This window comes from Varroa destructor, unplaced genomic scaffold, assembly GCF_002443255.2.
Source record: "Varroa destructor unplaced genomic scaffold, Vdes_3.0 BEIS01000001.1, whole genome shotgun sequence".
Lineage (NCBI taxonomy): Eukaryota > Metazoa > Arthropoda > Arachnida > Mesostigmata > Varroidae > Varroa > Varroa destructor.
Window position 1 is genome coordinate 7893750 of NW_019211454.1, and position 142408 is coordinate 8036157.

Consider the following 142408-nt stretch of genomic DNA (forward strand, 5'->3'; position numbering starts at 1 on the left):
TGAGTATATTTTTTACATGCATATGTATAAGCATATGTAGCAAAAGTTTCTGAATCCAAGATAAACATTTTCAGTTGCAGGTAGAGCAAAAGAAGGGCTTTTGTATAATGCTGGTAGGCGTAGACAAGTCGTTTCAATCTCTTGGCATAGGCACGCGATTAGTAAAATTGGTAATTGATCCAGAGAGCTCTCCAACGGTTTGTATAATTCATGTCACACGTACGAGGGCAAGAGTAGGCTTATACTAGGAAAAATATTAAGTGATGAGAGCCAATTTGCCGTCAAAATAGTATTCCTGCTAACTCAAAACCGATCCTTTTCCTATACGAGAATCCCTCTTCCCGATTTCAAAACTCATGTCGTTTTCCACCGTAAGTCTACTCTTTCGCCCTTGCTTTTGTTTCTGTATATGCATATATCTACCTTATAAAAGATTCCTCGGAAACGCTTTGTCGTTGCTCAATATATGACGAAAGGTGGTAACCTATAGCACATCCCGAAATGTTTACTTTGATGCAATGGCGACAAATTGCTGGGATACAAAGAGTGTTACGGTAATAGCAACAAGTGGTAGCTTTATCCAATAGCCTCGCGACATTGAATGAGGTACAGAAAGCTCAGCTGGACTCCGTCATAGTGAAGAGGTAACGTGTTCGCCTACTAGCAGAAGTAACATGGAGGTGTTCTAGGATCAAACCCGGATGCGGACACGGTTCGTTTCGAGCTGGAGGGGGCCAGCCTTTCATGGAAATATATATTAGTAGTATCGAACGTGAAATTCGTAAACACTTAGTCAGTCACTTTAATCAGGTGAGGGAAACATGATCGCAGGGTTGAGAAAAGGATCTGATTTTGACACGTTTACTTGGTGTAACTTTAGACAGAACCTTTTTTTAGATATTCAAAACAAGGTCGCGTCGTCTAGTCATAGGTGTATGAGCTTATCTAAAAGATCTAGATATCTAAATCTTCTAACACAGCAGGATGGTAGACTATTAGCGTTGAAAAACTTCTAGGTAATTTGACAGGCAAATTTTTCGACCTGCCCTCTTTCAATACGAGTTTTGGGATGACTATTGCGCCTATTATGTATCGCATAAAGTACCAAACGAAATATCGGTTAATCAACCATGATGTGGTCGAAGTATATACAGATAAAAACCACAATTAATAACCAAGTATACATATGGCGTACAAAGTCAGAGCACAAAGTACCATGCGTAATCTGTCGCCCTTGCTAACTTGTGTTTATACAATCAACTAACACTACGCCCGAGAAAGGAACTGCCCAAAGGAAGGCCGTGCAAGATGGTAGCTATAATCAGTGGTTTGTCGATTAAATGCCCTATTTTTGCCCTGTCAACACAGCAAAAACAGCATTCGTGATAATCAACAAAATCTTATTGTTAGATAGCAAATGCGGATTTCGTGTATCTACACGTCATGACGGAACACCTTCGAGCGATTCGAGTTTATGAAAGTGTCGGATTTAAGCGAATGGTTGTTTGGCCGAAGTACTACGCCCTTAATCCTGCAAGAGACGCCTTCGTCATGTTCAAGCTCGTTTCACCGAAATTCAAGGGACAATTTCTCTAAATCATTCTTAATAAAACCGCAAATTTGCATGACGTAAAGCGTAAATATATATGAGATTGTTCTTCGAATTAATTACCTTCGGACGTTCGCTCCGTTCCGTTGGTTTTTGCTTGCATGTATTGTGTAATACGCATGGTCAATATGGAGCACTTTTTAAATGATTGTAGAAATGCTGAAATTACAGAAAACGGTCTTCTTGCTTGCTTCTTAACCTGGGTCAATTCTATTCAGCGAAAGTTTCTCTTTTGTTCGTATTTGTTATTTGGGTCATTATTTTCAGCTCAGTCACATAGAGGAAAATCGTAAAAAAGTGTATAGCATATTTAATATTTTGTTAAATTGAAGTTAGAGATATTTTTTACAAGTAAGACTTTTTTATGTTAAAAAAAGTATGTATCGTAGTAAAAAAAAATCTATACTCCTTGTTCAAGTTAATCGAGCATGAGTATAGCTGTTAAATACCGTAATTCGGAAAAATTAGTGACAAACGCTAAAAATGATTGATATCTTCCGCAAGTTAAATTCGAAGTTTAACTTATCAAAAACGTTTAACTTACATTGAGTTCGTATTTTCATCAAAAAGCGATATGTGCACCGCATTTGTTCCTAGGATATTGCGTCAGCGCACTTTAGGCATCATAGACAGGTTAGGCGGTATTAGCTTAATCAAGCATGTCGGTAAAATCGCTTTGACGTTCTTACTTCCGTTGAGTTACCTAGTACAGTACCATAAAATAAAAATACGCGACACCTTTAACGTCTAGAAAAGTATCACCACCGGATGGACGGTACCAGCACGTGGCCTCATTCGCGGCCGGCGCCTCTGATAAACTCCAATGCTTTTGCAAACACGTCACGTCTCGAAACAACCTTACCCGACTGCTACAATTCGATGTTGATTTTCTAATACGTTCATTGCTATCTTTGGTCAAAAGACTTCAAAATACATCCACTGTTAAATATTCCGCCTTGTTTAAACCAATACTCAGTGCCAGCTGATGTATGCCTTTCGAATAACATTCACTTTTTTCATATATTCTTAAGGGGAGTTGAAAATAGAGGCACGGAAAAGAAACGCAGGGGGTAACGGAGCAAACTTCGTACGAACTGAGAGCCTGCGCCTGCGCCTGCGGTTGTGTGAACAGTAGTTCGTTTTATTATCAAGTAATGTTATGCTGGTAGACAAAGAGATCTGCTATCTTAAAAATGAGTTTGCTTGGTCACATTCTTCAATCACAGATATAACGAGGCACTGTGATAATAATCAATCACATTGTGCCTATAGTCATTTTTGGGTGACGTTGAACTGTGTCTTTTTGGTTTGCTTATCTAGCTGGATCGACTAGAAATGGAAACGTTAAAAGCTCAAAGCATAGAAGCTACTTAGCTTAACTTAGCGCTATAACCGTATGATACATGCTTTAATCGGTAACTCGACGACTAAAAATTAAAAAAAAAAAAAAAGAAAACACTTCTATCAAAACAGCCCCAGGTAGTAAATCCAACAAGACCCACCCCAATTAGACCTTCTAGTAGGGGCAATTTTTTTGATGCTAAACCGAAGAGATGATTCCGATGGTCTGCTCACATAGTTGGAAAAGCCGAAAGCGTTAAAACCATTAGGAGCTACTATCTATTGAGCCGCCATCACACCACCCTTTCGACCCCGTATAATATGTATATAATGCGTTTCTCAAACAGAGTATTTGAATGTTCCCGCGGGCCGATTTTTAGCGTCGCTTTGTACCTGCCTATATGTGGCATCAATCGAAACAAGCTAAACTACGTGTCTTCCCACATGGCCAGATGATAACTCCTTTTATGAATTTCACTTAGTGCTACCGATTTCCGTGTTTTTCTCGAAAAGAAACGATGTCTTCGTATCCGACACAAAATTATTATAGACGGGGTAACTATCCCGTGTTATCGGGCTGCAGGCAAAATAATGAGATATTGATTCGTCCTCTTTTTCGAAAACATGTAGACGAGATGACGGCTGTGGCAAATGCCAACTTGCCCCTTTCTTACCACCGGGCTTTTCTGGAGGTGAGTCACTTCTGTAGGAATGTAAATTCTTGAAGTTCGTTAAACATAATTAATTTTAATGTTAGTAGGTCGAACTAATACCGCCATTGTAACTTGGTCGATTGAGTATTGGTAAGAGCTAAAAGGATTTCTACTAGTCTGCGATCTAACAGGAAAGGGCTTATCTGACTGACATGATTTTTTATGCTTTATAACTCTGTCAAGTGCTTTGATTGCTCGACCGTTGTCTGAACAAGTGTTGATTCCGTATGTAAAAATCAGAACCGTATTTTTATCTTGCCGAAAACAACAGTGACAGAAAATCATTATTTTTCTACACTTGGAGAACTTAGCTTGTACCTATCGACAACCTATGGGCTAAATTCAGTGCCTTCGTATAACAGAAATATATAAAATGAATGCAAACATACACACAATATATTTTTTGGCCTAGATAGGAATCCTAATAACTGGCTTATTCAAATATCAATACGTTAAGTCGTCTAGCAAGAATGGATTTCAAATTTCTCAAAAAGCATACGATGATTAAAAAAAAAAAAACAGACGAACTACAATCCTGCAGTTACCGTCGTTTGCCAAGAAGTAGTACGATGGGGATGTGTCGACGCTTATATATATATATATATATATATAACTAGCGACCTCCTTAGAATCTAAAATTCTCGAAAGGTGCCACGAGCTTGACTTATCTGGCCACAATTGCGAGGCGTTACATATTTTTCTGAATTAAACGACGTTTCTTTCACGGAATGGTCCATGAGTAACATAACAATGTGACGTAATCTAATTTCAGTTGAAAAAACTATTGTATATCTAAATGACACATTTAATGAGGAAACGTACAATGTCTTCTTTACCCGAAAGCAGTGGGTTTTTTACCTATGAAGTTGCGATCTTAGCGGTAGCACAATCCAACCGATACCACCCTGCGGACACCCTCGAAACCTGAATAGGTAGAGCAAGTATGGATTGCCCTAGCCATCGTGAACGGCGAATGGGGTAGTGAACGCGTGTCGTTTGCGTGGGCGTATTCAACGGCAAATGTCCTCTATTATTAATATATTGATATAGGCTCTCTGTTGAACTGTTGCTTTTTGTTGTTGTACTTAAAACGCCTTCGCAAATCCTATCGTATATTGGCAATTATACTGTACAATATCGACACGTCTCAATGTCCCCCTTGCCAACAAATCTGTTCGATATTCGAGCAGCGAGACTTCCTGAACTCTTCGTGTCGTGCTTATGGCGCTTTCACGGCGCATGGGAGATTAATTGGGCTCGTCTTTGGATCACTAGAAGAACCTCGTCCCCCTATACCTGTCCTGCAAAGGGTAGGTCCGTTTATGCATTCTACGTATAGTTCCATTTTTTTTTTTTACTGATATTTACACTGAATACTTTTACTAACTGATTAACATTTACGTCACGGCAGTTTTAGTCCTATGCGAATAATCCAGGTACACTTTTATATACCTCGACTTCTGCTAGGGCCGCACGATGTCTTTTGCATAGGACGAAGGCCTTTCTGATCAAATTACTTTGCACTTGTTCAATTTATGCGGCTCCTAAGGGAACGTAATAAACTTCAACTGATTTAACTTCAGTTCGGATTGTGTCCAAGCAAGATGTTCCTGGTAAAGATTCTTGCTGTCGATAAGCCGTTCCGAAGACAACAAATTGGAAGAAGACTCATGAATACAATCTTAGAACAACTTGAAAGTTGTCCAAACTTAGTAAGTGTCATGTTTTTTGTTCATGCTTCTATATTTTCCATGAACCTTATCTCAGAACTAGTAGATATGATTTGGTGTTCTATCGATTAGAATGGACGTTTATTACATCGCTAGATTTGTCTTCCTCCAAGTTATGCGGTCTGTATAACAGTATGCATTACGACGAGCAGATAATGGGTTTGAGTCGGTACGATTTTATAAATCCTTATTACGAGCATATAGATTGGGCCTTACTGAAGTATGTACAGGCCGATTTACCTATATTTCAATGTAGTTTACACATCATTCCCACCTTCGACCGATTTGTTCAACCCTTGACAAGAATTTGTAATACACAAAGTGATAAGGCCTCAAGTCATTAATTAAGAGATCACTAGTGACATTAGCAGATCTGAAAGAAGCCATTTTTACTTCTCACTATTTTTGAATTGTTGTATTTTCGGTAGCGTTTTGGAACACAGGCCATATACCTGCAGGTTATGAGCGAAAACCTCGGGGCTATTGCGCTCTATGAGAGTCTTGGATTCGTAATTGTCACATTGATTCCGCAGTATTATTCAACGCATCCAAGAAGGGATGCGTATGTCATGGTTCGGGTACTTGGCAACGATAGTGTCCACAACAAATGCCAAAGAGCTAACGTCCAGCTGGGGCCAATCACCTACGAATATCTTTGCAACTACTAAGATAAAAGTGAATGGTTTTAGCGATACTGATATATATCCGACATTATCGGACATCACTTTCGTATCCAATAAATTTTTTGCCAAATTTTAAACGACCGTTCGTGTATTCCTGTTCTATAGCTTCGTGTTGGCGCATTGATATTGCAATGCACGCCTAGCTCAGCAGCTACATCACGCGTATCAACTTCGATGGTAGCAACGTTGTGCTCGATGGGTGAGGTAGTTTTCTAGGGAAAAATTTTTTGAAACACGATGTATTTAGATGGTAATGTTGCTTTGTGGTAGATTAAAACGTTGCATCGAAGGTCGCTTAAACACAGCTTGTTCAACGTATATCCCTGTTATTTCCTTAAGAATGTGTAATCCAGTTATTTTCTCTAAGGGAATTTGTGTAAGGTTATACAATACCTACTCTCACAGAGAGGTTCCTAATGGCCATATAAATTATAGATTCGCTTATAATGTAGCAGGGTGGAGATTATGAATATATACGAAAATTAGCACAGATAATAATAATAAATCTATAGCTAAGATCGATTCAGATTAATAAATTATCTTATTTAAATCGCTATGTAAGAAACACCATATAATCACTAAAATAACACACTGTGTTATTTTATGCACTATATATATATTTATACTCAAAGTATAAATATATTGATTTAATTAAAAAAATTATATATATTTTTAAATTTATATAGTTAGCAGTATCGCTTTCTAGGCGATGTACGCAAAACCGTACAAGATTTGATCAAACGTTAAAAAAACATTAAAAGCGTTTAAAGTTTACTTACATTACCTCATGCCGTACACCTCACCGTTCTCTAGATAATTGAAGATGAACACTCAATAGACACTCCAACAATAGATCAGGTACAAATCAAATTGAACTTATTTTTTACGTCACTATTATAGTTTAATTTTTGACCGACTAATTGAGAGAGGCAATTTTAAAATAAGTTTAAAACAGATAAAAACGAAAACGTGTCCACATATACGTTTGCGCATTCAAGATTCTAGTTAAACGAAATATTGGTAAGATCGACTGCAGTAATTTTTTTTATCAATAGTTCATATTCGGTTTCCGTGTCACATACATCTGGCCCTATCTATTAATTGGTGATATGAATTTTTCCCTTAACTTTGGCCACCGTACGTATATACGTGTATACCTTGCTTCTACATATTCCCATAAGAAGCGGAGCTATATCACATGATTTCCGGTGCCATATCGGTTGAGGATTGGCCGCTGCTTGACGTAATCGTTCAACACTACGACTACGTTACTAGTTGGAACACCTTACTAACGCTGCGGGCCTTACGCACCTTGTTCAACGATCTGAGGTACAAGACAACCTGAAATTATCTCTTTGAAATTAAATCTTGTCAAAAAACTGCGTACGATGCCCCTGGCCTACATACCGTGACAGCGTTTTCTTTGAGGTACACATACGCCTAGCGTGGATAGCCCGAGAATTGTCGGTTTCTTTAACACACATTCCCTCTTTCTCTCATTGCTAAAATGTGCCTCATCGCTACACGGGTTCTTCCTATGAAACTTCCAGTTTTGATTCTAAGCATGACACTAAGCAGGCTCTGTTCGATTAATACTAGTTTGAGTTTTAGACCATACTACAGATCTAGGTAAAATCTTGGAGTGTTGGTAAAAAAAAACAAAGATTAGGTACGTGCATTTAGTCGTTTAATATTGGCGTCAGTTTGAAACTGCTCCCAACTAGATGACTGTCCCGTTAGTAATAGACTGGGGGTCTCGGCATTATTACAGCGTTCTGCAAACCCATCACACATTTTCCAGCACAGTGTTTCCCGTAGATTGGAAAATACAATCGTGAATTAAATAATCCGCACCGTAATATCCACAAACGTACGTAGTACCTTCACATATGTGTTTACATATGTGTGCTCGAATCCTAAAATATCCCCAAAATGAATCATCGACAAAGCGTACAGATTATAAAGCTCTATTGTACGAGGGCCTGTTAGAGCTCTCACCCCAGCGAAGTTGTTTTTGAAGGGGCAATAAAAAAACAGGAAAGAGACCAATTGGATCGGCCAGGAAAACTCCAACAGTTAGTCGCGTTTAATTTTTTTGCGCATTTTGAAATTTTAGCTCTTTCAAGCTCCTGCATGTTCGCAAATTTTGGTTTGCTATTAGGACAGATTATAATTCCTCTATGTTTTCTGTGTAGCATGTTTAAGCGGCTCTTCAACGAATCGGCACCTACAAATATCGCTTGCCGTACGGTTACTATTAAAAAGTTGTCTGTGGACTAAAAAAGGAATAGTAGTTATTATATATTAAAAAAAAAATTAAGTTCCGAATCAAAGCTGTAATCGCGATGGAAAATCTACTTTTATTGAGATAACAATTTCAGAACAATACTCTGTATCTAGGTGTTCACGTCTGTTGTTGGGTAAATATATATATATATGTCTGATGTTGACGAAAAGATTCTGGCTGGCTGCAATATTTTCTATTATCGCAAAAAGTAGGTTTAGCCGATAGTTTTAATTGGGGTTAGTTAATCGAAATGACTATTAATTATCGCAAAAAAATGTCTACTAGTTAAAATTATTGTATAATATCAATCAATGTAATAGGCGAAATAAGTTACTCGTCAAGGCGGAGTGATAGTATTGAACTGTGCTTCTCACTTCGGTGGGTACCTCCAGCGTTTTTATATCGAACTCAATAGTCCATTCACTTGAAGATATCCTTAGGCTGTAGTGCTTAGTTTGGGTTTTCCTTGCATTTTCTTTTAGTCGGTCTGCTATATCACTTAAGGTTTCAACTCTAGATTATCCTTTATTACCTATCCGTAATATCACACTATTGCAAGGATGCCAACAGATTAAAAAATGGCGCTTTCAGGCAACGACCTTTGCGATACAGAATTATCTGTATACCTAGTAAAGTTTTGTTAAATTTTCTCTAATTTATTGGGATCAGGCTGAGTATTTTGATCCCCTATGTCCTTACGTGAACTTACAATGCTTACCAGTTCGCGTTTGTATGCAGACCCATATTGGCAGAACTAACTGACCCGTCCAGGTTTCAAACGCAGAACTTTTTCTTCTGTCACCTAGAAGTAAGTCGGCACAATCCGCTTCTTCAGAGACACATTTTGTTTTCGTCCTGAAAGCTAGCCATCTAAAGTAATGCCTAAGTACCGAACGTAAAACGCCACCACACTCTAACAGTAATAAAGTTCTATACTTTTATCGGAGTTGCTTTAATTTTCGGTGATTCATATATTGTGACACTGAATGAAAGTTGCGAGCAGCGTCGGTTTACTCGATCGTTCTTTATGATTTAAAATCCTGCTGATAATAGTATTTACCATAAATTAAAAAGTGGCGGATATCTTTGTGGTCAGGCATAGCGCAAAGGCTGTTGTTATGCGAATCAGCTAAAAAATAAAGGAAGATTTACCGTTTTCTATCCTTAACTCCAGTTGGAGCGCTTAAAAAAATCGTCTCCTGTTAAAATTATTGTTGATTTTCTTTAATCAACATGAAGCAACATCCTACCTGCTGTGACCCTCGGCAACACTGAACGCTGTCCCGGTGTAGTACAAATTAAATAATAAAAAGGTTTTGCTATCCATCTTCACAGCAATTATTTTCTGCTAGTCCTAGCTGATAATCCCACCGCTCAATCAGTACATCCCAGTCGCACGTCCTGAACGTTGAAGTAGAAAAATCGGCTGTTCAATAGACCAAAAGGTCATCCCGTCAAATTCGGACGTCGCCGTAACTTCGTCAGGCGAATACCTTTTAGCTGGTTAATAAAATACTGTATTTCAAAAACGTTTTTCCGTTTTCTTTTTAAAACAGCCCCGCCCGTCCGCACCTTTACTAAAAATCCCTTGAGTGTTCTTTGTCTAGCCATGTTTTAAAGCGCATGTCAATAGCACAACCTGCGATCATCGACGCTGACCATTTCGACCACAGGTTTAGCCGTCTAAGGCATAACTGTTATGTGCTGTAACCTCTCTAAAATCTCTAGAGACATTTCATAGATGTTTCCACGATGATAAACGTATAATTAAAGTTACAATACGATATATGGTGCCTCCGTTCACAAGAAGACCTTGTTAACCCAAACAATCTGACTGGGTTGATTATTCTGTCTGGAGACATCTAACATGGCGTGATTACGTAAAGGTGAAGTTATTAAAATTTTTCCAACTTTGGTTTGCATTAGTGTTTTTTTTTTGTAAACTATGAGCTTAAGGACGCACCCTGAAAGCTGTGTATGTTTGGAAGACGACTAACTCTTGTTGGTCAAATCTCAATTTAGAGAAATAAACAATAGTATCGTCGATCGGGGCTTATCATAGAAAAATTCCATACGATTAATCTAATCGTCAGTAATTTGGCCCTTTTCTTATGTTTCTTGCTTTTTCATAGCTTTACACGTAGCATCCTAAACGGTATATCGTTATTCAAAAGCAGTATTCCCCTTCGATAGACGTCCTAATCATCTGTTTGCAGTACAGCCACTAGTTAGAGGAGTTTTTGGCAAGGATACAGTTCTATTTATGAAATCATGCCTAATTGTTGCACTAACGGATCGTCTTCAAAAGACGGCCATTTTTAAAACTAAATATAAATAACAAGAAAACTTCACTTGCGTAAAAATGTGCTCGCCTTCGATAATAACTTTAGTATATCACTGGAATAACACCTGGCAACTCTTTTTTTTTTTTTTTTTTAATCTCATTAGCTCTGCTTGAGTTAATCATAATTTTTCAACGTCTGCTATTCAAGGACAGCGTCCATGTGCTAGATTTCAACCACAATCGTTATGTGTGTTTGTCTAATTATAAAACCTGCTGGATTTCCTTCAATTTATGGCCTCACATATTGACCACAAAATAACTAGACACTTTCATTACTTATCCAAGATAAAGGATAATTAACGTACGAAACAAAGTAACAGTGACGATCTAATTATATTTTCAAATGTCAATGGGATTATCGTGTATAGCCCATACAAATGTCCATACGAAATTTGATTTTTTGGCTCTGTTTCGCATAATAGAGAAACGATACGAACAAATAAAACCAACTTTATAAAAATCACTAAACTCATCGTTATTACACCTACAATTTTCATAAATATAAACTTACTCACATCTAATCACCGGCGAAATTGTGAGTTTATTCTTATCTAAAGTTTCCACGCAAACGTACGTTGATTTCCCTGCTACTTCCCCCTTGACCTATCCGATAATTTTAAATCTATTGGCGATAAGGTCGATGATAATATTTTGTGACTCATAGAGTCGCGCACCAGTCCGTACGAATGGCTTGGTCGCCAATCTCTGAAAAATCAACGCAAAAACATCTGATAATAATGATAATTAACATAGTCCAATTCTTAAGTATACCTATTGTTCTTGCGACACGACTTTTCAATGCTCAACGAACACTAGCTACCTAAACAACTGGCGAAACTGGAATCGATGATGTATCATGTCATTCTCCGTCGTTGCAAAAAAAACCTGTGAGGCGATGTTCTTTTTGCTTTGCAGGATTCCAGCTCATTTTCTTTGGCCAACTTGCAAATAACCCTAATAGCTTTTGGCTCTGGGGTTCCTTTGGGTTTCGCTGCTACGAAAGCCATGGCAAGTACATACACGCTCTCGAATTACGTTATCGATAGTTAGATGAGTAACAATTTCTCATGATAATATGTACTTATATAAGGCCATGATGTAAATTCACGGCGGACTCTTTTGCAGATCTTTAGGTTTAAAAATTAAAGTTGCCCTGTGGATCTGGAAAGCCCCTGGAATGGAAGGCTACTTGTTCAACATAAAGTGAAACGAAGCGTCCGGAAACTTCGGACGAAGATCGGCGATCGTATAATCTGTTTCGTGAAAAGTGCGGCCCGTTCGACGAAATAAAGAAGTACGAGCTTTTCAATGGGTTGCTTTTTAGTAGCTGGGATCAATTCACATAATTGTTGTTGCTACTATTACTGTAGTCCATTGATGCTGTCGTCGGCGATTTTATTGACTGCTTCGTGTTCTGATATGATCCGTCTGGGTCCGGTATGATCGCCAGTGACCAGGCAGCGGAGTACAAATATTTGGGTGTGACGTCGCACCAAAACAACACGTTGCATTAACTGTTAAACAGCCATAAATCGGTAGAAGGCGCGACGGAGTCAACAAAATACATCACATAGTGATGCAGCTGGTACTAACGTGGCGGCACCGAGACGAGCTTTCTAAAATACACGCGCGGCGTGTGTGTATGAGGACAAGGAGAAATATACAAATACAGAAACGTATTATACGTTGATCGTACCGAATGATTTATTCGTACTGTTGTGCTTGTCAAGATCAGTCGTATGGCAACGCGCACACGTAGACAGAAACCGGAAGGACAGATTGTGCTAGCGCCGAAATCTTGGTAGCCCTGCGAGAGGCAACAAGATCTGACAAGAGTGGGTGTAGTGACTGCCCAGCACAGTCCACAAGTAGGGCACCGTAAGCGTTTTGATGCAGAATATTAGAAGAACGTAGCTGGTCCTATTAATGCGGATCGCACCACCAAGATGGCCTTGCTTTTTGATTGGCCCGAAAGCGATACTAAGCCATCGATACTGACCTATGTCTAATAAACAGTTACTCCTTCTAAGCAATGTACAAGGGTCGACGCATCGAAGTGTCCGATATAAGTACATACTAAGCGTGGGCCCTTACCCTCCTGGTACTGTGCTGACTTATACAGGGAACCACACAAATTGACAAATGAAAGGTCGAAAAATTGCTGATCATTCTGATGGTAATGTCGATGGATGAGGGAAGAAGAGCAGCGAGTGGTAATGAAGAGAAAAGGCTCTAAGCAGGCCGCTGAAAACAGAAAAACCAGTGACAGTAGATGGAAAATGGAAGATCGGGGTTCATAGTCAAACCTATTTTTCTCATGATAAGTACTGAATAGATAACAATAATGATGGTTATTAAAACTTCCGTTAGTGTTTTTTAGAAGCGGTATCAGACAACTTCGGCCCTTGTATTTGGCAACTCGTAGCCGAATATTAAATATATGCAGATGCACCCCGGCTGTTTCAGCGCATATGGATGTAGGCGTGCCAGCATTCTGAACGAAGTATTTGAAAATTATGTCTAAAACGGCCAGTAAACTGAATAGTAAACTTATTCTCACAAGAGATTAAGGTTCCACCATTTTTATCGTTCCGTTATTGGTGGTATACATCATCGTTTGATGGGCATAGAATCAAGGTAATTACTTAACAAAAAAAAATTATTACTGTGAAGTATCTACTTTATTTATGGTTATATGGATTGCTTTCATGCAGCTCGTTGCGGAGAAGGGCAGAAATTATACCACTTTTGACTCGAACTATCTTTCAGATCTACTCGTGCTGTGTATGAATGAAGATTTTAAACAAGGTAAAAGCTAATTAAAAATTCTGAGAACCAGGTTAGCTGCTTAATACTGATTTTAGAAGTACTGTACGTGGTAACAACTAATTTGTTGGTTGACCAAGACCAGGGTTGCTGCCCGGGGGCGGTGCAGGTTCGAATCCAAAAATAGACGCGCACCTTTTCATGCTGGGAACCAACCAAGGAGTGACACTTAGTGGTCGTTCAGGATGCAAAGGCTCGAGACACGTTTACGGATCCCAGCTACTTCACAAGCACATTATTAGATATAAACCTTTCGCAAAAAACGTGTAGTTACAAGTTTACTGGGTAATAAGATAGCCCAACGTTTTGAGCGTTAAACTCAGGAGAGAAAGCCTATAATCGGGTGCTGATACAGGCTGCCTCTTTTGATGGTACGTAAAAGCGTCCTTTCTGCAACGTTTGGGGACAGAGAAAGTCGAAAAGAGTGATCGCTGTTGGGCTTCAACAGAATTACCCTATAAAATATGCATCCATTTGCAAACCATTGTTTCTACTATACCCCAGTGACCATTTCGAGTGCATCGCTCTATTCGGTAAGCTTCAGTTGCTCGTATTCTATATAACAAAGGTAGATCATTCATCAAATCGACAAGAAGCCAAGTCGCATTCGATAACCTACTTGAGTTATCTATTCGCATAGACAGCTTATCCGAAAGCCAATGCGGACACTAAATAACAAAGCTGAGTTTTACATTCATGTAAGTAAATAGTATATACACTAATTAGGACATCACTAATTACGACATTTTATGTTAGTATTTTGAATTTTCGCGCGTAGTAGTACTGCTTTACTTAACCATCGCTTCAATTTATCTACGCGTGGTTTTGAAACATGGACCAGAGGCGTTCTTCTGTTTAGTTGATAAACTCATTACCGCTATAGCAGCACGAGAACGTGTCTGACATTTTACGAATGATTCAATGGCAGTGTGAAAAAAGTCTATTGACAGTTACGGAGTTATAGAGCATCAAATATATCGGTTTATTAGCTATCCCTGCTACCCTAACAGATCCTACGTAAGGATTCTCCAACTGTTAACGGACTTCTGCCCCATTTCGTACATTACGTGAAACGTCCTTGTTGTAGTATTAGGTTTGGGCACGGTTTTGCGGAACGGACGCGGCGATCGTTCGGTGGCCAACCACAAAATTAGTTCGAGTCTTTTTAGCATTCTTCCTCAGCGAAGCCACATGGTCTCTTTATATGTTAAAGAAATAACGCCGTTTAAACTTCGGATATAGCCACTCTTGGCACTGCTTTTCCTGTTTAAAAACCTTGAGTTTCTGTAAACGTACTTTAAACGCATCCGCCTCGTTGACAATCGTACAACACGCGCATTGTAAACCGTCAAGAGATACTGCAAATGCGAAGCGACAAAGGCTGCAATCTAGCGAAAGCTAAACAATATTAGTTACTAAGAGTACTTTGCGAATTTTGTGCTTATAGCCAATGAACAGTCCAAGGGTCTATTCTTCGCTGATAACTGCACGTAGTAATGAAATTCAGGGATGCTTTAATATAATAAAAATTAATTCTATATCTACTCAGAACAACTCGACGGCTAGATGGCGAGAAGAGGTAGATCCCGTTTTAGACAAATTGTGAATGGTGGGCCGCAGGACTAAGCTTGTGTTTCGAAAGGCCATAACGTGTTTCACCATTCTGCAGGATGTTACAAATGGAATGTGTTTTACACCTTGCAATAATAAAGACAAACTGGAAAAAAGCTCAGAGGTATAATAATGATAACAATAATATACACCGAGTTCCCAACACTAACAATGCGGTACGCTGATCTTGGACGGCAACAACTAGATTACTTTAAAATATTATTATACTATGAAATGATAATCTACGACCCTATGGTATTGTTCAATATATATATAAACTATATATAACTCATTGAAAAATATCTAATACTAGTGTTGCAGTAATAATCACTAGGTTTATTTTAAATTTAATCCGCTCTTTATTTGAGCCTCGCAAAAGAGTTGTGTAGATAAAAACGCAATGTATGTGTTTTTACACACCACCATCTAGATTACCTGAGGAACAGGGGGGGTTAAATACTTCCCCTGAAGGTTCCTCGATAAAGTATGAGAGCACGATCGCCATGGCAACTCGTCCTATCGGTAACGTAGCGACATTCATGACCGCTAATACCTAATCAGACAGCTTGCCAACTGCAGAAATTCGACATAAAACAAGCCTCGATATAACCATCGCTAACGGTCCGTTTAGGTAATGGAACGTACGGACCATATACAATAGATTAAATAGACCTCACTGGTTTTCATTACTACGGGTCGTTTGGATACCAATTAAATCAGCAATTATAATTGATAATAACGCTATAAGCACATTGTCACCAGACTTATTTTCCCTGTTGACATTTGAAATCTCCAATTTTTCGGTTTATGTTACATCAGATTGACAATCCGTAATAATTACTACCGGTACTTCTTATATCGCATATACTATCGTCGTAAACGATACAATATCAATGATATAAACACAATTCAGCAGCACTGTACTGCTCCGCTGTGCCAAAATGTCCGCCCATTATTTATAGTCCACCTTTCCTTTCTGAAAGCTGTTGGCTAGGCGCACTCTGCTACCTCTCTCCCAAGTATACATTGTATATAAGAGAGCCATAGTAAAGCGTTTAGACATCGCAACGGCAAGCGGCATCCAACCATCGACGTACCACCAACACTAACGACCCAACACACCCCACATCAACCATGCTTGCTGTCAAGATCGTCGCTGTTGTAGCTCTAGCCTACATTGCCCAGGCTGGAAGACTTACCCCTGCTTTGGCTGCTCCTGCTCTTTCGTACACTGGCCCTGCTTTGGCCGCCCCGACGCTTTCGTACGCCGTTCCGGCCCTGGCTACCCCTGCTTTTTCATACGCTGCTCCTGTTGTGGCTGCCCCCGCCGTGTCATACGCTGCTCCCATCACTAAGCCTGCGATCGCCGCTCCTGCCCTAGCTGCTCCTGCTCTAGCTGTTCCTGCTCTAGCTGCCCCTGCTCTAGCTGCCCCTGCACTAGCTGCCCCTGCTCTAGCTGCCCCTGCACTAGTTGCCCCTGCACTAGCTGCCCCTGCACTAGCTGCCCCTGCCCTGGCTGCCCCTCTGGCCAAAGCTTGGTAAATTTTAAACAAGACAGGATGAACGATGCGATAAATTGGATGTCGATGTGATGAGGATGACAGTGATGCTGAAGAAGCGAATAAAATGAAGTTGACACGTGGAATAGAAATTCACGGAAAAAATTGTCGGCTTTTTGTTATCGATGAAGGATTGATGGTTACGATCGCTAGCAATGGATTGATTGCCAATGAATCAGCTTATCCAACAGCTTTTTTTTTGCTATGCGTAGTTCATATCTCAGAAATTCCGTATAGCAAAAAAAAGCGTTTTTTTGGTTTAAGAAAATGTGATACCGCTATGTTTTAGTAATAAATCGTGCATTGTTGAAATGGCTAACGAATAGCTAGATCTATGGATACTTTATATATATAAAACAAACATTTAAAATGTTCTGTTCGGTCAAGTATAACTATGAGCAATTCTTGTGTAATACATATTGATTCACTGGATCAAATCGTTTTTGATCAGTTTTTTTTTGCAATGCGGATTTATGAAGACGAAGCTGAGTCTCCACAGAGATCAAGGGAATTATTTTTGCTAACTGCTAGGTTGAAACAGGCCTTCAGGCCACTCTATACGGTATCATATCAACACATCAAATAACATATTTTATTGGTGGTTAAAATTAATGTAAATGGTGCAAAAAATTGTTTTTGAGGATCTTGGATTTTTTAGCCAGAAACTAGGGGCTTTCTCTCGAAAGGAAGGTGTTTTACATCGCCCTAGATTATCCAAATGGACTCTAACTGTTGATCCTTTTAAATCTTTTTGCCCCTTTTGTATTTTTTTGGGCTTATTAAATCCCAGCACTTTTGGGTCTTTTGACCTGCTGTCAACTCAAAATCCAACTCTGCCGGATTTTTTTTTGAATGGCGCATATTTACACCACATTCTATCGAGTCTACGCTGGCCAACATCGTTTGGCGCACAACCATATGTAAAAAGATCTTTGCGGATTAGAGAAGGAATACTTAAAAATGATTAGTAAGTGGATTATGCCTTAAATTGAAGCTATCGATGTGAACGAAGGTTACATCAAATAAACTTGATCATCAGGGTAGACATTTTAAAATTCATACAACAAAAAAAGGTAAAATATCTGTGTTTGCTTAAATACAGTCTTAAAAATAAATCATAAGGAAAATCTCAAATTTATGCGTACCATTTTGTATATATATATATCTTTTTATTCTAATATATTGTGAATCACACTTTAGAGGAAAATAGCACTCAAAAACATTTTCGACCACATCAAGACAATAGGCGGTTTTCAAACGCTGTTTTTGCCACTTACATTATTATCGAACCTTAACTGAGTTCAGGCGTCTTCCACGAGGTGTGGATGTTGTCATGACACAACTAAAATTTGAGGCCTCGGACGTTACCGGTATACGGTTATATGGTACACAAAGTTGGAATAGTTAACAAGAAAAGAAATTTCGTAATATTAAAATAAGAATTTATTTGCCAGCTATTAAAAAACGTATGTATTATTGCTTATTACTCCCAGTCAAATATACACAATACAAACTCTTACCAAAGTTTTTGGACCACGCTTTATAACACGTAGTATACTATCATCTTCACAACATTTAGTTTGTGGTAGTGAGACAAACATGGAAATGATCTAAACCATTTTCATTTCCAGCACGCAGACCCAATAGAAGGGCATCACGACGCCATTTTCATATCTTCTTTACAAAAACGTCTGAGAAAGCATTTTTTTTGTACTAAACATTGTAACGCATCGCTGACCTGGTTAAATTGCCTGATCTTCGTGATCTTAAGGGATTAGCCTTCCTAGGTTACCAGTACAAAACTCGGAACTTCGGTGTAAAAGCTAAAGGTTACTTTGGCCAATTTAGTGGACGTATTCAGATATCGGGCTATGCGGAATAAATTGGAACCAACTCTTGGCCGGCTGTTTACTGTAGAAGGCTTGAGTTAATTTGCCATTCTCAGCGAAGACAGGAGGTTTGTTTTAGGAATATAGGCAAGGAACAACTACTATCCAGTGCCTTCGCACAGGATGATTTTCCGCAGCGATTATCAGTTTTCCTGGTTATCGGAGATCGAAAGCATACTCTTCGGATCAAGATTAGTCTCAGGAAAGACTGCTGTCTACTATATATAGCATACGTATGTAGATCTCTACTAAGTTAAACTAGGTTTCTAATCTGATGCCAAGATTATACAGGATGTCCAAGGTGCCAGTCTACGACTATGCGTCCAGCCATACCTTATAAATGCGCCATGTTACAGCTTTTATATATATGTATATATTACATAGAATGACCGTGCTAAATTTGCTTCTATCACAAATCAGTATCCACTCATAAGGCGGTCGATAAGATATTTTCATAATCTTTCAGTCAGGTCAGTTTCGCTTTCATTGTTTGCTGGACGTCATTGGCCGTCCCAAAACTTTTGTTTTCCAACGTTCATAAAGCTTTTCCAAAAGACAAATGGATGGTGAGGTTTGGCAAATATGGCGGTTGAGGTAAGATGGACATCCATTTTTTCTGCGAAGAACGCGATACAACTAACTAATGATATTGGTCTTCACCTCCGTGCCGTGTTTTTTGTTGCGCTAGCTTAGCTGCTCTTTGGTTCCACCTTTCACTAGTTTAACTGTTCTTAAGAAGCAGACTTACTTAGTAAAAACCTTGGGGACAAGAAGCACCTTTGTCTCTTAGTGACTAGCCCCTGTAGCTCGTTAGCAATGGATAGCAATTGCTACTGAAGAGCGAGTCTCCTAGCCCAGCAACGAATGGTTATAGACGACAACACTCATAACAGAGCTGCATTCATCCGATGCAATCCAAATACTCACGCTTTCAAACCGTTGCAGACAAATGGTGTTTTCCCCTGTATTGAAGCAGGTTATGGGTGTGAAACGTAGATTTTAAGGCGTTTTGTCGATAATTACAAATGAACCCACTCGATTCACGATGCGAGGGTAAGGATGCTTTTTAGACATTTTTATTCTGAATATGTTTATTTTCTCTGCTTTATGAAATTATACATATTTTGTAATACGACGTAGACGACTTCTTCATAAGAGAGTCAAGGTCGCACAAGTTTGTTTCTTCCATTGCTCCTAAGCGCTCTGGGTCTGATTTGAAGTCTAACAAACAATTTTTATGCTTGAAACTGTAAAAATCGGCTAAAACAAAAAGAAAGCCTCTTCTTGGAGCTTTCCTTTTTGAGCGATCTTTTTCTAAGTAATATTCACTTAATATTGAAGTCCTCAGTTCATTGTGTATTTTGTTAGGTATAAAGTTCCTTCGTGTGTTTTTTGGCCATCTTTTCTGAGGCGCCTTTAATTTAAATTATCTTCAATAATCGATTTTTGGTGAGCTACGTATGTATATAGAACAACTGCTAGTCAGATGATAAAAGTTTAAGTTTATTCTTAATGATTTCGATTCCTGCAATACTCTGCGCAAAATTCAGCTTAACTCGTTATTTATCTAGATGGTAGGTGCAAGCACCGAATTTCCGCGTACGTGAGAAAACGCCGCACGAACAGTGCGTGCATAAACTGACGTTTTGCACTGTCGTAAAACGACCAGACACACTCAGATGGATGTTGGATTCATAATGTATACTAAGTCTTTTGAGTTTTTCGTGCGGTACTACTGTTAAGTGTTACTTCAAATGGTCAGTTCTTTTCCGCATGAAATGAAGAGTGCTGACGTCAAAAAAAATACAGGTTTCTCACTTGACCGGATAGCCGACCGCTCGAGCCTCGCATTTAGGTTTCGAGAACTTGTATCAAGAAGTATAAAAAGAACACTCAGGCCGAAATGCATAATTTTCTCAAATAAATCAACAGTAAAACGCAATATGGTAATAGGTAATCATGAATGCTATACAAACGGTCTTACATATGTTTAGCGTATTCCGTACGCTGCAGGCCTTTAGGTAACCGGAAACGTGGTTCATACGAGTTCCTGATTAAAATGCCCAGGCAGAGCTTTCGGATGTAATAGGGATTAGGGATCTTTTATACACTCTAACCAAGGGGCCCCCACTCACAGTCTTTATGTCTAGCTTTACATCAAACTTTCACCTAAATGTCGTTTAATAGCTTAAAGTTTAATGGACGGATTTCCGAATGGCAGTTCTATGCTTTGGTATTTGTTAATTTCTATTGACTAGAAACGATAGTGTCAGTTAAGCTTCGTGGAATTGTCTGCTTAATCCGGTTGATAAGATAATCTGGAAGATAAGGTTATTAGATATATGCCACCGGTATATGGAGACATACTCTAGATGCGCTTCCGAGTTTCCGAAATAGAGCTACTACACTCATTTACTGGACGGCATATATAACTAGCCTTATCTTTAACATTTTTTTAAAACTGTATATCATAATCAATACATTATACGCGTCCGAGTTTGAAACGATAGAAAACTTTCTACCTAGTACATATGTCACTATAGAAAAAATACCAAGAAAAATTATGCTAACCCGTTTGATTTTTTGATATGGCATACATAGTGGCTTCAAGTTGGATGCTTTTTCTACAGCTGGCAATAGAGCAATTTCACACTTTTTAGCAGCATGTTCTGCCTTAGCGAATAGCAACTATCTGTATAATATTACTCGTGCATAAATTTAAATTGACATATTGGCGTACTGAGGTTTTTTTCATTTTGGCATGTTTGATCTAATTTAAATTGCGCTTGAAACAGGGCGAAAAATAATACCAGCTGCCTATTGTTTTTAAAGACTAAATACCGCGATGAAGTACGCTGTATAGAGAAGATACGAGGTTTTTTCGATAGTCTCTATTAAAAGTACACATTTGAGAGTGATAATGTAATTTTTTTAAACATAAAAACGGTTATTACTACTGACTGCCATGTGTGAACATGGTACACCATTGCGTACCAAATCTTTAATCTCCTATCTTCTACCCAAGTAACATAGGTCTTGGCAAATTTAGACGTTGTGACTCACGGAAAGTGACAATGTTACTCCGTAACTCTTGATTCTATCACACTTATGCAAAACCCTGGACAACTTTCGGCCTAGTCAAAGTTTGGTGTAGTAGATCACTCGGAATGGTTTTTGCATGCGAGGGTAGAACAGACCCTCGCATGCAAAAACCATTCTTAATCACGGCTCAGTGCTACCATTTTGCGTACGACAGGGAAATAGTTTTGTCAGCCAGCCATTAAAACGGATGATCAGCTTCGTCGGAACCTTTATTCACATGGAACAACAACGGGAACTCTAGTCAGCAACGTTGGCCTGAACTGCCCCGCGCTCTTTCCGCCTCAAGTGTAGATACTCCTATGGACTAGCTTCGTCTGATCTCTTAGCGAGGCACAGACAACCCCACACAACTCGTTGCCTGACTAGCGGCGTTAATGGGACAGAGATAGGCCTCGAGAAGGAACAGCAACAGCTCGAAAAATACAGGGCAGTTTATTTGTTTCGTATATAAATACCGCATTGAGAACTACGAAATACAAAGCTCAGTCAACTGCACGCTCTTGCAGCGGTTTCAAGCGTCTTCTTATCTACTCGTTAGGCTAACGAGCTAAGAAGCTAGAAATGATGTCTCTCTGCACTGCTATCTTATTACCGGCCGTCGCTCTGGTGGTGCCTCCTTCGACTGTAGCCCCGACCTTGAAGAAGGCCATAGCTACAATAATGGCTTTGCCAGAGGCTACCTTCCTCGGCGTGTCGACCTCTGCAGATCAGATAATTGGATAGAAAACCATCAAGTGGGGGGTTCTCTCGCGCCAATTGTGGGCGCTACTAGTGCGCTGATGTCGAAAACGACTGCCGGGTTAACTACGTATACAATCCAACTAGATTATCCGACAATCAGAACGTAGTTACCCATTATTCATTTTTCTGCCCAGCTGAATCCTTTTCTGACCAACAGTCTGTGACCTATGCTTCCAGCCTGGCATCCCCACCTTGCCATCTTACCGCAAAATACCACCACCTGAACGAAGTTGCTTTCAGCATTGCCCTACAGGTTTCGGGTGAACAGACGCCGACATCATGAAAGACGTACTTCTGACTGGGGAGAAGCTAAAAGTTTGTAAGGTATCAGCGATGGCGGCTCAGCAGTTCGTCAAGGCAGGATGCCAACGCACTCGTTATCCATAAGCAAAAGACATTCCCCCAACTGGGTAAGTAAGACACGTATTAAACATTCCTAAACTTGTTACTGGCTAGGAACAACGGGCATTTTTTTCTTCAGTGTTCCGATACCGTAGGCGAAATCACGAGTTCAGCTAAAGGAGATAACTAATGCTATTTAGGGAGAAAATGCTTGAATGACTGCAGGATTGTACTATACGTCCGTGTTAGTGGCCGAGTTGTCTGATTCTGTTTAGTTAATATCGCCCACAAATGTTGACAAATAAAAGATTACACTTACGCACTATTACAGACATTTCAGTAGACATCGTTGAAGCATGATAAGTGACATCGTTGGTATCCTACAGGCGCCCTATTAATGAGGAAATTGAGTTCAAAAAAGACATCACTTAAATATATGATAATGAAAAAAAAACTATCAATCAATTTTTTCTGTTATTAGAGAGGCAAGCAGAAAAAGATGGCATGGTGCAGCCATGTTCGACAGGTTAATCTAGCCAATAAGAAGCGTAATAGAATAAACCTGACGTCAATCGATGTACGAGATTAAAGAGAGTTATTAGAGCTACCTAATAATTACCGAATATAATGACTATATTTGATAGATCAGTTTATGTTTAAAACAGAATATGCTCTTATATCTATTTCTCTAAAAAAGGTTTCTTTAGATCAAGTATTTACTTCATTTTCTTCAAACGTATAGTTCTCTCATCCAAGGCTTGATCAAAGCGACCTCAGAATATACTTACCTTGAAACTTCTATCTTGGTTTCATTCGATAGTTTCTCCCATACCGACTCAAAACATTATCATTGAATCTCGCAATGTTTATTGACTTTTTCTATTTCCTTTACTTGACAAACATCGTTTGCTTGCCGTAATTCCCTTATCGGCCTTCGTTGACGTATCTACCAACTCAATTAATATAAGTTCTGCTAAATTTGCGGCACATTCTCCACAAATCCAGAAAGATAAACAATTCTAGTGCAAAAAAACCTCAAACTTTCCGTTTGCTATTTCTGGGATTTTAAAAGATTTTATGAAAGTTATTAGAGTTAAAAAGACATTTTCCCACCCAAGGAGGTGACCTGAAGCAGGCGAGCATTTTAAGATGACTTATTTTTTTGTTCTTGGCTAGTAGCCTGTAGAACGATCGAGTGCAGCTATAATAAGGCTGAATAGAGTTGAAAATAATTGTGGTCAAATATTTGGCCAAAATTAAAAAATAATTTCAATATATCGAATCTCAGTAACATTCTGAACAGAAAAAAGGGTGGCAGTCCCTGTTACATAGTATTTCCTTTGAAGGATCTTGATTTCGGGCAACATTGTTTCAAATAACACAGGATTTAGTATCGATATAGGATATCGCATTAGCAAGTTGCCGACGAATTGTATCGTCATATTTCCTTCTGAGAATTCTAGCATTTTCTTAATAAATACGAAACCCGATTCGGTAAATTGGTGTTCGCATCAATTCATGTAAAAAGGTGCAAAAACATAAGAACATGTTGGCATAACTACATCCCTTGTTTATTGTTGGTATACGTTCCGCCGGCTATTGTTCTATAAATATTTTCTTTTCTATCCTAACCTAAAACACTTAATTGCATCCTGTGAATACCCTGCTATATTTAAAGTGGATCTTCTAATACTATTTCGAAATTTTCGAAGAACCGTATTAGCCATCAACTTCCATGATGGCTGCACATGATACGCTTATGAACTATATCGAAACATGTTACATATGGAAATGTTAATTTTTTATTTACTTCAAATTTAATTAATTCGTTTACTTCAAACTACACCTTAGAAGATAGTATGTTTTAAGTTACTCTTCACAATTTGAATAGTTATGTTTCTGTTAAGCTTTTCTTAACTTCAACACAACGTTGGAGATCCTAGAAATTATCTCAGACTTTCAAGGTTTTTTATATTTGGAAATATTTGACATATAATTAGTAGACACAGAGTGTGCTATTATTCCCGCCAAAGACCTAACCAAAAGTAAGTTGCTAAAAAAATTTGATCAATATCAGCTGTTACTTGTTATGAATAAAATGCTACCTTATAATCATGATTAAACGTTAGACAATGGAAGTAAAAACCCTGCTCTTTGTAATCTTCTCACCTGCATGAAACCCAACCAAGTTGTGGATATTTATAACTATTCCTCCCTGTATATTAGGTAATTTTTTTCTACAATTGGGATCAATATAACTATTTTCCCTTGTATATTAGATTGTCATGGAAACATGTGTATAGCTTGCCAGATTTATTTCAGTTAAGTTTATTTTAAAAGATAAATTTAAAAATAGTTATGGTAATTGTAACAATATTTAAAAGCATTATAATTAGCTAAACAAAAAATTAAAAGATTAATATTTGTCGTAAAAAATGACAATATTTAGTTAGAAATACCCTAGATTTGTGACAGCAACTGCAATTAAACAGCTAAGATGGAAATAAACATTATATAAAAATATTCATTAAAAAATTTAAATACTTAAGAGAATAGAAAAAAAAAACAACTATTCACATTTGAATAAAAGATTGGCGGTAAAAGCAGGCGGTAGCGCCGGGAACAGAAAGTCAGGAAATTTTCGGTTTTAATCTAGTTCAACACACACAAATTAAAGCGGTTTTGTACTTACACATTTTGCACGTTATTCGGGGACGTCAAAAATGATAGTTTTTAGCTGCAGCCTAAAATAGTGGACAGTTTTTTGCGTCACTCTTATTCTACATTATATTACTTACCTTAAATATTATATACCCTTAAAATGTGGATTTCCTTCTTTGTCGAAAGGACTAGCAATTCAGCGTTGGCTACTATGCCATCCTTCTAAGCTTTTTCTGAACTTTACTCAAATTACCAATATTTTATTAAATTTTATTACATTTATCATCATATTTGCATGTTTACGTATACGTAGACGCGATGTCATTGTCACCCACAAGCAGAAATTAATTTTCCACCGTGTGTTTATACGCTGAGATTACTGCTACAAAAAGGGATTTTATGGCATAATGAACACGATTTGATAATTAACCGTTTTTTTTTTTATTAGAAATTTTAAATAAATAAAGATAGGTATGAGTGATCCAAAAGAGCAGAGCTGCCTTCTGCAACGCTGAACGTTGATAGACATATTATTGATATCTGCGCTATCATCTACTTGATTGTAGGCGAATAAAGGCTTAGAATATACGTAGCAAGTCTCTGAACAGTGAAAACACTTGATACATGGGGCGACATTTCAGGTTAAGTGAGGTGATTTTTTAACGAAGTTGTGAAGTGCGGAGAGGTTAAAATCGTCCGCTGAAGTCTATTTATTACTATTATATATTTGTAATATGTGTACGGCATAGCGCATTTCGACACCGAATCAATGAGGATCATTGACTGTGAAAACCAGTTCTAAATGCTTTACGTTAAAGGAGGTCGTCTGTACTTGCCGTTCAAACGTAGACACACAGTAAATTAACATCCAAGACTCTGATTAAGTTTAAAACATTAGTGATTCAGATGATCGAACCTAAAAGCTCGAATCGGCGCCCTAATAATCTACGTTTCTTTGTTAATACTATCCACTACAGCCACTACAAATGTCAAACCGATCTAAATTTTTTTTACAAAGTCTGTACAACTTCAGTCAAATTTGTCTGCGTTCGGCACGATTTTGTAAAATCTGTTTATTTCTGTCACCGATTCTACAAATAATGTTACACATGAACGGGTATACACATGCTGTTATTTCGCTGACATCAAAATTAATCATTACAATGACGCTATAGGCAATGGTAACAGTATGAATTCAACGGGATAGGGACCCGTTAGAGTTTTTGCAATTATTCAATTACTAACAAATTCGCCAATAGCCACGACCCACACAACAGTTTTTTCAGTACTACGATGAGTCGAATCACCGACCTGTCTTAATCGACTCTTTTCAAGGGCATACGTCGATTCGAAAGATACCTTAAGACCGATCGAGCAAGAAATCTTGCGATTCAACCGAGATCGAGAGAGTTACTTTCGGCCACCAGCTCGCTATTTGAGAGAAGGCTGTGAAAAGGGGAGGATACATGCGCCCGGCTCTATATAAGGATCCACACATCTCGCGTCGGTACGTGTAACCAGCGTCGTGCTCTCAAGGCCGTCGCTATTCTCTAGTTCCATTCCTCTAAGTTGTAACTTGTAAGATAGTGTCAATATGTTTCTATTCGTTGTTACTTTTCTTCCAGTGCTGATCTCGGCCGCTCATACGGGCCAGTCTCTAGGAACAACTACAACTCCGTCGGCCGAATCAGTTCTCCTCAATCTAGCTGCTTCCGCTGACGAAACCATAGGACAACCAAAGATCGACACTAAATTCTCTTGCGCGAATCGTCAATTCGGCTACTATGCTGATATAGGAAATGACTGCAAAATCTACCACATCTGCAACCCATCAATCGTTAACGAGACCGAGCATGTCGTCATCCAATACTCATTTTTCTGCCCGGTTAACCAGGTTTTCGATCAGCAGGCTCATGCCTGCGCCCTTACCTCTACCACGCCGTGTCACCTATCCGAGCAGTACTACAACATAAGAATTTTCACTGGCAGCGCCCACATCCCTGTAAACACTAAACCCGTTGCGACCACTCATGTGCCCGTTGAAACCACCGTCGCTCGCGAAACGATACCTCCAGTCGTTGGCGAGACGGTTGCCCCAGTCACTAGCGAGACGATCGCTCCAGCCGTTCACAAAACGACTGATCCTGTCGTTCACGAAACAAGTGCGAAAAAATCTGCGCCTGTTTACAAGGTCACAGTACCCATCGCTAATACAGGGGTTGAACCTGAGGCAACTCTGACCTACCGGACGTCACAACCTACTCAAACTTCTCAACCCGTTCAGATGATTCAGTATGTGCAACAGCCTACTCTGAAAATTCACCGTTCCCAGCAGCCACAGCCGCAGGAACAGGCCAGTCAACAGCTTTACTACACTACCGACCCGGGCAGTCAGCAAGCGCTGTACATCAAGCACTTCCCCGAGCCGAACTACCATATGCTTCCTGACGCCACTTTTCATAAGGTTCTCCGATTTGGTTAAAAATCATCGTAGTTGTAGAAATATCTAAATATCTAAAAGAGTCTCATGTGGCGGAGGAGTTGGATCGACGTAACTTAGCATAAATCCTTATTGATACAAGTCGCTTCAGCGTTCAGAAGCATATTACTGTCGCCGGAAAATATCTTTCGTAGCTGCTTTTCTGGTAGTCACTTCGCGAACTCCGTGTTGATGTTCATTTTGATTACATGACATAAAAAAACCTGTTGAAAATTGTTGTGAAATTTAAATAGAAATTCAGTTTTGCAAACGCGCATAGGAAGATAGCTGAATGAACATTAGTATTTAAAAAAACTAAATAAAAAATCTAATTAACAAGCTTATGAGAATTTTCTTTTTCTGATAGATAATATACGTCAGTACTCGGCGAAAGTGAGCAATAGCAGAAGTGGGCAAAACGAATAATACGTTCAAATTTGCGCTACGACTGATAAAGTATGCTTCTCTCTGTAACAACTAAGCAAAAACGACAAAGAAATAGAAAATGAACGACGTAGTAATCGAATTCATTTTCGATTTAAGCTTTTTCTATTGAGTTTAGATCCGATATTTCCGCTCAGCATTGCCTCTTAAAAGTGGCTTTAGTTACAAAACGAGGTGTGCCTATGTCCGGCTTTGAACATTGACCATTTTGCAGGTCTCAATATCGTGAACAGACACGTTGCCACATTATCATCATAATGGAGCTACTTAGTTGCCCGTGGTTGTATTGTGAGTAGATTATGGTTTTAATCTTACCATATCACACGTTCTTTGTGCGGTTCACCATCATATATGGAACGTTCGAGCTGTCTACTTAGCGGTACTTTGAGCGGAAACTCAAACACCCTTTAAATTTACCCATATTCTTCCTATTAATTTATGAACTCTATATAAGCAATCCGATAAGGACCACTTTGACATCGGCTAGCACGCGGGTCCGTAGCGGTTTGAAAAAGGACGAATGTGTTAAGCATTCTTTGCAGAGATATTACCCTGACAGTTTAACAACTGATTTATCTTAATATAATTTTTTTTTTTTTTTTTCACAAAATCTACCGTTTTCAGTTTGGCAGGGAAAAAAATTACAAGATACGTCCATATATTTAGTGCTAACACGCTAATAGATCATATGCATACTTTGAATGCAGAAGTGTTAATGGGTGAAGTCAGCCGCCTCTGCTTTTACGTGATCCGTTGTTTCTACCTTTTAGGCTCTAAGTGTCACCGCCATGACCGTATTCTGGTTCGAGAAATAGATGGAACTTTTATATATTATACATGTAAAGCTTCGGCGTTTCTAACACGAAACACAATGAAACTGCGTTATTTGGTTGATGTATTGATCTAAAATCCAACCGCAGTGTGGCCATACTTCTTTCTGTAGATGAGTTAACAATTGGAGTAGACTTGTTATTGTTATTGCTGTTATTATTGGTACACGCATGAGGTTTTTTTTACACACTCGCATTCCGCTTCGTATTAAAAACGAGTCACAAAGATGTTTTTAGTTTCATTTTTACCATTTGAGAAATCTCGTCTGACACCCGTCAGGTGATGCAGTCATCACTAGCGTTGATTCTCATCACAGAACTATTATGTTACTCATTTTGGTGATTATTATTGTTATTATTATTGAGTGTCCATCAAACTGTCTTTCAAGTAATAACTGGCCGAACTCTGACGGACGTTTGCAACGCCAGCATGATTGTTTGTTCTATATTATATACTATACCATCTGCTAATTGTAATAAACACTTCAATTCTAATAGTCCTTAAAAAAGTGTAGCTTAATATAACTAATGTCAGCCTTCTACTTCCCGAATTTTACGTCCGGTATTGTCTTTGGCCATTCCATCAGACAGAACGAACTCTGTCTGTTTATGCCTAGGTTCGAACCTCGATCGCAACGTGTCTTTAAGCTTAGCACGCAAATACGCAAATTGTTGTTATTATTATTATTGCTTCTTATACATGATAGCTGGCATTCGATTTCGCGATTGGTCCAGAGGATATGGATACCGGATTTTCGGTTTGTGTAGCTTCGCCGTAGACAAATCACAAAAAAAAATAGTATGCATGACTACTTAACCCTAAAGCCTAAAGAAACTTGACCTACTACTAGGTTTTGTAAAGAAAGAAGCTCCATATAAGTAGAATGTGTCTCGCGAATAAATAGTTATGAAAGCAGGGGCACCTCGTAAAAATCATGCTTTAGGTAGAATCATACAGTTTTGGTTTAAAGAGAATTCGAAATCAGCCGAAGTCTATCCTAAGCCAGTATCCCGCCGTCTTCGACGGGGTACTGACAGATGTTGAAGCAGTGCGTTTCGAGGAGCGTATCTGACATGCTCAAGAAGCGCAGGTTTTCACGGCGACAAGCATCCTACATTGTGAACTTAAATTGCTAAAACGAATAATAATAATAATAATAAATCGCTGACTTATAATGCTTGCAATTTAGGCAATACTATTTAAAAACTGAAACATATATAGCAAACAGATGCACTCGTACGCAATGAGAAATACACTTTTTCAACTATTCAAGTATTCAACTAGGCAGACATATACAGTGCTTTGCAGTGAGAGAAGAACCATTCCTTATCCCCCCTTCTCAAGGAACTGTTTGTCAAAACTTTCAGTCGTTCCTCTTTATTACACCCCATCTGTGCGTATGTTTATCCGACGGATACTATTTTTTTCTAGAATCATGCGTCCCAGTGACGGCCCATCGGCCAGTTCACTGCTTCATGGTTATGATGAAGGAATCTTGAGACCAACCGGATATTTTCAGGAACACCATATTGGAACGTTGAATTTTCAATTATTTTCACCGGGTGCAGCTACAGCAACAATACGAGTAAACGTCTTAAAGTTATCTGCTGTAAAAACTCTGTATGATACGTAACAATCCTATTATGAAATGTACAATACCTGTGCCCCAAGTGTGTGGGTCAAGCTAAATTTTAATGATGAGGCATGGGGGAATAGCATTTATTTATATATATATATATATGTATATTATAGTGTAGTGTCGGTCGCTTCAAACGATTCGTTTTGCAGGATTCGAGTCCCAGCGCATTGCTGGGGGGTGATCAGGAAATAGCTATAAGATTAGGGAACCCCCCTGTTGACATACATTACATGGCAGGTGGGGTGAAAGCGAATAACATATTATGTTTTGTACTGCCAATTTACACATTCAGTTTTCCAATTGTACCGATATCCGTCGCGTTACGATTTTCTGATTAGCTATAGGTACAAATTTTAGCGGTAAAAAATAAAAAGATACGCAACAGCGTTCTGGTCTATTTGTATATAGTACTGTAAACGTGTTGTAGCAGCAGCGTCTATAGAAGCAAAGACATCAAAATGTCTTTCTTTCTAGCTGCTAAACTATTTTCTAACCAAAGATACTTTTTCTTCTCTATCTTCTATCATTTTCAGCAATGATAATCTGAGAAAACACATGAGTGGCATCGTAATATTGCCTTGTATAAGGGCATGTATCTTATTTTATTATGCACGAATAATTCATTTGGATTTATAAAGACTGACTTGACGGTTTGCTCCTGCTAAAACTATATATATATATATATATATATATATATATATATATATATATAGGAGGTTAATCAGCAGCTGATCAAAGAATATGCGCACTAGCTATAGCTTTGTGAAGTTATACAGGAGTGATTAGACGCTTTACAACAAATAGATAAACTTGCGCCAAAAGTTTGCTGGTGGTGGTATGTATAAATATCGTAACGTGCATTAGCATCGCTGCATAGCAATACGTTATACTTGCTCTCGACGATTTTTTCAGATTTTTGGCTCCGAAAAGTCGGTCAATACTGATATCCCAATGATGACTTCATTTTAAGAATCGCGTAAAGTCGACTTTAGGTGTAGGATAAAGACTTGCGCTCTGTATGATGAAGCTACCAAGTCTCAGGTCAACACATTCGTTTCAGCGCACAAAAGCTCGTAGAGAATTCAAGAAAACTTATGGCATCGAAACGCGTGTAGTTATTTCGCTAGGCAGCTATTTGCTGCATACACTACCTATGCTCGAATCTCTCAGCTATTGTCGGCACTTTCAGAACCCCACCACGCTTAATTCAGCCTGTACATTGCATCCGCACGGCTACATGGAGCAACCCAACAGTCTTTCGGCGGCTTCTATATGTCGACAGTATCCATCAGTATGTTCTATTCCAAAACCACACCACCACTGCTTCTCAGCTCTCTGTGTTCTATGTTTAATTAGCAAATGCTCTAAGAATTGCATTCTGATGAACGACCTAAACGAATCATCAGATATTGCACGTGCTTCCCATCCCAACACCCCCGCTGGTTTTCCCCCAGGGCGCCGTTGTGAGTACAACACCAAACGAAACCTATGGTACGCGAACTTCTGTCATCCATAGATATTAGATACGATACGGTTTCGATCGCCAGGGTATCAACGACAAGTTCGGAGCGAACGGCGACCAAAACTTAGGGATTTGCCACGAGGGAAGATTAAAATAAAGCAGTGATACCTGGCGCATTGAAAAAAAGGAGCATTAGTATCGGTCTTGAACACCAAATTTGCTTTGAACGTATTGTTTTAGGTCATCGTCCCACCGCTAATAGAAGTACATCCCATTTTCTTTCTTTCTTTCTCATCGTGCAGCCGAGCTCTTTTGAGGGTGAAGAGCCGCAGGCTATCATTGTAGAGCTCCTGTGAGCAAAGCCGAACCCCGCTGTATAAAAGCGGTGTTTGCACGTTGAAACTTTACAGTTCACCAGTCACTCGAGTAGTCTTCGGGGTAGCCTTCCTTCCTCATCTTCTTGAACAGGCGTGAAACTCAACAAGATGGCTTTCATCTTCGTCGGACTGGCGATACTTGCCGCTGCGCAGGCTCGCCCTCATGAATCGGGCGGAAGCTCGACAACTCAATCGCCGGAGGCGTCGTTCCTCGGCTTGCCCGCTTCAGCCGATGCCGCTATTGAGAAAACCATTGACGTCAAGTTCACTTGTGCTCACCGTCGTCTCGGCTATTACGCCGACATCAGTAACGATTGCAAGGTCTTCCATATCTGCAACCCGATGGAGCTCCCCGATGGCCAGAAAGCTGTGATGCAGTACTCATTTTTCTGTCCGGTTAACACGACGTTCGATCAGCAGTCACTTACCTGTGCTCCACACCCGAGCCCCATACCGTGCCACCTTGCCGAGAAGTACTACTACGTCAACGACCAGATTGGCGTTGTCGGTGATCTGGTCAATGTCGATAATGAACAAACTCAGATTCAGCACGACGCTCACACTGCTCCGGTGACCCAGACCGTTGCTTCTGTACCTCCTGCAATTCCAACATTCCACGCTGTTCAGACCCGCCCTGCTTCAACAATTCAGCACCGTGGTCCTATTCATGCTGTTCAGCATCATGTACCTGCTCAAACTGTCCAGATTGTCCAACAGCGGGCCCCGGTTCAGGCCGTTCAACACAACGGCCCTGTGCAAACGGTTCAGACCCATATTCCAGCTCAAGTCCAGCAGACAATTTTCCGTCAGCCACAGCAGACTAGCGCCCATTTCCAAGCTCAACCTCTCGTGGAACATCACCTTCAGCTCGTACCTACCACTGATAAAGTTCTCCGTCTTGGTTAAACGTTGTTTCTTTAGAAAAGTAGAAGACGATACATTGATATGCGCTTGGCTAAAAAATACGAATATGACTACTATATAATAATAATAAGTAAGTATTGTTATTGTTCTACATTGTTTTCTGGCTCGAATGATAGTTTATTACGATTTATCGGTAAGCGCAGGCAATCGAATCTCTGTCTTCAACGTAGCTTTTTGTATTATCGCCTGTATAGAATAATGAGAGACATAACTGGTGCCGACGAAGTAGTACCTGAGATGAACTGAATTCTATTACGTAGTAAGTAAAAAAGTGAAACGTGTCCGTTCAGTAATAGCAAATAAATGCTTCTTTTTTAAAGTGTTGTTTGTTAATTGGTAAAAATATTATTGGTAGTAGCGAAAATGTTTGCGAGTGGCAGATAGAGCTGTATGTTAAAGTGTAACCCCCTTAAAATAGACGATGGAACGAATAAGGGTCACTAGAAATTCTAATACATTCTAGCTTATCTTGCAAAAATTATTTCTCGAGGTAGCTAAGTCGAGGCTGAATTATAAAGATGACATTCTAAAGAAAACATTTGTTGCGAATGCCGCGGCGGCCATGCGGGTAAGACTGTGCGTTCAGTTTACGAGATATTTGGCTAAATCCTCAAAAGAAGTTCGTTGATTTTGTCAAGATATTTAACTTACCAGTATTAACTAGTCACACACTTATAGTAAATTAGAGTACATGTACAAGGTTGTTTTCGATAGGTAATATATGTGCAAAAGGTCTAAGGCAAATTGGGGGGCGCAGGCCCTCACGGCTATTTTCATTTTTTTTTTCGATATTTTTCAACTACTAGGGCAGTGTTACAATAATGGAAAAAGACAAAAAAGTTTATTTGTCACTACAGGTATTGTAACTTTTGTTTTGTCTGAATCCGCTATATTAAACATAAACAATTAGGATCGCGCATTGCTCGAACCAAAAAGAACATAGAGTTAAAAGTTTAATTAAATTTGTGAGAATGATTTTTACTAATGCGTCTAAAACGTTGTTCGTATAAAAATTTACTTATGATTTTATTTTACCATAATAATACTTTTAATATAAATTACGCTCAAATAACGCCTCAGCCATCAGCGTAATTGTATGTCAGTACCATTTTCATACCTTTGACGCATATTTAATATGTCCAGTCAACCTGTGTAATTTTTAATTCGTTTATGTCAATCAAAGGTGATTTATTGTCGACATATTGGTATTTTCATGAAAATAAAAATGTCGCTATAAAAATCACACCCACAAATCGCAGACCTCCAATACATTGCATTCCATTCTAGAAATCCGCCTGTTCCAAAACGGCCAACGGAAATTTGGCAGAAGCTATGAACCTCTGCCGATACTCACACTTCTATCAAAGCTTCTCTTGTTTGCGTGTGCCCCGCCTATACGGTGGTGCACTGGTGCCTATCCATGTAGTTATATAAAGCGGCGGAAAGAAAATAAATTCGTCTATTCTGTATCGTTGTGATTTGTGTGCCTTTCTGTAGGCGACTCTGGCAGGGTACACCGGTGGCGCTGCTGCTCCAGAAAAACACGACATGGGAAAGGGCTACGAGCTCCTCTGATGTTTGGAATGTTGTCGTGCGTTCTGCGGCGCGACCGAGTATTCGTCGGCCTAGAGGTGATGTTCAAGATGGCTGCGCGTATCATACGCCAGTGAGAGGGAGACTGAAGGATTTTAAATGTATCGAAAACACAAAACGGTACGGAGAATTCGGAATTTTCTAACCAGCGAATGCATGAAGTGGTATGGATGGAAAGTGGAACAGAAGCGGATTAATGCCGGGGGTTGGCTTGTCGTGGTTTTCCGGTGAAACTTGATTTCTTAAATAGACATAATTTAAAAGAAATCAGGACGAGTGGTCCTAGACGGCACTTAGCCTAAGCTTTTCTGAGAAAAGGAACACAAACTGGAATAGAGTTATGGATACAGAAGTGTGTTAGCTTTATAGGGCTCTTATGCTGCTAGGAAAACAGTCAGCTCAGTTCTGGCTTTCTTTTTTGTGATTTTGTGAACGTACGGAATGATTGGATATTTGAAAAAGATCACAGAGAAGAATAAGCGATAGTATCGATGGAGTAAATGCGAATGTGACTATGATAAAGGGAAATGGATTACGTTGCGTTGCGATGGATGGCCTATACTGGGTAGCCTATACATGACACAGTGGATATGGGGATGTACCTCCAGTCATTTATTTCGAAGGATGATATATGACTGGTAGGACAGCTTTTTTGCAGTAAAAGGTTACTATCAGTAGAAGCTACATAAGCCGCCGATGAAGCGGTGCACTAACAGAATTGTCTCATAAATAATCGGTATCGTATTCCGCAATGTGTATCATATACACAATATTAAATTTTCTAAGAGAACTCTGAAGTGCATGATAGCCTCTGCTTGTAGAGAGGAAATAAGCTGGCTTACCGAGTACCTTTGTACCAGCCACATAAACCCAGCTTGTGCACAGCATTAGATCGGTTGGAATTGAATTTGCAACTGCATTTCATGCACGTATTTTTGTTTAAAAGTAGCTTAGGAGAATTAAAAATCAGGCGCCGTTTATCGCTTGTGGAAAGATTCGATCGGCAGAGTTTGTGAGTCGTATCACATCATACATGATGTGTACGAACAAGCTTGTGATTGACCTAGTTAATCAGAATAGTTAAAATTGGCGCTGGCTGGAAAGAGGACAATGCACTCGACGTTAGGGCTTCGAATTATCAATCATCTTTAAAGGCAATGTGTGTGCCCGTCGCGGAGTAACTTTACGTCCAAGTCTGTACAGGGAATGTGTGACTATATATGAAGTGGTTTATGTTTCTTTTAGATAAATTATAGATGACTCACTAAGTTGAGTGGAGTTCCACAGTGAAGGAAGTGACAAAGTTGTGAATCAGTCATCTTTATAACATTACAATAGATTCATGGTCATTTCAGCAACCTTCATTACTCTACGTGCCTTTATGGACAGCAGATTATATAATTATTAAATATGATTTAGGGGATCCGAATTTCTTCAAAAGATACAAATTATATAACTGAAACTTTCTACATTTTCGTTTGTATTTATTGAATATAACGAAGATACAGAACACTGGTAAAATGCATTTCGTAGTATTTATTTTTGAACGTTTTTGGGATAAGAAATGGAGGGTATCTTCGTTGATGATTTTTTTCTTAATTTTTCTTTGTATTGTCTAAATATACATTTTGTTTATATTTAACATATTTCGTTCTTGTCATTGCCTTTTATTAATATTACCTACTTCTGATCCCTATGATACCTAGGAATATGTTAATTTGATTGTCTATCTTTAATTTAATAGCACTTCGATCTTAAACAACACGGAACTAGCTAAATATATTCCAAAAGTTCGACCGCTCCCTAAATACTTTGTTGTGCTTAAATTAAAGTGATAGATTTAGCTAGAACAAATGGTTTCTAGTGAATGTAACTATCTAGCACTGCCGCTCCGAAGAGTATTACGGCGTACTCTTAACTGTTGACCTAGTCTACCTAGAAAAACAGTCAAAACAAAATGTTTAGTAAAGTTTTCTGCTACTAACGAACTTCATTACCTTTACTGTATATAGCTAATAATTATTGCTTTGCACTCGACAAGCCTTTGACGCGTTAAACGTTATGAATTTGACACCTGGTGTAAATTAAACATTGCCAGATACTGCTGGTTTTTATTTCAGCTCTAAACTAAGTGTGTGCCTATATTTGCTTTCGGTTTTGCCTTCTTGGAGGGTCCTTGTGAACTAATCGATCGTTCATTACAATGCATTATTCCACATGGTTAGCTACGAATTGACTCTTCTAATTAATAATCTCAACCATTATTCTCCTCGTCTCATCTTTTCATTAATTAGTTGGTACGAGGTGTAACTTCCCCGTAGAGGGAATGCTAAAGGCGGGTAGACAGACGGAACTCAGTGCAGGTGACAGTGGTACTCCGAGGACAGGCAAAGACAAAGAACACATCACTCCCATAGTAGAAGTTCCGTCGGGTCCAAATTCAAATTTCTTACTGAAATCCATCCTGAAGAGAAGCTGAACCTGCATCGACCTGATATTCTGATCGTAAACTTACTTCATACTTCATACTGATACCTGGAAGAACTCTGAAATAAATTGTAACAAAGGTGTACATTGTAAACGCTTTTCCCTTGCGTCCCTACGGAGGATAAAAGTATATCTATATAAATATATATAAAGCTCGAGAGAGCGCTGTGACATCCGTTCTACCCGCAATCGACGAAATTAGTAGGATGTGAAAGTTTGGCCGGATCGAAAGCCCGTGCACTCCTCGCGCTGCCCGTTCACCTCCTTCTTAAGAATACGGCTGCAAACAATAACTTCTATCAACTACCGTCTATCAGCCATATCGTTAACGTCCATGCTACCGTTATCTTCATCGTGCGTCGTCAACGTGCGCTAAACACGCCATTACGAGTAGTTATCGGCTGCGTTATCGGCTTTTCCTGTAATGTGAGGATTGCCTACCACAATCCGTTTGCACGGTGATCACCGATTTAAAGTACGGCTTTACCGCTCGAGCAAGCGCTGGAGTGTAGGAGTCCGAGCGGGAGTGCCAGAGCACGGTGAATGCTGTTAACAATTAGTGCTTCGTTAGTTGGCAATTACCAAATTGAATTGGAAGAAGCGGAACGATTGAGTGAAACGCAGACGAATTGAATAGGTGTACCTGACTGCGCATGTCCTGGTGTCAGTTCCCGGCGCGTAATTGATGGGCAACGTTTGCTGCATCAACGGCGGAGGCGGTGGGGGCGACAGCAGCTCGAAAAGAGCTGCGCCAACGTCACCCGCAACTGGAAGTTGTTGCAGAGCGACGCAAGACGTAGAAGATCAACTGAGGGAGACGGCGCACACTTTGCTCGAGCAACAGCCACAGGTAAAAAAATACATAACTTCAAAATGTTTAGTGTATTTACTTATCAATAATAGGTATCGGGTAATGATTTATGAAGCTGAAACTAGAAACATCTAAAGGCACATTGTAGAGGGAAGGATCTTTCGACATCTCTGTGGACGTCTCAGAACGTCTGTATATAGAATGAAACACTCCACAGAAAGGGTTGTGCTTTCTCAATCTAACATTTGCTTAAACCCCAAGTTTCTTACGTGTATGAACAGTTACTCTTTCAGCTTGATAAGTCCAAGGTACCTCATGCTGCCGACAGTAAAACTTTTGTCGCAGAATCATATCACTGCCATCTTTACTGAATGGGGCGGATTGCCTTTTTTGTTTACATCATCTGTACAATTTATTCAGTGCTATGTATGTTGAGCCGCTCCTTGCCCGCAAACTCTTAATAAACGTAAACGAATTAAATGCTCATGTTACACCATATGCCATACCGTACTCGTTGCTATTACACTGCTCATCATTCAATATAGTTAGTTTCGCCGTTGAATAGTCACCCTCTAAAAACAGACTGCCGCTATTCCCTTTCAGCCTATGGACTATCGAGAAGAACCCTGTGACGGAAGTCTAGGCCATTGTCGACGCGCACTGCCTCCTACAAAACTGTTTAAGGGAACTGCCTCATCAAATGATAATCATCCTGCCGCTGTAACGTCCAGTAGTCACATAGCCAAAAGGTATTTATTGTTTGCTCTGTTTCATTGCTCGATTGTGGCTTTTTAGATGTTCCAGTGTCGTCGCTTCTGTAACGTAGAGTTTATCTTAAGGTATCCCTATGAAAAAGGCAGGTAATATCAGGTCTGGGAAACGGATAGGGTCTTTTATGGGAAACCTTTGACCAACCCATCTATTATAGGAAATCTTTGTCGAACCCAACATATGAGGTTATCATCAAGATATATCCCAAGTATCACCAAGAATTTCCCATTGTCACTAAAGTGCTATCAAATCTACGCTAAGAGATCCTTGCAGTAAATTCAAGTAATTGGTACTAGTCATTATACTATCAAAAAACAATGGCTCGTTTGCTTGAAATGTCGCATCAGACTGAAATTCCTGGTAAATTAACATGCAGTTCTTGCGTAGGACGCCGATTTACGGTTGTCCATTAAGCGTAGTTATGTCGCTAAATTGTGCCATTTCACTTGGAGGTGACCATATAGCTTCAAATGATCTTTCCGAAAACTGGATCTTGCTTGCATTTTCTTTGGAGTACATATCGCGAAATTATTATCTACGGTCCAGATCTCTGCATTGACAGCCTGTACCATCGTGGTTATCTAACTTCTCTTTTACAATGTCTTAAATTACGATGAACACGTGATTTGTTAACGGCAAGCTCAGGTTATTTGATTCTCTCACAGATTTTTAGAATTAGCTCATTTTAATTTTTAAGTGCATTTTTTAGCTGATGAATTTTTTCGAAATTTCTCTTCTTCCGCTACGTTGTCTTTGAACTTTCTTACAGTTTAATGCGCCTTAAACTTATCTTGTACCCAATTAATTGTACACTGCGTAGGTTGTTGCCTTTGTACTTTTGCTAGGTTTTTATACTTTTAATAGCATTTTAAAATATCGTTTTTCAAATAATAATTATACGAAGATTATTATATTCGTTATTACCAATTAATCACATTCTGGAAGAGAGTAGCAATCAACGTTATGACCTGTTACTTTATATATACTATATATACATATATATTTACAAACTTTTTTAAGAGAAATAAGCTGCACACTCTTTCGATCGTAAACAATAAGCTTCGTTAGCATTATCAGACAGATCATACTGTTGCATCTATTCAGTCCAACTGCTATATGAAGGACCTTTAGGATACTATTTTCTAATCCATTGACTATTAGTTCGATGCTGAGTAAGATTATTGTGTTGAACAATCCATGTAAAAAGTATATGTGTAGAAAATTTGGTTAGTTAATATCATGAAAACAACATTATTTCAGATATTCGTACAATATGGATAAAATTGCCTTATTATTTGAAAAGTACAAGGAGCCTGACAGTGATATAATGGACGCAAACGGTAAGATTATGCAGATATATGTCACAGTACTTAAGTATTTAAAATAAAAAATTGGCAATTCTCTAGTAAATAACTGTTCTTACGAATTTATGAGCGTGTACAGAAGTAGAGATTCCTGGTCACTTTAAATTAAAGACTTTGCCCCTCAAACCGATACATTAGTTAGTACTTAAAGGTATCTCTGCTTGATTTGTTGTACAATGCCTGATTTAAGTTTAGATTAAATGATCTACTTAGCTGCCATACTCAATTTATGTTGAGTAATATTTTAGCTGACTACCGTAGAATGTTTCAGTAATGTCTACTTTGGTATTTTCTGAAGAAGTGAGCAAACTTGGTGTATAGTCTTAACAGTCTTGCCTTTATCATAAAAGAAAGATATACATATTTTTTCCGGTATTGCTGGGTGATCTCAAAGGTAGTAGTATTCAAAATTACTTATGAAATGGCCAGGGAAGGCGAGTTGTTTGGGGGAAAAGTTGTAACGCTTTGCGATTTGATCTAGTATCTTGATGCCAATAAATACAAAAAGATAAATCCGTTTGTTGGAGAAGGCTACTTTACAAGTACAATTAACCGCAAGTTAATGTTGTCATGGCTGCGCATAGGCGCCGCAAACTAGAAAAGGTTGTGCTGAGACTACGTATTTACCTTTATCCGCGTCTGCACAAACAAGTCTCTCTTGTCTTATCTTTATCATAGTTCTTAACAACACTGGTTTAATTGTTAATCGTGATATATTAATACTACACATAGCATCGGGTCTGTTGCATTGCAAATACACAAAATAATCGATCTCTTTGTATGACTTTCTTAACGTGTAAACCTAAACATATTTGTCCGTCGTATGCTCAGGAATCAGCCAATTTTGTAAAGATCTCGACATCTCAGCTGAGGACTTCCGGATTTTGGTATTCGCATGGAAATGTAAAGCTGAGGTGATGTGCCAGTTCACGAAGAGCGAATTTATTGAAGGTACGGAAACAACGGTGCATCTATTGAAAATACGATAATATTTATGATATTAACACTTAATTGTATAATGACTGAATTAAATTTATCGTGTTGTTAAACTTGAGCAAGAAGTTACTCTGTTTAAAATAGGAAAGTTAATGTTTGACTTAGTATTTGGGACGGATTCGCGACATAGTCGATATAGAAACAGGTGTAATGTGTGAAACCATAGTGCATTCTCTAAACAAAGGAAAACCTTGATTGCTACATACAAGAAAAAAATGTACAGTTCGCAACGAAGAAAAAATTTGCGCGATTTTTGGGAAATCATAGTTTCAATAATGGGACGGGATAATGACTCTAAACTTGAAAATAAGTTAACGATTTTTACTGTGCAACCTGTCAACGGCTTTTTTAAACTAGTTAAAAAGATGTTGTTCAGAATCGTAATTTTTTAACCTAAATATTTCTTGTTCTGTCATCTGCATTTCATTTATGCAGGGTTGTCTTCCTTATGCGTCGATTCCATTCCGTCACTGGTACCGGCCCTTAACCGAGTGGTCAGCGAATTCCAGCCATTGAACGATGATGAACACTTTGCTAGTTTGTATAAATGGGTCTTCTCGTTCGCGCCCAGTGAAGATACTGCAGCGATATGCAACGCCCAACAAGCACAGCAAGCCCAAAACAAGAACCAGCTATCACTCGATATGGCCAAACAGCTGTGGAGTATTGTGTTTCAGCAGCCCCATATGCCGGCTTTGGTGTACAAGTGGCTAGAATTTTTAGAATTGCATTCGGATCAAATCGATTTGATTTCGCGCGATACTTGGAACCTGTTCCTCATTCTGCTCCGACGATTCGCCTATGATCTGTCGACGTACGATGAGTCGGAGGCGTGGCCCTCGATATTTGACGATTTCGTCCACTTCCATAACGATCAGACAAATCAAAACTGCGCAAAAAATAACTCACCCTGGGACGAACAGGGAAATGGTAACCTTATCAGCTCCCCTTAGCTGATACCGTTCCAGTGAAACCGTCGCTAAAACTGTCATTGACCTTCATGCAATTTTTCCTATGCTAGTCCCTTGAGCCGCTAGGTGAAAGAGGGAATAAATGAGTGAACCGTTATTCAATAGAATAAACCATAAAGCAGTTAAAACTAAACGAACCATGGAAGAAAGCTACAAAGCTAGGAATCGCGGAACTCATCATTTATGTCTACACACGGACGCATCACGTAGAAGTTTTAATTGGTCGACATGTAATTGCTCGACAAACATCCGTTTAGACCATGATGGGGCTAACGATATGTAGGTAATCGCGTTTTTCGTGCGCGCATTCGAGTGCAATTTGCATGCCTCCCCTGAACGGCGCAACGTCAAATGACAAATCATAGTTTCAAAATCGGTGTCCTCTACCCCGGCCGCCCACAATGCGTTGTGGAATTTGTGTCGATATTTATGGTACTGCATGTGCGTTGCAAATTCAACTATTCTAAATAGGAATCTATCGCTAGTTGGCTAAACTAATTCAATGCAAATATCATGAATGTGAATAATTTTGAACAACGGGGCTCGGCGTCAATTTACCTGCCAATTCATCTCAAACAAACAAAGCAGACGCTCCGCTCTTTTCAAATTGTTTCGAATGCTAGAAGACACTTGACAAAAAAAAAGCTCGATTTTGCAGTAATAACTGGTCGAAAAAAATATCACTGACTTTATTCGAACTCGAAGGACAGCTGCGTGAGCGTGAGTGTCATTTCGGGCAGGTTTTACCCGGAATTGTTGTTCGTGAGGATGTAAGTTTGTACGCCAAAATGCACTGCTCGTTGTTATAGAGCAACATACTTTAAAATTTGTCTTTGAATTAAATAATTGTAACATGCCCTCTTCTATTTGGTTCAGAAACATTTTTGTTATATGTATACATATATATACATCAATCGGAATTATACCCAATATTTAGCTACATTCAATCAAGAATTCAAAAATACATTCATACAGTAACTGTTTCTATGATCCGAATACCTAGAAAATATGGCGATGAGTCTTGCGTGGCTTTGTATTTTTTACATGTGTATAAACACTTTTAGCTATATTTATTATAGTTCTAGCAAAAGTGCTGCGCATGTTTCTACTTGATAATGCAAAATGTGTGCGGTCCTTTGCATGTGGTTTTACTTTTTTACACTGCGAATTCAACAAAGCTGGTATGATTAACTAACGGATACCAATCCAATTAGAGGTTGGTTCTACTGTCCTTCAAGAAATTATTCACTACATTTCCTCTTGTGTTTGGACCACATTTAAAGTGTTTTTTGACTGAAACTCTTAATCACTTTTTTTTTTAAGTTTGTTGTGATCTTGTGACCCCGCTCTCTGTCGAACAATATAGCGATGAAAAGAATGGCTCGCACGTTGATTCTGTTGTTTCCCATTATGAGTAGCTCTTGTGCATTCGTTTCACAGAACAGGTTAAATAGAGACAAACTGAACAACAGCATTTCAATAGGTAGTGTAGTGCTCTAATCAAATTTGACAACAGTATCACCTTAATCTTACCATAATTTGGCAATATCTTACTATAGTTACACAACTTCACTTAATGTATTTGTTGTCTTTTCTGCAATGATGCAATGGAGCCGGTGCACCCTCAATAGCAGTCGGAACAATAGACGACAAACAATCAAACAAATGGTTTTATTGGGGGTGGAGCAGGTTTTAGCATTAAAACTAACTTCCACCTAGTAAAATAAATGTTTATGAGAATTCTGCATATTTGTGTGCTACGCCAATAGGTTTATATACATGTACAGTTACGGGTGAAGAAAAAGCGTTGTAATAATTATCCTATTGCTACAACGAGATTTGCGTTGCAACAGGACTGAGTGCTGGAACAGCTGTCTGCCCCGCGACAATTTTTACTAATTTTGCTACGTGTATTATATACCTTTGAGCACGAAAATTTTTGATGGGTGAGCGATTGCAGCTTGTTGATACCGGTGCTTTTGTAGCCGAAATTTTCATATAAATATAAGTTCTGAAAATCAGAAGCAAAACAACATGAACGACTCACTGAATCTAAGATGGTGGACCAATCGAGTGAACCTTTTAGCGTAGTCATACGATAGGTATGCTGTACGATTGAACGCCATTAACTGTACGAAAAAAACTAAAACCTAAAATTCAAATGCGCAGGATGTATGCTATATAGGGATTGTCTATATTTCTTTTATGGATTATATTTCACCTAATGTTTTCTGAAGTTCGATCTGTTGCAAAGTTTTATCGCGTAGTTTACCGTATAAAATGTTGTGATAAACTGTTCATACATCATTATGAATTCTGTATCTATTGATATCGGGATCGGATAACCGTTACTATAAAATAAACTCTGGGGCTAAAACCTTCGCGACCGCGAGCCACAAAATACTAGAAGCTTTTGTTTTATAAATAACATTTTCAGGAACTAGAAAAATTTTAAAACTAGAAACCAAAAATATACCGATCTGGTCACCTATGTTACAGGACAAGTAATATATAACAAAACAACATTGATTTTTTAATTTGACAGTCTGCATTTTATGAAATGGAGGAGTTCTGAACAAGTGACGTGAGGCAGCTTAGTTCGTACAAATCTTCTCTAAATAGCTGAATTTTATTCAAAATGAACTTAATTTTCCTTTCCACCCATAGCGTATTTTTTTTAAAAACACGAAAATATCGAGAGAACTAGGAAGGCAGTAATTGAATAAATGAAGAAGTAAATGAGGTATACAACGAGGAATGAGTGACCACAGTATGAGCGCTGAGTCTGAAAAATTAAACATAGAGCATGACACGGAAACAATTAAATTATGCATTTCGGTGTCGGAGAAGGAAGTTGTCGCCACCGATTGTCTGAGAATTGTCCTTAGAGCAAAATAGTATCGATGCAAAAGCACAGGTTACTTAGATTATCAAAGGCCAGTTTCCCTCAAAACTGTATTAATACATTATCAGTATTTCCTTAGAAGGCGTGCTAACCACGACGCATTATCAAATTTTGAATGTTATGATTGTATCTCCTTCAGTCGTAGAAAAAGGGCAACTATACACTCGTATTTTTTGCTCTATGTTTTACGTTTGTATATAAACTGTGAATATAGCAGATAGTATGAGCTACTGTACAATGATAAAGCTAAAAGTAAAAGAGAAGAAACATCAAATCTCTAAGGAAGCCCCCACCAGTCGCCGAGGGCAAATTTAATCTTTCGAAAAATAACGAAAGTGTATCTAAAAGGAAAGAGTTCGAACGACAAAAAGGCGAGAGTTAAATAAAGTCGTGCTCTTAGTACAAATAGATGTTTTTTAATTTTGCCTTTACTGTGCTAGATTACTGCACTATTTTATTGTATTATATACTAATATTCGTATATTGGTAAGAACAGGCCGAGCATTTATCGGATGCTGTGTTGAGACGGTTAAAAATGTCCTGCTGAACACAAGTTGGTTTGAACTAGTTATGACAGAAGTAAAAAGGAAAAAACATTTTGTAACTCTACGTTCATGTACGTATAGCTAACACTAACGTAACACATATCTAAACATTGGAATAGAGAACAAGCCAAGCGCTGATGATGGAATAAAAAATAACGATTTACCTACTTTTCAACAATGTTCGATACGCTACTACTTTAAATATAATTAGGACTTCAGCAATTGCCCTTATTAGCCCTAGGCTATTTATATGAATCAGATTTTATCATCCGTCAACTATCTGATTCAGTACTAGGTTAGATATCGCTAGTTACTTTTTCCTCACTAAAGCGCGTTACTCTCCTCAAGCAAAAAGGCTAGGCGGTGGCGGTATGCAGAGTTCGCGTCGCAAATCCTCAATATCTTGGGTCCATCGTTCCTCAAAGTAAACTGGCATAAACGGCTTTGACTCGAAGCCCGTCTGCAAAGCCCACGGCAGATATTTGGTGATATATAGCTGACGATGCCTGCGTGCAACATTATAATAGTAAATTAGATGCAATAATTGATTCTTACGTTTGTTATCGAGAGTGTCGTAGGAGAACAAATGAAAAACCTACTGGCGAGTTGTCATCTCTTGCTGGTTATTCTATACAAGTAATTACCTGCCGCCAGATGACACGCTCTGACATATTTATCATGTCTGGTGTAAAAATGGTACCTCCTTCCAGGCATATTGGTCTTCCAAGCTATATTGTGTATTCCGTATTACATCGATATGAAATTTGATTTAGACGGCTGGTTATCAACGCGAGACGAAATGTATCTATGCCAACTTACGAAGGCTCAATTCGACGGGTCGGTAGATACTTCTTGGAGAAAATATTCGTAATCGAGATGCCAAAATAGGTAATTTTTATAAAAGTTTAGTAAAATTATTTCTATCACAGTAATGGCTAAGTAGTAAGTAAGTTCTCTACACAATTAAGCACTGTTTTGCTTTACTCTTTCGATTTCTTCTTTAAAGTGTGTCTTATTCTGTGCATCTTTTTCAGTTGTGCTTGTCTTTTAAAATAGAATAAATGCTTCTTACTTTGGCTTTAGGCGGATGGCCCCGAACAGGCCAGCGGTGCCAGCCATGGGTAATCTTGTTTGGAAGGCTTCAACCCACTTCACAGTAACCTTGTAAATGAGTAAGATTAAAAAACATTATGCGTCTCTTAGTTAGTAAACTGCACAAATCTTTTGACTCTTCCATCCCCTAATGTTAGTGAAGATACTTCTCTCTATTCCATCAAGATCTCCCCTATTTACAACTCACAAGACTATAACATTATCTCGTTTATCAACTTCAGCAAACATTAGAGAAGCTCATATTAGCACTCAGTGTCATTTGCCGTATTATGAAGTAGATTATTTATTTGAGAAGAAGTAATTTATTGTATTACCTCTCCAAGCATTGTTGTCGGCATCGCCATCATGGCATGGAAAAGATCGTGAACTTCTCGGTAGCGTTGTGCTACGTACGCTAGTTGTGGGTCATCAACGAAATGTACCGGGGAGCGATCGTCGGCACTGATTTTCTGCAACACACAGTAGTACGCAATGATTGTACATAAAGAAAATTACATCAGAAAACACAAGACATCTTTCACCATCCTCAAACAGTTCGCGACTAAAATATTACCAAAAGTTTCAGTCGAAAGCGTCACTTGTTTTATTCTATCGTTTATTTATGAATATGTTCATTCATAGAATCATAGAAAAATTTAGTGAAATGAGATGAATTTAGAGAAAAATGCCTCCTCCGTTCGTATCTATTATGTTGCGGTACAAATTACATGTAGACTCCAGCAAAATTATATAAACAGTTCAGCTGGCAACTAAACAGAAAGAGACACGCTTGTTTCATTCACTCTTTTTCCCTTCTTGAAATGGGGCCCTAACTAGCCCTAATCTTCAAGTGCGCCGTTTCTCTACTAAACCGCATTAATGAACTCAACAGTGTCCATTTCTCTCTCTTTTCCTCTACTTTTATAATTTTGAAAGTTTTTTTCTTCTACCTTCATAGCTAAAGACGGAATGTGATAATACTATATATTCCTAATGTAAAGTCCCAAATCCCAGCCGACATCGATTACGTTCTAAATTTAATCCAATCACTAATTATTGACCAACAGTGGTTTCTCGAGACGAAGATTGCTCAAATGGGCTCTGGCTTGACCTGAAAATCCAAAAAAATGTTTCGTTTTTCTGCCCACGTTTTTGAGAAGACTAACACTTTTAGATATGGCTATACCAATCTCAGATTACCTCAGGCCGTCGAAATGTATCTGCTTGGCCAAAAAAACCTTAGACGATCTTAGATGTAAGAATATGCATATAACTTTTCTGCACAAAGGTTCCAGTTTATTCCTTCACCTACATATTTTCTACTGATATCCCCGACAGTCACCAAGACATTCCCATGCATATGAGTAAATGCTGCTAAAGCCCCCTCTTATGCAATTTACCTATAGTGTTCTATGGTGCCAGAATTTCCATAGCATCTTAAACCGCATTATGGAAATCCCAATGCAACTGCCCATTTCTGAAAATATCTTCCCCAGGCTTTGAGAGTTTACATTACGTACATTGTCCTGCATGAATTTGGCGTAGGTGTATCCAAGTGTGTTTGTCGGCATCCGTAGAAGTGCGGGATAATCAACAGTTTGGGTGTTTATCCGTGGCTGTTGGGCTAAAATCCGTCGACCTTCCTTCGAAGCTTTCATCTGACCCAACATATACTCGAAGCCGCAGTGACCCGTCACCTCACCGAAACATGCAATCATATCTAAGCGATAAAAAATCAAGTGGTTCAACTAAATCGGTAGCCGTTAGTCCGAATGTGGAGCCTTATGCGCATGAACTAATATATTAAATAATATATATCTAAAAAATACCTAAAAAGGACTTCATATTTGTATATAATATTTGCAAATCTATGCATAGTCCCTTGAAACGATTTACTTTTCTCTAATAGGATCTTGAAATTAATAGATAAGAACCGTAAAGCTAACAGCCTACACCCATTCACTCTGTTCTTTTGGAGATCGTTTTCTATTTGTCAATTAACTTTAATTAATTTATTGATTGATACCAACAAAAAGTTTATCAACAAAGTATATCGCTGACCCGCTCTATAGACGTCCGTGATGGACACCAAAGCCGACCCGATGGCAAGAAGACCTTTCTGGAAACTTGAAGTGGGGTAGTGGCCTGGATAACGTGGAGTTCGATATTCGCCTGATGTCGCAGGGTCTTCGTATTCACATTCAACCCAGCGGATATTGCTCGCCGCTTCTAAAACGGTCAAGTTATGTCGCTATTATCACGCATATATGTACGACGCAATACTGAAAACGGTTTCTTGTGAAATCTAATACAGTAGAGCCTATTTCATTGCTAGTGACTTTTATTCCACAAGTCTACATAGAGCTACAAGTCAACACCCCGTTTAGCCGAACAAGAATTGGCTGTCGGTATTTTTCGATCGCTTATTGGTTGGAGACAGTAACGAATGAGTGTGGGGCACTTACCGGCCATTTCGTTTATCGTGTCAATGTTTTCAAACCTCTGACCACCAGGAGGAACTTGTGCTTCTGTAGTGGAAGCTACAAACCGCCGGTTCAAATGAACCCAAACTAGTGTGCGCGACCATTTTAACAGTCCCGCCATAAAATATGATTACACAATCCACAGGACAATACAAAACGTATAACGGCAGTATAGCAAACAATATATATCAGTATCTCGGTTACTACTAACATATAATAATTGCCTATGTAATAAATCCACTTTTACTTAGAAAAAGTTTACTCAAGTTAAACAGACGTCGCGTATCAAAAATCAAATGTTGTCATTTTGTCCGCAAGAGTCAGCCAGCTGATAGGCAAAAGTTCGTTTAGACCGGAACCAGCGAAAATGAAAGGTGGAGAGGACGAACCCGCGGGCACAGTCACAAAGATTTGCGATAAGCGGCGCGCAAATTTAAATTCGATAAGTAAGCGTTGTTGCCAGTAAATCTAATATTTGTGACTCCTTACCATGTTGTATTTTCACATGAATTGTGTCGAACATCAGTTATTTAGCGGAGTTGTTTAAACTGTGGCAAAGTAAGTGATATTTATGGGTTAGACAAAATAGTTTTTTAATCGCTGCTATGATTATTGTGCACAATATCGCCACTTCTGTTATGATTCACAAAGATGTGGCAACGATTAAAGAACAACTCGGAATCAAATTTCTACCTAGGGTCTTCGTCAGGAGAAGCAATAAACATAGAATGCAGAAACGACTCGTCAAATTAAATAGCTCGTAGATTTTGTGTTCAGGACTCGGAAAGCGAGAAAAGTGGCATGCCGTTGCTTGTACGCCACAGGTAACCTACGATCAGTGACAAGCCACTACAGGCTGTATGTAAATACTCTTAGTATTTTAGCTTCCAAAATACGAACTACGCTAAATACTAATGTAAAGGGGTATGGTTCACTATCAACAGCGGACGGATTCCGAAATTTGCAAGTTGCGCTCAATCGGTGTTCCTCAATGGACATTTGAGCTAAATTCGAATCTTAAATATATCAACACGCAGTACTGCACAGTACCGCGCAGTTTTAATAGTACGAACTGGACAACCTTTTTGCCATTTGTTATTGTTAGATCTGAGTAGTATTTACAGTTTTTTCAATCGTTACGTAGCGCTGATTCTAACCTATGCATCCTCAGTGTGTAACATAGGACTACTCAGAGGCAGGACTCTGGTATACTATAAACATATAGTATATATGTAGAGTAAATGTGAAGTTGATTTTAATGGACCCGCATACAACGATACTTTAAAGACACTATTCGGCAATGATTTTAAATTGCTCAACAAATTAAGAAAATGATCTTCATCATATTCAAATATTCTAAAAATATTCTAAAGCTATTCATACAGTGTCAAGCGAACCTAATATATAAAATGAATGTTTCGAGTTTACGTCTGGTACTCAAGCCGTTGAGCGTCGCTTCACACGGCTAACTCCCAGCACGAAACGAAATGTGTTTACATTCGGATTGACACTTGGGCTACCACCTATCCTAATGTTTAGTAGGTAAGCACATTACCACGGGAACAAAACTCGATGTATAACTCAAAGAAGTTGCGTCTGAATATAATACGAGTAACGCTTTGTCGTGACGCTTCGTATATTTAATCCATAGACGAATACGATCGCTTCTGTGTTCATTTTTATGTTTTTACGACAAATAAAATCCATCATATTGTAAATGACTTCTTCGAGAAAAGCACAATTTCCCACCAGAGTCATATTGTTGCTTACCGCAAAAGACTGCGTGGACCAAATCAAATAGAAATCAACATGTTTGTTTAATCATTGTCGAATATATCTGGCCCATTCTTCTTTTAATGCTTCTATATCAATTCGAAAACTAGTACATAGAATTCGAATAGAGGCTCAAAAAATGATGGCCAGGATTTAGTTACTAAGGGTTACACAATACCAGATTAAAACCTTAGCGGTGAAGTCCTGTCAGCACAGTGAATTCCCCTTAGTCGCTCAACAGAAAAGGGAAACCAGCACATACATGCGGATTGTCAACGCACAGCTTCGACCTGATGAGTTTGCTTAGCCCTTTACCGCTAACACGCCGTAGAAAGACGTCATTATAAACTGGAAGTGCAAATGCCCATACGTTATTCACCACAGAGGTGTCAAGCCTTAAATTGGAGTAAAGGAAAGCATACACCACGTTCATATAATGTGGTATTTCAAATCGAGACAGAATGAGTTGCATTATGGAAAATGGATCCAACATTATTAGATAACTGGCTTAACTTGAAATTCTTTATTCCTACGTTTAAAAACCGAAATTGTTCACTTCTAGAGTTAAGATTCTTACAATAACGTTAACTTGAGATTCTTAAACGCTAAGTTTAACTCAATGTGCTTACATGTTAAGCTTAAATAAAGATTTTTAAACGCTAGGTATAGAGACGGCTCTTCAAATCTTAAGTTTAAGGGGATACTTTTATTTTATCGGTTTAAACCAAGATTCTTAAATGTCAAATACCTGCCCTAAAAGTCGTCAATTCTTCATTACGCTGAGGGCAAAAATATTCCTTTGGTATTAATCGAAGAATAACTCCCTACATTATACAGAAATCTTTGGAGGGCTCATTGCAAACCTAAGTCGATATACGCAACACTGCACTTGTAGCAGAACTGCTAGACAATAACTCTTGAATAAAAACATGGTCGTACTTGACTTCATCTTCCGCGGCCTTTTGTATCAGCGAAGGTTTGCATCAATGCACCATTACGTGGAAGGTCGATGATATTCACGAATACTTGTCGAATGCCTCATTTAGAACTATCAAGTGATACAACGGTCTGCTTCACAGCCAATGTTTTAAAACGATCAGTAACGCTCATCAGCTCAGCCTTGGTCTATTGATTTTATTAGCTTGCTCTTTTTTTTAACTCCGATATCCCGCATCCTCATTTAAAAGACTAGCTAGAAAATAATATAATTTTCTGCTATCAAATTTTCTGACTCCTTGCTAGAAGTTTTCATTCGCAGGATGTTGTTAGTCGAAAGGAACGCTTAGGAACATGTCTTGATACGACGTTTATTATACATAACCTTTAAGGGGTAATTGAAATATAAGTGAAGTACAATAAATAAGGTTGTTTGGTTGAAGAATATTGGATTTAATAACTTACATACATTTATCCTGCGTGCAAAAGAATATTTATCGATTTTCCAGTACACTATATAAAACTTACTTGGATATTTTTACATATGATTATCCTATTTTATTTTCCTATTATATATTCTAACTAACAATATAGTCCTTAGCAGAGGTTTCTTTAAGCTTAAATCGCTTGACAATGATTTTATCTTCTAAGATTGTGTTTTACACTGTTGAAGCGCATATTAGAATAGAAGAAACATATTCTATAGTTGTACCTCCTCTATTAGATATGAAGTGCAAGGTTTTCGCGGCTAAAATACATATTAAGCAGCATTCGCTAGGAAGTTTGCTTTCCACAATAATCTCTTTTTAAATAATATGAACTAATTGGGTAGGTTATCTGCACGTATAATTTCGCAGCATAAGTAACCATATTGCGGTGAAATTGAGCCACTATATGAATTCGTTTAAGATGTAAGAACTTATATGGTATTTATCTTTCAAGCACATAAATATAATGCAAATGATTGTTACGATCGTATTGTGATCGATTAAGTATAATCGATTTGCACTATTATATGAAAAGTAATATAATCTAGAAAAAATCCTTTCATGATTAAAATTTGATTATAGTTCTATCAGCAACATTTTTAGTAAAAATAAAATAATCGTTAGATAACATAGTAGTGTCATTTGGTGATACTTTATAACAAAATCGGGAACATGTCTGTGTAAAAACCTTGAAGCGAGAAATACGGAAGCCCGCGTTCCGTGGATTAATGAAATTTGCGGAGAACTTTACTACCGCAAGCTCCCTGCCTCGCAACTTAGCGGACGACTCCACCATGTATACCCATAGTAAATAACGAATATTATTACAAAAGCATCGATATAAATTTATAATTTTATTATCGAATCGCGGAAATCCGCGCGAATACGTGAACAGAACGTTTGAAGGCGAAATTAATGGAAGCTTGGCGTGTTCCTTTAACGGACATAATACGACAACAGTCCTAGCGATTAAAAAGTAAACAGCTTTGGTGGAGCTGTTCTCTGCGGCACTTTGCATAGCGGTCGATGACGTTAGAGTTATCAAAATATTTTCATTCACTAGCAGAAGGATTTGAGATTTTGGGGTACTAACTGCGTAAATACTTGATTGGAAAGCAGAAAGTAGTTGTGCCATTTTGCTTGCCTATTAATCTGGAACACTCGCTGATGACTCAGAATGTCGCCAAAAACTAGTCGACATCGTTTTCTACGGCAAAGAGACACTCAGAACGTTTTTCAGCCGCAAAGTTTAAAAACGGCTAGGCAGTGCCGACGGGTTTTCAAAAACCACGTAAAAAAAAAAGCAGTTTTGGAACGACGAGACCGGTGTGCCACAACCGAAACATCCAGTCAACTGCCTAGAATTAATCGTGTATGTGGTAAGAATCGGAAAATTTCATTGTCTTCTCACCGAATGCGGGCATCAGATAATGACTGTAAAATGTCTTCGACAATGATTGATAGATCGTTCACCACTTCACGTCATGAAGAAGCAGCCTCCCTTGACCCATCGAGTACCATATCTGAAGACAATCAGTCTCAGACTATAAGTGAAGAAAACTTTCACCGAACACTCCAGTCTGTAGTTGCTTGCTATGAAAATGACAGACTCCCTGTATCATGGGTAAGTGATGTTACGCTTGCAATGTGCTCCGTAAAAATATTTAGAGTAGAACAGTGTCGATCAAATCAAATCACTTAAGTTACTTATTTTGTTGGTTTTTTTTTAGCACTAACTTTGTTGTCGTACGCAGTTGGTTATCTATAAGATTTCTCTGTGTGCCGTCAATGGCATCTCTGCTCTAGTTCTTACTTGCCAATTCAACCCTGACCCGATACGCGCAAACCGTCAGCGCAAGGAAAGACGGCGTAGGCGTCCAATACATTTTAAGTTTTCTGCCAACCGAGAGAAGTTATGCATCCAATCTGGGTCTGTTTTTTCCCGCTGAAAAAAAAGAGAAATTTCATATCTGTTTCTGCGAATTACGGCAGTAGACAGTTCAAATAGTGACATGACAGACGACGAGCAGACGAAATCAAAACGAAGACGATGTAGTCCAATGTTTTTCCAAATCTCCACAAACACTATTTGAGCACGATTTTGATTTTTGCCTATGTCTGTTCAAAGTGGGTGTTTTTACATATAGCCAATGCACAGCCATCTAAGCGTGGATTCTCGAATTATAGCCGAAGTTTAGCAGGTAACGTAACTGCGCTATGCGCTACAGCTCCTATGGCATACATGGATTTCTGTGGAGTCTCCTGTTACCGCCACTGTGAGAAAATAAGCAGCGCCGCAACAGTGCTCTTAAACTCCAGCTTAGCGATCTTGGCGCCACCAGCTATCACTGATCTTTCCTACGAATAGCATACGGAGAAGAGAAGCAGTTTAGAATATATCATAACTTAGAATATATTATAGTTTAAAATATATTATAACTCAGGATATATTACAACTTAGTGTGTATTACAGGTATAATCCTAAGTTCCTAAATCGTAGCAACACTTTAGATTCTCAGGCTAACAAATTATGACGAAGATTTTTTTTTTTTCGGTGAGTCTAGCTGTAGTAGAAATTAACTGCATACATTGACAATGCTTTATGAGGCTACTCGAAATTGCCCCATATAGTGGTATTAGTTTTGGACAACTTAACCTTCGACAAATACTGTTGGCTTTGCGACACTGTCCCAGTTTTGTAATATTGTTTGGAATGGCAGGCTCAACGAATAGGTAGTGTGTACTAAACCGAGCCCTAAGAAACTCGGTTTTTCTCGAAATTGATAATTGCATATGACTCAGGTATTGAATTCAAACTAATTTCTGTGAAAGCGGAGTTACCCCGAATTGAAAGCAATGGTTTATACAATGTCACGATAAAAATTTTGCCAGCTCTTGTAGTGATAACATGTTTGCCTATTAAGTCTAGAGATGCGTGAGGTAGTCTAGGTCTGAAACCAAGCGTAGACAGACGCTCTTCGTTCTGTGCTGGAACACGCCAGCTGTCCGAAGGACTGCGTAACGTCAGTAGAACCGACAGTAAACCTCGAATCGAAAGATGAATAAGGTATGAAGACATCGTACTGGTAGCCAACCATTTGGAGCAGCTGGTCGCAGAATTCGAAACATACAAATATTAGCCCTTTACATCGAACTACGTTGGCATTTTGCGCTCATTCCGTGGACTAGCGCCCTGGATAAGTACTGAGAGAAAACAAAGCAAAGTAAAACATCAAAAATGGCAATATACAAGATACACTACAGGCTTCTATATGCGAAAATACCAGATACCAATAGTTGAAATTTTTTGTTTCATATATAAGATCTTTAAGTAAATTTTAAACTAATTAATGGATAACACTTTGAATATTTAGTAAACATAGATACAGCCTTTCTCATTATTTTGTTTTTTTTTAATTCATTTCCCATAAATCCGCTCCAAATCTTATACTAAAAAATAAAGTGCGACCCGCCAGTTTTTGAGGCAATACTAGAAGGTAATTCCTAACACCTGTTAAATAGGGCGATAGCTGAGCACGGAAGTGATGCTTGAATCATTCCAAGCATAAAAGGTCCGCAGTAAAGTTCCTGCAAGTACGATTAGTACTAGATGAATAGAATGTAATAACCCTTAAACGCCTAGAATAAAAAGGAAAAGATGAAAGTGACAATGCGTATAAGCATATAAGGATCTGGGTCGCAATTTCTATGGAAGGGCTTCTACAGATTATACTGAATGGTCGTGACATATAACATGGGCTGACTAAGACAGATTCTTCGGTCTAGACGACGCCACCACCCGGATATTGGTGTTGTTTGAAAGTATATATTGTAGTAACTCATTATTCGGTTCGCGTATTTCGGTTCTGGAGAAAGCAAGAGGGTATCGCCAAGGCAGTGGACGTTCGATTCGCGCCCTCCCAGTACTGCGACCTTTGTGGTTCGTCCTTCGTGTTGCGTTGCACCGAACTGGAGAAACACGTGAAGCAGTTTCACCCGCAGCTAGTGGAAAAAATCGACCGCCCACCGAAAGTAAGTAGATAAAACATGACTGTTCAAATAATGTTCTTGTGTCGAATGAAAATTTCTAAGATTATGCTTTTCCTCAAGCTTTTTTATACCTTTCTTTCGGCACCAAAGATTGATACTATGGAACGTCATCACTAAGTTATTTAAGCTTCGCTGTGTCCTAAATGTTGAACTTTAACACAGAGTCTAACGATAACTTTAAACGGTTTGGTTGACCTGGTAGGTGTTGGTACCGCGAGGGATCATGTATGCGATTCGAACCTTCGAGATGCCGGGCCATACATTCTCAATAGGTCCGTACGCTGCGCTAACGTTTATGTGTCTTCAAGAACCAGGCCAGCCGTTCTCAAAATGTTTGCGCGACCTTGTCTTACTTAATCGTGCCAATGGTCGACGCTACCGAGTATACCCGAAGATCGCACCGCTTCCCTCCTTTGAGGTGCCTTCTGGCGGCTTCCGTAAACACTTGTTACGTAATAGACGCTCAACAGGTTACTGGCCAAAGGGAAAAGACTCAGACCTTGAGACGTTATTGGACGTCCTACACCAGGTCGGTTACAAGGATGCATTCACTTCGGGGGCGGTAAGTGTAATATAAACCACATTTCATTGACATTGATTGACGAATTCGTCCTGACTGAAGGCGAGCCTACGGCTGTTTGCTTTGCATTGGTCTTAGCGTTGGGTTGGAACTTTATTAATGGACATTTTTTTGCTTAATAAAAATGCGACGTTTCACACGAGTTCTAACAATAATTTCATTGATTATGTATTCGCCGTCACTTTCCATGACCTTTTATTATTTTTCAATCGACTGAAATGTTATTGCTCATAAGTTTTCAGGTCTGATATTCCACGCAGTTTTTAAGACTCGCTCTACTGTCAGATGTACGGTTAATAAGTTCATTTGGCAATGGTCAAGAGATATGATAATCTGTAGACGCAAAGTCTGGGAAATATAGTGTGTGCAAAAAAGCGTCCCACTCAAATTCTTGTGGGCGGCTTCCATAGTGCTTGCTTTCTCCGGCCTGGCGTCATCGCAGGGTAGGACAACTTTGCCTTGTCTTGCAGATATTATTCGGTCAATGTAAGCGCTATATAGACTCTTGTTAGCCGTCTGACTCTTTTCAAGCGTTTCCTATTATATAAGGCGCTTTCAGTTCCATCAAATTCAAACCATGGTGTTTTTTGAGTAAAAATCTGGGTTTCCGCTTACTTTCCAAAACCTAATTTACTTTGTAAGGAAAATAGGCTTATATTTTCTGATAAAATTCTATATGCCTGATAATATGCTAATGTTTAAACTTAGCTCATCTACCAATAAGCTGGTTGCTTATAATCCTAGGTCCTTACTGATTCCGGAAGAATCTGGACCTGTAGAATGTACCTCACTCTGGTCGATAAAGGTACATTCTGCAGGTCCAAGATCTTATCTTTGAATTTAGAAGAGTCCTTTAAGCAATTCTTTAAGTTAGACAAAATTTGCTGTATTTTGCACAAGTAATATGATGTGCTTCAACAGCTTTTCAACAAATATTGAAAATTCGCTTCTCTCACTTAGAATCTGGACCTGACGTCGAATTCTGTTAATTATACAATGAAATTATGACGGACCGCTGGTAGAGGAAACAGAAATATGTGGAATTAAACCGACAGTAAAGAAATTAGCGAAAATGCCATTAAAAACGAACAGCCATAGCGTATGTTACTATCCTATATATATATATATATATATATATATATATATATATATATATATATATATATAAGGAAGAATTGCAATACTATCCTATTTTGGAGGCGGTGAACTTATACGAGAACAGCATTGTACATGAAGCGCTAATTATCTTTTGTTCGTCTGTTATGTCGAACTACTTGAATTTACAAATTCATATGTAATAAGCGTCCACAGTAGCGCAGAATATTTTGACGTATACTGAAAGGAATACCTTAAAAAGTACATAAAACGAAGGCACTCAGTATTTAGTTCAGATTTTTGAAGTTAGGTGGGATTTTGGAACCCATCAATCCATTTTTTTTATATCACAGCTCGAAAGCGCCATGACAAAATAGCTATATAAACGTGGAAGGCAGGAAAAGTACTTAGATGTATTTACAGGATCGCACGTTGAGAACAATTAGTCACTTCTAGTCCTCGAAAAGACATTTAATGATTATTTGGTAAATTGGTGATTGGCTTTGTTTTTTAATTGCTTTAATTTTTATTTATTTTGTTTAATCTTTATTGTACAATTTTAATTGTAGATAGTGCCATCATTGACCATTCCAGATGTCCATGTTGACTGAGTACAAGGCACATCGTGTGGAGGCATTCCCTTCAGAGGTAGTCGAGTGTCGTCTGTGCGGTGAGATTATTTTACTTCATCCCCTTGAGGTGGTTTTCCATCTTGCTGTCCACGGCCTACCATTGGAAAGGCTTTTCGGATTTAAAACCAACGTTGATTGGCGTAACGTTGAGTGTGCGGCATGCTTCGATAGCAGACGACTCAAGAAATGTGTAAGCCTGGATATGGTCGGTTTGCTACGGCATCTCAAACAGTGTCCAATGCGGAATAAGCTATTTTCGAGGGGTGCCTATCCACTGTGCTTATTTGAGCATGCGATAACACTTGGAGGTGGGCTGAGCAGCCAAACTAAAAACCCTGTACCCCGTATCGCAGAAAAAAACGAGTTAGCTAATATTTTCCATAGCATTCCACATGTTCCAGGCTGGTGTACAACCAGAGAGAATGATAAAAGAATGACTGAAAGCAACGATGTATGGTCGGAGCATTCATATGCCCGTTGTGAATGCGCTGCCGAACTCAAATTGTGTCTATGCGAGTTCCCCAGAGTTGTTTTTGAAGAGGACCCTTCGTTAAACGCTCTCAGTATTGAGCAGCACCGTAATGACGCGTCGAGGGCCTTAACAAAGGCAGAAGATATTTTCGTGAAGCTTGAGACCGTGTACGATGAATGTATACTAAAGGATGAAGCAATGTTCAGTGAGGAGATGGATCTTGCGGTCCATGCCTCTTCTGTAAGGTCTGAACCCGCAGACAAGCCTGCAGTGTTGTCCTACGACAGTACATCGAGTTCTCCCGAACAGCTGCCTGAACGATTCGTCCCGCTGAGGTTTATTGCTGAAATAATGGATTATCAAAATGAACATCTAGGAGTAGACGTCTAATCTTTTAATTTCGAAAATTTTACATTGATAGTTGTAATTTGACATTGATCGCCGTGTCAACAAATATAGAAAATTAACTAGATGGAAACATAATAGAGTTATAACTAGATTATTACTGTCAGATGTACTGTGTATAGCGTAACGAGGTACTACTCGAAATGATAATTGTGTTATGTGTACATATATAAATATGTAAAGTAACTGAACTCGGTCAGTGACGGTTCGTAGAATATTGCATGGATAAAGCGCACGAAATGTATAAAATACCAGAGTGTGCAATAAATATTCAAATCTTCAACACTAGGTTTTATTTTGTTGTTTAATAGATACTTAAATAAAATATCGTCATTCCTAAGCGTCTTAACTCGTCAGTTACATTATACTATTGCCTAACTCAAATATTATCTTAGTATTAGCTTTACGGGCAGCGATTGTCGCTTTTGTTTATTGAATAACTGAAATTTACCTTTAAATGTTACTGTTGGTTTGATACAGCTCCAAATACGCTGATTCTTTCTACTGATACACATATGTTTTGCACGATTGTAACTTTCGTTACGTTATCGCTTGAAATTTTGCTAAAGAAGCAGTTTTCTGCTGTTTTCGCATTGTCCGCTCGAGAACGATATATTCAAATTGATATTTTCGCAAAATGGAGGCCATTAAGTGTTTTTGAATTTACAATTTTTATATTATTTAGGTACACTGCCCCGTCGCATGTAGTTTTCTCGAGCCAAAATCCTCTACAATGGCAGGTTGAAGGTGTCATGGAACCGAATAAATGTCCCAGTTGCAATTGTTCACTGTTTATGCGTCACCAATGAGTACAAAACTCCTGTTAATAACTTTTCTTTATGTTCCGAATTTTTCTGGGTACAGGTCGTTTGCAGACTCTGGTTCCTAGCACAAACATATTTTTGGCAGTCGTTTTCATTGTCAGATTCTGCTGTTTTATATGCAGCTTTACCCTTTGGAGAAGTATTGACATACCGGTATCTAAGCGGAACACGCAATAATAGGGTTAATGAGGTTTTTTCAATGCTTTATTTCCTTCTACTGCATTTCCCTTCAGCGTTGATCATTCTTTCTGGAATTCAAAGACCTTCTTGATTTCAAGCATAAGTCTAAACTAGCATCATATTCATTAAGTAGAACTATACGCAACATGTAAGACGTCATCCCAGCTTAAACGTGTTTATTTGTGAGTGTGTACAAATTTCCCTGATTTGCCAGTGCTATTAATAATTTTGCTTGTAATTGGAGTCGCTTCAACGTCCAGTATGGCTGCTCCCTATGGGGACGACCCTTATGTCCCCGTACTCGAGTCGCTGGTCTCCAGCTCAGATTCACTCTACTGACCTTCAGTTTCATCCATGCGAATTAAATATCCTTTCGTCCCATCCAGCAGCACCAGGTCTCCGGTCTGAAATATCTGAGTAAGGTTTGTTATGTCAACTTTGTGTTATCATCTTTTTATTGTTTTCGCCTAAACGTTTTATGTCAAGTATTGCTGTTAAGTGTTATTTCTTAAGGCTCATTGTGTCCAGCACGAAACGGAGTGTAGATGCCTATGTACTATGTTAAATCAACAAGGTTTGGGTTTTAGGTATGGTTTTGTCGCCATTAAGCATTGCTTCAAATGCCTGTGTCTTAGCATGAAACGGGCACCGTTTCAAACCTGGGAAAGCTGTCCCTGAAATGGAAATTTACGTAGCAGTAAACGGCTTTTATTTCTATAGCACAGATAAAAATACCATAAATGAAGTGAAAGTCTAGTGTATTCGAAAACTTCTACAGAAGACGCGTTCCTTAAAGAGTTTATTTTTCATGTGTTACAAAGAGCTACAGGACTTAGCAAGCAGCAATGTCCTAATTTGTCAAGTACTTATATCTTTTCTTCATATCTTTTTATTGTACATCTTTATCATTCAGGATACCTTAATATCTTAGGACCTGACAAATAATTTGATAGCATACAGCCATGCCTTTCGAATCTTCCTGTAAGCATTTATTTATTAACTTTTATGCTCACAAAATACCATTGTAAGTTGTACTTGGCCGTCGAAAGGACATTAACAAGACGTCTGTTTCGAAAACTCTTTAGAGGTACTAGAAGAGAAACAAGATTCATTGATCCAAAAAGCTGAGCAAGCAACATTCCCTCGTCATGTGAATTCTCTCCGTCTCTCCGATATTTAAATTATCCTAAACCATAGAACAACAGTGTGTATATCGAAGACTAATTCAATTATGAGTGATTACCTACTGTAGTCGAAATACCTTACTGGCGCCGGTAAGTCCGACGACGCACGGTAGGCCGTATCTGCGAGCTAGTACAGCTCCGTGCGACATGAACCCACCAAGCTCAGTCACGATACCACCGAGGATCGGAAAATAGGGGCTCCAGCTAGTATCCGTCGCGTACGTGATTAACACCTCACCTTGCTGATGAAAAAAATATATACAGATTTATATATCATAAATTGGACGAAAGCTGTCTAGATGTAGAAAACCACTTTTATTTGAAGTACAAAGTCAAAGTTATAGTATTTCTGTTGATTGATTGAATCAGAAATCAGGCAACAAACCTGGACAGTATAAACGTTTTCCAATTTCGAGATGACTCTTGCTCTTGCTTTAATTCTTCCTGCGTTAATGGGAAGGCCTTTCATTTGTACCACGTGGCCTTCGAATGTTGGAGTCTCCGATAAAATCTGCACATCACAGGAATGAACGACAGTTTTAATGCAATTGATATTTATGCCTGCATAGGTACACTAGGTTTGGCATGGCTGGCCTACTTCAAATAGTGTATCCTCGCGCAATGCGCAACGGTAACGCGTTTGTCTGTTATGCTTAGAGGCATCTTGCGTCCTGCCGAAACTTGAAGTGGGGGTGAAAGTCACCCCCTAACAGAAAAAGTATCCCAAAAGGGGCGACTAAAAAAACGGACGCCATACCAGGCACACAATAATGTTGCGTAAATAATAATTTAATGGGTCAAATCTGGGTCGTTTGGCGGCCATGTGTGCTCATACCGGAAAATGCTTACATTCTCAGCCAGTCAGTCCGACGATAATTGGTTTATATGAGCCAGTAAACCACCTTGTTCAACTACGTAGGATCTTAATTATGTACGTCTTCAAATGAACACGAACATTCAGCTATCCACAATCGCGTAACCCTTTCTAGAAAATGTATATAAACTTTTCTTAGCGATGCGTTTGCCTTTTGGGATCAGGTATGGCGACTTGAGAACTTCTTCACTAAACATTATATCTAGAACATTAGCCGGGAATATGCTCACAATAACCACATTTTGTGGAACAGGAGTGAGCCCGCGATCATTTCTGTGGTTCATTTTGGTATCGAGGATAAAACATTTACCGTGTGGGAAAGAAGTTCGAAGTGACCTGTTTCCTTACTTTAACGAGAACTGAGTAGTAAACAACGCCGGTGAAATTCCTTGGTCTAATTGTCCTCAGAGGGCGTCTGTCTCTCCTTGATGAGACAATGCGTGTTTGAAGTTTTCATAAACAATATGTGCGCTCATTCACATCAAATTTGTTTACCACTAATGAAACGCTTTCGAAATGCATTATCGGTCTGAATTGTTCTTCCTCTGTCGTGGACTTTTCGTTTTCCCGTACTGGAACCTGCTTCTTTTACCGCCGCTTACAGTACAGTGTTAACTTAGAGAGACACAACGAAGCTCGTTCAGCATGCAAAGACCATTAATAGCGACACATTATGATGAGTTTTTGTTTTGTTTTGAAAAGAATTGGACTTTCCTTTAATACGTGGAGAAGTGGAAGAACGCACGTTCGTCGGAACAAACAGCTTATCAAAAGTTCTTACTATCGGTGCCTACCGTTATATATATATATATATATATACTGTCCTTCAGTGTTCAGCTAATTGATCAAAATTCCACGTGCACGTGTGAAAAATAACTTCCGACATTGGCATATCTATAGTGAGACACTGTTTCAGTTTTGAGATATAGGACTTCGTGTCTGTAGGCCTTTCAAATACGACTGATTATTTATGACCACTTGGTCACTTGACTTTATGTACCGTGCAGCATGGGCCCAAGACAGTCGATTCAATCGTTCTTTCTACTTAATTACAATTGTCTATTCTTGTTTGGAATATCTGTTCCGCTATCTCGAACCTATACTACACCAGCGAATTTGTTAATTTATCTGTTCAATGTAAGTCTAAAATACAGCGAAAAAGCTTAATACTTAAATCAATTTTTATTATATTACAAAAGTAAAGCACTGTTTTGTTAATGGAAGTGGTTTTCATCATCTCAGTCTCTAACTGTCTAATATATCTGCCGTGTTAAATAATGAGTATTTCATATCATCGCCGTCAAGGATCGGTAACTTACAGATTTGAACTTAAGACAACAAAGTGACAATTTTATTCAGACGGCCATAAAGTTTGGAGTGTGGTGCCTGTTCTGTCGTGCCATTTAAGCGGATGTGACTCTTATTGATGAGCCGAGCATGTCAAATGGTTGACACTTATCAAAACTTTAACTTACCGGTTTCGGTATGCCACGAAAGTACTCCGGGAACTGCAGTTCAACAAATGTGGGGAATAATCGTTTGCGATAATGGGCCCTATAACAAAGGTAGGTAGTTATAAGCCACTTTTTTCAAAGATTTTCACACGTATATATATATATATATATATTTCTTCAAGTTGACGAAAATAAAGTGATTTATTAATTACAATACCTAGCAATAATAGCGGGGTCACGCGTTTCCATAATTTCGCGTATTTCGTTGATTGTACAGAAGAAGAGAAGTTCCTCTTCAGGTAAACGTCCCTCAGCGTGGAGCTTCCGCGCCAGTGCCCAACTCCAAAGTCGAGTTCCGTGTATAGTCGAAAGCCAAAGCGATTTAGTGTTTTCACAAACGCCAACAGATTTTCGAGAAAAGTACACTACGTAGCTCAAGCGAAGCCTAAATGGAATGATTCAATTGCAATAGCTCGATAAAAATAAGGTAGTTTTTTTGGTTTTTGGAAAAAAGGTGGTAGACAAAGAGCGAAATTCAAATAATGCTAATCATACTTTTGTCGTGTGAAGTAACCGGTACGGGTAAAGCACGAAGGTATTAATGTTGACAGCTTTCAGCCCTTACAAAAACAAGGTATTTTTATATGCTTAAATCCTGCGTGGTAAAGCCGCAGAACACCAGGATACATTTTCTAACTTTCTACGAGAAATGCTTCTAGGAAAAAAAGCGAATGCGCTCACTTTTGCCAAAAGTTTAGTTGACAAGTTAAGCCTTGCATGGCCTGCCATATTCCCTTTACGGGTTTGGTTTCAGAATCCCCTGAGACGTTTTGGATTATTGCCTGCAACACGGAAAAGTTTGATGAGTTGCGTAATACTGCAAAGGGCGGTTTATATTACAATACTCATTCTTGGCATAATCCATTCAATCAACTGAAGGAACTTTTGCAGACTGGTATGCTAACAACGTTTACGTCTAACTGCCTCATTACAGAGACTGATAATGACGTCCAGAAAAGCAATACCTGAAGGGTTGTGACAACAGGCACTGCGTTAAAAGCCCGTGGCTGGCGGTAGACGTCAAATTGATTGTGTTCTCGATGTCCATGTTTGTCAATATATTGTTGAAAGGCAGTGCTTGACAGGGGATAACTCTTAGCGTCTGTTAGCAGCGCAATTGCGTCGTCTTCTGAAGCGTCTAAAAAACTATCTTTTCCGATTTCCGACTGGATCACTCGCGAGAGATTCTGTAGGATTAAGTGCAAGTAGAAATTAATATATTTTTAATATTCTTATACGGCTTCGGGCGGGCCATAGTGCAGAAGCAACATTGAGTGGCTCGTAATATAGATATATACCTACTACTTTATGTTTAACTATTTCATAATCTAGATGATACTAAAAAATAAAGAATACAGGCGTAAGAAGAATCACAATAACCAGACAGACGCTAGATCCGATGACACGGCCGAAATTATTGAGGAGCGGGCAGTTCAAATCTTTTTACGGTTTAATTTGAAACGACTTTTAAAGTTAAGATAGGTTTTATCGATATCAACCAAGAAAGATTTGCGTAACAAGCTCCTTAGATGAATGTCATGCGAGTTAATTTAGTTGAATAGATTAACTTAAAACGTGTACTTTTTGTTAATAAAATACGGTGGCAAGTCAACATGGATTAAAGGTTCCCTAATGTTCGACAAACGGTAGTTTTAGGGATGAATAGCTTAGGTGTTGCAGTTCCTATAGTTAAACCTCGAGTGCTTTGTAGGCGTTGCAGCCGCGAACATCTTGAGCTGAGCCGAGAAGCTCAGATATGTTTGAGCATATTGTTTCTGTTGACTCTGCAAAAAGCAGAAAGATAGTACGACAGTTTGTAGGTACACGGCGTTGGTCCAGTCATTCGACGAAAAGTGTTTCGTGGAATAAAGAGATGAACTGAGACACTCTAAATACGACTTGAAGGAGTTGAGTGAATTTATTATATTTAATACAATTAAAAATTAGAGTATTATAATCATAATAATTTTAATTATAACTAGCTAATTCGGATAGTCATACGTGCGACATTATACACACCATTGCTAATTGACAGTAGGTAATTCACGATGTCACTTATCCAAAGCGACGACCCATAGAAAGCGTCTAAATGCTGTCGAATTCCGTAGTCAATCGTCATGTTAAGAGCCGTTATGAACCCATTGAAAAGTTCCTCAGCTGACATATTTGGTGAGGGAAAGCGGGCTTTCTTACGGTAGACATATCGATTATATCGCCAGATAACTTTTGCAAGCCACTTCATCTATATAACAAAACAAGTTAATTATTTATTTAAGTTACTATTTTGTCAATTGCATAGTTAGTTTTAACAAGGCTTAATCGAATTACCATTCTATGACTTCGGGCTTCATCACGCAGGTGGTTTCGCAGGATCAGGCTTGATTTCGGCTAGAAGATGCCCTTATCGTTTCTACTATAGCCTATAGAAATAGTATGATCGTTTTTTTGGATATGCGATAAACGATATCGCCTATTATCGATCTGCGTTTGTTGATCAGGTTCATACATTTCCAACGTGGTGTATTATGTAATGCAAAACAAATGATAATTTTAAAGCAAAGTTTAGGTCAATACATGTGAACATACCCGAATGACTTCATTTTTCGCTTCAAAAAAAGGCACATGCGGCGGCAGATCAGTTTTATCATTCATAATTTCGTGAAATTCAGGATTATCTAAGGCTCTCCCACAGAGATTGAGCATGACTGACTCCATCTGACGATTATCCATGCTGTTTACCTGAAATATTCGGATCGTCTAAAATCCGATAAATTTAAAAATGCTATTAATAAACAGAGTCACGCCTACGTGTGCTTCAAACGAGGTCTACTTCTTGAATGGATATGACGTTCTTGATTCTGTAACCAAGTCAGACACATCGTGTGTTATAAAAGGGTTTCAGGCTTAGAAAGTTTTTTTACCATTAAAAAGTGACGCAAATGTATCCAGGAAAAAACCACGACCAATCGAATGAAGACAGAATGGAAGATCTGTATTGTGATGGCATGTTTTTGCTCTCTTGAACGGGCATCCAGATACTATTAGGCTGTCTAAAAATGGGTTTGTCCGATGCCAAAGGACAATGTTTGTCATTGATTATTCGTCTTGCACCGAAGTCAAAGAGCTGCCGAAAAAATTCTAAGCAGGTATGGCCAGAAAGTACTATCCAAGAAAAATGGCGTGCTACGTTCAGAGATGGCATTCTCTATTTAAGGAAGGTACTTCTTTGAGTCTGACAAGGGCTGCCTTGAGCCACGGGTCAACAAAAATAGTTGTTAGAAGAGCTCATATATCTAAAACAAATTTCCAGTGCCGCTTTTTTAATATCAGTAAACGTCGCTATTACTAAATTCGATTTATTTACAGCCGACATACAGGAATACAAATCCGACATAGTTCTGAGCATGAATTGAACAAAACCATGGCAATGTATAGCTTAGTAGAGATAGAAAACTCTCTCTTTCCAACGGTATCGCACGATACCAACGGTATAAATGAAAAGCAGTGGGTAAGAAACGAAAACCACTATCGCCTTACGAACAGTCTAACATAACGATCACTTGTACTCATAATGATTCTATCAGTTACATAGAGACTCTCCTGGGGGCATTGGGCAACAGTTAGTTGTTAGTTTTAACGGAGAGAATGTTAAGATATAGATAGATTATGACAGACGACACAGCAACTTGCGTATTACATAGTGAGTTGATTTACCTCGGATAGATCGAAAAAGACATGATGATGTGAGCCTTTCAATAGCGCACCAACGTAGGGGCTCACTGCCGATCGTCGTTCGCGAAGCGACTTTCCCTTGGCTTTCTGAAACATAAATTATTGTATTGTTATTATGATTGTTCTGATATAGTTGGCCAGATGCCGAATAAATGACTGTACTAATCTGAAGAAGATAAGAGACGATGCTTTGTCTCAGCTTTTGTCATAGACAGGATTAAAATAACCGTACGCATTAGAAAAAGTAGATTTATATCCTCAGATTCTGCTAATTACTGCTGTGAAGTGATTATAATTTGCCAACTCCATTTTGTCTAATTTGTTACTCACTTCTGGGACACCCTATGCATTTGTAACTGCTGGCTGATAACCCTTGATTGTGGCATAAAAGCCCAAATCGTTTTCTCTGGTTGAAGTTCTGACCAACGCCCGTAAGGCGGGATGCCGGCGCAACGTATATATGTTTGGCTTGCAGTTAAACCTCCCTGAGCTAATACACAAAGAACGTCAGAAAACCCGATGTTTCTTTAGCATATAGGCATTGTTCAGCGACGAGATCTGTCTCAAGGGCTGCAAACAGATGTAAACTATGTTGTCATCTCAATCCGGTTCACTGAGATGCGAACTGATCTACAGGATTCGTAGGTTCCAGCTTTAAGAGCAGAGCTGGAATTTTTTCCAGGTAGCTAAGCGCACAGCTGAGCTACAGAACAACGTTATACATCTGATTTACACAATCTCTCTTATTAAAGTAAAAAGCTTTGACACCAGATACTGTGTTGAAAAAGACCGCAGTGTTCATCAACGTAGTCTGATCCTAAAATAATGTCTACAAGCAAAAGGACTGGGATCATCTCAGTGATGACGATGTAAGGTTGTAGTCTGGTGAATATTCCCTAAATAGATCAATAGGTTTCTTGGCGGAAACGGCTCGGGTAGTTAGGGCAAGAGCTAAGTGCATTCGCACAAACCTCCTAAGAATCAAGGCTACAGAGTTAATTACTAGAGCAATCTGACATCTGGGTGTTCAAAGGGGCTAGCCCGACAGGTAGGCTTTTGAGAGGGGCTGTCTGACATTTGGGTCTTAGAAGGGACCAGAAGGTCTGGGTCTTCGGAGCAACCACCTTTGCAGGTTGGACTATGATTGTATTCGACGAACTACTCCCCCCCACGAATCCTTTGCTGCGTTCACAGGGTCATATATAAAACGGGACTTCTTACGTACTTTTACGTAAATTGTGCACTCCTTTTTTATCATATCTGTGCTGAGGGGGGTCATAGCGGCATCTAGGATTTTCCTGCAATGTGCCAAAGGTTCAAGTAAGTTTGAGCGAAGATATTCATTTTGACATGTAGTGTGTGATAATAGAAGCACCTTTTTGGCACACGGAACATTACAAATTAACATATGATATATTTAACATTCATGTCGAAATCTTGGGAGGCCTAATTTAATGAACAGGCTTTTTTGAACGAACATGCTATCCATGTTAAAATTCTGAAGGATCCTATTGGAACGTCAGAGCAACTCGGCCTTTGTATTTTTAAAATTAACGGAATTACTTTACCCAATGTTGACCTTTGAGTAACACGCGTTCTCGTTACAGGACGGAATCTCCATATCTAAGGCGATTTCTTGGTCCGATAGTTTGTCCATGAAAGAAACTGGACGTACTTGGAGAAGGAAAACTATGTCGCCTTGGAGCGCCCACTCAATATAAAGGCAGTCGCTGTAGCATCGTTCCACCTAAGATACATAATATATAACAGAGTAATCAATAACTTTAGCCAGTAAAGTTTTCCCAATTACGAAAGAATCTTTACATGAGGTATTCAGATATTAATCAAAGTGAACCTGTAAATTTCCCACTAATTCAATACGATTCGAACATATTGATATCGACATTTCGATTATCCAGACGCTCAAATATATATATATGACTTACTAACTTTATATACGTCCCTACGTGAAGCCTAAAAACGCAATGAATCGTTAGCCACGAAACTTGTGTGTCTACCTTACAACTTAGGTAAGGATTTTATTATTAAACCCACAATTGGCCAAGAAATTATTTGACAAAAATTGAAATAAAGACAAACGTGCATTATCCTCAAGGTCTTACCTCAGCGCCGATATGCGCAAGTTGTGCAGCACGAAATGGACTGATGGACGGAGGAGGGGCTCCAGGGGAGGTCGAAAATTTTTCTTCGCGCGTTCCACCTGCATCTGGATTCAGTTAGAGTACCAGAGAGGCCAACGTGCTTATCGGGTATAAGTTCCTTAAGCTTGAGCAGTAACAAGTCAATGCTAATATCAGATTAAGGATACTTATTATGCAAGATCTATTTAGTAAAAGCTACAATTAAAATCAGGTTTGAGACATTAGTACGCGATAGCGACAGAAAATTCTATGACCTCTTACCTAAGCCCATGACGACCATGATATCTTTTTTCCCGACGTCGACGGGGTCCACAGTCATATTTCCGTTAATGTCACGTGATACGCATACGGTGTCCAAGTCAACTAGTTCGGATACAACACTCTAGGATAGAGACAAGTTTAAAAATGGGGTGAAACACCTTCGCATTTATTTTGTAATACATAAAAGAACCATTGTTTCAAATTTACAAGCAGTCTCCCTGGTGAGAGACTATACTAATAAAGAAGATAAACGCTGAGACCAGACATTGCCTTAAACTATTCCAATGATCCTTGACAGAATTATTCGCAACTAATATAGTTAAAATTATTTCAAATATTTCCTAAAATTGATGTTTTTGGGCATTATCGAACGCATTTATTAACAAATAAAATCATCAAATATTCATTTGAGGTAGTGCAATAGATGCTTCCGTTTAATGCCAACTGACAGCGACCTAAAGAAATCAATTGAAAAAAAGGTGTGTCCTTATGTAAATGTTTTTTCCACCGAAAAGCCTGACTTTTTCTGTTACCCTCAATGTAAAAAGCGCAATGGCTTTAGATTTTGAATTAACCTCTCGTTTTGACGCGATGTAAATTGTAGACGGATCACCAGTTACTGGGTTACAGGTAAGAATCAGCCCGGCGCATTCCGCGGGCACCATCTCCATGACAAGGACAGCCATTTTGCTCAGGAGTTTTTGTCCGTAGCGTCGTTTGTACTCAACAGCTGCGAAACTGAGTTGGGATGCCCAACATTTCAGCACGGCAGCTATTATCTACGTCACGCAAGCGTTCATAAAGAGAAACAACGAGATAAACAAAAGAAAGATAAGCGCACAGAAATGGGGGTTTGCATTCACAAAACCATTATTAAAAGTATTCATTGTTTGTTGAATCGAGCATAAATGGATGCATATGGTTACTGAGATGCACTCAGTTTTTTGGAATTGATTCGCGTTTTGTAATGGGGTAAAAATGAATTTTGTAGCTAGAAATTTTAGCTAATCTAAGAAGTTCAATCGCCTTGGAAGCGGCAGAATATAAAGGAGATGCAAATTTCGCGATTGTTTACGAAACCAACCTCTTTTTCCCCTTTAACTCCAAGAAACGTTTCCATTTGACTTGTCGCACACATATCCTCTAAGCCTTCGTCAGCACACGAACTTCGCACAGTAAAACGTTTCGACAAAAAATTTGGAAAAGTCTCTTGAAGTTGTTCAAAAATCTGTTTTGAAATGCAGGACGGCATAGCCTCACCCTCTACACGCCGTTTGCAACTATCAATGATCCGCTTTACCTCTGACACTGCTGAAGTTGATAGCACCTAGAAATGTTTCAAAGGAATGGATAGGCCCATTGGCACAGTTCCAAACAATGTCGCAAGTAATGATAAGGAATAAACAGAGCAAATTCTTTACCAGGATGCAACTCCTTAATGAACTTCAATTTGAATTAACTTACCTAGACATTTAACGGAATGAAGCAATGAGAGTCATTTTCATAGAATAAACAAGAGCTATAATGCATCCGAAACAGAATTGGCAAAAAGACTTTTCTAAGTTAGGCTTTTTTATGTACGTTGCGAGGACAAATGCCCGCCTCGTGTGGCTTTTGTGGTAACATTCAAAAAGCATACGAATCAGAAATCCCAAAGCGGGAATTTGTGAGGCGCTGCACGCTTAGGTTCATTTAGACAAAGGCAAGAAGATAGAGTCCATCAACGGTGGCTAATAGGTTCATTAAGAGGTATTATTACGGAGTACCTTGTTCAGGCCCTTCTCAAGAGCCGACATTTTGGGTGAATGCAGAAACCTGCAGAAGGCCTCGGTGGTAACCACAACACCGCCGGGAACCATAAATCTAGTTCGGCCATTGGTCATACTCGAAAGTTCGGTCAACACAGCTAAAGAAGAACCTTTCCTTCCAGCCAGATCGCAGTTTTTGCATTGTGGATCCGTAAGCGGTATTACGTATTTGGCTGGAACTGACGGGATTTCTGCCGAAAGGAAGCAAGGCGAAATATGCATCAGTGGAGTTTGTCAACCCAATTAGGGGTCAGAATTGGTAATATAAAATCTGCTCTGTCTAGAAACTTTAGATTTCTTTCTTCAGTATCCTTTAATAAACTCCTGGATTTGATTTTCAAACCGTCTATTAAGTTTGTTTTCTTAATATTAATCTTTGTATGTGCTATTCTTTATGAGCTACAATAGCACCTTCGCAGAGGATATCTAGGGCGGCATACAAAAGATGGTCTAAATGGGAGGGAACACTTAGTGGTAAGACACAAAGGCAATTAGTCTAAACTGTGGTCATACTTACCGAAGTCGAGCAAATTCAATGGTGGTTCGACGAGCTCGTCGTTACCGACTTCAATTCTGAAAAGACATATATAAAGTTATATTTGTTCCCGTCAATTGTCGAGCATTCCTGTAACTGGCTAAGACAGCTTAGATAAACAGAACTATACAGATCGTCCCAGCGCTTTCTATAAATAAAATAGTGAGCGAATGAAGTTCCTATCCTTTGTGACGATCGAACATTTGCCTAGAATTGGAAGACTCGGGCTTGTTTTCACAATGATAAAAGTAGGTCTCACGCTTAACTATTTATGGTAATAAGTGGTTAATGAAAATTATTTATGTGACGCTTGATTTCTGCGTCGATAAACGGAATTGTTGCATTTGGCACTTGAAGACTCTAAACGGGACGAAAAGAACCATGTTCACAGCGAGTAAAATTTGTAGAAATTTCAGCTCTCGACTACTGTTATTATATATTGTGCTATTAGCGGTATTTGTAATGTGCTCCAAAATGGCTGACACGGTCAATTTGACCACTATTTTAAAGCTTACTATTTTGACTTATCTGTTGTAAAGGAATTTTCAACGATCAAATCTGTAATATATGCATAAAAGCACGTTTGCTTGTAGATAGTAATCAAACTGCGTGTTTGACACTCACTAATTACTTATGCGAAATATTTCAACATAAAGGGTTGATGTATAGCTTCTGCAATACCAGTTTTCTACAAAAAAAAAGATGCCATGATTTTAGTATCTACATGATACAGTACCACTTACACGACCCCTTCGATGGTCATACCAATAGCCTTAATATCGTCAATCGTGGCATCGAATGTTGAAACCTGAAGTTCGTTGTTCCATCCTAAAGCGGACTTGAAGGACTCCAGTGGTACAGCCTCCGAACGCAATAGGTCATGGGAGAGTTCAACTGCAAATGCAGGCACTGATGATCAGCAAGAGCTGATCTCGCGTCTTAATAATCATTGAAATTTTCTTAATTAAAGTCCTTAGACTTATAATAGACGTTTATGATATCCTGTTTTTATAATAGTGCAGTAATAACAAGTTTGATACATAGTGGTCTAGGCTCGAGCCGTAGCGTAGGCACATTTCGTTTCGTATTAGGAGCTAGTCATTGAAGGCAATGCCTAGCAGCTATATCGGACGTAAAGCTCGAAACGTTCAGCCACCTATGATAATCGAAGTAGGATACTCACACGTCCGACATTTCAGCACCGGTGAGAGAAGGACGTCCTGTACATCTGCTTCAAGCCCCTGATCATTAAGGACTTTTTCTATCGGGTCTTTAAATCCAGATGTTCCCACAAAGCTGCCATAGATTAGCCCGCGGCCACTTTGCGCAAACTGCTGGGTGCTGATTTGCATCATTTGCCCTTTGATGCTAAAAATGAAGTTGTGTGAAAATCCATTAAGGGCAGGAGAATTTATGCCAAGTCGCTGAGGATGTCGGATGCGCATGAAATTGCCCCGTAGGCAGATTTCTTGTTCCTCAGCAGATGCGCCCAGCGTAACTGGTTTATGTTGTTCCGATGCCCCTGTAGAAGTTCTTGGCTGTGTACATTCTCCACCTATTATAAAGGTTCCTACGTAGTAACCGGTTTGTTCATAACCGTTCAACTGATCTCTACACCTGTCAAGAGTGGGATAATTAAAAAGCACTATGATTAAGCACTATAGGAAGCGTTAAGCATTACCCAATGCGATTTAACTAACAAAATCAATCTCAATTTCCAATTACACTTTCAAGTCCTACTATTCAACCTTAGACACAGCCTTCGTGAAATAACATTTTTCACGACAAAGAAGTTCATTCGTATCTCGGGAGACTTCATTCGATGCCTTCGCGTTGTGTTGGTTTTAATTGTGGGGTGATGCTTTCGGTCAATTTTGATCGACCGTCTATTGAATCGGGTATGCCAATAACAAAAAACTTTCTCTATAACATAACATGAAAAAGAAATGGCTGTTGTTTGTACAGCACGGCGTTTCTATGAGGCTCTAGGTTAAATTGGTGGCTTTACAATTATTATCTAAATAGAAGCACGTAGTTAGGCGTCAATAAACACATATATTGTATGCCTATAAGAGAATATAAATCGATTATGTATAATGTACTATATCTGACTCGTACGTTTCACTAGAAGCGATTGTATGCGATATCCGGTCGATGGTACTTCCTTTCTCTAGGCAGAAGTCCATCAGGCGTTTGATGGGCACCATGCTTATCCATTCCATCACATGACTCATAGAAAACCAGCTGAATAGGAAAATCATAGTGGAAAAATGTTCTATTAGAATGGCCATCGTCGTTATCCTTGACACGATTCGAGCGTTCTAAATAGAACCTGGCGCTCCCTCTTTACATGTTTAGAGCTTTGAGAAATTGAACTCTTTTATAGGTACTAGGTTAAGCTTGATTGAAGTCTGACTTTTTGGTAATAAGGTTTCGACTTAGAATGATTAATGAGCGTTGCTATTTCGACCACGATGTGAATAGTAAATATTTATTTTAACATAAAAAGTCGAACTTACAGAAGACCGACTCTGACGTGGACGGCTTGTCCGGTTTCCTTATTACTGCAAAGCATAGCGGTCGATAACTTCGTAAGATTCCTATCACTAAGTAGCTCGTCTATCAAAGTACCATAATTTTACATACAAAGTACACAAATGCAAGCCCATTTTATACACAATTGGCCGGTTAATACCTACATCAACATGTCATTGAAAACGATCCTCCATTTTCGCATAGGTTCCATGCATTCCAGACGCAATCCGCCTGCCTATGAAATGTTGCGTCCCGTAGTTTATTTTAGGGAACAATTAGTCTACTTTGACACGATAAAAGTTACTTAATTGAAGAAGGTTAAATAAAATAACTTCAAGTATCATGTATACCATAATGAGATTATCCGTCTTTTGATACATAAAAAAATGAACAATCAGATAAACAAGGTAATGTTTAATAAAAGCTTAAGCAAGAGTAAAAAGGACACCTGAAATGTTTTGCCCTGGCTGATATCCAAGGTCAAAACTCGACAGGCCTCGCTGTTAGCGTTCCTGCCGCAGCTGGATGAAACGAATGTACGATTTTTGCTGTCTTTGAAAACGATATGAATTTGTGCTCGTCTCTGTTCTGCGCGAACCATGCGGATCATTAGCAACTCTCCCGAGGTTCGCATTCCAGTTAACAATAGTTCTTGAGGACCCTGCGGGGCAAACCAGGACCCAGTGAGACGCATGAAAGATATTTTAACGCCTGGACATCTAATGGTCTTGCGTAGACAGGCTGGCAAACGGATACGTTCAGCCATTTAGCCTCAGTTAAATATTTAGATAAGAATTAATAGAAACCTTAATCTAGTCGAATGTCAGAGTACGGTGTATCCGTGCAAATAAAAGACAGCGGTTTTGCTACGTTTAGAGCCTTGACGCAGTATTCGCGGAAGGTCAACGTTACACGGACGGGCCATAGCTATCTTATACGATTATGGGAGACGATAAAAATGCTAACGAAGCCCCTAGCAACAGCAGTTATAGAAATATATATGGTTGAAATAACCTCTTTTTAACGAAACCTGTAATTAGGGTGAATACCATCAGCTTTTCATGCTATAGCCCTGTTGACATAGAATATGTACTATGTATACGCAATTTACAGTGAACTTTTAGCTAGAAAAGGACTTCGCTACAACTATACGAACCCCAAATTCGAGTGCGGCCTGGGGAATAGGATACTCAAGTCGTTTTTCTTCTTCCGGAATAAGGATGCCTCTGCTAACCGGGTCGGTGGAGCAACAGTCATAGACAGGGAACATTGATTGTCGAGCATAGCGAAAATAGAGGTGGCAGGCCAAAATCCGTGTTAGCTCTTGTAAAGCTAGTCGTAAAAATTGGCGAACGTTAGAAGGAGCTCGTTACTGCGTCGACGATGTAGAGCAACGTATGAATGTATGTGTGTAAATGTACAGGTTCAATGATGAGATTGAATTCTGCGATTGTGATGTATATGTTACTTATTAATACTAGGTTAACAAATATGGGGTTCATTAGCAAAAGTTCATCAATTTTATTTCGAGATTTTGGGGAAAATTTACTTAATTTAAAAAAAAAAAACATTTTATTAAATTATGCAAAAATTATAATGTATGAAAGATCCTAAGACTTTTTCAATAAATAATGCTTCCTTTTCCCAAACAGCTGTGAATTTCATTATATTGGACAATACGTTTTTATGCGCAAACAGATCCCGAAACGTTGGCATAGTGACTGCTGATACATAATTTGTTAGTTAAATTTAAGATAAGGGTGAAAACATAGTGCTGTACCCTCTTATTGAACCAGCACTAAGACAACTGCTAGCTCAGGGGAGCAAATATAAAAGCACTCGAATATTTACACATGTATACAATATTGCTAATTGAAAACACATAGCTAGTTACCAAACCAGCCATCGATTGACTTCTTCTAACTAGAATATCGTCTCCGCCATAAATTAGAAAGACTACAGTAGCAACGAATCGTAACTTACATATATCATCCCTAACTGGATAGTCGTTCTGCAGTAACTTAAGCAGCCGGACGAGAATGTAGCGTGTCGTCCTGACCATGAAGTTTTTCCGTGCATTTCCGCCCATGCTGTTAGCTCAATCAGCGTACAGGCGGGAGCAATAGACACACACAATACAATTCCAACTAAAAGACGATTTTACCTTTTTCAACTTACTTATTCTTGAGGCTTTTGTTAGTTGATACGTAACTGTTCCTATAATAATGTGTTCCTTCAAATGATAACTTTGAAACTACGAAACTTATCACAGATGATTGTAAAGTTTGACTTTGCAGCGAAAATGCCCGTTTTAACACAGCAGTCTCGACAGGCCAAATAGATACTATTGTGGCCTGACAGGTTGACAGGAAACCTTGTGACAACCGCTGGTTCTCCACTGAAATCCTATAACGAATATCCGTTTGCTAGCGTTCTCGCCGCAACAATGTTGTCGAGTAGGAGTCGTTCGCTCGTAGACATAGTAGACTGGCGATCACTACTTGCTTAGAATGTTGCTAGCAGTAAAGGCTCGATTCGACATTTTAATGTTTGCCGTCTTGTGGTAAACCACCATCGGTCAGAGAGTATGGCCTTGTATATAATCGTTTTATGGCGCTAGATTTACTTCTTCCGGCTTAGACAGCCTACTTGTACGAGGGAAAAAGGCGACGGATATTGACTTCAAGACGCGGACTGCCATCTACGTTACTTGTTTCTGGGCTGAACTGAAGATAGGTACAGGTGGATGCTGCGCGCGACCATCGTGATAGACAGATGTTAAGCTCGATGGTCTTATTTCGTGGATCCAATATGATGTGGTATTATTACTTGGAGATATCTGCTTTGACTTAAGCGTTGCCAACAAGGACGTCGTCTATCAAAATCATCACATAGCTAATAATTATGTACACCTTTGAATATCTTTTAGATTCGCTATGAGAAAAAATCATTTTCAATTTCGAGAGCATGATTTTAAGTTTATTCTCAAGAACAAATGTTGAAAAAGAGTTGATCCTAGATCGTAGATTAGAGTTTTGCAAAAAAACACACTCGCTAGGTTTTTCGAGTTGTCTACCTCATCGTATATTACCGTTTGTCGACATTTCAGTACTATTTTTGATTTCAACACGTAAAGCTAATGTGAAATGTGCAAGCTAATATTTATGGAAAATTCAAGAAGTGCTTACACTTTTCTAACTTTTTATGTATCTTGATAATATGTGTATCGGGTTCTGAACAAGCCCTCGGAGTTCTATCCTGATGAACTCAAGATAGCACTAACAGATCCACTTCATTGATTGTGTCGTGACTTCGACGTGGGTACGACAGGAAAATTGTATTACGCTAGTTCCGCTGATGACACTAATGCGGTAAATGCTGTCTAAAAACCGGTCAGTATAAATGAAACGGTAGGCAAAAGGCTGCAGACGGTAAAGTAAGCTAGGTTCCCCTCATGGGAATTTTTGAACGTTCCCTGTTATCGAAACAGCATCAAAAGGGTCGAAAGTACAACAACAAATCCCTTCTAAAACGTTCGTTGGAGGAAACAGGAAACACAGTACGACGGAACGCCCAATTTATTTTTTTATCTTATTTATTATTTTATATGTACTATTTATACGTTATATTTATATAAGCTGACAGAACAATTTAATACAGTTTTGATTCAGGTGACAAGTAATGGCTAAGAATATTACACGAGTTACAAAGATCAATGGTATTTCATTTTTTGCAAATGTACCCACTTGTAAACATTAAGTGAAAAAAAAAAAAAAATGTTACTCGTGTGTTTGTCTGTTATCTATAGGTTACATTTCAGAGCGTCCATCTTGTTTGTATTTTGTGAGGGCTTTGAAATGAGTGTGCGTCCGCATCTTTATCATTAAGACGAATAAGGATCCCTGATAATAATACGAGTAATTATGTCCAGTGAGTTACAGATCGATGTTAATTTTCTTCTTTTAGACCTCCCTCTGAGGGTTCGCCCTCGTAGCTGGCACGTTTCGGTCTACCAGTTAGGGAAAATACATATCCAGTGCCACCATCGTAATAGAAAATGTTTTTCAAGCTAGCCATTTCTTGAAAGTATCTTTCCCTATATGAGGCATTGTTTCGTCTAAGTTTAATTGTGAACTGTACTTTTGAGCTGCGATAGTAGCTTGAAGATCATACAAGTTTCCCTTCTGGCTCGTTTTGGTTTGAGGATTATGTGCTCACAACAGAACGCTATAATTTAGCTGTGGGCTTGCAGAGAAAAGCCCCGATCGACAGCGTTACGTACAGAGAATAAATGCTGGCCCATTTCTGGTATGAAGACATTTTTGATACCTCTCTGTCGTTGGCTGAGATGAGTAACGTGACAAAGTTTATGTCTGGGATCCGTAGTTGTTTACACGCGCTGCCTCACGCTTCGGTGTCCAGTCGCTAACTGGACGGTAGACTGAAGCTTTGAATTCACAATATTGTGGGCACAGCCAGCGTAGACAACTTGTCGCATATGACCATTTCGAACTCTGTGCTTTTTTGGGAAGATAGCAGGTTGTCATTCGTTTGTGTTCGTTATTGTGGCTTTGGCCAGGTCCTTGACTTTATTGTTGCTGCTGCTGCTGCTGCTGCTGCTGGCGTTGTTATTATCCAAGTCTTCGCTGCGATAAAACGCATTAATATTTCCTGTACCCGCCTTCTCCATAATCGTGCTACACTATCCCCAGCTGTAGCGATGAGAACAGAGCTTCCTGCTTGTATTGTTGTATATTACTTTGTGTTGACGTGCAACGCTACTTAATCATAGATCATTCTGCTCTTCTGAGGTTAGTTCTGTTGTTGCCTGGTAACTGCATTCTGGTAAGTAGCGTCTCGTTAAGTTTTAACTTCTCCTTCCTTAGCTAACTCCTTCAGATATAATCTGGGTTTGTAGTGTACCTATAATTTTGCTTGTCTATGTACTTCAAGACTGCTTGAATGCGTCCCAGCTCAAGGGTAATACCTTCAGCAATTGGCAGAAAATCAAATCGCAATTCTGTTTGACCTGCATCCCATCTTGTTGATAGAGTAAACTGGTTTATATTCTGGGTGGACTGAGCAAATTTCAATGATACAGACGACTTACCTGACAAATCATTGTGGGAGTGGATATCTAGTTAAGTCTTTTCGGTATGAGGTCCCAAATTTAAGGTGTGTCTATTAAGCTGAGGTGAAAGTAGGGTGATAAATAGACCTGGGTGTATTGAGTTCACAAGCATAAGTAATGCTGCTTTTCCGTCTGCGTCGTATTGTTCTGGCTATTTTTGTTGAGCTACAGTGAGAGTTTCAGGTTCTTCAAAAGTTATCAGTGTCACGGTCCACGCGTACGGTCCTCCGCGGAGGATTTCTGACAGCATAATACCTGATATACAAATATGTCCGTTTTGTTATAATTGCGCCAATTGACTAGAATAACTCAGTCAGTGATTTCGGCTTCGAAGTCATTCTTTCACAGTGCAGATTAGGGGATTCTTACCTAAATGACAATTGTTACCTGTAATGGCCTAGCATTCAGCTAGAGGTTCTTTGCCAGCCATGCTAAATAACGAATACTGAATATTCTAATCCTGTTTAGCTCGTAATGACTCGTAGAAAGGTTGGAGACGATAGAGCTAAACATCTGCTAAAAAGAGTGCCTTGAGACCCTCTCTGCACGCCACCTAAAAAGATCGTAAGTGCCAGTAAAGATGCTTTAAGTATACAGCGATCAGGCCAAGCAAAAGTAAAACATCCATTTATTACTTTTTCTTCTTATTATTATGAAAAGTAATATCAAATAATATGAATATATTGAAAGCTCTTCGTACCTGTTGCAATAAATCCATTAAAATATTTAACCTAAGATAGAATCAGTTATCACATCTTCAGTTTAGTAGTTACCATAAGATAAATGCTTAAACCTTATTCCTGATTAAAAAGTGTTACTTGGTCTTTTATTAGCTAACAGATAAATAGCATACTTTTAGCCGATTCATCAGAGTCACCAGTCTTCGCTAAAATGGGACAGCTCACTTTATTACATACTGCCCTTTTAATCTACGTATCACAAACTAGTTAAGGCAAACAAACATTAGATCTGTAAAATATTGTTTTTCATGAATAACCAATCGTTTCCTTTTTCCCAAGTTGGAACTTCAGCACAAGTCTTCTGGATTAGTGTTTATGACATGTGCAGAAAATCGCGTAGGTTATGCTCACGGGCCGTGGTTATAACAGTTTCTTCACACACGAAAAAACAGGTTTTTTTTTTTTTTATACTCCTGGAAACATTTGATATGTAACAGCATAATACTTTTTCGCAAAACTACATTCTCAGTAGAACTCATCCAATATTATAACGCAGTGCATCAACAACATTACTCAATCTACGTAGTTATTTGTCGAACTTTCCTCCGGGTAAAGTTATCTTCTTACTGGCAAAAACACTTGTGACGCGTCAGTTGATTGAGTCGTTAACCAGCTGTAAATTAGAACTTCAGTAAAAGTCTTCTAGCATAGATCTTCAACTTGCGTCAGTAATTCTCATTAACTCTCCACGAGTGATTCGCATGGTCTTGCATGCCGTCGAAAGGTGAGTGTATTTTTCTGAACTAACTGTGCTTCAGGCCTGACCTTTGCTTACTTCATCATGCCGAGGGGCGAGGGGTCCTCGTTTTTGTTTCAATTGGCCTATAAGGTGTAAGTGCTTTAAATGAATATGCCTAAAGTACAATGTATTAACGAACTAGGCTAAAATATTATTACCTAATAAAATTGTAATAATAACAATTAAGCTTAGTCGATTGTAGCAAAAACTTATTACAAATATACTACACGATCATGCCTGTAGTAACAAAGTGAATAGAGTCGCAATCACTGAAAGGTAGCTTCATAGTAATAACTACGATCGAGTTTTTTTTTCGTTACCATTACGAATGTCAGTAAGCGATTCTATTGAAGCAAAGGATTTAAACGCATGAAGCCCGCTTAATCCGTTTAATACCCCCCGCATAACGTTGGACGTGATTTTGGTCATGCGATTTATGTTGTTAGATTCTGCATATGTTCGGCCGTTGTAAATGGACTGGTGGGCTTCCATCTAACGAAAACACTCTTCTGCAAATACTACGACGTCGTTGTGTGTCCCGTCCTTTTGTTTGCGGCCTGTATAAAAAATTGCACGACCTGCTCTGATATTTATTTCTGATGTAAAATCTATGCATAGGTAATCTAATTAAGCGTGTCTTATTTGGCACAACAAATTGTGCGCAGTCACAACACCTATACAACGTGACTTTGGCCTATGAGGCTAGAAAGGCCGAGAAAGGAGGTTCATTGCATCGTGTAGTCGAGTGCGATCAGGCAACTTTCACTAATCTAAGACTAATCGAGTCTTAGCATCTCAGTCTAATCTTATCAGACTCGTTAAAGCCGAGTGAAGTAAAGACTTTGATTTGAAACTTAGGGGCATCTGAGGCGTTCAAGGGTCGAGAACGGCCGTCGACTGACATTATTTCGTTTTCGAAGAGAACATCTGAAGTAACGCTTGGCGGCGCTATTGAAGTAATTATTTCAGTTCAAGTACGGTTGTATTATACCCTACTACGACTCTACCTTGCGGTCAGTAACGTAGAAGGCGAATGCTACAATGACAGAAAAAGCGATCAACATATAACCCAAAGTAAATAATACGTATTCAAAGATCAGCGTCGGGTAGACGGCTTCGTTGTAGACGATGTCACATAGCGTCTTCCGGTCTTCATCTAGAATGGCCTAAGAAAGCGATAGGACATAGGAAACGGGCATATTACTTTACAGAAAGTATCGGCGACAGTTAACTAAGACCGTAACCTCTATTGCGATTCGTGGAAGATGACAGCGCTACATGCTTAAATCTTTTTCTAAACGAATTATCTAGATGGAAAAAATAGAATAGAAAAGCCTAAATAAATCTAATTCAATATACTATAAGTCGCAAAAGGTATTTCCACAAATAGGGAACAATTTTCAGACGAAGTCCAAGTGACACATATACGAAATAATTGCGTGGTTACGAGACTGGGTGCGTACACCTAACGGCCTACGTAACAATGTCTAGGGCGATTCCGAGGCCGCATATTGTGTGAAGCACTCCGAACGGAAGGTCGGCGAAGAACAGAAAATAATCAAATTCCCATTTAATAATTCCCGACCCGTATGTCGAAAATTGTGGTGCACAGTGAAAAAATGACTAGTTTGGATAGTTCAACTTACTGTCTCCTGCCAGAAGACAGGGTAAGTTACTGTAAGGCCATCTGATGGCTTTAAAGGATTTGCTGTAACGTTCGTTTGCACACAAACTTTGATATCTGTCGTGGCTATCACAGCCACCCAATGGCTGCGACAAAAACAAAAAAGCAGACAGACAAAAATCGATAAAGAAAATAATCAATCTAGAGCCCGTTTATCATCTGGGTTCGATTAGATAATTGGCGCGAATTCATAAGAAATCGTTTATGAAATTTCCGATTAAATCAACTAGTCATTGGTAATTTTGGAAAGGGCTGAAACATTTTTGAGCAAATATTGCGATACCTTTATGCCGATCGCTTTGCGTGACAAACAATGGTGCCTGTGGGAGAGCAGAACTACCTGGTGCTCAAAACAATTCGACCTGTAGCCCTTTGTTGGATTATCAGGCAACATCTATTTCAACCCCATATTTCTTACGGAGTTGTTGTTCCTATGTGATAATACGCTAAACTCTACTGAGTTGTAGGTCTTTCAGCTTCAGTAACTGAACATGGCGTAAGCCGCAGAATTGAAACTGGGCTTGTCGTCCGTTAGCATGTTACGAAGTTATCAACAACTCGACTAATTGCTATGGTACATCTCTGAGCCCGAGACACTTCAGCTCATGGAGCTCGGGCAGCATAAGCTTAGATGCTTTGTCATTCTTCTTCATTTTCGAGAGGTCTAGTGTTGCCGTTCTACTGTTTGTATACCACTGAGTTGTAGCGAGTTAACGGTGCGTTCTACAAAATGATCTGTTAGCTCAAAAATATTGGTTTGCGAACAAGTCTCACGAAAGCGTGTAGCGAGAAATCGTGTTTCTTTGGATCCTTTGATCTCCTTTGCAGAAGTGGGGCAGACTGAGCTGGGTCGGTAGGCCAAAGTGACATGCAGATGCATCAAAGGTTCCCTTCATGCCAGGTCTTTTTTCGTAACAACTACATTCAAAAAGCGGAAAACCAGGCCAGAAAAGATACCACATAATTCATTTAATAATGCGTACTGAATACATCCTACCTAGACGCTATTGTGGTTTAGGCCAAACATGAGCACAAAATCAATGTTCATTGTCAGCAATGTGGCGTACCGTTTGCTTCAGCGCATTAAAAGCCAATGACGTACTCATCTATCCAAAGTCGTATTTCCTGTTGCGCTAAAAATAACATCGCCTGATGAAAACACAGAAGAAGTTACGCCTCGAACTGTTTCACTTCCGTTCAAATAAAGCGTCACGGACGGCAAAACATTGGATTGAAGATATCAACAGAGCTTAGCGAGTCATCAAAAGGCGGATACACTTCACCATCTGAAGCAGAAAGTTAAAAGCCAGAACACAGACATGCCGGGGGGTGAAATCTCGAATTTTTTATTTTCCAACTAGGAAGTTTCCTTTATCTTCCCATGAGCCGCAACATATGGGCGTCAAATATATCCCAAACCGCATGATTTTCGTAGTGATCCCTACTTATCCCTACTTATTATACGATCAAGAACTGCCCCTTCGAACCATGGGGCCGACATAGACTAGGCAACGCATCTACACGGCGACCGACAACTAATTAAACAATTTAAACACTTGGACTAGAGCAAGTAAGGGCCGATCCGTAGCTCAAAAGCCAAGCGAACAATATTGAAAATACAATAGATAGTAACTAATCCAATAGACATATCATTCGATACAGGTATCGCTTGCCGCGTAGGAAATCGTTGAAACACCACAGATCAGAAGATCTTTCCTACCTAAAGCTATGGCCACGTTGGACACGGTTAATATTAATCGAGGCAGTAACTTAATAGTCTATAATAAATAAGGAGTAAAAGGCGAGCCTCAGATATATTCAATATGCCGTTTAGCAGTCGCTGCTATTCACAGAGTAAACTTTACCCCAAGCAAGCGCGCGATGAGGCTCAAAAGCCAATCAGGAAGTCCATATATTTCTTCAGCTCAGTCGCAGTTGAAACGGGCCAACATTGTTACAAGACCCGCAGTCTTAACGCCTCTTTCACATTCAATGCCAGACGCCGCTACACTATCGTACGTAATACTTGGCATGGCGTTATCTGTTTGAGCTATATCTGGTTTATAGGGATCAATTCTGGTTGTTTTTCTACCTATAGAATTGGGTAGAAGTTCCGCATGTTACAGGTGAACACTAGGTATGTATTCAACTTACTTGTGCCACTATACTGGTTACATGGCCGGTCATAATAAGAAATAGTACTGTAAAAGAAGATACATCTTATCAATATAAAGCTTTCTCGAACTTAAAAATAACCTATATGATTGGATAAATGTAATGTTTTCGAATCAGGAATGAGTTATTCGATCTTCAGCAATATTAGGTAAAATTTTGCCTGTTACGGACGTGCGGTTCGCGAGTGATGTGATCATACTGATCTTGCTGGCATGTCCGAAAGCCCTCGAGAATGCAGTATATGAGCCGTTGTTTGAGGCGTTTCCCCCCAGCAAAAATCCAACCTTTCCATTGATCATGGGCAGTTCTGGTTGAATGATTTTTCCTATCTTTGCCCAGAAATGGCAATAACTGAAAATCGAACAAGAATTAGGATTGTTTATTATGTGACCTTTATACTCTATTTGAAAAAGAGAATGTTTTCTGATTTGAATCTCAATGAGTTATACTTCGAATCTGTTCATCGATCTATCTTCATATGCAAAAAGACGTTCGAGGGGAAAACTTTTGATTATCGCTTGCTCTGATTGGAGCCTGCAGCTATCTGATAAGGCCGAGCTACTAAAAATCTAAGGTTTTTCGTACAGTGCCGAAACACCTCCCTGATTAGCTTGCAGAATTTCTTATTTCTACTTTATTAAGCAGTTATTATCAAAATATCTGGTAATACAACAGTGTCAAAATAGGTGTGTTCAAAGGACGTATCATTAAGCAACGCTGCGGTATATCAGAAAAACATGTTTTTGGAGATACTAGATGGAGGCGTATATGTTATTTGCTGTTTTGCAAATTAGTTTAATTCCAATTCTATAAAATACGCACGTAACTTTCTCACCTCGGCCTGCAGCGGATTCACTCGGAAACTAACGATAAATGTATGGGAGACATATTTCTTCTTGTAAACGTCACTTCAACTTACCCATCATAGAGGAGCTCTCGGACTTTATATTTGCACAAAATTGAGCGCCACTGTATGATTAGTTTCGCTAACAGCTGCAATTTTTTTGGCAACTCATCGATCATTTGAATGACACTCGCTACCACGATATCGACTGTGACAATCTCACTGTCGAGAGTGCCGTTTGACAATTCCGGTGCAAAGTAAAGCGTGTGACTCTCATCAAACAATAGTTGGTCTCCTCCCCAGCTCATGTCCTTTGCCCATATAGTGCCGCGGCGGCACAACCAAATGTAGAGGAAATACCGGCCGCGCAGCGACACGCACAGATAAAAGATTCGAAGAGTGTCTCGCATGGAGATCACAAAAACGCAGAAGTTGATTTTTATAAAAAAAAAAAAAAAAAAAAATTTAATATAATCTTGTTAGGCACATACAATAATCGAAGCAAAATGGAAGAAAAAAAACACTTAATTTAGAGATGTCTTCCATGTTATCTAGAATGAGCGATCAAGATATTTTAAGGGGCTACATACCGGAACACGTACGGCCCACGTTCTTCGACAATAGGGCGGTCGCCTTTCAGGAACTGCTCGGCATTGGTAGTATTGAACATACAAACCTTCTGCATAAGAGGCATGGGCAGTTTTCTGAAAAGCTCGAGAGTATTTCCGCCAGGCACGAGAAGTAGTGGCTATAATTCGGACCAACTGTGGCACAAAACGTTCGAGTACGAGGCATCCACAGGCCATAAGTAACAGCAGGGTGAAGACGACCTGAAGGTCAAACAAAAGAACCAGACAATTAAACTGTCGTGAAATAAAGAAGGCGCAATTATCTGATGACGCGTAATTATAGACCGCCAATGGATTATGAATTTTTTAAAAAAGCAAGCGACCGTATAGACGAAAATTATTAAGTCCTGCGATGTAATACTTCTGCCGCAATGACACAAGCAGTAAATACGTTAAAAAAAATCTTGTACCTTATTAAAAACAATTGTCATATTTGAAATCTGTTACACACACATATATATATATATATATATATATATATATATATATTTATTTATTTATATATATATATATATATGTATATATAATTATGTTTTCTAAAATAGCACATCGGGTTTGCAATAGAAACACGAAAAGGGCATGTTTTGGAGAAATTGGTGCGGTGGCCTACGTATCATCCTAAGTGACTAGATTCCATAAGCTAGTATTGGATGAGCCTATTAAATACCTATTAAAATTCATAATAATAACTCAGGCCGGTAAGTGGATATTTGTAGTGTCTCTATATGTGAATAGAGTTTCAACTGAAACTATTCAACAGATGTTAAAGCATCAATCTGATTGTAATACACGAAAACTCATTGCTGTTAACGTTACATTGATGTAAACGTCTGTTCTCCGGGATAAACTTGATTGAAAGTTAATATGTGTATGTAATAAGTGACAGTTTATACTTTGAGTTGATTAAACTCTGTCTCGCAAAACTTATACCGCCTGGTAATTACAAACAGACAGTTGGAATCCAACCAACGACTTCGTAGTAAATGTCAATGCTTCAATGTTTTTGTGTGTTATTATCATCGTGATTACAAACGACACAAATATATCGATGTACACGCATACGGGCTCGTGTTAATCGAAACCAAAGAGAGATTAGCTGGCTTTTGCATTCGCTAACTTCATACCTGAACCTCTTTTTTGGATATTCCTAGATATTGATTCAACTATTGCCTTGAGGTAGTTCGACAAGTATAGAGGGTTAAATCACTTGATTTGCTAAAATAACTTTCACATATGGCACCAGCACGGCGGGGTCTGTATTATGTGGGCCGACTGCAAGGTTCAGCCCCGACGTCTGGGCTTCATTCTGCAAAGAAACCTAACCAACATTAAATTTTATTTAAATCGCAAGCATTGTAAAAACTGTCAGGTTCAACTGGACGCGGGTAACGGGTTTCTAATCTAAAACGTTGTTCTTCGAGCTGCATTGGTTATGGCAAAAATGACGACGTACCGTCATTGAAACATGCAGAAGTGGGCTAAAAAGAACACAGAATCTATGCGACTTTATGATAAAGTTTACGTTACATTGATAGTTGTCCGTAGATCCATAAACAAGACGATACGCGTTTTTCTACTATCTTTCTTAGCTGTCTTTGTGTTCATTGACGTTAGTGTACCACGACTAAAACGATATTTTGTATAGGAAACAACTAAAAACAAGTGCATACGACACATTACCCTTTTGCGTAATAGCAATCACTGATGGAATCAGAATATAATAGATGATGTAGAACGCAGCTACAGGCAGGTAATTAAACTTACCCTAGTAGAACTTCGTTAATTGGATCGAACTGCTAACCTCAATTTCTTTTCTTTTCAATAAATAGAAAAGTGTATGACTAAATTAAGTAGGTCAGATTCGAACAGCTGATTTGTGAGAGTCAGCTGTTTCTCTTCGTTACTTCGATTGGCGTAAGCAGACTTCCTATTCCGGCTTTCAGTTTATCGAAGAACCATTTGCTCGCAATATGAGGACGTGATGTTGGCATGAGAACGTACACGCTACCTTCTTAAGAGGAACACAGTCGATCACGATAATAATTCGATTCGTTTTAGTCATATTGTAGATCCTTGGAGTTTCGACTCTGACATTTGACTTTACGTACTAATTTTCCGTATCGTAAAATACATGTTTGCCGTCCAATGTAAAACGTTCTGTTCTTTTGTTCACTGAAGTTGCTCGTCTCTCCCGAGCCACCATTCGAGGTCTATCCTCATCAAAACCTGTGAGAAATCTATAAAACATCTCAAGTTTACTTTATTGCAGTCTTACCATATGTTCGTCATACTTTTATTGAGCGCACCACATATTTGAATTTCGCTGACGCCATTCACAGTTTCGTATATACAGTTCTAACGGTTGGAGGTTTTTCGCTCGTTAACCATTATTATGCACAAGGTAATATCGAAGCCGCTGGCGATTAGCGAGCTGGATCTCGTTCCAACATAGTGTTGTGCAAAAGTTACGTTTTACGGTAGCTGTACTGTACCCCTCTCTGCTAATTCTACGACCCACTCACCAATTCCATCCATTGTGTCCAATAATGTACTATACCCGTATAGGAAAAGATTTATAAAAGGTCATGGAGCTATCGTCGTGACAGCTCCCCCAAAGCGTTTATCCTTCACGGAAGCCCATCGAACAGCGGCTATAATAAAAGGATTGAGTTCACATTGTTTTATGATCTTTGCTGCAACAACGATAATTATATTACTTGGAAGTATAGTAATTAGAGAACACTCAAATAGTCCGCTGTCGTTGTATTAATTCGTTTTACAAAAAAACGTTCGCCTTTTACGTTCCGTTAGGCTTAACATCTCGAACTGCCGTTAAGCATTGCCATTCATCAGAGCTTGTTTTCGACGTAGCACGTTCCATTACCAAACTAAGTGTTTGTATCTTTTTACTAAGTTTCAGTTAGATTGCTATGATAATAATCGGCTGGCTCCTTTTAACACGAAACACGGAGTGGCTATCTATGCCCTGTTTCCAAGCCCCCGTTTTCTTAGCTCATATCGTATCGTTAAATTCGCTGGACACACACGTTACCATTATACCATCCCGAGATCTACTCCTCGTTACTGCTTATACTGTCATTGGTATGACCTCGACTATTGGCGTTTGTACCGCACAAGTCGAGAAAATCGGATCTGTTCTAGCTTGGACACTGATCTTGTCGGTGACAAAATATCTCAACAACGATCTCTTTTTCTTTCAACGAATCTTTTTCTATATGCATCGTCGTCATGACGATAACTGCTACAAGATCTAGTGTTATGGGAATGGTAAACCGAGGTTTGTACCCCACACCCTGTTCGTGTTGCAGTTTTGTGCAGACGACGACCGAGTATTTCGATCAGACATAGAGATAGGGTTCAGATTTATGCCGCTCGCGCGCACGACGCATACAGCCACAAGGAAATTTATAACATACACTCCTTCAAAACGGCTCACACAACGGTTGCTCGGAAGGCAGCGATTCCGTGCTACCGCTAGCCGCTTCGGCTGGTCAGGCAGCCCAAAAAGAAATCAAATCTACGTAAGATAACTAAAAGAGTTGCTGGGCGTCTAAGGTTCGACTCGCAGCGATAGCGAAGTAACGAACTGCTAATTCAAATGGTAAACAACAAAATAGCTGATTCAATCCCGGCAAATGCCTATTCAAAGATCTGCCCGACAGGTGGTTTCTTTTTTACCTAGCGCAGTGCATTACGTGCTACGGCTTATTTCGATTTTGTCCAAAAATGACTGGCAAGAAAACCAATTCAATACACTCGATCTATAACAAAGACACCGAAGACGCTCTTCAACACGCTTTTTAGGTACGTGTAGCCGTCAAAGAGTACACAGATAGTTCATGCGGTTCCTTTTGCAACAGACAGATAGACACAATGCTTCAATCGAGTGAAAACAGGAAGCTCACGAGCCAGTAACTGAGCCAATCTCTTAGCATGAAGTTGTTATTAAAAACGTCCACTTCTGACCTTCAATAAATAATTCCGCAATTTTTATTACTTATTTGTTCCGAAGGGACGAGGAATGCTGATATATATACCGTCGGGTGTTCGAGTTTTATTCGTCATAGAACTTCCCTGTACACTTGCATTGCCGCCTCAAGAAAAAGTCCCATACGCCCCAATCCTTATATATTATACCGAAATTGACCACGATTAGAGACTCTCAGCAAAAAAGGAAAAAATTCACATTAATCAATTTATTAACATTGGATGGATTTTAGACGGACATGCTATTGCATAGGAGAATGTTTACGTCTACTGTATTTGGCGTATGATTGAAGCAATTCCATAGACACATTTGCCTCCGGGCTTTTGCACCACTACATATAAATAAATCTGAATGAATTTTTTAGGACGAACACCAGCGATATATAAATATGTAGCTTTTGTTAAATAAACAGCCTAATTTTTTTTTTTTTTTATTTTATCCCACGAAATTTAGGTCCCGGACTGTAATATATATGTATGTATATGTATATATATATAGAGGGTGCAACGTTTAAATCCAGACCTACTTTGTCCGTTGTAGTAAGTATGTGTACTAGTTAGTCCTCTAACAAACCATGCCCGTTACAACGAAAAACGTTTCCAGGCTAAAGTTTCCTATTGTCCGAAGTGGCACACTTTATACGACTTTTGAGAAATTTGAAGAAGATATACATGAGGCACACCGTAATATTCTCAATAGGGTTTAGATTTGCAGGGCTCAAAAGTTTTCCAACAGCACTTTAAAAAACATTTTTGATATAAACACATTTCTATACAGGAATTAAGGGCCATTTTGGAGCCACGAATATCAATCAGCAACACGGGTCGTTGACATAAGAGTTTATTTATGCCTCCAGCTTTGTAGAAGTTTTAACCCTTGTGTTTTTGAAAGCTTTAAAGAGAATAGACGTTTTAAAAAATTAAAGCATATTCGAGTGAAACTCGAAACAATTTACGCCTACCAATTCCGCTTGACATAGGGCTGCTGTTAGGAAAGAAAGAATTAAAAAAGAAATTTTGTTGTATACGGCTCGTGGAGAGTTTAGGGGTTGAAGTTAGCGTAAATTCTAGCCATTGACATTTTGATATTGTAATTATATAACTATGATAATGACCTATTGATGACACGAAATGTGATTTATAATAAATCTAATGCAATTCCGACAGCTTCACACTCAAAATACTCAACAAATAACAGTACCTGGGCGTACCTTTTCTCTGAAAGGTGGCCTGAAGGTGGTGGCATTCGTTTGCCAAATCGTAAGACAATTTACTCAAATACCCTATAGGAGACCCTTCACTAAGGAACAGGGGCACCGTGCTTCTTCTATTCAAGCGAGACCTCAGGTTCCTTTCTACGAATCTTTTTCACATTGGTTATCTTTTATCTGAAGTTAACTTGAAGTTTGAGCATGTAAGTACCGCTACGTATCATCGAAAAACGACGGACTAAAGTTGGATAACTGATGTCTTTTACATGTGCTTTGTTTATTTCCGGCTTTTGGAATATTTTAGAGGGGTTCAAATGTTAAAAAAAATAGTTGAGGGTCGTTGCTGGTCACCTGATGCGGGGTAGCAAAAATAGAATGACACAAATTACTAGAAGATCATGTAACGCAACACATGTTAACAGATTTTAAACATAGATTTCGTAATACTAATATAGGTTAATCTTTTAGCCTGGTCGTTTTTTCATTTCAGTAATGTCAAGTCATGTGCTCCACGAACTAAATTAATATAACTTTACAGTATGTGGCAGACACGGACTTCGGGACCTATTCCAAACAGGTGACAGATGCCCCGCCATTAACGGACTAACAGACCTGTACTAGAGCTTTGATGCGACCCATTTCTAGCATACCTATAGCTCATAAATAAATGCAAGGTCGTACCAATTATTGCGCCACCTTTCGGAGCCTTTTGGTTCTTCTTTGCGACATTTCTCGTTATAGAAATTTTGTCAAGAACCTGATATTTTATATGACAGAAAAGCGCGGAAGCTTTTAAATTACCACCTGCATTTATAATAGATTAGCTGAAATTATATGAAATTAGCTGATAATCGATGGAAACGCGTATAGAACTGCACACAGTATTTCATATCGGGACTGAATTCCGGAATATAAGATTTTTTCTGAGTTTCAAGTCTGAAGTGAGCCCACTTATGCCTCTTTTCCCTCTCCTGAAGTAGTACTATCTTCGTACGGTTCAGATTTAGGATGATTTAAGGGAGCAGAAGTTAATGGTTAGTCACGGGTTGAAAATTTTTATGCATCTACCAACCGATAGAGCCTATTCTTGGACATCGGACAACACTCGCCCCAACTTGAAAGAATTAGCTGGTCCTAATGCTAATAAAAAGCACAGGTTCGTATCACTTTTATATTCGCCATTCTTTAAGATATTTCATAGGTTTTCAGTATCTGTTTTTGTCATTAAAGATACATTGTATTTGGCGCATAATCTAAATCGATTGGGTTAGCATAGATTTAACGAGCGGGTCATTTAGGAACTATAGATAAAAGTCAATATAAAAAATGAGGGAAAACCAGGTTATCGAGTGAAGATATACTATAAAATTCACACTTTTAGATAAACATTTCATTATGTCTGCCTTACACTGGCCTGATCTAATGCGCAGGTTTCGTTTCGAAATTCTTGGTGATCATATCTTGTATCAGTAACAGCTAACTCACTTCTTCGTTGGGAGCAGACGAATTTAACGTAGGACCACTAAACAGGTGCAGAGTGATGAACCATAACGATCGGTCACGTGTAATAATGCCAAGTCCGAGAAGATTTCCAGTCGGTCATAGCATATTTTACGTTGGGTCATAGCATATTCTACGTTGGGAATGTGATTTTCAGATATGTGATAGATCATAAAGGAAATTAAAATGAACGCCTCAATAAGAGAGAATTGAATATATTTAACCTTTCACAGTTTTTTATTTCCAGTTAAGTAAACCGTCATCCAACTGACCCAGGTCATCCCAGATGACCGTAGCCATTTCAATTAGTTGTTAGAAACTACTGGATTCGAAGCGATGAGGAGCTGACAAGGTAGAACTGTTTAGCCATAATGACAACGATTTTGAAGCTTTCATTTTCAAGTTTAGATTTGGATCGTTCAAAGTTTACCAGGTGAGGCAGTCGATGGATTAGAAGGAAAAGTTACTCAGCTATCAAGAACGGACTAGATTTTTCTTTGATCAAAAGAAGTCCTTAGGATCCCCACAGGACGCGATCACAACTCTCGATTATGTTGCCCAAGCTGCATCCGCCTCATTTTCACTAGGACTGCTAAAGAGTTGCTTTATGAAAGGTGAGCAAAGTGAAATGATCGAGTGTATCTATAAAAGAATCCTAAGGTGTGCCTGGTATAGGGCATACATAATTTTCAGGGTCTATTACACGCCACAAGCTTGATTGCTAAATAACTGATTGATAAGCGCTAAATTATTTTCTATAACCATTCCAGGTATACTTCAAACAATGGAATGACAGCTATAACCGATCTGAAGTGCTAATGGGGCTCAGTGAAGACGACGTGGAGACAGTATTAGATTATTCAGTGGAAAAAGGTACGTGTCCATGCGTTGAATAACATAATTAGATAGTCGCACGTATTGTGTGTTTAAATGCGTCAAATGGTTAGATCACAAGGCTGCACAAGGCATTTTGCACACACGCTTAACGCCATAGGATGGCGCGGGCGTAATAAAAATATGCGTTGCCGATGAACTTCAGTGAGCTTCACGTTCAAGCAAACGTATTTTCACCGTGTGAGCGCTCGAAATTCTATGATTCTGACGAAATACAGAGGAAATTTGTCGACACCTCATTAAACCAGAGATCGAAGGGCAGATATCAAGGTACAGGGTTTGCCATAAAAAAAAAGCGCACCATTTTTCAGCGATAGGCAGCGTTCGTGAGTGAGAGGCAAAAATAACCCATTGCTACTTGGCCAAGAGCGGTCATTGCTGGCGCGCTGTAGTAGTGGATTGAGAATCTTGCGCGCGTTTAAGCCATAATCATCTTCAATGGACACGTAAGGGACAAACAAAGCGTGGCAAAAGGCGCCATCTATCTATCTATCACAGAGTTTTCAAAGCAATTTGACGAATTGCATGATGTTTAGAGTAGTTCTCTAGCGAGCAAGGTGTGGCGGGAAATTGCGAATCAGCAAAGCGACTTCAGAAGTCAACCAGTCAGATCGTTTAAGGTTTACCGTACAAAAAGAAGAGCTATGTTGCTACGGAATTTAATCTAATATATACATATAACAATGATTCGTAAAAGCAAAGAGACGTAATATTGCAGTTCTAGATGAATGTCGGCTTCTCATAGAAGAATCAGAGGCGGCTTTCCGAAGAACATATCCTAAGGCAAATGTTTAAACAGCTTACTCAGTCTTCATTTACGTAACAAACTGCGTGAAAATAAAATATCGCTAGCGGCACGGAACTCTGCTACATATGGATTTTTTTCAGATTAAACTTCGAATAAATAAACAGCATTTGTTTCCTTTGTATGGCACACCGTAAATTTTCGTAAACGGCACAATAGTTGCGGTTCTGTATTCGTTTAGGACACATTATTGTGTCACGTCATATCTTATAACGTGTCCTGGCTTTAACATAGCTTCATTTACTGCACAATTAGCTAACTTTTTTTTAGAAAACAGGTCTTGTCTGCGCATGCGGAATAAACGTTTTGTTCACGATGCCGTATTCAACGCATTTTATATACGATTTGTTCTTCTTTGTTATCAGATACTTGGATGCATCAATTATCCTTTGCTAATGAGCCCGTTGACTTTCCCGCCTACCCATCACCTGTTCAATGGAAATTACAACACTTTGTGAAGCCGTTGTGATTACAGTAGGTAAAGTGTGCTTGCCTAGAAACACATTGTGGCCTGGGTCCGAACTCGGGCGTAGATACACTGCGTTTCATCTGGAAGTCGAGTGTCTCAAGTAACAGGCGTCTTTAGTAGCAGACGTAAAATACGAAAAATGTGAGCTGACCATGCGAAATTTGAAATCTGCTACTTAGCCTATTAGCAGTCTAGAAATGGCCAAATAGCGACCAAGGAATGGACGCTAATGCCGCTACCGGTCCAACTACGTCTAACGATAAACTCAGGTCTGCGTAAGTTAGCCTATACCTTATAATCAACAGCGAGCTGAAACTCGGTGATTCGACTCCAGGTATCTCAACGGGTTTCCCGAACAGTGCAACAGGCTCGCGGCCACAGGTAAGAGTACAAACCCTGCTTTAGTTACACACAGCGTCAATAGAGGGCTCGTCGGCAGCCATCAGACGCACTATAATTCCAGATGGTAGCCATATTTATCTATGATTAATATGGTATCAGAGATATAACCTCTAACCGAATTTGTTGATGACAAAGTTATGCCATAGCGTTCCCTTCCGCTATTTGCGACGGTTGCAACCGAGCTTATAAGGCGTATGCAAACTTCCCCATAAAGGCATTATCAATTTCTAATTAATCTAAAATTATTTAGCCCGATCAATGAAAGTTGTTTTATATACATATAGCGGCCCCCAAAAGTGGCCAGGCCCATTGAACCGAGCAACTGAGAGGCCACTCAAGTAACGTCTTGCGGATGGAGAATACTCTCCTTCATTCGATATCAATCAGCTTCCGAATAACGTGATCATGTTTATTCCCTACGTGTGCATGCCGTGGATATTGCACTTTCGTAAAAGCCGTCAACTTCGTAGGCTGCAGGTCGTCCGTTATGGAGCGGAGAGAGACCTTCTCAGCACGTCAGGAAACGTGAGTCCGGATAGATAGGCGTGCGGTAGGTACCATCACATAGTCTTTTTTTTGCCTAGAAACCCTCATACTAAAAAAGTCTAGTGAAGAGGCAAATTTTTTACTCTTGCCTACTCCATTATATGCTGTAGTATACACATTCGTGGGAAAACTACGTAGCATGAAATGACTCTATCTGTAGCCAAGATATTTGTCCTAATTTGTTTTAATCAGGTCGGTTAAGCCTATGATTAACTTTTTCATGTGACTAACCAATGTATCCGTCTGTGTAGGTGACGAATGTTGACCAACGAAGTTGACCGGAACGTTCCAGCCATATTACTGCAGAAGCTTTGGAAATGGCCTTTTCCCGCTGAAAATCTTATGCTTTCCATACATTCTGCACGGCGATACCTCACTTGTTAAGCACGTGAAGGGCTTGTCGCCAAATAGGCTTAGGCATGATTTCAATCTCGACATCTACCCGGTTCGCGTTTCACTTAATCTAAAAATATTTTTTAGTTTTTATTGTTCTCTATTTCTCATCCAATATTATTACACTATTTTATCTAACCATATAACTAAGAAACGTCCGAATTACCTAATGAATTTCATATTAGTGGATATGCCTATCGTAAGTTTGATTGTGAAAGCCTGGCGGCCTACAATATGGCGCCCTATCCAGAACAATGTAACTCACTTACCTAGCTTTATCGTAGCGCTCAACGAAATATAATACATCATCGTAGATTTTATGCCCCGAATGGAGCGTTTACCTTCCAAAAAAAAAACTAGTGTCTTTGTGTCTGTATTTTAGTACACTCACGTTTCCTTTTTTTAAGATTAAAATGCGTTCAAAATATTTTGTTTCGGCGAAGCCAGTTAAGTAGAAGGTAGTAGACGTAAGTGTGTGTACCGTCGCTAAAGCAGATTATAAAATGTTCCGGTATTTACTGTTTCGATGCGGCCCTACTGTGAAGCGTTCCATCAAATGGTTTGCATACAGTTCCGAACTAAGGCCAGCTTACGTGTCCGTAAGTCTAGTAAGCTATCATTTTAAGACTGCTTTATCATGGGGATTGTTGTGGACGCGCCCAGGTAACCCAAATGTATTGGACATATTACAAGTTAGGTACGCTTAAGTGGAATAGCTTTGTAGGAGGAGTAGCTTTATACAATTGAGTATTCAATTTCTAATATCCACCATCGCTTGTCCCTGGTTCGTTGATTTGGCACCTGGTGGCGCACGTGGCTTTAATCGAATAGGACGCCGCGATATTCAGTTTTCGTAATAAGCCTTAAGACGCACATCAATATATTCTATAATATATCTTTAAATAGTTTAGCTTTAAAACTTTCCAATTTATGGCTACTGTAGGCTATAATTCGTTTTAGTGGCTTTTCGAAGCGTGATTTGTTAATGTTCAGCTTTGCACGCAACGTATTTACAGTGTCTCAATAAGTCAAACCGTGATCGATTGGCTGCACGGTCCTTCAGCAAAGTCGAAGTCCCACTGATGTATATGCATAGGCTTGCATCAGCGATGTTCTTTCTCACAGTTATCTTATTTGCTGTGTGTTTATATTTACGGTTCACGCAAAAAGAAGTCGCCATAAGTGTAGTAGTTAGGAGGCAGGCTTCTGCACACTGGGAGCCTTGGAAGTGTTCGGAGTAAACAATGTACAGGCCTGGCAAAATTCGGCTACCTATTCGTTTGTCTCACTATTTTGTTATTGAATACTGCAAACGTGTTTATAAAACGTTTGTTCTGAGCTCGTTGTTTTTGAATTGTTCGAACCAATTGATGTAGTCGAAATATATATATGCTGCAAAAGAAGGCTGCCTTCTCTTGCAGCATATATATATCATACAAAACGCAGTGTCCTGTTACAATGGCTAACATGGCATTATCTACTGATATTAAATCGTTCCTCTACACTATCAACTGTACTAATGTCGTATTGCTCTGGAAGTTATTGTAATAAGGCAATATTATTAAATAAATTCTAAAATTATTGTCTGATCAAGGCTTTTATAGACTGGCTAACCATTGAAAACACCGAAGTTATTGAAAAAGACCTGTATCTTGAACGCAGATGTATCGACATCTAACGTGGTGTACGACGTTTCGTACTCGACTAATATGTAGAAGACTTTAGACCAGGACGAAACAAATGAATCGGAATAGAACACAGCGTACTATGATAGGGAACCCCGGAAGAAAACCGCAATCCCCGTGATTCCATTTCCTTCGCCTAGTAGCAGCCTAGAGACAAGCTGTCACAAAACAATGCCAAAGAAAGTTCACACAGATCTTGCTATAGCAGATTCGCTGCCCGTCTCGGTTCTGTCGTCTGCGCCTGCACGCAGACAGATGGAGACAGTAGCAAACAAAGAGTTATCTATAGCTGATCATAAGATTTCTCGAGAGATAATCTCATAGGCTCGCTGTGCCTGTTTTGCAAATACGTGAGCCGAATCCTGATCGAAAACAGAAAACGAAGCCGATCGCATCGCCCTTCAATTACTTGTCAAATAATACTCAGTAATAATTTACCATGCCTAAACAACACTTTTTTCATGTTAACTGATGAAACGAAGAAGCCCCTTTTTTTTTTTAGCGGTAGTCTCTAAGAGTTCAAGCTTACTAAGCCAGCGACTCGGTGCGATGACATCATGGTTTTACCAAGTTTTCTCTGGCATTTCGCCACATGGTTGATTCGAATATACATTTGTTCTTCGCGCTTAACTTTACTTCGTGGCTTGAAAAAACGTCAGTAAGTGTATCTCTATTATTTACTCATCATTAACTCACAGCGAGCGTAAAAACTCGAGCACTTTTCAGCTAAACGACGCTTCGAACGAGCATAAAATACCTGTACGACAAAAACATCAGCATGATAGCATATATTATATGTCGCTTATTATCGCTACGTAGTATATGGGAACGAATTGCACGACTCATATATTAGCCATAATTTGATAGAAAGAAAAAATCTACATTTTCTTGTGCTAAAGTAAGTAACTTTTCAATAATTCTGTACAGCTTACTACGCTCATTATAAAAAAAAAAAGCAAACGATCATCCGAATAGTAATTAAAGTGTAGAACTATAGTGATATGTCCGAGATATAGTTTTAACATAGTGTTATTCCAAACAAAAAACAGCTAAAACTCTTTGTGGAAAAATGCTTTTTTTTTTTTTTATTAATAATCCGTTTAACTATTTTTTAGTGCAACCTCTCATAGGCATAGTGATCAATCCCGACATTCGCGCATTTACGCTAAACCGTTAGTCAAAACAGTGTAGACGCAGAAAATATCCAATATTTTCTGCGTTTTCCAATATGGGGTCTTGGCCACATATAGCGCCAGACCACTATCGCGCGGTTTAAAACCTATCATGGGTAGAAAAACGTTAAAGAACTCAACGATTACTCCTTAAATGAAAATTTCCTCCAATTTCTTATAAATCGATCACAGTTTTAGTCTACGTGTGAGCTGTAATAATAATCATTTCCTCTCTCCCATTGTATCACACCGAGGAACCTTGTATTCAATTAAGTTCAATTGATTTTGGGCGGTGTCCATCCACACTAGTCTGAGCGACCGGCAGTAACTTACGCACCTTTATACAGAACAGTAACACTATCAACGGACTCGAATTTTGTAATCATTGACTCCATCTCATAGGATAAAGCATCTCATTAGTTAAATCGACGGTAGGGTTACAAATTTCATCGTCTAAATCGTTGACCATTGGTTATTTATGACGTCCTCTAATTCGTATAGCATTATATGTTCGTCATATATCACCAGGTAGATTGTATCATTGACAGTCAGCGAAAACTACTTTCTCCCAAAAGGTGAACTGTTTCATGATAGTCATTCAAATAAAATATGCACTATAATAATTGTAATAGAGAAAAACTAGTCCTGTTCCTTGTCCGCTCGTAAAACACAACCGTTAACACGAAAGCTACTTGCCTTCGTATTTGAGGTCATAGAGATTATGCATAGGCACTAATTAGCGGCGCTATGTGGTACTAATGGAGAGACATCGTTGGTATCATGACCGAATCACCGTATTCCGTTATTTTACGCGGCACAGTAAGTAATTCGTCGTAAGTTTCATCTAAGCAAAAAAGTTCGATTCTAAGACCTAACGTTGACCTCTTAAAGACGTCCCTTTCATTGAGTTGCCGGCAAAACGATGCAAGGCCTCGTATTGCAGGCTGCAAGCACTTTAAGAAAACTGCTATCGCACTACTTGTATTACCACGTTCAAATCCGCCCATAGAAAAGGTATCACTGCATACTCGTCATAGTTATTAAATAGACTACACAGCGATTTCCAAAGTTCTGTTTCACTCGACCTGGCGTAATCAGCTACTAGAGCTTACTTAATTTTATCGCAGGCAGCTCACAGCCCCTGCTAAACTCCCATACTGCATTGGGCATGCGTTCTCTCTGTTTAATGTAATAACAAAAGATGTGCCGTACCCAAACTTTGCTAGTATATATATTTACTGGATGTTTCCGCTTTTATTCCTAGTTGTATAGAAAGTCGTTTTATGGTACGCCTCTGTAGTTTTATTAATGGCTACAAAGAGCAAACATAATGTTTGCCAATCATTTATCTTTATGACGATTTTTCATTATTTGCACGTTTACTATTTCCATTTGAACAGTAGAGAAAATGGGCATCTTCATCCACACGAAAGCATCTACGCGTCTCATACGGTAAAGAATAGCATATTTCATCTACAGAAAAAAATCAATATATAGCTTCTCTAAGCAATAAAAATTTTCGCTTCGGGAATATATGCCCACATTATCCGCACAAAGAGCTGATGAAGAGGTACAAATTTGACTAGATTGAGACAGGCACCCCGCCTAAGTAGGCTCTACGTCGGTCGTTTTGTCTATTGTAACGGTCGTGTCCCGTTAGTAACCTGTTCCGCAGTCGGTGAAGCCGTGACAGCTTCCGCTGCTAAAGGAGAGGATGGCTGAGCCGCAGTGGATAATATTCGTTGTACTTGTTGCGGATACCCAACCAAAGGCTGATTTGCAACCTGGCGGTCCGTATGGGCGTGCGTTTGCTGTAGATAACTATGAACTGGACTCGTGGTCTGTGAATACCTCTCAGCTGGGTTTAAGGATTGTTGCTGCCCCTGAAATTGGTCTGAGGACTGGGTATCCATTTGAGCTGGCTTTGAGGATTGTTGCTGCCCCTGAGGTTGGTTTGAGGACTGGGTATCCATTTGAGCTGGGTTTGAGGATTGTTGCTGCCCCTGAGATTGGTTTGAGGACTGGGTATCTATCTGAGCTGGGTTTGAGGATTGTTGCTGCCCCTGAGATTGGTTTGAGGACTGGGTATCTATCTGAGCTGGGTTTGAGGATTGTTGCTGCCCCTGAGATTGGTTTGAGGACTGGGTATCTATCTGAGCTGGGTTTGAGGATTGTTGCTGCCCCTGAGATTGGTTTGAGGACTGGGTATCTATCTGAGCTGGGTTTGAGGATTGTTGCTGCCCCTGAGATTGGTTTGAGGACTGGGTATCTATCTGAGCTGGGTTTGAGGATTGTTGCTGCCCCTGAGATTGGTTTGAGGACTGGGTGTCTAGCTGAGCTGGGTTTGAGGTTTGTTGCTGTGTCTGAGACTGGTTCTGGGATTGGGCATACCTCTGAGCTGGGTTTGAAGACTGTTGATATCCCTGTGGATACAGGGACGGGGGATATGTCTGCGTAGGATACGGGGGTGGACCATACGGATTCTTGGAAGTATTCGGTGGTATGACAAACTTGGGTTTCGGATTGGCGGCTGCAGGTCTCGATCGCAAAATCGGCTTAGGTTGTATTTCCACGAAGGGACGTAATCCAGCCGAGCTGTCCGTTTGAGTTTCCGGATCATCATCTTCGCCATGTTTCCCACTTTTAGTTTGCGAGTTGGAAAACCCATCAGAGTCTATTGCTTCGAGGACGGAGCCCTCATCAAACAGTGTCGACTTCAAGCCTTTTTTAAGGCTTTCAATTTCTTTGGGAGAGGTTTCTTGAGTTGACTTTGACAAAAATCTGCTTGTCATTGAGGACACAGGTTCCGTCAAAAGCACTTGTTCACTCACGCCTTTCCCAAGCAACTGCTTAGTGGATGGGCTTACCTAGTAATTTAGATATGGTTATAAGAACAAAAAAAAAAGCACATGTTAACAACTATTAGGACTCACCAACACCCACATTTGCAAAAATATTACATAGCCCGGTTTGTTATATGACGCTAAACTGACTTTCGCCCGTATCAAAATCAGCCAGCATTAACCGTCTCTAAATACGCTTACGGCTTGTCGCGATGGGAATCACTATTAGGAATTGCCACGAAATGCCTCACATTCGTTGTGCTTACCGTTTCTTGAACTGGATCATGAGGAGCTCTTGCAAAGCATGCCACAGCGATTACGAGATTAATTAGGGCAAAAGCAAAAAACAGAAACGCCGTAACAGCGATCCATCCTATTGGAAACCAGGCTCGTTTCAGGTAGTCGATTATATGGTCACGGTCTTTAGGCAGGCGCCACTAAAATACGAAAGACCTGGTAGAACATCTATAAACTTGAGTAAGTGCTATTAAGTATGCAAAAATGTAACTTAATTGTAAACCATCGTGAACTCTGAGATTAACTTTGACTAGCAAGATGTCAGATGCTATCAAAAGATGGGGAACGTTGGAGGTTTCGCTAATCCTTCTCGGAAATTTCACCCTAAGTAACCTCCAACAGCAAGCTTTTAAATCAAACTGCCAATTTATGGCTTTCGTCTATAGTTGTATACAGCTGATATAGAAGCTCCTTTTGCTGGGTCTACGCTTTTGGATGAAGTGTTATCAAAATTAGGAGGTTAAGGGTCATACAGAATTTCTAAACTGTATTATTAAAACGATATCATAGTTTTAAAAATCCAATCTGACCCCCTATTATTATAGGTTTTATGACTATTGCTAGCATTATGTGTACTACTTAAATTAAAAAAGGGGGTTAGTCCATCTCTAAGGCTTCCGTCGAAAGAGTTCAATAGTGAAAATGGTCACTGTTGCTTCTTTCAATGAACCTTCAACATTCTCCTGGGCTTTAATTTGCCTCGTGTGAGAAAGTGAGCGACATACAAGGCGACAAAAAAGACGTAGAAAATAGGCTTACTCCATCCATAATGTCATATAATGATTAGTGGCTAGATACATACTATTTGCTCCCAGTAAACGGGATATATAACCGGTGGCAGATGGGGCTCCTGCAGCGTCGGCAAAAGCCTAAAATTGTACTGTACTCGACGTCGCATGTCAACTACGAATCCGCTCTTCTAAAACAGATTTTACATTAGAAGCAACATCGTATTTTAACGATGCACAATATACACCGATACGTTACCAAGAAGCCTTGACCTAATCGGCTTAGCTGGCTGTTGATCATATAAGCCATTTAGACACAATAGGTAAGCCTAGATTTCAAAAAAACCTAAACGTATACGATAAATGCAATGCCGCCGTATGGCATTCGTTTAAATTCAAGTAGTAAAGGAACGTTCGATGAGTTGTAAATTCAGCATTTGTAGTCAAGATCTCTTAGCATTAATTGTCCAGATGAGGACCTATTGTCGTATCCTGCAAGTTGACTTCAATATCGACAGGCACAGTGTAATGGTATTTTGACATACTAAATTAGACCTACTAAGATCTCGATCCACGACAAAACATTCCACTAAGAATAAATTTATAAAAGCAGCCATATTTGTTGTTGAATACACAACTGGACAATTGAACACATAATTTTTGGCATTTTAGCCACTCCCTGTTCTCATAGCGACAAAAATAGACCCCCAAATCCGGGTTAAAATTGCTGCGCTTATGCGAAACGATACAGGTTATTCGCTTTTTATTAAATGTAAATTAATGCTGGACGATCGTTCACTGAGCCTATCTGTTTTTTTGGCAGATTTTAAAGTCTGCAACCCGAACGCGTAGAAATGACCCACACTAGAGAAATTCGGGATTTGTTTGAGTACAGCTCTTCTTAAACTTATCGAAACTATCGACTTCTTGGAAAAAGTTACCGCTTGGTCGCGAAAAAGGCAGAACAGTGGATTTCCAATAAACAGAATAAGTATAAGACAAAAACGTGATCCTTTGGCGTACTTGTTTGACTACTCGAAACAATAAGAACTCTTCGTATCGTTCTTTTTTTAGAAGACAAAGTCGAGAGTTTGTTTCTGCATTAATCAAAATAATCAGACGAGTGCAAATCTCCTATAAAATTACCTGTAATCGGCCGGATAAGGAAACACTGTTGCACTTGAGACAGTGACAGACTATGCTGACTTACCGCATGAACATCGATATAAAAGCCATGCTCGTACTCATTTGGGGCCAGCCCGCTGATCTGCTGAGTGAGTGTTGGATCTCCATTTAAAAAGTGCGGGGAGCTCAGTATCACCTGGCTTGCGTACCTTGTGAGGTTATGGTCCTGCATATAACACAAGGTTGCATCGAAAGTTCCTTGTCTATGCGTCGGATTGGGACTATAACAGCTGAAAAGGAAGACACGAGGCAAATAAAACTTACATATTAATAACATTGGTGTACTCTATGCGTATTTATACAATTAACAGATGAAGATGTGAATGTGGTAAATTAGCCTTAGAGAAGTCAGCTGCCATCTCATGCTGGCCAGCAGGAGGATCTCAAAATGATTCACATCCCTCTGCAAGACCAAGTAAAGTGCTTGCGAAAATGTCTATATTTTCCACGACGTTGTCAGCGGAGGCACAGATTTTCCAAAAAGATAGCAAAAAAACAGACTTCTAATAATCCGATATTCTTGTAGATAGAACATCAATGACCGTGTGCAGCCCCATTAATGAAGAGCCGCGTTTTAGTTAGGGATCACACCGAGCTATCAAGGAGCTAGATGATACTTCTAAAAAAATAACGTGCCATTCAATAGGTATCGCAGTGGTTGAAGTTGGAAGTCCCCTTAAAAGCCGAAGAGCCATTAGAACTGACGTAGATCCTGCTACCGTTATTAACAACTGCAACAGAAGCATCCGATGGCATCGTACGAGGTATTTCTGTTAACCTTCAAACTTAAGAGGTTACGCGCAGTATCAGCCTGACCGGGAATTTTATTTTTAACAATCTATGCCGATCCCGTCATCACCTATAGTTTTCCAAAGCGGCGTACCTATCCAAAGCCGGATCGCCTGTTTCACTGAACAGATCTGCAAGTGCCTTATAACGGACGATAGGCTCCCCTAAACGTAAAAAGCGATCCTTTAGATATAATCTCCACGGTTTGCACAATGATCGGCGGAAGATCTTGACGATTAATGGTGGATACAGTGTGGGTTGATAGAATTCGCCATCTGCAATAAATTACATGTTAATATTTAGAATAGGACTTTTCTGTTGTTCGAGTTGTCGAGGAATACTTGATTGGATATCAGGACTAGTAAACTTGGTAAAATGTTTGAAACTTCATTAATTGCATGTAATCATACTGGCATAGAGTACGTATTGCTTACTTGTGCCGTCTAAGTTACTGCAAGCAGGCTTAAAGTAGTTGAGGGTTCTGAAAATGAAATTGGCCTTACGGTTTAGTAACATCGCTCTTGAAATGAACAACTAAATTACGGTAACATTACGATAGCAGTATGAAACTAGGACTTACTGCTTTTCCAGCCACCTAGTAAATAGTTGGACCGAAACACTAACAACTCGACGTTTATTTAGCGATTCAATAATATTGGCTATTTGTTCTTTTCTCTTATATCCCTGATTTTTTCGGACATTTCGGAACAAATTTTCAAGTCTAACTTTACACAATACGAAACTAAAAACAACTAACTTGCTATTTTGCCATGAATAATAGGCGTTGGTGTCTTTGGAACGTCCACTTCGACCTGTATATACTTGATATTTTGTGATGCTTCCATTATTAGGTCGGAGATAAGAGACGAGGCTGCCGGGAAATCGCAAGATGTCCGCCCACTCGTTGTTCTCCTCATAGCTATATTAAACACGAACGGGAAGCAGTAAAAACCGACGGCAAAATTGGCCATCACCTTACCGTAAATGTCGTTAAGCTCGATACGATTGGATTAATCGTATGTGATTTTGCCGTATAGATTATGTTCTTTTTTTTTACGAGATCTTCGAACTTAAGCAATTTAAATCATGTCCACGCAAAAGTAGTTGATATACCGATTTAACAGTGCTACAGTTTATTTGCCCCATATGTGTACCTGACATTTGCCGCCTGCGAGACCTGCTTGCCAACTACGATTCTTTATCACTGTCGCCGACGGCTATCAGACATTGAATTGTTTCGACAATTCCTTCACAATGTTTACAGATCATTAAATATGGTCAGCATCGGAGATAAGTTACGATGGAATACGTGAGGATATGGTCTGTCGGAAATCTTAAGGCTCATTTAACGAAGTCGGGCCCCTTCAGAATGCTACGCTTATCGAAATCTCGATACATAGTTTTCGCTTTTCACTTCAAAGAGGCTTGGAGCTGCGCCCGTTTGATAAAACTCTGATTTCAAGAGAAAAATTACCTCATAACTTATTTAAAATTTGCGTCCTTCGGCTAGGACGAGTTCAGTCGGCATTTTTTTAAGGCGCTGTTGATTTGCTTAATCATAAACAAAGAGCAAGGGTTCAAAAGGATTCAGTATTTTGGTAGAATACAAAATCTGTTGATAATGGAAAGCCACGGCAAACATAGTAGACATGGTTAGAGTACCATCAATATGAAGTTATGCAGGAAAAATAAACAGATTTCCTGAGTAATTAGAAATGAGTATAACAGGTAAAGAATTCGACAATTATGACCCAACAAGAACTAAAAAACTCAGCTTAAGAAAAGCATAAAAAAGCTAACTAATTTCTGCATAACTTTAAATATCGATCGGACGGGATGGGCTTTACTTGTCCCCTGCACAGAAAAAAAAAAAGTTTGTACTTAGGTTGTGTAGTTAGATTGGCGACAAATGACCACGCCTTTTACGTGAAGCTCGCCATTATCGAGACGACTGTAAAGAACGTTAACTATCACCTAATGTGTATATATATATACACCTCTAATTATCATTTATCTATCACAAATTGGTCGTTGTCGTTCGTTTTTTGTAATCTACTCAAATGCTTCAAAATTAACGATAGCGGTTGGCGATGCGGAACGTAAAATTTTTAATAGCGTCAGCTTTGAGCAAGTAGAGCTTTCGCCATCCTAAAATTACCTATATCACTACTGCGAAGTTCTTAATAATTCGTTTTGCTTCTGATTACCCTTCGTAGAGCAGCTTCCGAACTGTCATATTGAAAAACACCGTCATATTGCCTGAAATGTTTTTTAAGTGCGGCTTCTCTTGCAGCATATCCAACAGCGTAATGGCATAAAGGTCGATGGTAAAAATTGTATCGTCCAGAGTTCCCTTAGACATATTCGGTTCGAAATAATAAGCGTTTACTTCAGTTGTTTCAACCAGGTCATGGTACCAGGAGCTATTTCGCTGTGTCACTGTTCTGGAACGGAAGCGTTAACAATGTTAAGATGAGTTAAAAAAAAAAAACGATGAGATTTTTTTAATAGGAACATTTGAAGTGAACTTTTAATCGTCACGGCTTTAAAAGCGTAAGTTTGTTCGAAATAACTTTTGCTCCATAGTGTGTGCTTCATATAATTTCGTATAGTAGCGTAATTTGATTGAAATTTGTGTTACTCACTTGAATACGTAGGGGCCGAGCTCGGTTACGATGGGCCGTTTGCCTCTTAGTATATCCTCGTAATTCGTCAGGTTGAACATATAAATCGATTGATAAGTAGGCACTGGAGAATTTACGTATGCATCGTACGCTTTGGAATCTTCATCCATAGATTCAGCTACGTCGGTCATTTCCTGGTAGATGGCATAGGTCAAACTAACTATTCCGATCGGGACGAGAAAACCCACGACAGCTACTCATACGAACGGAATGTGCAGGAAGTTCATTAAGTCTTGAACGATTAAAAAAAGAGTCTAACAGACTCTCGGTGTATAATAGCATCGTAAATTATTGTCGACTAATTCTAGCTGACGCAATCGGATCAATCCATTATCGATCTTATTGTGTCAGTTAAAGCGTACGACGTTGCTTTAGTTGCGACGGTTATTGCTATGTTCGTTTTTGAAAGACAGGAGTGATTCAAGTAATGGCGCCAGCTGTTGTGATACAGATGAAGGGCACGTTTTTAATAAGCTTACACACCTAAAACTATACATTGAGCTTCAGGCGTACATTTCTGTCAGAATATCGAATTCAATGCAGCAAACACCTGATCGAAGCTTTAGATACTGCTTCAAGAAATCTGCACTGTTACACAATGCATTTATATTCAGTCGGTTGGTTCAATGCACCTAGGTCACTTTTCCATTTAAGCCATATTGTCCAGGATGTCTCCATATACCAGAATGAAATGGCTAAAATACAACGCACCTAACGGTATCTGCATAGACATTATGTTGCTCCCCTAGACGTACGTCGGTCTCGCTAGCCCGGCGATACTTCGAAACATCACACTTATGCTCTACGTGATAATAGCTGTCCATCACAAACACAACGTTATCTAAACGAATTCAAACGCCGCCAAAGCTACCGGAATCGCTGAGTTCAAACAAACAAACAAATGGGCTTATGAACTAAATTATTAACGTAGAGTAGCTCATGCCAAACGAACACTGTTGTCAAGTGTTGAGTTGTGTCGATAGACATTATCCACCTATGTGAGGTCCCTGCACGACGACCAGCGATGGTTTGAAGTGCCTAAAAAATCGTTGATGACAGGACGTCATCTCGTACCGAATATCGAAAAGTGTAGCTGAGTAGCCCGACAAGAGTACATCCTAGCTGAATGCAAAACGGTTTGTCAAGTTACCTTGCATACTATTAGAATATTAAATTGCCCGACAAGTGATCCGGATTCCTCAATTTTTTTTTTAAATTTTTAGAGCCATATTTTTAGAGCGTACCACAAATTTTAGAACGTTTTCTCTGCATCGCTTATAAGACTGGCTAAAATTAATATTGTAATATATATAATTAATAAAAATCATAGCGAATTTGTCTACATATGCTACCAGTGTCGTTACTGACTGCTTATAACCATCATTTACCGTGAATTTAAGACCTGAATCACTCATTAATCATTTTCAAAAGACTAACTCACTTTTCAACAGTAACAATGCGTCGATTGATTTGGTTCTTACGAAGTGTCCATACGAAGCATTCTAGTGAAGTTACATTTTGGCAGCTGAAGATTTTTCTGTAAAGTTCAGATTTGCGCTGGCACTTTTGGTCCGCTATCAAAATCTGGTTCTGCCGTTTTTTTTCCTTGTATGGGATGTACTTTACCACGCTAATACCTACCAATATCGTTTGACGTACGTTCACGATCAAAACGTTATTTTCGAATTAAATTTAAAAAAAAATTATTTGTGAATAGTTAAAATTTAAGGTTTTTAAGCTATAATCACAGTTGACAATCACTATAATAAACAATCACTACTACAAAAAATGACCCTTCTATATTCGTTATTATTATATAAAATATTTCGTTAAAGTGTCTGCTTTGTTATTGTTCTAGAAATAAGGCCGTTTTACCATAATAATAATAATAATAATAATAAGTTTTAGAAAAAAAAATCCGAACTAATTTATTAGCCCAATTTAATCATATATATGAAGGAAATCCATTTGCATCATTGCGTATCTTTAAATAGCCCTGATATAGATTTCGACAACAGCTCTGCGTCCTAACTTGCATAGGAAACGAGAGTTCGATATCAACGCTACAGAGAGTAATGCTGTTCCGTGCCTCTAGTTCATATTGCATTGACGTTACGTTAATGGAACTAATTACGGTAGCTTAACTGAGTTGTAATGGTGCGAAGTAAGAAGTTGGAGTTAACTTAGAGTGACTAGATATTAGAGCAAAGTTCCATTATTATACATTGCTTAGCAGCATATCGTTACGAGTATTACAGTGTTGAGCTGTAGGTGGTACCTGCACAACAATGGAATGGCGCGTTTATCTCTGCTATGGACACAACTGGTTACGAACGGAATGACTGCTGAATGCCTTTGTCAATGCTTCAATTTCTATATTGTGATTATTAGTAAACAATTAAAAAAAAATACAGACAGCCGTTAGCTTTGTATCATTTTTCAAAATAAATATAATTTCGTCTGCTTATTGTGATTTACAATTTTACGTTGTGAAAACGAAAACATGTGAGCCCTATAAGTCTGTTACGGAAAGATATATCTGTAGCACCTTGTCATCGATAAACGTTGAAATACAATTTTAAGAAAAGACCAAATAACCGGTTTGAGTTCTATATCGGGTTAGTATTATCCATTTTATATAGAAAAAGTTTAGTAACTATAGCAATTAGAGGGGAGTAACATGTCCTTAGTGAATAAGGTCAAACGCACAAAATGTCAAATGCATTTAATAGGCGCCGTTTTAATGCGCCATTAATAAGTAGATTAGTTGGAATCGACTGTCTGTACCTCGAAGGGTTACGACATACGCTTACTGGGTTGCAGCGTCACGCACCAGAAAATTATGGGAGCTGTCAGGCGCGACGTCCTGATTCCCTCGCCCTCCCGAGGGCACCTCGTCCTAAGGCCACCTCAGCCAGACAGAGCCGAGTATCGAAGGTGACACGTTGTATCTAAACGTTCGCTTCCCTGTGAACTTCTGTCTTACACATCCGTACTTACCTACACATTAATTTACCTTTGTGGATTACTGCTTTTCGGTTCTATGTTAACAGTACGTGTCTGCCAAATGTGTATATGTTAACCGTTAAGTGATAACCGTAAAAATTAATAAGTAGGTATTATAGTTATTTCACATTATTTTTGATAAGAACATCGTGGACGAGTGTGATTTATTGGGGTTCAAGCCCTGCTTGAAGCCGCGGCTAAAGTCCAACGGCTTTCTTGTCCGTGTACTAACCGGTTTAGAACACCCTGTGGTGTAGAAAACATATTAAATAACGCTGCTATACGAGGACACCATATTGTACAGTTCTATAAAAAAAGTGCTGATACATTCTTTTCATGTTACAGTTTACACACATGACGAACTTTCGACGTTTTCAGTTGCATTAAATATTTTTTTCTACTCTGTTGTAATTTAGAAAAGAAAATCACCTAGATTATGTTTGACTTGGTAAATATGTATATAAACGAATAGAGCACAAACGTTCAATTTTCGTAAAGGTCGAGAGCTTACGAAAACGAACCGAACCGTACGTTTTTGGCCAGCGATCTACTTTTATTTGCTTTATATGCACCAAGTTTAGATGGTAAGGATTGAGCGCACTTAAAGCTACAATAGAATGTAATGGAATAGTTCATATGTACGAACAAAAAACGTTTTCATTCAAGGTCATATAAACTTGTACGTGCTTATTACAATGACGCTATTTGAGGCATTTGTCTCGTAAAGTTCTCAAAAGACTCGCTGACTACGTGCACAGTATTTTATCATTTCGCCAGTAACTAAATCTACTTACTGTTGTAGGTATTCTAGGAATAACAATTGAAGGACATATTTGCAGGTTGTGTGACTGCGACATTGAGCGCGCGCGTATTGCGCGCCTGCCTTAGTGTCAGTAAAAGCGAAGACACGTTAGAGCTGAGAGTCATGAGGTACCCGAAGCCAAGGGTCGACCAAAAACCAATAACCTATTAGTAAATGAAGTAAGGGCGTTTACTAACTGCATTAACGTCCTTAATCTGTAAATCATCGAACGGTCCCCACATTGGGTGATCCGGACCACGATGGAGTATATTAATGAAGATATGGAAGCCCCTTCGCAAGAATTCCCCTTTCACTAAATGTGAGCGTAGGCGCTTCTCTTACGAATTGGCAAATATAGATTGATCTTGGTGAGTCAACAATGAATCATGGCTGTATAGTTTAATGTTGTTTTCTATCAAAGCAGTTGTTACCGGCCTCCTTTGTCCGAAATATATTCAATTGCCGGCTTGTATGACCATACACTTCCGTGAATTCGACAACAGGACCTGCCTTATGGCCATATCGTGTACTTCCTACTTTTCTTTAAATAAACCATTTGGTTAATTTAAATATCCGCCAATTCAAATACCAAACAATTGTCGGTTTTAAGGAGACTGATTAGGCATAGACCAGCAATGAAACCTACAACACTATATTGTTGGTTAATAATGGTCCTCAGTATAATTACCCCATTATAGTTCGGTGGAAGCAGGTTGCCTATTAAACTAAAAACACACGATGTCACTCAGAAACCACCGTAAACATACATTCGTTTTATGCTGCAAGGAGCCGCCCGTTTAAAGCAATGCTTGACCACTGCCATGGAAACAGGTATAAAACTCAAAAAATGTATTTATTATTATCAAATAAAGCACTTCGTTTAACGTTTGTTTAATATTTCGCGCGTTATCGTGCGGCTGTCATACCTTTACAGGAACAAAACGTAACTATCATCGATCTAAAATTATAAAAGATGCCTCACATACGCAGACGATCGAAGCGACCTTCGATAGCGCAAGTTACTTCCGTTCCTGAAGCGGAAGAACTACTCGTTCAGGATGAGGATAAAATTCACGTTCCTCGAGCCACCAAAGACCCCTGGTGGATCAGCGCACTCGAGGTACCGCACGAGGGTTTGGCTATTTTCAATTTACCCCCTAGAGTGAGGCACTCAAACCTGCTGCTGATATATACGTTCTTGCTGTGTAACCGAATAGTTGAATCATCACGTAGCTTCTACATGAGGAGTGAATATATTCGGGTTAATAACCAGCTTTTGACGTTAGCACATTTTCAGTTTCGTATATCCATACGGTTTTCTGGCAATGGCGCCGCGTTGAAACCTGTGCCAACTGATAGAGACGATTCTTGGAATAGGCAGAATTTTCCATACTGCGAGTCTGATGAAAACCATTGCACGATTGCAACAATAAAGGTGTTTCATAAAGATCTATATCTCAACCCTTACAAGGAGCTATACGCTTATTGCACACAGTCCTGTACAGCATAGAATTTCACTCACGTGCTAAACATTCTAACTAAGCAGGATTTGGCCGATGACCGTTCCGTGTTGTTGTTAAATACTATTTCAAGCCAAAGTTTCATTTGTTTTTTTTTTTTTGTTAATCATAAATATTCCAGGTATCACGGATAATTATCGCTATTTTCATGCTCCTTTTTTTGTGCCTGCTAAAAACACGAAGCTTAATGTGAATGAATAGAGTTGGGGTTTTGTTGCTAACCTTTCAGGTGGCGTGTGTCATTCTTCTGATGTTCATGCTCTGGTTTTGTTGGCGGCACGAGGACCTCGTCCATTTGCATACTGCAAAAGTGTACGCCCATTTGGGTCACGCCTCGGCCCAGCACGTTCTAGCTCATCGATATCTCAATGGATCAGGCGAGTTAACTAGAGCAGGTAAAACTTAGGAAAAATGAACTAGCGTAAATGAGCTAGTGGGTAGTAGTTTCGGCGAAATAAAATCCACTCGTTTGGGCCAAGTCCTACGCTCATCGGCCCATGCCGGGTATATGTTATTCTGGAGGATCCGATTATGCGTCCACTATATTACTCAATCTTTCTTTGCAAAAACGGTGTAAACGAGCTTTGTCCTTTATCACTGATAGATACATTCGCTGCTTAATATCTGGCTATTGCTTTATACAGTCAGTTTTCAATAGGACACATCTGTATTACATCACTGTTTATTTTACTTCAATAGATAATGTTTTCTTTCTATTAGTTATAGATTAACACGCATAGTTATATGGGAGCAGTAACCTTAATGTTGGTTTAAGGTTATATAAACTAGTAAAAATACCCATTTGTCGTTCACCCATTGTCGGTCTAAATTCTGTGCCTGGAGTTGCATTTCTTAGCTTTTCATTTTAGCAAGGGCATGCGCTTAAACCTGCCTTTAACCCCGTTTTATTACTTAGGCGTAGAGAAGGACCACGCGGAGGCCATGAGATGGTTCCGGAAGTCTGCTGATCAAGGCCACGCCCATTCCGCGTACAACCTAGCTGTTGGTCATATGCAGGGCCTGGAAACGGATGTTCAGAAAGGGTCAGTAGATGTGGACAATTTGAAGTTTTTGTCGAATACTATAATACTTTTTTATTTATTCACGCTGAATAATAATATGAAATATATTACCTTGTTGTGACACTATTGAAAAAATAGAGACTACTGAATGGGGTATTCGGTATGCATCGTATGCAATATGACTTGTCGAATACAACGACCAATACAATTAGCAGCGCACAAATTGGTACTTTTGAGGCTGGATTTGGCGGGCAGTTAGAGCTTAAAGCGGTAAGAAAAAAAAAAGGAAGGTTCACAATTATTAAGTAAATAGGGTCATACTTAAACAAAACCGGTAGGCATAGAGTTGACGCAGAATCTTCCGATTCTTGACAGGCCTTCGGCCTAGATTTCCGTGTATTTTTTGAGTTTCTTGAATATTACTACGGCTACTGTGAGGTGCGCGAGCTCCACTTGCTTGCCTCCTCTGACATTATAATGTATATATATGATTTGCGTTTTATATGTGGTACCACCGAAAGGCATTGTTTCAGGTGTTCTAACACGAAACAAAATGTTTTCACGCCCAAATTCGAGCCCGGTCGGCCACTTGCCCCTTAGTATATAATCATAGGCAGATTCATCATACGAACAGTGTTGGAAAATGGTGGCATCTTTTTCCTCTCGTAGAACACATCGTTCGCTTTCAAATGAAGCCACAAACGATCTTATGTCCCAGATTACGGTCATACGATTAGATAGATAGCTTGGCGGAGCAATTTTAAAAAACGATGTACCAGGCTCGATCACGCGAATTATGCCAAGCTGGCATTATCTGAACGCGTGATAAATACGTATTCAGTTTTAAGTTCGTCAAACTCATGGAACTTTTTCACAGTAAGCAAGCGCACTATTGACGTTTTATGTTTTGATATATATTTCTACTAATAGATTGTTCGAATTTGATTTGTTTACGACAGTAAGTTAAAGAAAGCTTGGTGATAATATCGAACAAGCATTGCCTGAACTTTGGTGACATTAACCACACAACGATTACTGAAGGAGATAACTAGGACACTTATCTTACAATTTCAGTAATGTATATTTATATGTATTTTGTATATTTCACCGGTATATTTAGGTAGAGTTAGATTTTTTTTTGTGAAAATAGCGCTGATCCATGACATCGGGCAATCTTACAGGGAGGCTAAAAAATTGATCAAGCATGCAATGAATCATGGCGTCCATGAGGCGCATCACATCTACCATACCGTTTGTATAACAGGACAGAAATGCGATCATTGAACCGTGTCCCCTGTATTGTGTGTGGAGCACTACGACGAAGGCGGCTTATTCTTCCTAATATCATTCTACTCATGAAGTAAAGATTGCATCAATAAAGTCGATCGAAGCCTTTCTCTACGAAGCTAATATTGAAGATCATAAGCGAAACTTAATTTTTTTTTATATTGCAAACATCATTACTATGTACAAATAGAACTTTTGACATGTTAAATTAGTCGATTTAGGCTGGCAAGCATTTCGTTACTAATCAGCGCAAGGCTTTAATAATGATCTTCATTAACAAAGTTACACGCAGGCCAACCGTTTCCAGTAGCTCATATATGGATCTCGATCCGATGTGAAGGATTCATCGGACGGGTTCAGTTTGGGAGTACATACATGCTATTAGTATAATGGTTCTATTTGTAGCGAAATACATAGGCGGAATGTGGTTTTCGCAAGCCTGCCTTAGGTGCTGGCCTCTTACTCTGTGTCCAGAAATGCAGTGTCCTAGTTATTAAGAGTATGCAACTGCATAATGATACCAGGGTCTGAGTTTTGCTTTTTCCTGGAAACGCTTCTTAGATGATTAAGACTGAACCATAACGAGGTAAAACTCATATTCAGCCATCATAACCGTAGTAGAAGTAGCGTAACAGTAGATTCAACACCTATACATAACAGGTATAATTTACGAATAAAATAATGCCACGAAAACCTGATCTGTTTTGTGTCGTCTTTAAGAGGTGATCAGTCTTCTCAAAGCGTGCCTAAACTGACGGACCCTGATACGAATTTTCACAACTATCGACACTTTCAGTCCTTCGAATAGTCTAATCAGAATCTTCAATACGAAGACAATCAATATCCTTCGCTACTTCCATCAATATGCTTCCATCGTTTCAGCGTAGCAGTTTGCGACGTTTTTCCCGTTCACTTTCATTGTCATTGAATCGGTATCCAAGCAAACACTAGTTTCTGTGCGTTCTGCTGGGTCGGCTGATAATGCACCGAAGATATGTTTTTAAACGAATCGTTACATGTGCCAGCTCGTCATTTACGTATACGCCCTAAATAAAGGTCCCTCGCTGACAGGTGGTAACTTATGCATAGTTTAAAAGTCTAGCCAATGTTACTTGCAAAAATAACTGTAGGGGACACGCGTAACAGATTTTGATCACTCGAAACGGAATTTCAGTTGTCGCTAGTCCGCCTCTCACCATAACTTTGCTACGCATGTAATTTTCATATCGGATGTTTCATCTCGGAAGGACGTAAAGCGAGATTGGCGCGAGTACAGCATGGACGTTGCATTGCACGTCTTTCTATTGCATTGCATTCGTTCAATACACAAATTTCGCGTAGGACATGCCAATCCTGAAGGTAGGCTTTCATTAAGACCTGCATAATCTTCTTTAGTATTATGCTATTCTTAATGTTTGAACGTTTGATTAAGATTTAAACTTTCGACCATAGATAACTTAACAGATACTCTATAAGCTATTATATTCGCTAGATTTATAAGTTTAATTCGTCTTGTAACTTCAGCAGTTGTATTTTGCGTCACCGTTTTATATGCAACTTCAGCTGCTCATCTTGGTAAGTTGAACTTCCGAATAGACACGTCGTCACCTTATCGTTTAAGTATCTCGATAGTGTACAAATAGCTTTTGGTAACGACTGACATCTTTTAAGATCGAATCACTGCAATGACTCGTAGTGCATGCCGTTAGTATAATATAATACATACAAAAACTTTACTTCGTAAACGAATTAATCATATTATTTTATTTGCTGTGTCACTTTATTTGTCACGTTGGTTTAGACCCAGTTTGCCTGAACTACAAGTCCCTGTGTTTATTAGACGTTCATTTCTAAATTATGCTTCTTGCTAACGATCTACCGTGAAGCAAAGGTACTCGGCTATCGGCACTTTTTCCTCTCAGATATCCTTGAAACTTTGCTGATAACAACTGCTAAGAAGCATGTGAAGATTCTCTCAAAATCAATCTAGAAATCTATAAAACTAATCATTATTAAAAACCTTTTATTTGGTACTCTAACATTTTACTTTTGGTAGATAAACAGCCATTCCTCGATACTAATCCTCCTTGTTTTCTCATTGGAGCTAGACCTTTGGGAAAATCGTGCTAACTATAATTTAGGATATATTCAGACTTTTTAAATACACTTAACGTTTATAATAATCGAAGAGGACCTTCTTAAATATTTCTTCAAGTATGTCCATAGCGTGTGACCATGACAAGGGAGAATTAGTGGCATTGTTTAAATTGTGATTGATTCTTTGCGTTACAAAAACTAGTTATGTGCGCTGCCTGCACATCGTAAACTTGCGAAGCACAAAGTCCCCAAGTCCAAGATCGGTGACGAGTAAGAAAAGTAAATTTAATTTCAAAGAATTTCAAAAGAACGAGGGACAAAACGATGTAACGAAGTTGCGTCATTTCCTGACGATTTCGCAAATATATATATATATATATATATCGCGAAGGCAGCTTTTTTTCTAATCCCTTCTACCAACTACTAAGTTAAACGGAGTGGAACTTTAAACGATATTGGGAAAATTGAAGTTTGAACGTTGACATTCTTCTGGAAGGTGTTTGGCCTCCAGCTACATCATATATACAATCTATTGTAACGCTCTATGAAGGGACGAACAACGTTTTCAGAAAAAAACTTACAGTTTCGAGGTAGCGATCTGAGGGGGTGGCCACCTGAAGAAGTTGATTATTGCTAGTAACCTAGGTAGGCAGTAGATATGTCGTGGAGCGTCACCGACGAGATGCACAATGCTACGCAATATTTTGTACAATGAAGAAAATGTGTGCACAAAACGATCGACTTCAAGATGTCTGCGAGGCACAACCATACAGAAAATATAAATTCAAGTATGCGAGCGTCAAAAAAATTTAGTAACTCATACTATCATGACTAAATAGAATCATAAGGTTATGAGACAGGATGCTAACTTTCGAATTGGCCTCATTGATAAATATTCGTAAAGTTAACGAATCGTTACGACTGTTTTTGTCACAGAGAACATTACGCTTTGCTTCAATTGATTTACGATAAGATAAACTTACCTTTACGCACTTTGCCATAGGCCTCCTTCAGGCAACTGGGATAAGTAAATAACTTTCTTTATCGACACAAATATTATAGTTATGTGTTGTTCTGTCCCGAACTGCAAATCGGTTTAGATCATGCCTTGTTTATGTGCGGAAAATCTATTAAAGATCAGAAAAAGTTTAACGTTAACTTGATGCTTTCAGTAGCATAATAACTCGAACATCCGAATGCTTCTAATGAAACACCGTTTCTATATGAGCGGCTTGTCGAGGCCCACGAAGATTTACGACGGTTACAGCCCAAAATTCAGCAATGTATGAGCTTTACTACGATAGTGATGCTATTGTGTCGATACAAATGGAAAGGGGTAAATTTGTGGATCCCCAATACGGTGCCGCTAGACAAATTGAGTAAGGAAGCATATTCTTAGCAGACGTAAAGGTGAGCTGCATCTATATCAGCAATAGAATCATCAGCGTCCCTGGACTGACACGGATGCTGTTTCAACTGAGAATTCGGTTTCGCCTCATCTTCCAAACGAGCTAAGCTACCTATTGATAAGTTTATAATTAATAAAGTGTATATATTTTGTTTAATTATTGATTTAAATATCTGTTGCTCTAAAAAGAGCTAGAAAATCCATGCTTGCGCAAACCTATCCGATTAACCGTAGGATTATTAGACGTTGGACGTTGGAAGGGTAGGACGAACGTACCTCACCGGACTTGACACACTTTCACCTTACCCTTCGTTCAACCACCAATAGTCGTTGAACCAGCTCAATAAAAGAGCCATTGAAGGTTTGCAACCTTCAGTTGTTCTTTTATTGAAGAAAACACATATTCCTTAAGGAGAGCACTGGATTCATCGAGATGCTGCGGTTACAGATATGAATATAGGATGTTCCAGGGATAGTTTGGTGATAATGCCTTCCGTTATTAGACGCTAGGCAGATTGGCGAACAGATATTTCAGCAGACATTGAATGGTAATCTTTTTTCTAACTCTCCACGTAGTGCTCAACTTTGTTAGCTTTACAAAGACGTTTCGTGTTTATTATTTCACATGTGTCTTTCTAGACTTCTATGCATTTCGCGATACGTAAAAGACGACCATAGTTTATTGCGACAGTTTTTGCTAGTGAAGTTATCGAAAGCTATACACTGAATATATAAAAAAAAAAAAAAAGGGCGTAACAAGAGTTGTTTTAATGAACGATTCAATGAGCAATACAGTGAAGCATAGCTCGCAGACTTGCAGACCTCGGTCGAATACACATTTAACCATTTATGCCAATCTCTTAGACGTAAACCTACAACAAGCATGCCTTGAGCTAGAATTAAAATGTTGGCTTCGTTGTCGCCTGCTATACTGTAATAACGCGGGATATCCTTTTCCCAAAATGTCACCTAAAGTTTGTGGGTTTAGATCGATATCAATACACAGGCCTACCGTGTGGATAATATTGGTTTCCTTAGGCCTCAGCTACAGTTGGTGAAATAGGCACAATGGTTCGCAAAGGTGGCCATTCTGTTATACAGAGCGAGACGATGGAACTCGTTTACAAAAAACAGCAAGAGATAGCTCAACAATTTACACAGAAATGTATTCCAAAGCTAGTCCACTTTACCTCGTTGTCCTCCATGAGTGTAGCAATATAGCGGGTTAGATTTCGAAGAACGTGTATTATTCTCAGCGATAAAGTACTTCGGGAGTTGAGACGATAACGCAAACAGGCTAACACGCAAAGATTGAAAATTTTTGTCTTCATAGAAAACCTTTTAGCAATGTATACTGTCAGAATAAAACTAACCAAAAAAAAAGGCCAGATAATAGAAGTACGCTTCTCGAGACGATGAGATGAAATCTAGAATGGTCATATAGGAGACTGGAACAGCAATAACTTCGAAAAAGGCGTGCAAACGCGTGATCATCGCGAGTCTAACGCTGAGTTTGCTACTCATCACCACCAGCTGCCCATTCTACCAATAACCATTACAAGATAAGTTCCGTTTATAAATATACGAACAAGAAATAGCGTTAGACACATCAGCTACCTAATGGTTTGAGCGTTTCTAGGTCTTTTGACCGTCCCTGTAGTGGGACTACAGACTGATTTGGTCTTCCGTTCTTCGATTTACTCGAAATAATGAGAAAAGCAAAGGATAATCATCTATATAATTATCGAAAGAATCGATAAAAAGAAAACTTTGCTCACCTCGTAGAGTCCAGGTCGGTGTCTTTGCAAGGATTCTGATAGGAAAGTCTGATCTAAGTCGCATGCAGTTTTACAGTTACCGCGTAACACGACGAATCCTGATTCAGTACATCCTTTCAGGACAAGCTAGAATGAGGTGTCTGTCCATCTAGAATCTGTCCAGTTTGCTCATTGTATGCTGTCGAAACGGGGCCATCTTTGTTCTCGATACATTCAACTTCACGAGCTAATGACGACCACGGCCACGCAGTTGGACACAGAGAATCGCAGTCTTAGAGTGTGAAATAAAATTACAATTCATTTTAATAGTAATTGTGAATTAATGCATTTTATAGGGGTTGTAAATAAGGATCGTAAAATAAATGGATGGAAAAAGTTTTAAGCCCCTTTTTTATGTTCATCAATTGATGTTGCCATTTGCAGTACTGATCTATGCGCTCTCGCTAGTAATTCATATAATCCTAACCCTATGATAAATTACCTCAACCTGACAACAATGTACAACAATGAGAGTACTATCTCAAAAATGCTTCTCGTACGTAATTTAACTTAAACTGTTGTCAAGTTTGATTTCTTCAATAACGATCTGGCCAAATTACAACGCGTTTTCGCACGTGTGTCTAGTGGAAGCAGTAAAAACGGCAGCGAGAGAGATTAAGCCGTGACAGCAAGACGTGGAGCATGCCAAAAATACATTTTTATGTCAAAAATACAAAATTTTACATGTTGTTTCAGCATTGATTTATATGTGATTAAATCACGCCGCTATAAGCAATCTTCCTCGAAGACCATCTCAGCTACGCATCGCTTTAAACTTGGTCAACTGTTAAAAAATGTGGTAATACCACAATGATTATAGTTTCCATAATCGGTAAGTGTTTTTTTAACAGCTTTTCGCTTTTTGACAACATTAAGTAGACCTACGCATACTATAACCACATTAACTAACTGAAAGCCTTTCTGTCTCTAATTCGATGGGTTCCTTCACATGATGACTTGTTGATATTCATGCACCACTTGGATTAGATCGAATCGAATGTGGCTTTCACTTAAAAGATTTGCCTGTTATTGTCCTTTTCTTCCCTTTGTGCATGATGTCCCAACAGGACAGAGGACGACACCGCACGACGAAAAAGTCCGACTCTCAACGAGTAGACCAGCGATTCTCTTGTCGACCTAACAGACGAACGGTTAGTTAGCGACCTGCTCAATGTCATAGTTATTATTCAGGGTTCCGGCGCTCCTTTCATCCGTTGCTTGCTTTCGGCTTCTCCCTCTTCCACTTCCAGAAGAGAATGGATTTAGCTCATTGTGTCGATTTTTTTTTAGCAGTTCAATTTGTCTTCACACAATCTAGCCCATCCAGCTCTCCACGCTGTATCTTCAGCGGGACGATGTCATTTTCGCATCGATGCAAACTGCAGGAAGGCTGAGATGAGCGTGAGGGAAAATTCAAGCAAGCATGCGACCTTTGCCGAGTGAAGCGCAGTAACAGAATGGATTCGATACATCCTTAGTAACTTTTATTGGCTCCCTTTGAGCCTACTACGAACTTGTGCGCGAGCCTGCAGAGTCATCTTTAAACGTATGGATTCGCATGAGTTATGCAGCACTTATGAAAGTGGACGGCAGTACACCCATCTTTCTCCTGTACTTTATATGTGTGAATTGAGAGGACGTAAAAGGGATTTATTCGACATATGCCTGCTGCTGAAAATATATAGCGTGCATTGCACAACACGATAAAAGTATAGAAAGTAGCTTGCACCTATGCCTAAACTTGCTTCTATAGGGACAGAAAGTAATCAGGAACATACGAAAATGGGCTTCGTCTGCGCGGTATTGAGGTTGTTCTTAATATGAGTCCTATCTGGAGGTTTCTACTTTCAAAGCTGGTGATTGCCATTAAATAATAACAACAACGTAAAATATACTACGACACAAATGAAGTTTTACCGACTCTCGGTGTTAACTGTTTCTGAGCACATTTCCGCAGATAAAAACAACGAAACCCATTGCTGATCTGGTTTCGAAGAACCGTTCCTCTGAAATCCCTATATAACGACCTACAGACTTGAAAACAAGCGACACCTGCGAATTGTAAATAGTGCATTATAAGGCAAAACTTGGCTATTTGACAGCTACAAACAAACAGCTTGATACAAGTTCTGCATTGCGAAATATTTAGGTATCATTTATTTACATCTTGTTCTATGAAATAGGATACGACGGTCCGTAGTTTCAAAACGCAATATGTGTGTGCTCTTTTTGTATGAAATATAATGACCTGCCACCTTATCTGGGAAGCAATCCTCTCAGTATTTGAACATTACAGTGTCTTTTTCTCTCCAAATCAGCGGTCGCATGCGGGACGTTCATCGCGGATGTTTCGAAATTATTCGAAGGCTATGTATATCACCCCTTGAACGTATTTTAACATTCGTACAATACAGCCTGTATTTTTCTAAGTAGAAATGAATTATACTACCTCTACCCCAGCCTCAGGGGGATAATTCAGTAGAGACGCATCATATACTGTTCGTGCCTCGTTTACTGTAACGTTAAGGTAACGTTATTTACTATTCAAGACTACGTGGTTTCAGAAAAATCACTTTCAACGGTACTTCCCTTAACAACACATACGTCCGCATCATTATGTCGTTGTCGATCACAGGGAGTAAGAAAGATAAAGATTTTTTTTTTACTTGGAATCTTTTTCTCTTAGCCAGTTACGCTTGGAGAATGTATACGGATTCTGATCGGTCGAGTAAACGAAAAACGTCATTCAGATTCTACGTCCAGCTGTAATTAGTCCACACTGTATAACAAGGGTAAGCACGCATAACGATTAGGAACAAGCTCCTTACTGCCAACTAACGATCGACTGTGGCAAATGCTCAGCTCTTCCGACTCAAGCATTTCCTTATAATCATATGGCAGTATAGCATTGTAGGTCGCATAGACGAGTGTACAAATTAGTCGCAACGCTAAATATAAAAAATAATTCGATTAACGAGCCCGTCGTTGTTGCTCATCTCTCTTCCAGCTGGAAAACAGAATATTTTCCTTCGATGTCATAGGCAGGTGCCGCGGCCAGTCGGAGTCCTGAGAAGTCTTAGAACTGCAGACTATGTATGGCAAACGTTACTCCATCTTATACACTCAAAGCAACTTCAATGTGTTTGCGCAAAGGGAAAAACCGATAGACGAACTCGATATGATCCTCTACACTAGGCGCCAAAAGTTGTATTTGTCATATGTTACATCGGATGATCCAAGCCATGGCGTATTTGCTATTCTCGAAACGACAATATCTCTCAAGCATCCCAGCGATCCTTCTGCTCATGGTACGCAGATCGCTGGAAATAAGGAAACTTGCGATCCAATGATATGACTGACAATTGTGCAGCTGAACTTTTACATAGAGATCTACTTCTCGCATACAAGTGACCAGAAATCCATGAACTGTCTACGCTTTTCAAAAAAGCCCGGCAACTCCGTTATAGTTTTATTTCATCTAATACTGCTATGCTATTATGATTATTATGCCGTAACACATTCTATTTGAAGTCACTGTACATCAGTAGTCAGCTGTCTTGGTCACGTCCCGACTCCAGTTATGGACGTCAATAGTACTCAATGTCAATTCTTCCGGCACTGCTTTCCGCAGCGTCTTCTATTTAGGAAGGGACATGTGCGTTGCGTCTTGAGTGTCGTATAATTGTCGTTCACGATTGCCATAGCAATTATGTTAACCGTGAAGAATAGAACGAACGCGGTGATCGCTTCTTCAGATCTCAACGTTCGCTAATTGCTGATTTGAAGAAGTATAATTTGACCCATTTATACAAAAAAAAAAAAAAAACTGCTTGAACAGCTATATAGGTGTATTCGAGAAACCCCAGGTAAGTCTACATGCATGACTGCTCCTGATAGACGTAGCTTTTGACCCTATATTAGAAACGTAACATCGCCGCGCAGACTTCTCCGCGCAGAAAAAAAGCTGAATGGGTCTCCCAAGAAACACAAAATTACTATCTGGGGTAAAGCAGCGCAGTGAAGTATCCATGGTCCTGCCATGCAACCTGATAAAGTTGCCATGTCGCAATGGTAAAAACTGATGCTTTCCACTAGCAGTAAAAAGGCCAAATGGGCAGATATTTCTATTAAGTAAGGCATGCAAGGTGTTGCTCTTTGCGTGAATAGATTAAATGGTTTTTATGCGAAACAAAGTATCGCGACAGCACGTCAAACTTTAAGATCATCGTCCTTGAAGGGTACTATAAAATGAAATAATAATATTTTTCTCGGGAAAGATTTAGTTATCGAAAGTTTGGGTAAGCGATTATTTTGTAAACCAGAAATCATGTACTATTATATTTTTTGGGAACCTGGATCAGATATTAGAAATCTAAATGTAACAGATACGATTTCTTCTATAAAAAAAACATGGCAATAATCTACATGTTTAAACGGTATCTTCTTCTGGCGAGCAAAAAAGCCTTTTTAATTCCAAATATGTGCTGAATTTTTTATGGTCATATGGTCAGAGGAAGATCATAATATCCATAATAATAAAAATAAGATAAAAGTGGATGTCACAAACGTGGGTATCTCTGGATTAACAACATGACTCGATTTACGCGTGTACAAAAAAAGCCATCGTCTGCAGAGCAGAGGACAGATATGTATAAAATATGCAATTTTAACGAACGCTTTACAAATCACTTCAAACTTGATAGTGAATGGGTATTAAAAACCCCGTTCTACAAACTGTAAGAACTGCTAAGAAACAGGACGACCCCAATGTACTCATTGCGCTCCATACTTTTTTTTAAAAAAAAGGCTCAAATTTTTAGGTGATGTGGACCTCTTTTCTGAACTGTCGGACTTGAGACCTACTAGATCTATACTCTCTAACCATCAGACATCACTTTCTACCAGTCCAGCTTTCTAATAATAGTTAGTTTTAGAATGCTGATAAAAGCCATATTGTGTATCTACTGGAGCAAATGGCTATGGTCGCCTAATCGACCACCAGGTTATTATCCCCCCACCGCATTAATCTGACTACCCATTTCACAGTCACATACGCAAGGGTTGATCTGACAAGTGCAAGGATAATGGCGGCTTTTGGACCTTTATCATAATATGTATGTGTATGTTCTATTGGGCCCAGCGAAATTCGTCCTTTAGTATTCTACTACTTTTTACCTAAATAGATTATAATTATCGTCAATTCACTACCAACCACATTTTTAAAACAGTAGCGTTTTATGTGGGCGCGTGGACGCTCGCGAGATAGAACGCATCCACTTACTGCTACATATGCAATCATTGGAACCTGAGAGGCTATTTTTAATTTCCATATACGCAAGATACTTCGAAGCACTTTATTTTCCTGTAAATATCTTCATTTCGTTACGAGATGATTAATTTATCTTATATTGAATCGTCTTCATAGGTTCATCGCTTTCGCTAACATGACTGAAAACTTTTTCTTTTTTTTTTCGGCCAGATCGCGAAGTTTCTATCGATATCGGAAATTTCTACCCGTCCGTTCGCCGGCGGTTTTATCAACAGGTGCGCGAACACTCCACTCCTCATCTTATGAAAGGTCTTCGACATTGCCTTCTCGTATTGCGAAGCATAGAATTTTCAAAATCTTCGTTCGGTAAACTCTTAAATCCTCAGAGGCACATTATTTAACTATATAGCTCAGACTTTCCAAATCAGTGTTAGATTTAATAAGTAATATATAGAGGAGAGGATTCGTATTGAAAATTAAGCATTAATTACAGCGAAGACACGGCCACATACTTATGAGACTTAAAGCTTTACAATGCTTTCTCAAAATTTATTTAGGGACAGAGCTGCAAAGTGTTCGGCCAATCACGAAAACGGCCGCATATGTTATGTAGAGTTTTGAAAAAGAAAACGCAGCTTTTTGAACGCGCGCAAAAGATACGCAGCTCTATATGCTTCATTTTCTTCACCGCCTTCGAAATTGTGCATGTCGGGCGTCTGCGAAGCAAAAGTCTGCGACGAAACATGTTGCAAAGGTCTTATTTGTCCTGGCGCAATTCTGTGCTGTGTCAGTACTTCGAAGCATCGTTACCCAATAGAAAACCAATATTTTTCGTAGCTCCATGTCCTATGTAAAGTTTTCGAAAAATTTAAAATAACAAGTTACAATCAAAAACAGAACGAGGCCCAATCTAACGGAGTCGTGGCGGGCGTCCCTGGGTACCGGAGTCGCAAAGTCATCTTCTCGTGATTGGCACTCCCGAAGAGAGACTGAATCGCTCATTGAATAAATAGCCGTACTTGTCATTAGGTAGTGTAACAGCTGATGAATAAGCCATAGAGCCTTCATGACAGCCTTCGAAAAATCCTTAAAGTAGATTAAGAAATGTTCGAAAATTATTTTTCCGTATGAGTGTTCCTTACTACTATCTGCCTCGAATTCCTCTTACCCAGCATCCTATTTAAGCAGACCTGGCCAACCAACGATACTTTTGAAGGGTAGTTTTCGTGATCGACGATTAGTAGTTAACGCCATCCTATTTTTCGTATCCAGGTCAGCCTGCTAGGCCCACCAACCAGCGTGTGGGCCAACTGAATAGAACGTTTTTCATTGGGTACACCCGACAAGAGATATCTGTGCTGAGAAAAGGGTGACGTATATCAACGAAATTACTCATTGGGCATACGGGGGGAATAGTGGATGACGCAAGAAGAAAGTGTTCGAACGATTCTTTTTGACACAATCATGATGCCGACACCCTTTCCGTACTATCAAATAGTTTTTACCCATAATATCTGAATAGAATTAGTAAGTTGATGAAAAAATACTACTAAATAAGTGGACGCAGAAATAATTGTGACAATCTAATAAACGTTCGGTAATCGTTAAGTTAAAAAAACTGCAAAGCTAAAAACTGGTATACACTAAGGATCGAAAACATTGTTAAACAACTTTTGCTGTCATTTTCGCTGCGGTCTGTTTTGATCGACTTGGCCCTATTTAGACGTAAATTCAACATCTATTTTATGGGAACTTTATTCTGAAATCTCCCAGCACAGGTTTTTAGATAATCGGCAACCTACACACACACACACACACACACACACACACACACACACACACAGACACGCTGCCTCGGACCAAGGTTATTTTATTAATAATAATATCGGCGTTCACTCAGAAGCTTTTTATATTAACTGTGTCATTCTAGGCACGCCCAAACAATGAAACCTTCGACCTGAGGCGAACCAGTTTGGCGTAGATCACATACGATTTATTAGACAGCGTTTGTGATTGATTGGAAACCTTCTGCCGTACAAAGAAGAAAGCTTACAGGGACGCCGTTTGTTTATTTATAGAACAGAATGCCACTTGATGGTTGTTTCCATTTTACTAGGCGGATGTTTGTATTTTTCGTTTGTTCATGGTGGTAAAAGAACACTTACAGGCCATGTTTAGATGAACTATATCTATACGCTTGAAGCCGGGTGTCGAAAGCAATTGGACTAGCTTGATTTTTTTAGAAAAATCACTTTATAGCTATGATATCGATGGCAACGCGAAATATTGCCTTGACGACCCTCTATCTTCGAGTCAACGCATAGGCTATTTTAGGTTTTTTTTTTTTATGAGATATTGGTATTACGCTGTGCATTGGATATCTGCATGCGCAATAGTATTGTACACTAATAACGTGTTATTCTTCTACTCATCCTGCAAATGAGAGACGGCTGCTAATCCGCTAGAGATACGCAGCGAATTCTAGCAATGACTGATCGGCAGTAGCCCGTTTAGCGGAACCCATTTTGCATTTTGTGTTAGATTCATGATGCATAGTAATTAATTTTCAATGGACTTATTATGATTAAGCCTCTCAGTCTGTGCAGGCGCTGCGTGCCCTTTTTGTGCCTGTGCAAATTTGCGGCTTTAGGTACTGCGTGATTTCTTCTTCACAGGACAAAAGTGGCCTAATGGGTCTTTCGCTTCATAGTCTCGTTTTCGTCTTCGTTCGGTAGTTGAAGGCGCAGGAGCCGGAGTGCTCTATAGAATTTGATGGCTCTCTTGATCTTTGAGACGATCGAGTGAAAATGTCTCTACATGTTGCTGTAAAATGAAACTTGTGTTGTTGACGAACAGCGACGCCAGTTACGAACGACTGAATCTGGTGACGTACGTACATATATGTCCAATGTTATTTTGCTTTGCTGAATTAATCAGTAGCTCATCTGCTAACAACGACTGGCCGGACCAATAAGGAAGAGCACTGCTCAGTAGGTCTGGCCTATATTCGTATAGGAAGCTTCGGTTGGCGTTATGTCGCAATCTTTAAATCGTCATTTCATTATTAAGTAGTGCAAAAGCACAGGGGTCAATCACTTGCGTAAGAGCCTTCGTTTGCTATAGAGATTTGCTTCGTTCGGGAAACAAATGGACATAGTCTTTTTCTTATTTGTGTTATGGCCATTTCTAGGATGACGCTGGATGGAATTTCTCGTAAGCGTATTGCGTCTAGATAATTATATAGTATTTAAGTTTAATTTAGGCCATACAGGATGTATACTCCTCAACAAGTCCCGTCTATTCAGTTCAGCATTGAAAATGGGCTCGGTTCCAATTGGAATTGAAAGTACATGCAAAACAAGTAAAAACGTACTCGTTATTTAATTGGTATTTTCGTACTGAGATATTGATGACTTTTCTCCAATAGAGTGGAGCGTCAACAACGCCTGAAGAAAGCTTATAAGCAAGTGCAATCAATATAACCACCTAACTGATGTCTATCGATTGAAAATCAACTGAATCATGATGGGCACCGTTGGAGAAGCTCAAGAGACATATAAATGTCTGTTGAACTCTACCTAGCGCCTTCATATAGAAAAAATATTACGAAAAATACGAGACGACCCTAGAAGCAACTGCTTCCGGCAATAGCGAGCAGTCAAGAACGTTGCTCACAGAGAAAAAAAAGGTAAACATCCATGCTTATAGGGCGCTTTACAAACCTCCCGTCGTGAATGATCATTTTTATGGTATTCGTAAGGGGTCAGGTCCACACATGCTGAAATCGATTACCTGCCCAACTCGTCCTATTCTTATTTTTCGAACACTCACTCAATCTGCGTAATCCTGTCTCGGCTTTAAACTTGACAACGGTTTTAAAGAACCCTCGAGCCTTTTGCATACATTACGCTTTCACCCGAGTGTGATTACGCTACGAGGCTAATAAAAACGCAGAGTAGTTTTTATGCGACAGAGTATAGAAGAACCGTGAAACAGCCACGCGTACGCGTGTATTGTTATTCGTGTCGAAAGAAATCGAAGCTGTTTTTTTTTCGCACGACAATTTTGTTACCGAGTGAAGTGAGTGATGTCTGCAGGATAGCGTCGCCCGAAACGAAACAAGTAACAGTGTACATAACTTATAATACTTCATACCCAGAAGCACTATATATACGGAAAGATAAAACGTCTCGAACGAACGTAAGACGTTGATGTTTTGCGTCACGTGCGTAAGTCGTACGAAGATAAATACAAAAATGAGAGAAAGTCAAATTGCGAATTGGCGGTACCAGTGACGTTGACAGCAACATAAATTCGAAAAAAAAATTGGAGACGCAACTTAAGTTTCTTCTAGAGATTTTGTCGAGAGATTCAGATCGACCATTGACGCCTAAAGTTCGTTGCATATATTCTAGTTTACCTCAGATCGGATTTGCAAGATGGCCTAAATGATGGTACTTACTGAAAAGTGTTATTCAGTCACGGTGCGGTTTAACGGATGAAATGTTGAGGTGATTAGTAGGCCCGATGGACTGCTGCCTTTGACATGGTCTACGCTGAGCGGTTGTGTTGGCTGGAAATGACTGCTTAAGTACATTTTCCCGAAGAGACGACAAATTTATAGATACTTAAAATACATTAACTTTCAAGTTGAAACTTGATTCGCATCTTCATCAAATTCAAATAAATTAAGCAAGGTCTTCGTGCTTTTCTAGAGCATTGATAGCCGGTCAACATGGATTCAACACGACCTTAACGTAAGGCAGAAAACTATGTTCGGTTTTAGGCCTTTTGCATCAATTGTTTCGCCTAGTTCTCCACCGAAATTCGCATAGGTACCAACAGCGGCCAAAAATTTCTACAGAAGCTATAGATAATAGCTAAAGACTATTTAACCAGTCCAACATACATCGCAATGTTTTTGGACCACCGCTAACCTTTTAAAAACGAGTGCATCCGACGATAGGCTTGTACGTCGGTTACGTACTGTATTAAAACCAGCTAGGATAGCGAGGATCCTCGCCACGATTTCTCGCGCGGACTGATTTATACGGTTTTGCGCTAATCTGCTATTTGCTTTTTCTCAAAAATGCTCTTCAAGGTTGACGATTAAACGAATAAGTTAACAACACAAAAATCGTGGTCTCGTGTTTATATTGTTGACCACTTTAAGTAACAGTTATACTGTGATAGATATTACTACGGTGTGTCGGAAGATGGCAGTGGTCGTAACATTCGAATGCACAACTTTTTGCTCAGAAATGACCCAATCGTTTGTTCCAGTTGAGTATATCATTCTAATTCAAATTGTTCCCCTCGAAGTGAGCTCCGTTGGGTGCAATACACTTATGTCGCTACTTATTTTTCCAGTCTTCTAAACGCTTTTCAGATTCGATCGTCTCGGTTAGCGATTTTCCATTTAGAGACTTTCTTGATATATTTCTTAATATTTGGGAGTAGCAAAACGTCGTAGAGGACTAAGCCCGGCGAATACAATGGTTGGAAGAATTAAAGTTTCTTGCAAAAACTGCGCGTAGTGATGTGTGAGCCGGTGCATTATCGTAATGAAGAACCCAGGCCTCGTTAAACAGTCCTGTCCTTTCGCGTCACACAGATCCGCGTGAAAATTCTGGGTTGTACTGTTTGGTCGTCGTGGCGACATTAACTCATGATGAATTTTGGACGGTCGAAGAAAATCGTGAAGACCGCCTTCGCTCTCATCGGTGACTGTAACGGGCCTTATAGGATCAGGATCGTCTTCTATGGATCGTAACGCTTGCACGGCCTGGTTGTCGGGGCCTATATTACACTGTCTGGTTTCCGTAGACACTGTGAGACATATGAAGAGTATTAGGAGAGTATTGGTTTTATTTGTTACGTAAAATCTTATGGATCTTATGAATTGCTGAGTTGAAGAAAAGATACAGAACGTTTAATACATAGAATTACTCAATTCACCAAAAAAATCCGCCGCTTATGAAATTTAACCTGTGTATAATAGAAGCTTTATTTTTGCTAAAACGAATGAAATTTACAAACAATCGTTCAGTGGTGGCAAAATTTGGACAACTCAACAATTTTTTAAAAAAACGGTATATCTACAAGTAAAAACTATGTGTTGTCTGTAGACTAAATTCAGTGAGTTTCTACCTGGACCTATATGAACATATACTAGTTAGTTAATTATATGACGACGAAAGCTGAGGAGAAGCAAAATACGGTGTGGACCAATTACCAAAGCTAAATTTCTAGCCGGTCATTTAATCATTGGTGGCCAATCTACAAATATTATAGACCTTCGGGTGGGCTTATTAAATCGGCAAGAGTACATTGCAGTGCCTCGTATAATTAGATTCGAAATTTTTTGTGACGGAAATTAGTTTTTGTTTAGAATCGATCATATTTTATTTGAGCGTATCGCATTTATACGGATCGCTAGTAGTGCGCGGACCATTCTTTACGCGGACCTTCGGCGTTCGCCCCTTAGGCGAATGGGTAAAAAGTCTTTTGGGTTCCTACCTTGTTTCTTTCCCGTGTGCGATATAAGGTTCTGCGAAGGTTTCCACCCTGTCAAGTCGTCTGTTCAATTGAGAACTCTCTACAGATTACCACCAAATCTCTTAGATACCGGTAAATGTTAAACACAGTGTTGTATTTGTAAAAACAATCTTGCTTCACTTGTTTTATAGCTTAACTATTTACACGCAGGGCAACATGTGTCTCTATTTATCAATGACAAGATGTGGACCATCAATCTCTTTCAGTCGAAAATCTAATAGTGCAAGCCATCATGGGGTTTTAAATTCCCCGCAAGCACCATCTTTGCCCAGTTTTTCGCTAGATCAAACGCAAATAACGCTTCACGCTGCTATCAGGCTATATCCGCCAGATCGTTTGTGTCTGCGTATAAAAGAACACAAGGACGTAGACGCTGTATGCTATAATGGAGCAGCCAACGGAAATGATGGCGGCAAAAGTTGTTGAACGTATTTCCACGAACTATGCCTTCGGTATGATCAACAACTACAGTTTCTGGCTGATCATCACTGGGTTAGTGACGGAGCTATTGTGGGCGGCGTATTGCACGCTATATATCAGTGCAAAGGCTATTCACTTCTCGCCGGTCATATCCTGTCTGCTATGCTGATCAAACATATTATACATATAGTGTATGCTATCCATAATAAACGCCGCGTACCCTGAATGGTTTACGGTGAGATGAAGCCCCAGAGGCAACGTGAACCAGGCCAATAGCCGGATAAGTCTAACATTCGTAAGAACGACAAAATCTTTTGAGTAAGCTGTTGTGTACGCAACCGCTCGATGCAACGGACGAGCGCGCATCGTGAATATTGACCATTTGACCACCATTGAACTGCTAATATAAGGAAGATACGTACGTAGTTATATTTAAGACGTCGCGCTTAAAAAAAAAACGTTTTTTGCGCGTCGGTCGTATTTTAAGCACGTTCGATAAATGACACACAGAAACTGAATAAACTCCGTATATTCGCAGGACTGTGGAGCAACCAATGCCTTAGTGCAACAATCAGGGCACTGATAATAAGCGAAGCGTTTGCCTATAACACTCAGAAACATGCAGACGCATTTTTGTTTTCCACGAAAAATTATACTGATGGAAAAGGCGATAAACAAAGAAATTTGCTCCTGTGCTAGGTCCTCCCACATTGTTTATATTGAATGCTGTTTTCTGATGCCATGCTAAGCAGCAGTATCGTGGTCTGTGGTGTAACGATTAGTATAATAAGAAAACTGTTATGTCTAAGTCAAATTTTACCCCACCTGATTGCTAATACTATAAACATATAGTGGTATCGTGTTCTCGAATCGTATATATATCGAGCGAATAGTAGGTACGGAATTAAGACCCCCCCCCCCCCCCCCCAGTAACACTTCACGAGACCATTATCACGAATGAGAATAAGTTAAATCTCTAATGAAACACATGCGTAAGAGTTACGTCAAACGCTATATTACTTCCACGAAAGACAATAATAGGCTTCGTTGCCTTTTAAACGCGTTCTCCGAGATTTTCTCGAAACTTTAATTAATCCTTTGTAAACCATACATCATACCAATAACTGGGATGGCAACAATGCTTCTTACAGCCTTCTATCTTGTGAGTACCTTTACTACACCAAAGCCTTGCTTCACCCTTTGTGTGGGTGGTAGAGGTCTGGTAGAGGAACTCATCCACACGAGTGGATGAGTTCCTCTACCAGACGAAGCTACCGTTATAAGCACCCGGGGATTCATCATCTCATTATTGAGGTGATTCCCCTTCTCTGTGCACCTGGCACCAGCCACTCATTCGACTCTGGTTTGACAGTGCCACTCCGATGTCCTCCATTTGTTGGCTAAACTATACAGCCCTTAAAACGCTGGCCCACTAGTATCTAATACGTTATATTTCCCTGCGATTGTTTTTCGGTTGTGCCGTCACCGGGTAGACTGTGTCTGTTTAACAGAAGACAGAAAACATTGACCCCTTCGTTCTGCTCTGCCAACTATAGTACAATGCAACGATGCCGGTAGCCTTGACCAAACGGCCACACGCACACTCACGTCCCGCATGCACGTGCATGAGAACGTGCTATTAGCATCCTCTTCTCTTCGCTTTAGCACTACATATCTAAGAGCGCGACGATTCATCTAAATGAATGGCATGCATAAAACACTGGTTCCTTGTTTCCTCAAAAGGCTGGGCATACAATTGGGTTAGGGGAAGAGGCCACTAGATGACCAAGGCATGGACGGCGCGCTCGTAGGCGCAGCTTATTTGCGTAGCCTCTGTGACAATAGCGCATTCGTGACTATGTTTCTACGTGACTGTGTTTGATGATGTGGGAAGAATCGTATTGGCAGCATCATCTGAATTTCAAAGAAACGAAACACGTTTCTGGTTGATGCAAGATTTTTGTGAACTAATGTAATAATTGAACATAATGTGGTTCCCGTTATTGCATATGTTGTCATATTGGTAAAGAATATATGACAGGTAAAGAATATGGCAGTGTGGCATATGCAACCAATTCTTTGGTACCCCTTCGTAATTACGGCAGTTACATACTTGCCTTCTCTGGCGTATAACTGTTATATAACGGCTATACCCCAGAAAATTAACCAGAAAAAGTTAGATTTAAATATTTCAGTCAAAGATGCTACACAAAAGATAACAGACACCATGTCACAAGACTCGGCGTATTGTAGAATTTGCACAAAATTCTTGTTTGTTGTAACCTGAAATTCGAGAGATATGCTCCATGTATCGCGCTTGGATTCAGACTTTATGTACTTGCATTCCGTAAAACGTCAATCCATTTATCATATATAATATTGATGCTTAAACGACGTTTTCAGCGTTGCCCTTTTTGAAGTTCAGCTTGACTACATCTTTCTTTAAGGAAGGAAGGAAGGGGATTTTTATTTATTACCTGACTGAACATGTCGAAAATATGCCAGACGATCCCTTAGATGCGAGCCAAACTATGGCGGAAAGTAGCTTCGAGGCATTAAATCTCCCGCTTTCGCAACAAAGCTGTTGGCTTACTCATTTGCTGAGACCATGCGTCCTGGGCTGTATCCTGTCTTGGCAATAATGTTATCTACCCTTAGATGTAAATGTAACAGCTGGCCGCAAGAGCATTTCTAAATACTGCCGTTACATTTGAAGCACAAGGGGACTAGACGGAAATTCATTTCGTTTGTTTTGATGATGTTCGTGTTCATCTGTTTCCAGACACTGAAGTGATGCTGTTTCCAGTTCGCGCTTGCAGATCTGCTTTGAAGCTCTGCGAAGATAATCTGCATGGACGAACAAATGTACCATTGAGACGTTGTACCAATCGTACACATACAAAACAGGTAGCAAAGATGACACTGGGCAATTCTGGTGAATTTCGTTAGTTTGTCTTCTAATTCGACGGGATGTCTATAAGAGCCTTGGATTATCTTATATAAGCCCCAAGTATGTTTCCCTACAGGTCTAAATACCGAAATAGCCTAATCGATTTTTTTCTAGTAGATTGGGTCGAACACTTTTACCGTATAGACGCACGTTCGACAATTGGGCACCAGTTCTCAGCCAGCTATGAATTCCAATATATTTTTCGGAATACTCAAATGATTTGTTTATGATGATGACGACTCAAATGATGATCGTTTGATTTTGCCCACGATTTGAAGATGTGACTCTCCTGACAGTATTGGACAGATCTCGTTTACCGCTATCTCTTTCATAGGACGGAATAAATGGGGCAAATAGTTTTGCCACATATTTGGAATTTGCACGGATGTGAAAATTTTGTTTAATAATCTAGTGGGCATTGATATTGATTTGGTGCGACCCTTTATTATGGTAATTTCTATAATCTTTCGTAACATCGTCTTGAGAAGAATTGAAACCTTCGCCTTATTAATTTAGCGCTCGTTGCCTTCTTTTCTCCAAGGGGATATTTTGCGATTTGTGTGCTTAGTGTGATCTGTAAGCGGCGGATGGCTATAGAAGACAGTGGTGTATACAACGTCACCCGCTTGAAGATCTATTGAAAATTTCATCTGGCAGGGGATGAAATTGTACGAGGATAAAATAATCAAGGTGTGGGGACATGATCTCGGCAAATTTAACTTAACTGTCCGGTGAAGAACTTCATACTGCTCAGACACCTGAATTTTTGCAATTATAATTATCGCCTAAAATGAATTGATATCGTTAATTAGTTAATTGTGTTCTCATTTAGTTAATTGTCTTCCACGCGTGCATAATCTTAATTCTAGTAAGTTTGCGTGATCTGACTATGTCTAAGTTTATTGAAAATGTTTTCAGGAAATATACGAATAGAAAGAGCAATTTTTTAGCTATTTGTTCGTAACTTGTAGCGTCATACGAAGCCATGTGCACACTTACTTCCAACTTCTTCGCTAAAACATAGTCGAAACGTTTTTTTTGGGTACAGGTACAAATAATAACAGCTTCCAATAGCTAAACATAATGTTGTGCAAAAACGTAACTTAGTAAGTAATCGAAGTGAACATTATTGTACTGATAACGTCAATTTTCAAAGTAACATCGACAGTTATGACTCCTCTAAAATTGCCGGCGGATTCAAATTGATAAATCGTTGAGCTGATATAAGGTAGAACAATATTTTGTGCCGCGTTAAGCAGTCGATATAGGCATTTTCTTTTCTCCACAGTATTGAAAAATGTTGTATATCGTATTTTATAGGAATATACTGGAGGAATTTTTGTAGGAAATAACCAGGGGGTTTCAGATAGTTAACGAAGGACGTGTACCCTGTTCCTTGTGGTACAGTTTATTTAATATCATACACGAGGATGGAAAAATATATTGATATGACCCAGGGGGTCGTCTGCTATGAGAAGCTGCTGGACGTGCTGCTGGAAAGCGTACCAATCTGGTCAAACGCATTTCCACCACAGGTTTATTGAGATGAATCGTTATCATTGATTCTTATGATATTATAAAGGTTACCTTTCTTATTTAAATTTTCAGCCTAATTATAGCTCACACAGATACAAAGATGCAGACACTTGCAATGAGCTACGTTATTACAATTACAAATTCAGTTACTACGCATGCTGTAGATAACTGTTTCACAAGCGATTTCTATACGCTTCAGCTTTATCGTTTTTTTTTTTTTTTTTTTTTTTTTGTTTTTAAAGAACCGGAGTTACAAATAAACGAGTATTGTATATAAGTACAGACTCTTCCCTGATAGGTAGGCACGATCCGTCGTTTTACCCCGAAAACTAGCTTGTTAAACCTAAATCCTATTTTACGAGTATCTGTTTGGATAGGAATAGTAAGCACTTTGTCAACTCAGTTCGTATTACTACTCCAAAATCGAATCCATCTATGTGGCTTCTAGGGTATTACCTCTATAATCTTGATAAATAATCAATTTTTCATTTATGATGATATTTTACCAGGGATTAATTATTCAAGTAAATGTGTGCATATGTACAAGCGTATCATAGTCGCTTAGAGTAATCATTCGTCACAAAATGATGTAACAAAGTATACTTACAAACAAGTGTACTTAACTTGCGTATTAACTAGCACGTAACATACAAATCTAATAAAATTTCTTTTTACAGATAAGTAAATCTACAGGTGTTGCTTTGTAGTCGATCTGTGCTTAGGTCAATTTTAGAACAGGGCGAAACGATTCGGACAAGTCCATGTGGCCTTTGTAACCGACATCGCAGATGCAACACTAAGAATTATGGCTATAGCGGCTCAAAATTTGTGTCAACCCTTAGCTGTCTGCAGTGGTAATGAGTGAACTGACCTTTGCAAGAGTGGCAAGTAGAGGCGGGCACAGCCTTAGCGACTTCAAATGTGAATCATTCATTGGATGCAGGTTGGATCATGTATACATTAAAATGTGCCGAAGGAGAAGAACCTTCAACATCTTTCAACCGAGGAAACCCAAGGAAAAGCTTCAACATCGTAATTTAATCAATATGTATACATTTCTAAGGGGGGTCAGCTCACGTCCTGTTACAGCTGCTTGAAGTTCATCGACCCCTGACCTGCGTATTTTTTCCAGAAATGCAGCCTCATGCACGTGGAATCCTTCTTGCTGCTCGTTGACTTTTAAACAAAAACATACTTAAAAAGGTAATACTGGAATTATTGTTGCGTAACATTTTTAACCAAAGAATAACAACTTGCACGTAGTCATTATTTCCCCTCTCTACTTACGGCTGCGGTTCTGAGATTTGATCAACTGTAGGCGCATTATATTTCTACCGTTGTAAAACTCATCCGACGTACAGTCGTTACAAATGTTCATAGGACAATTTAGCCAACTCAGATTTCATGGGCAAACGGATCCGCGCTCCAGCCGCATGGCTACGGCAGACCTACGAGAACATCATCGTTACGACACAAAAAGAAACGTTGTCCGTCGAAGAACTATCCGAAGATTTAGATGGCGCTTCGACAGATGACTGGACATTATTTCATATAACGCAACTCAAAGTTATACCAAGCAGCGTATCGTTTCGTATTGACAAATTCCCCCAACTTCAAAAATGCTTCCCTGCCTCACACGTGTCCACTGGCGACCGTACACAAATTAGCATTAATGAGAAGATGCATACAAGACTGTTAGCTAGAAAGTGATTGATCGGGCAATACGAGGTGCGTACCTCCGTCTGCTGTCTGTGAACTTCCTGATTTTTTTTAATACAAGCGATTGCTACTAGCCCGAGACGTCGCTAGCGTGTAGTTTCGCACAGTTGTAAATGCTTTTGAAGACAACGAAAAAAGGGTTGGTCTGTTCGTCAATAAAGGGCGGTAGCAATGCCCTCTTTATGAACACACGAAAAATTCTATGGGGTAGCTTAAAAATATCTTACTATTGGTAGGCATATTCATTTAGGTACTACTTGAATCAATCGTATCCGTGATAGTGCAGTGGTGACGCGCGGAACGGTCTGATCAATTTTGGGACGGAGCGTAGACACGGTTGAGAGCCAGCCTTCTAAAGCAATGTTTAACGGCAATACTTAGTATCAAGCTTGAAGCATTTAACTACTGATGATAAACAACAACTGAGTTTTTATATAGTTAAATCGGATTCAAGATAAAATGCCACACTGGCAACAGAACCAAGCCCTTTGGTCGAAAAAATTTTTCATTAAAATGATGAACGGTATAACTAACAGAAAAAAAACAGTCTGCAAACAACTTTACTTCTGGACAATTATTGCTTGAATAAATGTTGTAACGCTGCTTTAAAGATCAATTGTGACGTCCGTGGATAAATAACCAAGCAAAATCTATTGATACCATAATCACAATAGAGTGTAACACTATGTAAAATAATCCCGTGATAGCTTAGTGGGTGATATGTTTGCCTGCTAATCTTGGAGTTACGTTGTCATGCTCGGGTCCGAGTCTAAGCACGCGTTGTTTCATGCTGGGATACGACCGTCTGATTGAATGCCCAACGGCGATACCAGACATAACACAGAGATACCTGGTCCATACGAAACCATAATAACCTTACAAATGTATATGTATTGTTTGATTTATGAAAACCTTCAGTTCTGCAAAGTACGTCGTGAAGATGCCTATTTGGATTTCTCCTTTGTTCCGAATTATTCCTATCAAAGAAAAGCCTGTTTTTTTTTCTCCTTGAAACCGTTTAATAGGCTGGTCTGAACTACGCCTTCTTCTGGATCATGTGTGTTATTGTATATCCATAACAAGTGAGGTCGTAGGTTGCGGTGGGCACCATTTTTATGTCAAACAAGGCAGAATAATTAAAATTTGAAGCGAAACCATTTGCGGCAATCATAGTGAAATCATTACCGTGCATGTTTTTTGTAATTTTACTTCAGTGGACGCACAGAACCCTAACGGAGTTGGGATTATTTCGAAGCAGGCTATTTATTTAATTCGGTCAATTTTCAGCAACTATGTAAAAAAGGCTTGTTCTATACCTGCCATGTTTCCGTAACCACCATCCACCTTTCCATTTAAAGAGAAACAATACGAGCACAACGTGCCCTAAACCCCGGGGAGTCACTAGAAAATGATCATTAAAGCCTGCACAAGAGTTTGACCCGAAGTTTAAGTTCGATTTGTAGAAAGTATCTGCTGCTGCAGACGAGAGCAAAATCAACAGATAAAAAGGCGGGGCCGCAAATAGTATATGGAAATAGAGGTAAAATCTAACTGGAGAGATATACGAGGGGTGAAAATGATGCAGGAAAAAACTGCGCACAAACGTCAAATTCAAAGTACTACGCGTAGGGAACTTGCATGCGCTAAGCGTTGGAAAGAGACACTGATGTTGCTAATTTTGTCTCCTCCGCGTAGCGGTGGATGCCAGGGTAATAGTAAAAAAAAGTTTTGTATTGTAGTTTTGTTTAAACTCAAACCTCTATAGCAAACTACATGCAATAGTTAACTTCAA

At 39.2% G+C, this 142408-nt stretch overlaps 11 protein-coding genes and 2 long non-coding RNA genes across 50 annotated transcripts in view; 9 read left to right on the forward strand and 4 right to left on the reverse strand.

Moving 5' to 3' along the window:
* LOC111253992 (N-alpha-acetyltransferase 50-like) overlaps window positions 1-1624 on the forward strand; it is a 2750-nt gene extending 1126 nt beyond the window's left edge. Inside the window, exons 3-4 of one of the 4 annotated variants that reach the window (XM_086991184.1) lie at window positions 81-170; window positions 1411-1624. In XM_086991184.1, the coding sequence (XP_086847310.1) occupies window positions 81-170; window positions 1411-1596 (276 nt within the window). In that variant the 3' untranslated portion in view covers window positions 1597-1624. Of the gene's footprint in view, window positions 1-74; window positions 198-1410 lie in introns of all 4 variants that reach the window. The other 3 variants (XM_022814387.2, XM_022814378.2, XM_022814368.2) reach the window with 3 other exon arrangements.
* Window positions 1625-3365: 1741 nt separating this feature from the next.
* On the forward strand, window positions 3366-6141 carry LOC111242915 (N-alpha-acetyltransferase 30-like). The gene is made up of 4 exons (XM_022787859.2): window positions 3366-3642; window positions 4854-4973; window positions 5247-5375; window positions 5822-6141. The coding sequence occupies exons 1-4, from the start codon at window positions 3469-3471 to the stop codon at window positions 6059-6061; spliced, it is 663 nt and encodes a 220-aa protein (XP_022643594.1). The 5' UTR covers window positions 3366-3468; the 3' UTR covers window positions 6062-6141.
* A 20795-nt stretch (window positions 6142-26936) lies between these two features.
* LOC111242914 (uncharacterized) lies at window positions 26937-28261 on the forward strand. The gene has a single exon (XM_022787858.2). It carries the CDS (start codon window positions 27033-27035, stop codon window positions 27918-27920), a length of 888 nt encoding a protein of 295 aa, XP_022643593.1. The 5' UTR covers window positions 26937-27032; the 3' UTR covers window positions 27921-28261.
* Window positions 28262-32684: 4423 nt separating this feature from the next.
* On the forward strand, window positions 32685-33913 carry LOC111254853 (uncharacterized). The gene has a single exon (XM_022816145.2). It carries the CDS (start codon window positions 32779-32781, stop codon window positions 33574-33576), a length of 798 nt encoding a protein of 265 aa, XP_022671880.1. The 5' UTR covers window positions 32685-32778; the 3' UTR covers window positions 33577-33913.
* A 1112-nt stretch (window positions 33914-35025) lies between these two features.
* LOC111253658 (DCN1-like protein 3) lies at window positions 35026-44990 on the forward strand. Of its 3 annotated transcripts, none has more exons than XM_022813379.2 (6): window positions 35026-35307; window positions 37482-38524; window positions 39089-39234; window positions 40517-40596; window positions 41452-41571; window positions 42052-44990. In XM_022813379.2, the coding sequence occupies exons 2-6, from the start codon at window positions 38360-38362 to the stop codon at window positions 42567-42569; spliced, it is 1029 nt and encodes a 342-aa protein (XP_022669114.1). In that variant the 5' UTR covers window positions 35026-35307; window positions 37482-38359; the 3' UTR covers window positions 42570-44990. The 3 variants fall into 3 exon arrangements, with proteins under 3 accessions (XP_022669114.1, XP_086834080.1, XP_086834081.1); XM_086977954.1 differs by lacking the exon at window positions 35026-35307 and adding an exon at window positions 35331-35351; XM_086977955.1 differs by lacking the exon at window positions 35026-35307 and adding an exon at window positions 35369-36380.
* Coq4 (Coenzyme Q4) lies at window positions 43238-49976 on the reverse strand. 2 transcript variants are annotated; one of them, XM_086977961.1, is made up of 7 exons: window positions 49595-49976; window positions 49191-49358; window positions 48650-48849; window positions 47465-47599; window positions 47110-47198; window positions 46352-46543; window positions 43238-44598 (listed from the first exon to the last, which is right to left on the reverse strand). In XM_086977961.1, exons 1-6 carry the CDS (start codon window positions 49731-49733, stop codon window positions 46381-46383), a joined length of 894 nt encoding a protein of 297 aa, XP_086834087.1. In that variant the 5' UTR covers window positions 49734-49976; the 3' UTR covers window positions 43238-44598; window positions 46352-46380. The 2 variants fall into 2 exon arrangements, with proteins under 2 accessions (XP_086834087.1, XP_022669127.1); XM_022813392.2 differs by lacking the exon at window positions 43238-44598 and having other exon boundaries at window positions 45767-46543.
* A 66-nt stretch (window positions 49977-50042) lies between these two features.
* On the forward strand, window positions 50043-60331 carry LOC111246840 (uncharacterized). 4 transcript variants are annotated; one of them, XM_086977952.1, is made up of 4 exons: window positions 50043-50170; window positions 56686-56841; window positions 57062-57421; window positions 59129-60331. In XM_086977952.1, the coding sequence occupies exons 3-4, from the start codon at window positions 57083-57085 to the stop codon at window positions 60026-60028; spliced, it is 1239 nt and encodes a 412-aa protein (XP_086834078.1). In that variant the 5' UTR covers window positions 50043-50170; window positions 56686-56841; window positions 57062-57082; the 3' UTR covers window positions 60029-60331. The 4 variants fall into 4 exon arrangements, with proteins under 4 accessions (XP_086834078.1, XP_086834079.1, XP_022652855.1 ...); XM_086977953.1 differs by having other exon boundaries at window positions 50075-50170; window positions 56682-56841; XM_022797120.2 differs by lacking the exon at window positions 50043-50170 and adding an exon at window positions 53697-54433 and having other exon boundaries at window positions 56682-56841.
* An 865-nt stretch (window positions 60332-61196) lies between these two features.
* Window positions 61197-78212, reverse strand: LOC111246824 (uncharacterized). Of its 8 annotated transcripts, none has more exons than XM_086977943.1 (27): window positions 77636-78209; window positions 76809-76984; window positions 76101-76313; window positions 75817-75887; window positions 75637-75681; window positions 75236-75361; window positions 74301-74734; window positions 73861-74011; window positions 73100-73155; window positions 72541-72773; window positions 71859-72101; window positions 71350-71553; window positions 70775-70895; window positions 70475-70578; window positions 69920-70098; window positions 69577-69649; window positions 68334-68438; window positions 67206-67376; window positions 66639-66861; window positions 66315-66403; window positions 65585-65806; window positions 65301-65401; window positions 64777-65004; window positions 64581-64659; window positions 62617-62742; window positions 62295-62473; window positions 61197-61460 (listed from the first exon to the last, which is right to left on the reverse strand). In XM_086977943.1, the coding sequence occupies exons 1-27, from the start codon at window positions 77739-77741 to the stop codon at window positions 61409-61411; spliced, it is 4110 nt and encodes a 1369-aa protein (XP_086834069.1). In that variant the 5' UTR covers window positions 77742-78209; the 3' UTR covers window positions 61197-61408. The 8 variants fall into 8 exon arrangements, 7 of the variants coding, with proteins under 7 accessions (XP_086834069.1, XP_022652814.1, XP_022652806.1 ...); XM_022797079.2 differs by having other exon boundaries at window positions 62291-62473; XM_022797071.2 differs by having other exon boundaries at window positions 62309-62473; window positions 70475-70572; window positions 77636-78207.
* A 3161-nt stretch (window positions 78213-81373) lies between these two features.
* LOC147758198 (scavenger receptor class B member 1-like) lies at window positions 81374-91457 on the reverse strand. Of its 5 annotated transcripts, none has more exons than XM_086977958.1 (7): window positions 89870-91457; window positions 87556-87795; window positions 87041-87276; window positions 86293-86472; window positions 86101-86147; window positions 85014-85232; window positions 81374-82345 (listed from the first exon to the last, which is right to left on the reverse strand). In XM_086977958.1, exons 1-6 carry the CDS (start codon window positions 89870-89872, stop codon window positions 85156-85158), a joined length of 783 nt encoding a protein of 260 aa, XP_086834084.1. In that variant the 5' UTR covers window positions 89873-91457; the 3' UTR covers window positions 81374-82345; window positions 85014-85155. The 5 variants fall into 5 exon arrangements, with proteins under 5 accessions (XP_086834084.1, XP_086834083.1, XP_086834085.1 ...); XM_086977957.1 differs by lacking the exon at window positions 89870-91457 and adding an exon at window positions 89603-89859; XM_086977959.1 differs by lacking the exon at window positions 89870-91457 and adding an exon at window positions 89359-89588.
* Window positions 91443-97075, forward strand: LOC147758199 (uncharacterized). Its single transcript, XR_015319484.1, has 3 exons — window positions 91443-94927; window positions 95084-95186; window positions 96378-97075. It is a non-coding gene; the product is annotated as an uncharacterized LOC147758199 (long non-coding RNA).
* Window positions 97076-97231: 156 nt separating this feature from the next.
* Window positions 97232-117540, forward strand: LOC111245094 (uncharacterized). Of its 9 annotated transcripts, XM_086977963.1 has the most exons (7): window positions 111695-111823; window positions 112029-112257; window positions 113051-113381; window positions 113948-114133; window positions 114763-114928; window positions 115450-115576; window positions 116737-117540. In XM_086977963.1, exons 4-7 carry the CDS (start codon window positions 113987-113989, stop codon window positions 116837-116839), a joined length of 543 nt encoding a protein of 180 aa, XP_086834089.1. In that variant the 5' UTR covers window positions 111695-111823; window positions 112029-112257; window positions 113051-113381; window positions 113948-113986; the 3' UTR covers window positions 116840-117540. The 9 variants fall into 9 exon arrangements, with proteins under 9 accessions (XP_022648688.1, XP_022648709.1, XP_022648680.1 ...); XM_022792953.2 differs by lacking the exons at window positions 111695-111823; window positions 112029-112257; window positions 113051-113381 and adding exons at window positions 97232-97408; window positions 97681-98421; XM_086977964.1 differs by lacking the exons at window positions 111695-111823; window positions 112029-112257 and adding an exon at window positions 110207-110341.
* Window positions 100564-110742, reverse strand: LOC111245055 (uncharacterized). 10 transcript variants are annotated; one of them, XM_086977946.1, is made up of 10 exons: window positions 110647-110742; window positions 109167-109398; window positions 108729-108965; window positions 107279-107440; window positions 106956-107002; window positions 106616-106796; window positions 105758-105962; window positions 104622-104738; window positions 103789-103959; window positions 100564-103546 (listed from the first exon to the last, which is right to left on the reverse strand). In XM_086977946.1, the coding sequence occupies exons 2-10, from the start codon at window positions 109334-109336 to the stop codon at window positions 102314-102316; spliced, it is 2523 nt and encodes an 840-aa protein (XP_086834072.1). In that variant the 5' UTR covers window positions 109337-109398; window positions 110647-110742; the 3' UTR covers window positions 100564-102313. The 10 variants fall into 10 exon arrangements, with proteins under 10 accessions (XP_086834072.1, XP_086834073.1, XP_022648578.1 ...); XM_086977947.1 differs by having other exon boundaries at window positions 109167-109339; window positions 110647-110727; XM_022792843.2 differs by lacking the exon at window positions 110647-110742 and adding an exon at window positions 110356-110377.
* Window positions 117541-120189: 2649 nt separating the features above from the next.
* Window positions 120190-139052, forward strand: LOC147758200 (uncharacterized). The gene is made up of 6 exons (XR_015319483.1): window positions 120190-122996; window positions 123232-123315; window positions 124851-124956; window positions 125172-125472; window positions 127644-127708; window positions 137194-139052. It is a non-coding gene; the product is annotated as an uncharacterized LOC147758200 (long non-coding RNA).
* The last annotated feature ends 3356 nt before the right edge of the window (window positions 139053-142408 follow it).

What these genes read in the sequence shown, in the direction of transcription:
- LOC111242915 (XM_022787859.2), top strand. Translation starts at nt 3,469, where the DNA reads ATGTCTTCGTATCCGACACAAAATTATTATAGACGGGGTAACTATCCC. An exon ending in ACCACCGGGCTTTTCTGGAG is followed by an intron (nt 3,643 to 4,853) that starts GTGAGTCACTTC and finishes ATATTCGAGCAG; the next exon opens with CGAGACTTCCTGAACTCTTC. An exon ending in TTGAAAGTTGTCCAAACTTA is followed by an intron (nt 5,376 to 5,821) that starts GTAAGTGTCATG and finishes TATTTTCGGTAG; the next exon opens with CGTTTTGGAACACAGGCCAT.
- LOC111242914 (XM_022787858.2), top strand. Translation starts at nt 27,033, where the DNA reads ATGTTTCTATTCGTTGTTACTTTTCTTCCAGTGCTGATCTCGGCCGCT.
- LOC111254853 (XM_022816145.2), top strand. Translation starts at nt 32,779, where the DNA reads ATGGCTTTCATCTTCGTCGGACTGGCGATACTTGCCGCTGCGCAGGCT.
- LOC111253658 (XM_022813379.2), top strand. Translation starts at nt 38,360, where the DNA reads ATGGGCAACGTTTGCTGCATCAACGGCGGAGGCGGTGGGGGCGACAGC. An exon ending in AGTAGTCACATAGCCAAAAG is followed by an intron (nt 39,235 to 40,516) that starts GTATTTATTGTT and finishes ACATTATTTCAG; the next exon opens with ATATTCGTACAATATGGATA. An exon ending in TGATATAATGGACGCAAACG is followed by an intron (nt 40,597 to 41,451) that starts GTAAGATTATGC and finishes TCGTATGCTCAG; the next exon opens with GAATCAGCCAATTTTGTAAA.
- Coq4 (XM_086977961.1), bottom strand. Translation starts at nt 49,733, where the DNA reads ATGGCGGGACTGTTAAAATGGTCGCGCACACTAGTTTGGGTTCATTTG. An exon ending in CCAAATTCATGCAGGACAAT is followed by an intron (nt 47,600 to 48,649) that starts GTACGTAATGTA and finishes TGTGTGTTGCAG; the next exon opens with AAAATCAGTGCCGACGATCG. An exon ending in GCCATCCGCCTAAAGCCAAA is followed by an intron (nt 46,544 to 47,109) that starts GTAAGAAGCATT and finishes TGTTGCACGCAG; the next exon opens with GCATCGTCAGCTATATATCA.
- LOC111246840 (XM_022797111.2), top strand. Translation starts at nt 53,987, where the DNA reads ATGTCGCCAAAAACTAGTCGACATCGTTTTCTACGGCAAAGAGACACT. An exon ending in ACAGACTCCCTGTATCATGG is followed by an intron (nt 54,434 to 56,685) that starts GTAAGTGATGTT and finishes TTCTGGAGAAAG; the next exon opens with CAAGAGGGTATCGCCAAGGC. An exon ending in AAATCGACCGCCCACCGAAA is followed by an intron (nt 56,842 to 57,061) that starts GTAAGTAGATAA and finishes TTGACCTGGTAG; the next exon opens with GTGTTGGTACCGCGAGGGAT.
- LOC111246824 (XM_022797061.2), bottom strand. Translation starts at nt 77,741, where the DNA reads ATGGGCGGAAATGCACGGAAAAACTTCATGGTCAGGACGACACGCTAC. An exon ending in TTGCGCATATCGGCGCTGAG is followed by an intron (nt 70,099 to 70,474) that starts GTAAGACCTTGA and finishes TATGTATCTTAG; the next exon opens with GTGGAACGATGCTACAGCGA. An exon ending in TTCGTGGCATACCGAAACCG is followed by an intron (nt 62,743 to 64,580) that starts GTAAGTTAAAGT and finishes TGTGATGTGCAG; the next exon opens with ATTTTATCGGAGACTCCAAC.
- LOC147758198 (XM_086977956.1), bottom strand. Translation starts at nt 89,271, where the DNA reads ATGTGTCGTATGCACTTGTTTTTAGTTGTTTCCTATACAAAATATCGT. An exon ending in CGTGGGCCGTACGTGTTCCG is followed by an intron (nt 87,277 to 87,555) that starts GTATGTAGCCCC and finishes ATATGGGCAAAG; the next exon opens with GACATGAGCTGGGGAGGAGA. An exon ending in ACATCACTCGCGAACCGCAC is followed by an intron (nt 86,148 to 86,292) that starts GTCCGTAACAGG and finishes CTTCTTTTACAG; the next exon opens with TACTATTTCTTATTATGACC.
- LOC111245055 (XM_022792841.2), bottom strand. Translation starts at nt 109,938, where the DNA reads ATGTCTATGCAGATACCGTTAG. An exon ending in GTCTATGCAGATACCGTTAG is followed by an intron (nt 109,399 to 109,916) that starts GTGCGTTGTATT and finishes TCGTATGAGTAG; the next exon opens with CTGTCGTGGGTTTTCTCGTC. An exon ending in CAGTAACTTAGACGGCACAA is followed by an intron (nt 106,797 to 106,955) that starts GTAAGCAATACG and finishes AATTTATTGCAG; the next exon opens with ATGGCGAATTCTATCAACCC.
- LOC111245094 (XM_022792953.2), top strand. Translation starts at nt 113,987, where the DNA reads ATGCCTCACATACGCAGACGATCGAAGCGACCTTCGATAGCGCAAGTT. An exon ending in GGTGGATCAGCGCACTCGAG is followed by an intron (nt 114,134 to 114,762) that starts GTACCGCACGAG and finishes CTAACCTTTCAG; the next exon opens with GTGGCGTGTGTCATTCTTCT. An exon ending in AGGCGAGTTAACTAGAGCAG is followed by an intron (nt 114,929 to 115,449) that starts GTAAAACTTAGG and finishes TTTATTACTTAG; the next exon opens with GCGTAGAGAAGGACCACGCG.